Source organism: Diadema antillarum, unplaced genomic scaffold, assembly GCF_040938485.1.
Source record: "Diadema antillarum isolate AM-2024a unplaced genomic scaffold, OU_Dant_1.0 scf00000166, whole genome shotgun sequence".
NCBI classification, from domain to species: domain Eukaryota; kingdom Metazoa; phylum Echinodermata; class Echinoidea; order Diadematoida; family Diadematidae; genus Diadema; species Diadema antillarum.
Window position 1 is genome coordinate 663,338 of NW_027271055.1, and position 144,179 is coordinate 807,516.

Consider the following 144,179-nt stretch of genomic DNA (forward strand, 5'->3'; position numbering starts at 1 on the left):
CCGTCACAAATGTTAAAGTTTACCTGCAAGACTCTCTTATGATGCATAACTTGGCAACTGTTACAGCAATGGCAGAAACACTTGGGTGATAGAAGCACTAGGGGTATCTTCATGTTATGGTGTTGTCGGAGGTCATGTGATGATGTCAAAGGTCATTTGAGGTCATATATCAAAGAGTATGTGCAAGACTCTCTTTTCTATGTTAAAGTTTGCCTGCAAGACTCTCTTTTGACAAATAACTTCACACAAGTTCCTTGGATTACAACCTAACTTTGGTCATAGATGCACTGGGGGTACCTTCATGTTATGGTGCCGTTGGAGGTCACACGATAAGGTAAAGGTCATTTGAGGTCATACGTTAAAGTTTACTTGCAAGACTCTCTTATCACACGTAACTCGACACATGTTGCTACAATGGCAATCAAACGTGGGTGATGGTAGATGTCTCTTGGGAAGTTGAAGGTTACCACAAGGTTAAAGGTTACAGACAGGGGTCAACGAACTTTTAGGGCCCAATGTTAAGTTTTTAGGCGCATTTTGATTGTGGCTCATAACTTTTGATCCCTATGTCCGTTTGTGACCAAACTTGGACGGTAGAAGTCCCTTGGGGAGGTGAAGGTCGTCACAAGGTCAAAGGTCACAGACAGGGGTCAACAAACTCTTAGGGCCCAATGTTATGTTTTTAGGGCGCATTTTGATTGTGGCTCATAACTTTTGATCTCTATGTCCGTTTGTGACCAAACTTGGACGGTAGATGTCCCTTGGGGAATTAAAGGTCGTCACAAGGTCAAAGGTCACAGACAGGGGTCAACAAACTCTTAGGGCCCAATGTTATGTTTTTAGGGCGCATTTTGATCGTGGCTCATTACTTTTGATCCCTTTGTCCGTTTGTGACCAAACTTGGATGGTAAATGTCCCTTGGGGTGTTGAAGGTCACCACAAGGTCAAAGGCCATAAGTAGGCAATTAACTTCTGGGAGTCATAAAAAAATATTAATTCCTTGTATGCGAATGGGCGAGACACAATTTGGCACTTGCCTTGGTTTTTTTGCTACCCCTTCCAATTCCGTTTCTTCGTACATTATGTTTTGTATCTGTCAATGTATTTTTCAGTCACTGTCAATTTACTAGGTGTTACAAAAAACATTTCCCACTTTTGATGCTTAATAGCTCGAAACTATATAAGATAAAATTGTCATTGATATGAGTTACAGCTGAATAGTGTTCAATTTAGTTGGAGTTGATTTTAATATGAAAACCTATATCAATTTCATGAAATCCATGATTTTAAAGTAAGGTTCCAGATTTCGGTCAAATTTTAACCCCTTTATACAAAACCTGAACTTTACACAGGAACTAATGTGTATGTGAGTGTGTACTTACAAAGACCCTGAACAATAGACCTGGATACCACCTGTTCAGAGATGTACTCCAAGGCACATGAATGCTTTATTGATTATTCACGATGGATTGCCCTAGACACTGCTAGTCTGAATTCCTAGCAAATTAGTCTGGGTGCCAAAGCCACGTTTTGGGCATAACCTTGTTTTACCGTCTACCCAACGTTTTTTGATTATTCTACCCTATTTCGAGGGTGCTGAATCCGAATCTGCATGATGCAACTCTTGCATCCTTGAAGGTTTTGAGATATTCAAGATGGCCGCTAAAATGGCCGCCCAAACCGGAAATTCCCATGTATTTCCTTCTTAATGGTGAGAAATTGAAAACAATTGATGGTTTTACCCTGTTTGGAGGGTGCTGAATCCAAATCTTGATGATGCAACTCCTTTATCCTTGAGGATTTTGAGATATTCAAGATGGCCGCCAAAATGGCCGCCAAAACAAGAAATTCTCATGTATTTCATTCTCAATGGTGAGAAATTGAAAACACTTGATGGTTTTACCCTATTTCGGGGGAGCTGAATCCAAATCTGGATGATGCAACTCTTGCATCCTTGAGGATTTTGAGATATTCAAGATGGCCGCCAAAACGGCGCCCAAACCGGAAATTCCCATGTATTTCCTTTTAAATGGTGAGAAATTGAAAACAATTGATGGTTTTACCCTATTTCCATGGTGCTGAATCCGAATCTGGATGATGCAACTCTTGCATCCTTGACGGTTTTGAGATATTCGAGATGGCCGCCAAAGTGGCCGCCGAAATAACCGCCAATTAAAACCAGAAATTCCGATGTATTTCCTTCCAAATGGTAGGAAATCGAAAACAATTGATGGCTTAACCCTGTTTATATTGGAGGGTGCTGAGTCCGAATCTGGATGATGCAACTTCTGCATCCTTGAGGATTTTGAGATACTCAAGATGGCCGCCAAAATGGCCGCCAAAACCGGAAATTCTCACGTATTTCATTCTCAGTGGTTCAAAATTGAGAACAATTGATGGTTTTGTCCTATTCCGATTTCAAAATGGCCGCCAAAACCGGAAATTTCAACTTATTTCAATTTTAATGTTTCGCAATTGAGAACAATTTGGTGAGAAATTGAAGACACGTTTTTTTTTTTTTTTTTTTTTACCCTATTTTATGTTTTCGTCAATGGCAAAATCTAAACCCACCCATACTTTGCTGATAAACGATCGTATATTGTCCATCCCAGTCTGAGCTTGGTGTACAGGGAAACCAGCTTTACCGGATATCTTTGAGTTTGTAAGATACAGCTGTGCCAGGAATGAATCCTGCAAGACTACAGATGCGGTTGAATATTTGAAAGATGACACTGTTTCATCTACATATCATTGATATGTTTTGAACACTAACAATCAGTGGGCAAGCATACCCATCTCGATCATATTGTGGTAGTGATGTAGAGAAGTTTACTGAGATTCCCAATATTACCAGTTTTAATCCATGAATAGTTTTAATCGTTTCATCCATGAACACTAACATTGGTTAATTGGTTTATATTGGTGGTCTTGATGACATTGTTGAAGACAAGAGTTGGACATTTTTATAGTTCTGCTTCAAATTTTTCTTCAATATGATGTAATATTATATATATATATATATATATATATATATATATGGGGCGACAAACATCGTATCTACAAAATGTCACATGTTCAGGAGAGAAAAACAAAAACGAAAACAGAAAGCAAACAAACATGGCAGCCAAAGCACTATAACAAATGAGAGAACCTTTCCTTTGACATGCCATGGTAGCTTCATTTTTGGGGTAAGACAGCTAAGGTTTGGACAGGACATCATTAACTGATTATCTGTTTATCAAAAAAAAAAATGTAATTTTCACTAAAATTTCAGATACAGGGTCTTGTCGCCCAAGCGACGATATCATATATACACACGAGGGGATGGAAAAATCACAGGTAATGCGCAGTAAAAAAACAACAACAAACAAACAACAACATCTAAGGTAATAGTTGATAATCCAGTACTTACGAATATCATAAGCACGCAGAGTGCTTTTGAAATTACCCTTATAATTGATAATTACCTACTATAGTGGTCATGGATGCAACCATTTCTAGTGACGTAATTAGAATATGCCACAAGTTTCATAAGAGCACGCGGCGAGACTCATAAGAATACAAGACAAATTTCAACACCAAATACCAGCAGGCCATAATTTAATATTACTCATATAGCCAAAGAGGATTAACTTCACATCAATCTGCGGAGCCCTTATTGGCTACCACAGGCATTACTTTATAACAATTGTGCATAAAGAAATTTTCAATCTTATCCTTGTGTTTGTACGTTTCAGTATGATGTCAATATCATTTTTCTTTCTATTACGTGTTAAAGTTCCGTTTGAGACATATCGGAATATCTCAGTATATTACAATACCATTGCCCGGTGACAGTCATTTTGGATGCCATTAATTGTTGGCTGTTTTGACAAATTTGCTCAACCAAGTTGAATTCAAGAATACGGATTATTGCATTTGATCACTCACTTCACGTTATAGCACAATATTTCACAATTTATAAGATAATATCAAGGAATTTCCGTTTATACAGGACATTTGTAAATATCTCAAAAACTTCAGCACCCTCGAAATGGGGTGAGACCAATTTATTTTCAAATTGTCACCATTTAGAAAAAATATTAACATTGGAATTTCAATTTCTGCTAATTATTTTGGCGGTCATCTTGGACATCTCAAAACCCTAAGGAACGCAAAAATGGCAACAACAAAATGTCGAGGGCGCTGAATAGGGTCTCAAAAATTTTAATATTGACAGTTCTTTTGGCGGTCATCTTGGAATTCTCAACCACCCCCCCCCCCCCCAAAAAAAAAAAAAAAAAAAAAACACACACACACACACAAAAGTTGCATCAACCAGGTTCGGATTCAGCACCCTCAAAATAGGGTAAAACTACCAATTGTTTTCAATTTTACACAATTTAGAACGAATTAGCGGGCCTACATGGGAATTTCCGTATTTGACGGCCATTTGGGGGCCATTTTGGCGGCCATCTTTATCATCTTAAAACCATTAAGGATGCAAGAGCTGTATCCTGCAGCTTCAAATTCAGCAAACTCAAAATAGGGTAAAACCATCAATTTGTTTTCAATTTTTCACCATTTAGAAGGAAAAAGGGGGTTTATATGTGAATTTCCATTTTTGGCGGTCATTTTGGTCGCCATCTTTATCATCTCAAATCCCTTAAGGATACAAGAGTTTTATTAAGATTCTGACTCAGCACCCTCGAACTAGGGTAAAACCATCAATAGTTTTTCAATTTCCCACCATTTAGAAGAAAATACAGGGAAATTTCCAGTTTTGGAGGCCATTTTGGCGGCCATCTTGAATATCTCAAGAGTTGCATCATCCTGATTCGGATTCAGCACCGTAGAAATAGCTTCGAACTATCAATTGTTTTCAATTACTCACCACTAAGAAGGAAATACATAGGAATTTCCGGTTTGGGCGGCCATTTTGGCGGCCAATTTGGTGGCCATCTTGAATTTTCAAAATCCTCAATGATGCAAGAGTCGCATCAGCCAGATTCGGATTCAACAGCCTCGAAATTGCCTAGAACCATAAATTGTTTTGAACTTCTCACCATTTAGAAGGAAATACATAGGAATTTCCGGGTAATTTGGCTGCCATTTTGGCGGCCATCTTGAATATCTCAATATCATCAAGGATGCAAGAGTCGCATCAGCCAGATTCGGATTCAGCACCCTCGAAGTAGCTTAGAACCATCAATTGTTTTCAATTTCTCACCATTTAGAAGGAAATACATGGGAATTTCCTGTTTGGGCGGCCATTTTGGCGGCCATCTTGAATATCTCAAAACCCTCAAGGATGCAAGAGTTGCATCATCCAGATTCGGACTCAGCATCCAGGAAATAGGGTAAAACCATCAAAAAACATTGGGTGGACGGTAAAACAAGGTTCAGCCTTTGGCACCCAGACTAAATGGTGAAATGCATGCGCATGAAAAAGAAAGCACATGTTTCCATGTGTTTACATACCACATTTAAGAATGAATAAAGACTAGCTGTAATAGTGAAATTCCTCATGAATATAAAACAATAGAGCATCCAAATCTTGGTCAACGTCCAGACACCACTGTCTGGGTGTCAACTACCCACTCCCATACACACCAATATTGTGCAAAGTTAAAGTTCTGTACAAAGGGTTGAAAATAGAGCAAAATATGAAACCTAACTGAAAACTTATCAATGTTCAATTCAATGAAACTGAATTATGCTGTCATTTCAAAATGGCCTCCAACATATAATTGTACACTTTTCAGCTATCGTTCATATCAATGTCAGTGTTATCCAATATATAGTGTTTATACTATTAATAAGAGTGTGAAATCTTTTTGTTACACCTAGTATTTAACACCGACAGGCGTTAGACATGTTATGAGAAACAATTGATATTGTTGTCTACTGTTCCGAGACATTAACTGCCTCAGTAACCACGTACATCCCTCACCTTGATCCCCTGACTATTTTTTTTTAATACAACATGTTCCCTGCAAAAAACAAAATCAATGAGATTTCTTTCTCATATGTAAGTCACATATCTTTGTCAATTTTCGTATAGTTATTATGTTGTTATTGTACCATTTTAATGTTTGATTAAATGATCTTATGTTTTCAGGCTTTTCTCTTGTCGTGAAAAACATTTTCGGTTCACAAAACATAGACACACACACACACACACACACACACACACACACAAACACATGTCGATCCTTGTATATAAATGAACATACATGATGTAGATTGCCAACAGACGTACCGTCTCGCAAACGAAAACACTGACAAACAATTTCTAGGCAAACATGATTAAAGACAAAATTCAAGTGTAGAATTGTAGCCTGATGAATGTCAAAGAATGAATAACATAATATGTTTGCTGCTTTGCAGGGTACAAAATTCAAAGTTTGCTTCATGCATTATGATGCGAAAACCGGAAAATTACGAGTTAAAGTTCAAAATGTGACACTGACATATGTCCTGGGTTATGACTTTTGACTGTCGTTTATCCTTCAATCAATTTTGGTTGGCAGTCATGTTTTTCGTGTGTATTGTTTAAGCAAATAGTTAGGGAATAATGTGTAACGATACAATTTAAGAGAGAAAGTAATATGTCTGCTTAAAGTTGGTTCACCATCAAAATAAAGAATCGACAACATCTGACTAATTTGATTGAAAAATTCATGGAATTGTGTGAACAAAAGCGAATTTGATCTTCACATTCTGCGATCCGCCAGCTGGAGGGATGAATTTGAATGACAATTGACGATTCTGAATGCTATGTCTGCTAAAATGTTCGACGAAAAACGAATTACAATGGCAATTGACGAACTTGAAATTAGGAGTTGCGTTCCACGTGCTTCTCGGGACGAAATTGAATAATAAATCTTTGAAATTGAATGACAAAAGTGCGAAAATGGATGGAAAACCTATTTAGTGCCAGTTATGTGAAACTGCCATTACACAATTTCAAGACATTGTACTATAGACCTATAAGCCAATTCGTAATTAGCTAATGTACACATTGGTACTAACCTTTCTTTTTTTTTCTCAGTTGGTTAGGCACTTTACTCGTTTTCAAAGCAACATAATACTCAAGCTTGGCCGACGTAACAATTTATGGAATTCATATTCAAACAAAAAACCAAATTGCGTTTAGGTGACCAGAATGGCAAATTGACATTTCAAGAGGCATCATTTCATTGTTTTGTATTGAATGCATTAACAACTTTTTCTGTTGATATTGCCAAATGCCAGGCTTGCTGTCAGGTGGATATGCTGGCAAGCACCATATCAATATAAGGATACATGAATAATTACATATCACAGATGCTTATCTCAGTGAATTAAGAAACCAAAATGCCTGTTGGTGCAAATGACCCTTTTCTGCTCATGCGCAAAGTAGAACTAGGAACTGGTCTACTATAGGAGAACCATGCATGCCAGTCGTCATAGCGATATTTCTGGTTGACAATTAATCAATTTCATTGCCTAATTTTCGGTGACCTACCTCATCTTCAAGACTTTCACTGAAGATGGCAAAAACAAATTTTCCGTGTCAGACAGTGGTTTCATCTGTTTGTTCTTAGTTCTCAACACATTATCTTTTTTTTTCTTTCTAGATTGAACATTTTTGTAGCAATGATACGTCCGATCCAAGTAATCTGCATAATCGTGAAGCCATCAACAAACACAACCGTCTTTGCGACTCAAGAAGTGCATGGGAAGTGATGCTGGAACATCCAGACTTCAAAAGTAGGCAGACGATATTAACCCGTTCGACACTGAATTCTGAAATCCCCATAGACTTAATGCACAGGCCATAGGATTCCCGTATGGAACGGGTTAAGTTGCCTTTGCTGAATGAAGAAATATTTCTTCCCTCTTCTATAATTTGATGATGACATGCAAAACTTGTCATAGGCCTGTACGAGCACATCTGTGATACCAGATTTTGCTCCATGTTCAGTAAATTCACCACAAATAAAAAAAAGAAGATATTATGCTGAAATATACAGCATGTTTTTATATAAAAAAGGTGATTTTTCTCACTGTGTGTCGGGTAACGAATAATCTGTTAAAGGGGACCTCCGGATGATTTTCAGACTTTTACATTTGAACAACTATAAATTAGTTATACCGAGTACAGAGTTTCAGAATTTGTAGTGTTTGGGTTGAGGAATAAGAATGTTTTCAAAATCTACAACAAATTGCAATGAACAAGGATGATGACATGGCAGCCTCACCATAAGAATGCATGAGTTGGGGCTCAAGGAAGCAGAAGAAAAGAAGATGGCATGCATACATTCTACACAGGTGAACTTGTTAAGCAAGTGGTATTGTAATGGAATTACACTGCTACATTTCTAAAATATGTGAGGCTCCTATGTCATCAACACTGTTCAGTGTAATTTGTTTGAGATTTTTCAGAGTATTGTTTCTCTGCACAAGGACCACAATAAATTCTACAAATCTATACATGGAGCCGTTGATTTATGTACTACATGATGTGAAATCATGAAAATCGTCTGGAACGCCCCTTTAAATGGCTATCAATCTGCATTTCACTTGAATTGTATTTCTGATCAAGTACGTCATTATTGCACATGCAATATCTGGGCTCTTTTTTGTTGCCAGGAAGTACATCTTTGTGCAAAACCATCCTTGATTCGCATAATCACTCTTGAGAACAAGATGAGGATACTTTCATATTTTGGACTCTTTCATTTTTCCCACTCTTAATTGTAATCATTAATATCAATTATAGCAAGGCAAGTAGCAATCATTTTAACCCCCCCCCCCAAAAAAAAAGACTGGCTGAAGTTCATGATAAACATATTTGTCTCATTCAAAATCTAACCGCTTCATTTGCTTATTTCTCAAGACACATCGAGTTCTTACCCAAACCTGACGTCTGCTGACCTCACTCCAACCTTCAACCTCGTTCAATTCGACCTTACAAGAGACGCATGTAGAGTTGTTTTGGTAATCGATACGTCAGGGAGCATGGGTACTGTGAGTTGACTCCGCATGGTTTCTTGTATTGTTATTTGAATATATGTATGTATATATATATATATTCATATATATATATATATATTCATATATATATATATATTCATATATATATATATATATAGATATATATGTAATACGCATCCAGGTTTTGTGGGGGATGGGTGTTTATTATGACTTTATTTCTTTAAGGACAAATTTTGCAGTCAACGGTATTTAAACAATGATGAAAGTCATAACATAATAATTATTACAGCAACTTATCTTTATCTCTTCCGTGCGTTAACCTATTGAGACCAGCGTAAAAACAAACAAGGGTCTTCATCTTTAATACATGTGTAGTAGTGGTTAGAATTGTATACTACAGGTACGTGAGCTTTACAATTAGCACTTGAGAAGTGGCGTATCCGCAATTTACTTGCAATATCTGAGGACATTCTATCAAATCAATCTTTTATGGTATTTTCTATCGTCCACAGAATAACAGATATAATCGTGTTCTCAGCGCTGCCACGACATTTTTAGACATAATTCCCACCGGGACCTGGGTCGGTATAGTCACCTTCTCAAGCTCTTCCATAACGAGGCACGGGCTCACCTTGGTCTCCAGTGATACGGAGCGCTCATCCCTCAGCAACTCCCTTCCCCCTTCACCTGGTGGAGGCACTTGTATTGGATGTGGTTTAGAGACAGGACTTCAGGTGAGAACATGACCTTCGTGATTTCCCTTTAACGAGAAAGTCTTGGGACCTTTTTCTTTCGGGGGGGGGGGGAGTTCACATGGTAGCAAGAAAAAACAAACAAACAAACAAACAAGCGAGCAAAAAACAACAACAACAACAAAAACACCACTCTGATATCAGTATAATCCGGCAATGTAATTAGATTACATGATATGACGTCATACGTCATTACACACGTTGTCTTTCGCAAAGTCCTCTTTAATATGAATTAAAAGAGGACACTAGTGAACACTGCGCATCTGTGACTTTTGAAAAACGAAATTCAGGTGCAAGTGTTTTGAAAATGTATTCACACCTTGTCATGTAGAACCGATGAGAAACATGGTATAATCTTTACAATTTTCATTTGTATATATGCATATTGTAACAAGTATCCAGTATCAAGTAAAGAGGTCTATACTGTATTTACGAATTTCATATGATATCCCAGTATGTAATAGACTTTTCCTTTAATCGTGCACTTATTTTAGAGTTTGATTGTGATAATCGCTGTACAATCCACAAGTTTCACGAGGAAGGGACATTGGCAGGTGATGGAGGATAATTTCTCGGTCACATTGCATCCTCCAGGTGTTGAGATCACACCCCTCTGGGGGTACTCAAGGAGGCATCATCTTCCTCATGAGTGATGGGATTGATTTCGGCAGCCCGCACATATCAACTCATCCTGTGAGAGACATACTCAGGGATCCAGACACAGGTGTTCAGGTCAACATCCTCACCATCGAGCAGTCCACGTCGCCTGAGCTTCACCCTATAGCAAGTGAAACAGGTAATGTGCGTCGTTATCTTTCACCCAAAGTAGAACATTGAAAGAGATGGAGACAACATATATTAACTTCCGTAGTGATGTGCGTCAAATGCTGAAAAAAGCAATAATGCAAATCAGGAAATATTATGTAAGATCCAACCTAGAAGCATCTCTTGAGCAAAAATATTGTGGACTATTTTGAAGAATTCACACTCACCAACTAAAGTTAACTGCCTGCAGTCAAACAGAAATTTCTTTAGTTTTACAGTTCTCCTTGTAGAAAATGAATATGGTGTGTAATTTATTGGTTCTTTTTATCCACAGGCGTTTAGTTCTGCAACGAAACTGTCTATGTTTATTTATGTTCGTTATATCGTTTTTGAAAGAACTGTGTTCATGTTCAGCGTGGTATACCGAATCACATTACCTCGTGAAAGTTCGTGAATTCATAAAATATACTTTTAAAGAAAAAAAGTGTGATTTTGTTCTAATCATTACGGGGAGAGGCATAAATGCTTTTGGTAAATCAGAAAGTTAGATAAATATCAGAAGAGGAAAAGACAAAATTGACCTGAATTAAGGAGACCGTGACTTTTATTTCAAATATTTGGTTTCTCGGATGATTCTTACAGAATTTAAAATTTAAAGTCAGTGAGGTAGCTCCTTTTATAAGGGAAATGACACAGAAATTAAACCCTTTCTTACTACTGAGAAAATATCGACTGTCAATCTGCTTGAGCATTTTAATGTTACATTTGTTTGTTTGTTTGTTTGTTTTATCTGGTCGAGACAGGTGGATCTGCGATATCGTATGATCTGAATTCTGCGTCCAATTCAATTAATGACGCACTGCAGGAGGTGGTGGGTGAATGTCGGGAGCTGACTAATGCGTCGACCAGCATACAGGTGAATATATCAGATATATTTATTTATATACATTTATATATTTCCCCTATAGTAAATATAAGCTCCATCTGCAGATTCAAAGAGATATGATGCTGACTTGTAAGTGTGAAACTTAAAAGTTTGGAAAGCACGAATATCACCATGATCACAAAGCCAAATTATCAGTCACTAAATTTGAATTAAAATGACTAATGACTGCTTGGTACATTTGAATGTAATGGCTGTGAAGTATGTCAGAGTTACATTCTTCACACTCGTTCTGGCGAATATAGGTGGCAAGTGGTATTATCAAAGTGAAACCCCGTTCTCTGTTCACACTTGTTTTATATTGCTGTCTTGTGTATTTTCTGAGGGTCCCATATCGTACAAGCTCTGCTTCTTAGTGGGACCCTCCACTTCCATCCTGATCCTTAGTTGACTTGTACTATATGCTTTATGTATATATTAACAAAGATATAATTGCATTTTTTTTTTCATCTACTTCTCATTTTCATATTTACTTTTTAAATCACATTCTGCAAGTATTACAAATATCCTGTACATATGCAATGTATATAATTTCTTTGTTTATTTGATGGAAGTGAAAATAAATTTGAATCTTGAATCTTGAATCTTAAATCCTGACAAATGGAGTAAAATCAGATAGAATCACAAAGATTTATAGAGTGAAGACTAGTCTTGTGTTTCAATCGTGGCTCTTTAAAAAATGAAGCAATGTAAAAGGAGGTCATACATTTTATTTTGCACCAGAAGTGTCAATGTGGGATAGACAGGGCGAATTAAAAAGACCCCATAATGATAACAATAATAATAATAATAACAATGAAAATAATAACAATGATAATAAAATGATAAAAATGATAGTTGCTATGATTATTATTATTATTATCACTACTATACTTACAATCGATATTTTTTTATAATACAACTGCAAATTACAAGAAGCAGTTCCTACGAAACGTTATGTTCAAAAAGAGAGAACAGTTTTACCATGTTATACTGAAGATATAATGTAATGTTTATGATATGTATCCTATTCTTTACCAGGGGCCCGTTGCATAAAACTTGCCGTTGAATTTCAGTGGTAACTACCGTCAAAATTAGGCATCACAGCCAATCAGCATCAAGGATTATAAAATTTACCGCTAATTTGAAGACTTACTAAGGGTTTTATGCAACAGGGCCCTGGTCAATAATGATTATAATGATATTGATATACAGAGCACTCGACACTTGTAAAGTTATTATGTGGCAGCTTCCTCCACATACCAAAGTGAACGTGGGTAGACATTAGCAAGTTCCCAGTTCCATTCTGCACATGAGCACCAACATAAAGGTCATTTATACCAGCAGTGATGTTGGTTTTGTAATCACTGAGATAGGCGTCTATGATATCATGATTATTTATGTGAAACTTATAAATGGTGCATGGCAGCACATCTAGCTGTCAACAAGGGTGATATTTAGCAATATTTGATTTGATTTGTTTTGTTTTGATTTATGTCTGCAATCATATATAAATCGAATGAAAATTTGGAAGACTCAAAGACAAAGAACTGGAAGTGCAATGATTTATAACATAAAATTACATAAAAATAGATGAACATACGCAACAGTCATTGTGCAGTGAGCATAAACAAGACATGTAAACAAGATACATAATATTTTTCAAAACATGATTTGTATATAGTCATGTTGAAGAAAGCCACAAACTGTCATTACTATTATAATGAAAAGGATATCCGAATAATCATGATAACAATCAATCTTAGATAAGTATTTTCTTTTCTTTTTTAAATTTTCATTATTTACTTCTTATCGTTATGAGCCGGAGGAAGTGCGGCAAAGTACCAATGATTGCTTGATGCTAAACAATAACACAATGTTATACTGTCTGAAATGATATCTATAGTTTGGGTTTGTTGACTGTTTGTGTGTTTGTTTGTTTGTTTTCCAGTTACTGAGCGAAGCGTTTACCTTGAATACTTTTGCTAGTACAACTGGAACCGTTTTGTTCGACGACCTCATTGGAAAAAGCACTCGATTTTTGTTGACTTACACAAATTCTATCTCAAATATTGCAGGTATAGTATATGATAAAAAAGGTCACTGTATATTTATGACAATACTTTGTAAAGCTGTAAACACTAATTGTACATAATTACCTAGAGAATAGGAGAATAAATGGAAGGACCTCGCTCGGAAAATTTATGTGACGACTTTTTATTTACATCTTACAAGAAGCAAGGTATGAGAATGTAGAGACGGCCAAGAAAACATAAATGAATTACATTGTACCTGAAACAAACAGTATCCCTCTTTTCGTTTTGCCCAGACCAGGAATTGGCAATCATAAACTTACTTGTATTAGCTGCATGTGCTGAATGCATAGAATTCAGGGGCCATGTCTTGGGGTTCAGTTCCTGCAACGTCTCTTGTGTCTTTTCGGAAAATGTCTTAATCTCCAACGCTCGGATAGGTTTTGGCGTATTACATCTGGTATAGGTCGTTGAATATAGTATTACGCAGTATACATTTGTATAGCTTAATTAGCATTCACCAAGGAGTAAAAGAAGACAGTGCTACTTTATGAGAGAAAGTCTTCCTTTTTTTTTTCTTGTAATATAGACGTTGGCGTTCCATGCCAAAGACCCTGATTCGATTCCCGGCGGAGACCAATTTTTCAACTCTTCCACTTTTCCGAAAAGGAGGAACAGTGAGAGGAATTACAGTGTCAAAGCTACGCACCGATATCTCCTTCCTTTCTCATATCTCTTTCACACACACACACACACACACACACACACACATATATATATATATATATATATATATACATATACATATATATATATGTTATATACATGTATATAAATATATATATATATATATATAATTTATAGGCTGTAAAGATAAGCCATAAAGAGGATGAAGGAGCATTAGGACGCCGTTAATAAAACTAAAAAAAAAACCAATCATAATATAAAAGCATCATTGTTTGTATCGGTCAATATCACTGTACTTAGCATTTAAGTTGTTATGATGATTTCTCCAATACACTAATGTTAAAATTGTTTGCTAGTATTATCATTGATCACCGTTGTTTTTGTTACGTTCTTTCAGGACCTGGTATACTGGTCTCCATCACTACCCCCAACAACACTGTAATATCACGAACCAGTGCCGAGTACACTGAAAATATATCGAGAAGAACGATAACGATAACGATATCGGGTGTAGCACAGGTAGGAATTGGCATTCGTAGCACAGTTTGTGCTATTCATCCACTCCAGTCAATTTCATTTATTTCATTTCGAACAAAATGCAATTATAGTGTAAAATTTAAATATATAGAGTTATACAATTCATGACGATATTTACTATGATATCAATGAGGAAAATACTATGAAGAAAATTACAATTACACGTGTGCACTATGACTGCCACGAAAAGAAGGACGTGTATAGTTTGCAGTCTCCTAATGAACAATAGCCAATTACTAAACCAATAGCATTGGGGCAGATTGCTTTTGAAAAAAAAGACTAAAAAAAAACAACAACACTGGTACACAAACACAGACACACGCACACACAACACGATGCAGCTCTGTAAGCGTGGAAGAAATAACAGACTATAAGACTACAGTATATAAGAGACTACAAAGAAAAGGGGCGAAGGAAATAGAGTTGAAGGGACAAGACCAACTCACGCAAGGCAGATGATGCATGATAGATCTCACCATGATATAGGAAGTTGAGTCTTATGAAATATACTAGGAAAAAAATAATAAGGAGAAAGTAAGTTCCTCCCGCAATTTTGTCAGAGCCTTCATACCCGAAAACTAGAATCCCTCTCAAAGAACGGACAGGTAATCCGCATGGGCATGCGAAAGCAGTTAAACGTACTGTTTACCATTGGGAGCAGTGATTTAAAAAAAAAAAATCGAGTTATCACACTTGATGCATAATGTGTAGGTCAGTAACTGTTGTATCGTACTAAAAATTTAGCCATTCAGCCACAAAGTATAAGGAGATATCACTATTTTTCTTAATAAAGCATATAGCTAGACGGTTTATTCTAGAAACATGATTCAGTGTATAAATACATACTATATGATTTTTTTTTTTTGGTATCTTGTTTGGTCGCCTTGTACCTTTTTATATGATTACGTAATGTGAAGTGAAATATAAACATAAATATAATGGAACTGTCCACCGAGTCTCTAGTGTATACTGCGCAGTTTCAGTAATTCAATTCATAAACATGGAACGGCATCTACGACACAATAATTACATTCATTGAGCATATTGTGACCATCAACAGAGCGGACAGTGGACGTACCACATCCAGAATCAATACTCCGGTGAGCAGTCTGTCACGCTGACTGTGACGTCAGAGCCCGTTTTCGAGGATGAAGACCCAATAACCGTCACGTCGGAGACGAATACTGCCGTTTTGGACTTCTCGAATGTTGTTGAGCCGGTGATCTTGTTCGCACAGGTCATAAAAGGATTTCAACCTGTCGTTGGTGCTAGCATCAAGGCTTTCGTCGACCGACCCGGCAATGCAGCTTTGGAATTGCAGCTACTAGACAACGGAGCAGGTACAATATTTGCCTTTCACACAGGCAGCTCGGTAGAATTTGAGGACAAGCACACAGAGATCAGAGGACTCGCACACACAACGCGCGAGCGGCGAGCTGCGAGCATAGCTAGCGCCTTTTCAAAAGCAACATCTCAACACTAATAATGAGCCTCATGCATTAATAAAATATCATGCTAATTCTCTGCACAGTACACAAGTGTCACGATTGAAGGCTTCAATCGCCACAAACAACACGCTCCAGCTTATCGAACTGATTTGGAGATCGTGATCTCGTGAGTTGAAACATATTCATATTCTAACCTTGTAAGTCGGCGACTCTACTTGGCTGCATTTTGCCCTACCAGCTTAGGTAGGAATAATCAAAGAAACAAGTGAAAAACATAAACATTGCAATATGACTTTTGAAAAGGCGCTCGCTCCAATCATATCGAAGTGTGCGTGCGAGTCCATTGCGAGCTGCCTTTGCAAAAGGCTAGTATAATATTGCATCATATAAACCTCATTTCAAACCCTCCCAACACTCCCACACCCCAACTGGCATGACTGGCCAGGTATCCCGCAACCCGATTCATGTGTTCAAATTGGCTTGAGTGCACATTGCAAAACAACCCTATGCTGGAGTAGATAGAAATGCACAAGCGAATAAAATAGCTTTAAGATTAGAATGAGCGCTTTGCATTTGGTTTCTTGATTAATTTATAATCATTTTGATCGATCACCAGGAGCGGACATAACTCCAAACGACGGGGTATACGCGAGATATTTCACCGGCTTCACATCAAGTGGTTTCTATGGCCTGAGGATTGTCGCAGAGAATGATGGGAACGCCAAGATCCTAAAACGACCTAGCGGGTCCAGAGCTCAAGCATACATCAACTTTAATGATGACGGCACAGCAGCTTCGAGACCATCGATTGGTATGAAATTATATGAACATAGCTGTGTTCAGACATGGGCAGTTTTGGTCGGAGTAACTTCGGAGGAAGGGTCGGAGGAAGCTTGATTGGAGTAACGGAAAGGTCGGAGTAGTGCCCGTCTGAACAAGGTCGTGGTAACTTCCTCCGGTGGGATGAACTTACCACGACCTCTTACTCCGACCAAGATACTCCTGAGTTTTTCAGGAGTATCTTGCTACCATGACTAGCCGGTCGGAGTAAATTTCCCGTGCGGACAAGCCCTCGGAGTAATTCTGAACTTACATACTTTACGACCTAGGTGAAACTTCTGGGGTCAAATCGCAATGTTGACATTTTGCGAGTACACTTGCGCGTGTAGTGCAATTCTAACCTAGTCGATCGCGATGAAGAAGCTAGCGATCAGAAATTTCCATCAACAAGAATGGAGAAGATAAATGTCACTGGTAAAAAAACAATCGTATGGTCGACGTGCGCGGCGCTACCACTTCCGGAAGATACACCGACGCTCCACGGTGATCCCCGCGAATGCCGTGGTAAATTGGTCGGAGTTTCTTCCCACGACCGTCGTGTGGACACAGGGTCGTGGTAAGATAAGTATAAATTTCAATTTTAATTGCTGCGCCATAACATTTTACTCCGACTAGAAATACGTCTGAACATGGCTTATGAAAATGAAAAGAAAATAACTACACGTGTATGACAGTACTTCTATGGGCTCCATAACATACCTCCATTGTCTTCATATTTTGAAAGCAGGTGGTGGCGGCCGCATATTAATTATGTCATATATTGAGCATTCAGAAAACAAATTTGAACGGCATTTTGCGTTCGCACTTCCAATGTATATTCCACAATATTGCTATCCCTGTACATATGATTATGGAAGACACGATATTGTTTGAAGAAAATCTGATAATCGGGGATTTAATAAATGGAAGTAAAGAATTATTCCAATTAAAATCAAATGTTTGTTCATCACCCAAAATGACATCTAATATACCTCCAATAGTTTTCATTCTAATTGTTTTCGTTCCAGTAAATGCTTTCTGATTTTTTTTTTTCAATGGAGAAATCAATCTCGTTGAAAAACTTTTATTTCCTCGTCCCTGGACATAGTTTGTAAGTACGAAGCAGTAACTTGACAAAATTCAAACGACTTACAAAAGCAACGCGATACCTTTCTCATTCGACAGGTAATTACGCGGTACGTTTTGCAGGCGACATGGTGCAGGAACTAGAGTTCGAAGATGCTCCTTCTTTTGTCAGAGATTCATCGACTGGATCCACGAGTATCTCTAGTGTACCAAACGATGTTATGGACATGGACCTGTTTCCACCGAGCAGAATTATCGACCTCCAGGTGATTTCGACGTCCGTTGAGAACCTTACTGCTGTGTTGACATGGACTGCACCGGGGGACGATCTCGACTCAGGAACAGGTTAGGATTTTCATTGACCCTGATACCGTACATGATGGTAGCTGTAGGAGGTGGAATGTTTCCACTATATTTCTGATGTCTTGACGTGCACTTGGGGTGCATTTACACAGCAAGTGCTATAACAGACGTAAACACGATCACTATTTTGTATGATATTAAACTCCTTCTGGTTTGTTTTGTGTAAATCATAAAGAATGTCCAAAACGTGTGCTGTACCAACTGTGTGTCGTGTAGTAACGAAAGAAGTCCCAACAAAGTGAACATCTCTTTTTACACAGTGTAATGGATAAGGGATGTGCCATTTCCTGGCACCGACTTCTTTTGTGCTTCTTTGACTTTTGTCAACTTGCGCTCTGACTTCTAACTTTCCATGACATATTACGCTCAGTCTCTTTTGATGTAGTGGTATGATTGCTCAGTGAAGTTGTTTATTACAGCTTGTCTTATGTGCTGAACTAATGGCATTAAAACCAATGCCTACACAAGCCAACACGAAACGAACAAGGAGGGTAATTCGGATTCAGTAGCGCGACGCCACCACGGCCGTCACGTTTCTCTACATGCTAAAAGGACCGGGGGGCGGGGGCTGAATCCGCTTTCTATCTCGACGTTTCGCGCAACAATAAACAACGCGACGAGACTTCGTCATGAAGCTTCTTGACTTTTTTCTTTGAAGTCTCGCGCAACTTTCGAGACCAAATTGGCAAATTCCGCGCCTACCGTTATGAAGCCACGCCCATTTTTATAACGTCATGTCACCCCAAGACGGGCACAATTCGGTTGTGATTTTGTGCACATTTCCTATGGAAAACAGTGCTCTGACATGACAATCATAGAAAACCTATTTGTACTATTCATCACTTCGATTTATAATTTTTATGCTGATTATGGTAGAAACCTGGTCCGTGACAATTTCCATTTAAAAAAAAGGAAAAACGATAAGTACAAGAGAAGGAAAAACTTATCCGGAAAGAGTAAAATACATCAAAATTTAATCGACTTTCGGAAGATTTTATGATGTGCAATTGTTGAATATCTTAAAACAGATGTAACCCCTCCAATAAAAATAGACCCTGAATGCTTTTAGTTAGTGTTTAACAAGCTAAAATAATATGTTGGTCTTAATTGGCATGATTAATTGATTAAAATCAGAAATTCATAATTTCCAAAAAAAAAAAAAAACCCTCTTAGGACACAATCTTATAGGTTACGACGAGGATGTGCCAAATTTCGTTGCGATCACTAATGCAAATTTTGTACAGATGTATATCACTGTCATTCTTAACCAGTATAATTTTCGGCGATGCTGCCCCCATTGTTGCGCTTTTATTAGGGTTAAAGGTTGCCACGTGTTATATGGGTATGTGTGTTGGTCCTTCCATCCATATTTCTTGATAGATTTTGTTCGAAGGTCATGTGGAGGTGCATCATGGCGAAACCTAATGAAACTCCTTGTTTGTTTGGTGTTTTTTTTTTGGGGGGGGGGGGGAGGGTCATGTTTTGATGGGTGTGTTCTGTGCAAATTTCACGTAGCGCTTGGTGATTTTTTTTCTTCAAATGTTGTGTTGAGATGATAAGTAGTCAGATATCTGCTCTTGTTTTTGGTGATACAGCCCCCAGTTAACGTTACGTCTTTTTTCAGGGTCAAGGTCATAATTAGGAGTTTGACTTGTCATGCTGATCATATACTTGCGACCTTTTCCTTCTTTAGCATCCACGCTCATCATATCGTACTCTAAAACTCCACCATTAAAGACCCAGGGGCTACACCTCCTTTGGATGGCATTTTAAACTTTTCCAATGACATCTTAACTTTCATAACATCCAGAGCATAGTTCGATATTGTATTTACCATGTCTTCAAAAGATTTTTTTTTTTTTTTTTTTAATCCGGGATTGTTTTTGAACATGCGTTCTGGTTTCATAATTGCTTCATTTTATCCAGCGACATCATATGACATCCGTGTGTCAGACTCCATGAATACGTTGATGTCTGACTTTGAGGGTGCCGCCAGGGTGAATGGTTCAAATCTGCTGGTCCCGCAGCCGTTCGGGTCGTCGGAAGAATTCGTTGCCTCTGTCGAGAACGTGGAGCAAGTGGCCGCTTTCTCCTATTGGTTCGCCATTCGCGCCTCTGACGAGAGCGGAAAAAGCGGAGACGTGTCAAACATCGCAGTTGCAACATTCAGGCGAATTATTCCGGTCCCAGATCCTACAACGACACAAGAGCCAAAAACAATGCTAGAGATTACAACAACACAAGAACCAACAACAACACAAGAGCCAACAACTACACAAGAGCCAACAACTACCCAAGAGCCAACGACTACGCTAGAACCAACAACTACACAAGAGCCAACAACTACACAAGAGCCAACAACTACCCAAGAGCCAACAACTACCCAAGAGCCAAAAACTACACAAGAGCCAACAACTACACAAGACCCAACAACTGCACAAGAGCCAACAGCTACTCGAGAACAAACAACAACACAAGAGCCGACAAATTTACAAGTGACAACAACTACACAAGAGCCAACAACTACACAAGAGCCAACAACTACACAAGAGCCAACAACTACACAAGAGCCAACAACTACCCAAGAGCCAACAACTACCCAAGAGCCAAAAACTACACAAGAGCCAACAACTACACAAGACCCAACAACTGCACAAGAGCCAACAGCTACTCGAGAACAAACAACAACACAAGAGCCGACAAATTTACAAGTGACAACAACTACACAAGAGCCAACAACTACACAAGAGCCAACAACTACACAAGAGCCAACAACTGCACAAGAGCCAATAACTGCACAAGGGCCAACAGCTACACGAGATGAAACAACACAAGAGCCGATAATTTCACAAGTGTCAACAACTACACAAGAGCCATCAACAACACAAGAGCCAACATCTACACAAGAGCCAACAACTACACAAGAGCCCACAACTACACAAGTGACAACTACACGAGAGTCAACAACAACAGCAACAACACAAGAGCCAACAACTACACAAGAACCAACAACAACACAAGAGCCGAAAACTACACAAGTGACAACAACTACACGAGAGTCAACAACAACACAAGAGCCGAAAACTACACAAGAGCCAACAACTACACGAGAGCCAACTACACAAGTGCCAACAACTACACGAGAGCCAACAACTACACAAGAGCCAACAACTACACAAGAGCCCACAACTACACAAGTGACAACTACACGAGAGTCAACAACAACAACACAAAAGCCAACAACTACACAAGAGCCAACAACAACACAAGAGCCGAAAACTACACAAGTGCCAACAACTAAGCAAGAGCCAACAACTACACAAGAACCAACAACGACACAAGAACCAACAACAACACAAGAACCAACAACAACACAAGAGCCAACAACTACACAGCAAGAGCCAACAACTACACAAGAACCAACAACGACACAAGAGCCAACAACTACACAAGAACCAACAACAACGCAAGAGCCAAAAACGACACAAGAGCCAACAACAACAACAATAAAATCAACAACTAAAATGTCAACAACGTCTGTAAAATCAAGCACAACACTAGAAGCCACTACCCTAAACGCTACGACCGTCAACATTTTGAATGTTTGTGCTTCACAAGTATGCCAGAATGACGGGGTTTTCAACCCGGAAACTTGTGTGTGCAGCTGTCCAACCGGCTTCCAAGGAGAAAATTGTCAATGTAAGTCGAATAAGGCTTGTCAGCAAGGTATACGGACAAAATGATGGTCATAGTTACAAAACAAAAGACATTCATGGTACCACTTCCGGAATAATGCTTCAAATATTGCTGAAACATTATCTTAATCATGATATTCATATTATTATATATCTACAATATACATGTGGTCGTCTATTTCCTGGGTAACATCTATTTTTTTTTTTTGCCTACGAAAAGTTTGGTATCAGCGTGCAAATTCATTTTGATTTTAAAAACATAGTTGTAGTTCTTAAAATAATTATAATATTCTAAGTCTTTACTGTTGTGAGCAGCATAGAGATAAACAGTAATATAATAGACATGATATGTGGTTTTTAACTCCTGATCCTAGCCATGCCATACTGTCAGGGTACGCTAGTCATCAATTAGCAAAAGATTTTCGTACGAAAGCATGGGCTTCACCTCACCATACCTCTTTTCATCTGTTAATTTTTCGTTTTCCATGTTTTGATTGCATTTCCCATTTGTGCAATGTAGCCTCTCTTTCGTATATCTCTTGTACATGATTTCATCTTTAAAACTACTTGTGATTTTAAAGAAATACAGCGCCTTGAAATCTATTACAACGTATATTTTTATCAATGTTATGTAATTTGTATACATAATATTCCCATCTATTAGTAACATTTCTCTATATAAACGTTTTAAAATATATGTTTGTGTGTGTTTGTTGTTCTTTAATCTGCAATATGTTTGTGTTAAAGCAAAATAAGTGGACTTACCATCTATTTTCACTCTCCTGTTTACATCTACAGTGGATCAGCAACAGCTTTCAAGTGGAGTGCAGCTGTTTTTTGGAATAACGCTTGGAGTGGTACGTCGAACTTGTCATATCATTTTTTTTTCTTTTGAACAGGAACAATTGCGACCACGCCTATTGTGAATAACGTGCTATTCAAAACGAATCAAACAGAGCTTTGCAGTGGCGGATCCAGGCGGTGGTGCACAGGGGCCGCCCCCTTTAAAAACGAACAAACAAAAGAAATAAAAGGAAAAATGGGTGGGGTACGTGCGCACCCCTTCAATTTTGTAAAGGCGCCCTCTTTACAGAATTCCTGGATCCGCCCCTGTGGGTATGGGTATGTTATGCATTTGTCTTTCGTATTATACGAAATACAGAGAATTCGGGATCATGCCATATACCTTAACAGTCAGTCTTCATCTCCTTGTCTCACAGTGCATAAATCTGTTGTCGCCTCTTCGCGGGATTGTTGCCGTTGTCATCAATAACTACTGCAACGACGAATTTTCAGTGTGCTGTCCAAATCAAGGACCACGACTCAAGTACGCATACTATTTTGTTTTATGACTATTTGTATTTTCTTAGGTGTCCATAGAAGCATTATATACTTTATAATGGGGAAAAACCGGAAAATGGAAGTTGGTGTTAAAGCAGTGTTGAGGCAGAAATTGTTCCTGTTTCTACGAAATGTTGATATCGTTCAAAATAAAGCATGTAAGGATGGTAATGATGCCAGACTTGCATATAAATATTTCATAAAACTTTTTTTTTTTTGGGGGGGGGGGGGGAGGGGGCAGCAGCTTCAGGTGAGATTGAATCGATGAAATAATTTTCTTCGAATCACATTATTGCAAATTCTATGTATGTTGCGTGAAAGAAATGCCTCATTTACTTACATGTACCGTGTCGAAGTGCTAGGATTGAATGTGTTTTTTGTTTGTTTGTTGTTTGCATGTTTTTTTCAAGCACTGCAAATCTGAATTTTATCACGGCGGCTGACGTTGTGATTGCGGACGGCTTTCCCGTGGCCTCGACGCTGCAGACTGGATGTTACGTCACCATCGTCGCACTTTCCCCAGAAAACCCCGATCTCTGTGCAAATGGAGAATCATCTGGAGGACGACGTCGACGGGATGTCGATCGAGACGTGGTTGATGTATACGACCGGACTAAACGCCAAACACGTGAGTGAGACAGTAATGCTACCAGTTTACGTTTGTCCACCAAGATGAAAATCACAGACCAACATTTGTAATGGTTTGGTTTCTCTTTTTGTGATAACTTAAAGGGGATGGCTAGTAACTGATCAGTGGGAATCAGTGGGAATCAGTGGGAATACTGAGGGATGATTGTTCCAATCCTTGTGGGATTCATTTAAGAGTACATTATATATCTATTGTTGTGTGAAAATCATTTGTTTCAGAATGGTCTCATATTCAGGTAATGTGCAGTTTAATGTTTCCAGGTTAGCATGCCTGTACAGTGACGGCACATTAAACTGCACATTACTTGAACGTGAGACCGTTCTGAAGCAAATAATTTTCACACAACAATAGATATATAATGTACTCTTAAATGAATCCAACAAAGATTGGAACAATTATCCCCCAGCATTTCCACTGATTCCCAATGATCAGTTACTAGCCATCCCCTTTAATGATAGTGTAACACTCTTTATTTAGATTGATTGTTGGTACGCGTGGACTTGTAGGCGAGTGTCACTGGGGTATAAGTATCAGGATCACGACATGCGAAGTCACCACTTGTAACACTTCACTGAGTGTTGCTAATATATAGTATGACAGTTAAGTAGACTTTACGATGACACAATGATAAGAATGATGAAGAGACGCGAATGAAGTCCAGTTCAGCCAGAATGTATATTTTATTTGTCGTAATATAGGAACTTGGTGAAAGTACAATCGCAATATATGAACACTTGGCACTCCCTGGTATGCCCCCAATCGGGGCTGGAGTGTATCACGGATAAACCCTCTGCCGAGTGGCAAGAGGCCTGGCAGAACCAGTGGTTCGGTTGAACTAGAACCAAGAGTATAGATTTACAGGGACATTTATACTTAAACTTGTGAATACATTATTATTGACACTTTGCATAAAACGAAAGGGGAGATTATTATTTACTAATGCATATGCATGGTATTTCTAAGATGTGCAATCCAAATTTAGGAAGGGGAAGGTTCTTATACCATATTTGGTCATGAGATTTTATGAATGAACTCACTACTCTGTTGTAGTGGTCGTTAGCACAGTGGAATGTGCTGGTCAAGTGTTAAGGCAGAAAAGGGGCACTTAGATGTGGGTGGAATGGGTCAGTGGGGACTGACCACTTTCCGAATAAACCAGTGCGTCATGCGTCGTAATGCACTGCAATGACATCTACATTGGGAAGTGGTGAATGGGAGATCAAGGACACAATTTTGGGTCTTACAATAGCATGCTGTAGGCCCTACACGCAATTTATAACTCTAAACCATTACATGCATTATGTGTTTGTTTGTGTTTAGAGCAAACGTACATCCCACAAGACATTCTTCATCAATCAATTCAGCGGAATGTGGATACCATAGAAGAAGCTCTCAATGTCTCGATCGCTGACATCAGCCTACCTTCTCTCGACGGTGTCGAACCAACAACCACCCCTCCGACGTCCGACACGGAATTTCCCGCGTACCTGATTGCTCTCATCGCAGTGGTGGCGGTATTATCTATTGTGGTCTTCGTGTCGCTATGTTTGCTTTTCATGCGCAGGTGAGTGTGACTAAGTATTGCGTAGGTCATGTGTTGTATGTTTTTCACTAATATGATTTCAAACTCAAGTGTCATATGTATTGCTGTATGGGTATTCCTGCCAGAAATATATATATATATATATATATATATACCTGTTTTTTCTTCAATAAAAAGATATGATTATTTATATTTTTGTATTCTTACTTGTTGTTTAACTGCCAATCACTTTGTAATTTCATCATCGAGGAAGTGGAAAATGAAATAGATTTGAACTGAACTGAACTGAACAAACTAAAACTTAATGACAGTATATATGATTGTTAAACATTATTGACACTGTCAACTTTATCACTGCTATTACAAGTCAATATCATCATTGCTCATGAGACCAAGATCGCTTGCTTTCATTCTCGTCATAACTAATTATGGAATCTGTTCAAGCAATGATGAAAAAAGAAAGTGTCTAACATCAACAAGGCCAATTTATCGGGGTCATCAAACGAGACCGACACCAACGAGTTATACACTCGAGTTCGACATAAAAAAAAAATCCATGAGTCGTACGGCCCACGAGTCATACAGCCCATACAATGCCATAAGTTCGACACTAGGCAAATAAGGCCCATAAGTTCGACACCTGGTAACAACAGCCCACAAGTTCGACATTACAAGTCGGGATCTAATGTTTCGATCTCGTTGGCCTCGTTTGCTTAGTTTCAAACTCAGTGGCTGTATGACTCGTGGCCTGCGTAACTAGTGGGCTGTATGACTCGTGGGCTGTATGGTTTGTGGTGGTCGATTTTTTAACGTGCACTCAATCTATCTGTCCTTGCGTGATATTGATTTTAAATCAATAACCGTTGCTATTATTTGCTTTGTCATTATGAAGGATATTCAATTGAAGTATTTGAATTGGACTTAACAATATTGGCTGTTTTCTCTCTTTGGCAATTCTCTCAGGTCTGTGTTGAAGGAGGCTCAATTACGTCATACATATTCGCCTAAAGCAGGACCACGTAAGTATAATGACGTAATGTATCATTTTATGTGCATTTATAGTTAATAGGTGTGTATTTCTTCAAAGAGAATAGGAATAGATTCTGCTTGCACTGTTGCTTTGTTTACCATTTTTGGGGTACCAATTTATGTATCTTTTTGGGGGTACCATTACTTCCATTTTCTATTCAATTTGGGAGTATCTGTATTTCATCGCAATGTATCTTAGCTTTCGGGCTACGATTTTTCAATTTCTTTAAAACCAAATAAGCCATTCTGATAACTGAATAGTAATAAAAATATAAATGATGATAATAATTCCATAATTTCACTTGGTTCGATTGTTCCTTGGATATCCAAAATTTCCTCTCTTTTTTAGAATTCGGACAGGACCATCCATCCAGGCTGGCTGACTCCGGCAATTTCTCACTAAGAGACGGAAAGAGATCAGCGGATGTGTATTACTCTTCAGCGTCACACACGCCTTCGAGTGTACAGAGAAATGCCCTTGCAGGAAAACCTCGCTACTACTATTGAGCATGCCGTTCAACACCGCTATAAAAGGAAAACCCAAAACCGGAATGGCTATAGCGTCAATACCACGACCATGATAACGACAAGGATCGGAATGATAATGCCTTCTATAATCTACATAATTAACTCTTTATGTGCCACGTTCGCACGTCCGACTCATTCGACGGCGTGCCAACTTCGCATTTTCCGCTCAAACGCACAAACCCGCCCAAACAGATCGATATATTGCCAAATGTCATAGTACAAGGAAAGCGTTTCTCGCGATTCCGCTCCTCTCGTCTATAGCTTGCATTTATGTGGTGATTGACTAACAAGCTGTATTTCATGCTGGATTTGCTTGCAAATTCCAAGTATTCGTCACTGATTTGTGTGCAAAAGTCATACATTTACAGCAATGTATAGCTACCGGGCATTTAGAAGAAAAGCAATTATAGATTTGTCATAGAATTTACATTAATGCAAAGCTTGGTATTTTCTCTACAACTTTGCTTACTTCGTCTACAATTTAACATAAATCTATAAAAGTTATATAGATTTGAAAAACAGGATGTTTTCTCAACGCATGACTGCTTTGGTGTCTCAGAATAATGTGGCACACGGGGGGTTTCCACCATGGCACATAAAGAGTTAAGAAATAATTAGTGAAGACATTGATTCGATAAAGTGTATAGGCCCTCTTTTTTCCTGCTTTACGTTTCTAATTATTATCTTTTTCTATTGACAAGAAATATACGTATGATGGTCAGATATAGTCAGATGGCAGTATGGAGGATGTCTTTACACCTACAATATTCCGTATACTTACAATATTCTGCTATTTTATTTTCTGTAATCTAATCTCTTAGCATATGCATTGTGATGTAGTTTACGTATTCAATATTTGTGAAATATTTATATGTTCTATCACTGTTTGTTGTTCCTTTCAATTTCCAATTTACTTATCTTCCAACTTCACCAACAAAGTACTATTTCAAAAATAATTGTATAACAAATTTATGTGAATATTACTTTTTAACATCTGTGATACATCCAGATTATCTTGGTGTGGGAAATTAATACTGAAAAGAAAAAAAATCAAAATTTATGAATGTATTCCTTTTCCAGATTTTGATATAAGTAAATTGAAATTTGCTTGGAAACGCATTTGTTTACAGTGAAAGCAAACATGACACTCGGCACCATCACTTTACATGTGTTTGAAATTGTATTTTTTATAATCTTTCAATTTTATTAGCATATAGGGACATTATCCCTATGTGTTAAGCGCTATATAAATCAATGTAAATTATCAATAATTATTGTTACTTGAATGTCGATCCTAAAAAAAAAAGTATTTTGGAATTGATTAGTAGCAAAGTTCTGAAAATGTTTGTGAGAACGATATTTATCTGCTGATAGTGATATTTGGTAGGATGAGACAATGGATGAAAGCTGGTATGGAACGAAAATTGTCGCACTTTCCATCCAAAGGATCCACGCTCCTATACAGGGTGGCCCAAACAGAACGAAACACCTAAGATCTTTAATTATAGCAAAATTGTTCCTAATTGTCATTATTTTGTATACCATTGGAAAGGCCATTATTTTTCCAAAAGAATGACACTAAGTTCTTTAATTTTGGTTAATGCATAATGGTCTTAGGACCATTTTTGTCAACCCTTGCAATTTTCAAAATGTGATCATTTTGCACTCTCAGAGATACCGAAACCAGTGAGAATTCGGCTTACCGTAGAACCAGTAGCATTCGCTATGTGCGGAATATGGGGCGGACGGTGTTGTCGTCAGGTCGTCTAATTCACAATGGTAACGGACAATGACAGCCACATTCCACACATTGTGAACGTTACTGGTTCTATGGCAAGCCGAATTCTCGCTGATTTCGGTGTCTCTGAGAGTGCAAAATGATCACATTTTGAAAATTGCAAGGGTTGACAAAAAATTGGCCTAAAATCGTAACGCATTAATTAGGCGTTCCGTTCTTTCTGGGTAACCCTGTGCAACGATAAGACTCGTTGGCAGAAGGGCGTTCGAAAGAGCGTGTTTGCAGTACACGCTTTTTCTTCATTGTTCAGTAATCTATATTTGATTTCAGTAATTTATCAAACAAAAACATTCTTCTTGAATGTATAAACACAATGTACAAACAGCAATATTCTTAAGAAAACTAGAAATGTCGCTACAGCGACTGGTTATACCCCCGGCAAACAGCATTTCATAAGCTTTGGTCAAAACAACATTTCATAAGCTTTGGTCAAAAAACTGAGGAAGTAGTTAAATCCGCAAGATCTTTCCTTGATCTTCTGCCATTGATATGCCGTTACCATGGCAATGTACTTTCGGGTACTGTCGAAAAATGCATCTTGCACATCTACAACCAAAGGCACACATCTGTACCAAGTTTCATGGAAATTGGGCAAAAAATGAGGAAGTAGTTTGCAACACAAAATTTTCCATCATTGTGGCTCATTATATGTGAGCTGTTACCATGGCAACATACTTTTTGTCACTGTCAAGAAATGTGTCATAATGACCTATATCCTAAGACAAACATTCAATATGAATTCCATGAGAATTGGAAGAACACTGATGAAGCAGTTTTGCCATGAAGCATTTTGCCCTATATTTTACCAATAACATGCCGTTACCATGGCAACGCACTTTTTGCCACTGCGGAAATATGTGTCTTGCACATTAACATATTCAGATGAACATCTGTACCTAATTTCATAAAAATTGATCAAAAACTGTGGGAGGAGTTCGCGACGCAAGATTTGTACCCATTTTTGCCCATAATATGCCGTTACCATGGCAACGTACTTTCGGGTACTGTCAAAAAATACATCTTGCACATCTACAACTCAAGGCACACATCTGTGCCAAGTTTTATGGGAATCGGTTGAAAACTGAGGAAGTAGTTCGCGACGCAAGATTTGTACCCATTTTTGACCATAATATGCCGTTACCATGGCAAACGTACTTTTGGGTACTGTCAAAAAAATACGTCTTGCACATCTACAACCCAAGGCACACATCTGTGCCAAGTTTTATGGGAATCGGTTGAAAACTGAGGAAGTAGTTCGCGACGCAAGATTTGTACCATTTTTGCCCATAATATGCCGTTACCATGGCAACATACTTTTGGGTACTGTCAAAAAATACGTCTTGCACATCTACAACCCAAGGCACACATCTGTGCCAAGTTTTATGGGAATCGGTTGAAAACTGAGGAAGTAGTTCGCGACGCAAGATTTGCAACCGACCGACCGCCCGACCGACCGCCCGACCGACCGACCGACCGCCCGACCGACCGCCCGACCGCCCGACCGACCGCCCGACCGACCGTCCGCTGATTCCTATATACCCCCTTCAAACTTCGTTTGGCGGGGGTATAATAAAAACACTACCGGTGCATGAACCGAAATGCTGGACAACTTACATTCAGACACATAGACTTACACGTATCTGCAAAAACAACAACAAAAAGCTTTCCTACGAAACAAAATGTTAAAATTTGCTCTTTGGTGTAAACCACTCCGTGTACAAATTGAAATTGAAATTCTGTGTTAACTAAGAAACGTTGTGGATCTTGAACTAGGATATATTTCTGATTTTTTTTCTTTAATATACTCAATATAATTATAACTATCTTTTATCTTTAAATCATACAATTTCTGCAAATTACTGTATTGATAAAGAAATCATACATTTTTCGTTAATTTACATCTCTTAATTTTATTTTTTGCCCTAAAAATTCTCTATCGAACGTCACCACGTCTATATCCTCAAATTTAACAGTCATCCTCTCATGTTGAAAATCATTTGGTAAGATATCATTAATATCAATAAATGTAAACAAATCAGTACTATTCATACCTAGATTCAAAAAATATTGAACGGATTAAAATGATCCTCCAATATGTGATAAGTTTTATAAATCCTTTTTTCATATAGATTTTGATTAAAAAATATCTTCCCTTTCAAACATGTTTCTATTATAAAAAAAAAATATCGAGTTTCCAAATATCCATCCATATTCCTACACCCTTGATCTTATCCCACACTTATCCCTGTAGAACTTTTCAAATTCAATCCCGTTAATTCATAATTACAAAGGTATATAAATCGACATCGTACTGATACTACAACAATAATCAAAAACAATATTTATTTCCAACTCATATTCTTATTCACATATATAACAGACGTTTCAACCATACTATCCACTGCGTCTGAACAAAAAGGGGAATCTACACAAAATATTTATTTTAATATTTTTCCCATTCTGTAAAAATTCAAACATATTTTTTATAACCTCTATCATTACGCAATTTGGAACTGCTGTAAACGAAACATAATTCAATTTTGATAAAGCATAAGTTTTCACAAGGTGAACTTTACCTGTAAGGGTCAAATCCCTTTGCTTCCACCTGTCTAACAAACGTTTTATCTTACTTTATATCTAGTTATTATTCATTTCCTCCCTTATATTAAAATCCAAAGAAAAAAATCCTAAAATCTTTACTTCTCGTACTAAATTCTAAATATTTTTATTCCCTGGTGTATCTTCTTCCTTTCCAATACAAACAAAACATGTCTTCTCTCTATCAATTCTATGATCATTTATTTCATAAAACTCAACGAAAGTTTATTATAACCTATTTATAGAATTTTTATCTTTAAAAAAAAGTTAAATCATTTGCATAAAGAACCTTTTCCACTTTCTGTTTTCAAGATGTGAAACCTTTAACACGCTCATCTTCTCTCATTGCACATGCTAAAATTCTATGGCCAATTAAAACAGATATGGTAATAAAGGATCTCCCTGCCTAACTCCTTTAAGTTGTTAAAATCACATTTTAGAACTGTTTTAAAGCACTTATGCCGGGGTTTTTTTTCTTCTGCAAATGTTAAACTACGCCTTTAAGATGTTGAATTTTTGTAGGTTTTATAATTTCTTAAAGTATTAATGAAAATTTTAAAAGACGATTTTGCATTTCCTTGATTATGAACACAGGACGTGTCAACTGACTTTAATCCCTCTCTAAGTCTATCAGGATTTGTCAATCACACATATCATGGAAACTAGAGTTTGTGGGTTGGAATCTTTTTATTGAGAAATTGTTATACAAGCACATATAACTGGTAAATGATATTAGTAAGGCCTTAAACTACAATATCGGATATGAAATCAGAGGATAAGTTATTGACATGAACTTATATAATCATCGATGATACTAAAAGTATTGGATATTCGAGTAGGTTGACTAATAAGAAGAATGACGGAATTTGACAACGCATGTAGGGTTCAAGAAAACTTGGTAAATTACAATAACAATACAACTATGAAAGAAGATTTAAACTGAAGTCAGCCATGACGAGTTATGTCATGGCATAGTAATTATCAGGAAAAAAGGTTAAGTAGCTCAATAAATTTGATAAGGTTGGATTTGTTGCTATATAAAGATTTTCACATAGATTGCAGTAACTTTCTTTCCAGTTATAGCCTCAATAAAAATGCTCTCAAGGCATTCTGATATAATGATATTACTTTCACAATAATCGAAACTTGTTGCTACAACGTGAAACCTACACCACCGCATCTTCCACCAATCCCTTAGTTATAATTAGCTAAGGTCTACCGATAATAAGGTACGAAGAAGATGACGTTTCCTTTAGCCAGATCTCACTGAGGCTAATAACATTACTTGATATTCACGTAATTGATTGCAATTTTTATTATCTGTCTTCTGATATTATAATGCGAGACAATAATGGTCATTTATAAGGTTTGAATGAAATTGAGAAATTACATCCTTTTCCAGGTGGTAATGTGTAAATACGTTCCGATTTATTAAATATGAATTGAGATGAAAATCAAATTTCGATTCTTGGGTTTCTGACTTTAAAGATGTAACAGTAAAAGGACTTGCCACTTTATACGCAGTGGGAAGTATTTACAGCGGAATTCCAACTGAATGGTCGTCATCAAAGATATTATAGTAGAGGAAGATAGGAAGGCGCGTGATAATAATGGAAACAAAACAAAATGGCTACACTACATGATGATAATTTGTAGAGAGCTAATATATACAAACTCAGTTCACCTAGAAACATTCACATCCAAAGGTAGTGGTATTTTTATCTTCTTAAAAAGATTTCAAAATTATAGTTGTAACTTTTTTTTTTCGATTAAGGGATTATTTGGAAGAACGAGATTTTAAAGTAATATACAAGTAGTAAATGGTCACGATTGCGATGGTACAAGATTTCGCACTAGGTGAAAGATAGAGGCGCTCTATTCAACGAGGCGAAGCCGAGTTGAATAGTGCGACTCATCTTTCACCGAGTAAAGACCATACACTATTTGTTTTATACAACACCTCGAACGTCAACAGATTTGGTACTGACGGATTCTTGAATTAAGCACAGAAATGGCAACCATTTTCCGTGAAAGACGAATGAGTGTACGCACGTATGCGAAACGAAGTTGTGTACAAAAATGAGTGACAAAAGTATGCGCTTGTAAGCGCGCTTGTAATTGTTGAGTGCGCACGGCACATGTTTGTTTATTATGGCATCAGAGCGGTGCAATGGAACTTTTTGCTCAAACAAAATTGCACGGCTGACATCCAGAGCGTGCAATGGAACTTTTCACTAAATGTCACGTGATGGGCAATCGACCAATTGAATAGCTACATTCTAATTAGGTGTTTTATAATAACGATTATTTCGTGGAGGTAAAAATTTGGCAACAAGATGATCTAAAAACAATCAAAGACACTTGATAAACAACAACAACAACAACAACAACTTCAAAGACAGTCTCAGGTAATATGCGTAATACGCTTGAGGAATGCGCGCTGTCCATTAAATTTTGTTCTCAATTTTCAATTCAATTCGTTTATTCATCTCAATCATCATAAAAACATATACATTGTGAGATCAACATGGCAAAAAAGAAATATTGATGAGGAGAACGGGGACTACAAAAAGCGATAGCGTGAAAAGGCGTAAAGCCCCCAGATTACAATGGTAAATAGAATGCATGTACATGTACATGGCGAAGTGAACAGAATTTTTTAATGAAGTGAAATAATGAACTGCTTGAAATTGAACATAAAACACAGGAAAATACGAAACATTGAAATGGAAAAAATAGACAAGGAAGTCTTAGCCAAGTGAAGTACGACGCCTCCTCCCCCCCCCCCCCCCCCCCCCATAAATACAGTCACATACATGATGCATGTATATATTCCTCTTGGTAATAAAATTCACGGGTAATATTATAATCATTGTAAGTACTTTTGGAGTTCAAATCAAATAAATTATTGAACTTGGTTATTTTCTGTATAAATATGAATCAAAGGTTCTTCAATTTAAGTTTGAAAGAAGTTATGGTTAAACAAGAAGCGATGTCATTTGAAAGATTGTTCCAGATACGGGGACCGGTATGCTTAACAGATTTTAGTATGGAGTGATTATTGGCTACAGGATAATTGAATTTGAAGCGTGTGAGCGAGTATTATATTGGTGAACATCTTTGTTGTGGCGAAATAGATTAGAAATATTGACTGGTGCCAAATTGTTATTGACATAGAACATTAAGTTAGCAATTTTGAATCTATAAATATCATATATTGTTATGGTTTTTAAACGGAAGAATAGAGGCTGAGAAGGGGCAAAATAAGCAGAATTAGAGCATATACGTAAAGCTTTCTTTTGCAATTTGTGTATGGGATCTAACTTAGTAACACCAACATTTGCCCATTGAATAGTGCAATACTGTAAATATGGGAGGACAAGAGAATTATACAACATAAATAGCTGCTTTTCAGAGAGCGTAGTACGTAATTTACATAATATATCAATATTTTTAGAAACTTTGTTACAAATAAAAAGTGGGTGTTCGTTAAATTTTAATTTTTCGCCAAGTATGATACCTAGAAATTTAACTGATGTTGATATGTGTAATTGAACATTATTCATCTTAATTTCAACTTCATCTAAGACATGAGATATCGTGGGTTTACGAAAATACATAACACTTGTCTTTACATAATTAACAATTAATTTATTAGCATCAAACCACTCAGATACTTTGACGAGCTCAGTATTTGTTTTACAGACAAGATAATTAAAATCACTGTGAATGGAAATGATATTGGTATCGTCGGCAAATAACACAAAATTAAAGAAGGAGGATACATAGCATAAATCATTGATATATAAAAGAAACAGGAGAGGGCCCAGTATGAATCCCTTCGGGACTCCACACTGGACCCTAGAATATGATGAATTATACAGTTATTGTAGAAAGTAAATTGGTATCTTTCATCTAAATAGCTGTGGAACCAGTCCCACACTGTACCCCTAATTCCAAAGTAAGATAATTTGTACAAAAGAATATCATGATTAATTAGATCGAAAGCATTAGTTGAATCAAGAAAAATTCCTAAAGAGCGATTATTGTTATTGATATTATTCAGAAGTCTATCATGAAGGTCTATTAACGCGTCCTCACATGAATGACGTGCCCTAAATCCATATTGGGAATTATTTAGTAATTGGTGTTTGTCCTAATGAGAAATTAATCTATTATAAACATTTTTTTCTAGAATTTTCGAAATACAAGGCAACAAAGCTATGGGTCTGTAATTAGAAAATAAGTGTTTGTCTCCCCTTTTAAAAACAGGTATTATTTTAGCAATTTTTAGATTTTTTGGAACCCTTCCACAACATAAAGATAAATTAAATATATGTACTATAAGGGGGAAACAACTGAATAAATTATCTTTTTCAGAAGGGAAGTACTTAGTTCATCGAATCCTGTGCTGTTACTGTTCTTGAAATTTTTTACAATATTAATAATTTCGGATTCATTAGTTGGAGCAAAGTACAGGATTAGCGCGCACTTTCCTGTCTTTGGTTGTCATCTACTCGACTTTTCATAACAGTGACTGAGGAAAATTTCATTTGTTGGTTAATCCCTTGTATTGCGTTTACCATTCCCACGGACCTCTTTCACTTCAGTCATAAGCATCTTCCCCAGGTTGATGAATGGGAATTCTACAAGGAGACACATGCCGAGGGCGCAAAAGTAGCTCAGCGAGATGAATGCTGCACTGAAGATGATCTGGACAGACAAGAAGAGTGAAAAAAAAAATCAAACTTACATGAATTTCACTACGTTATAAAATTCATCAATTTTCAGATTATTAGAAATAAATCATTCCACTGATGGCGTGTATTTCCTAAACGTTCACTTCAAGGAGTTTGTCATTCCCAGTGAAAATAACAATTGTCAACAATTAAATATGAACTGCTGTTATAACATATATATATATATATATATATATATATATATATATTATTGCAATACTCACGTAGTTTAAGATAGACCAGTGCATTGGTGTGGCTGAGCCGAACACAAACACAAGTTCAATAACAGGATGCAGAAGGTATGTGGAGTATGTAAGCCGGCTAAGAGGTGTCCAAAATCGCCAGGACAGAAAGTCGTTGACCACTCCTGTGGAGAAAAAAAGCACTTCTTAACCAAAGCTTAGACAGAATAAACCCACTATACGCAGAGAAAGGCCTCTACAGACAAATACTTCCCGTCAATTTACAGTGTAGCTTTCAGCTGCAATTGCAAATAGCTTTCAGCTGTGCAGGTGCAATTGCAATCAACTTTCAACTAAATACAGAACGTGGGAGGTTAGGGGAAAAGAAGTGATAGTGTATAAAAATAAATCATATTGTTCATTAGCAACAGGTCAAAAAGGAGATTACGAAATATCGCCGCCTCGCACATAATAATTTGCTGAAAAAAAAGGGGGAATGGCTTTCACAGACAGCTAAGGACATTGTTACAAATGATGAGTTTGAAAAATTCTCATTCAAATTCCATTAAAAAAAAGTAATTGAGCAAACCTATCAAGAGCAAACATCTCCGAGCCACTTAGCTTCACCTTTTGCTCGCTTGTTGCAGTTCGAAATAACACTCATCATTAAGATCCACAACGTGGCTTAGCTGTAGCTATGTCTAAAATTGTCTGCCTTCCAGATTTCTTCCTCTTCTTCCTTCTTTCCTTTTGTATTTATGATGCTCCAATAATAATCTTCCCATCGATGTTTTTTTTTTTTTTTTTCCAGAGGGGCCTACATTCTACAAGCTCTGTCTTTTTAGTGGGTCTCTCCATTTTTCGCACTTTAAGCAAGGTTATACATGTACTTCATTTCGACCACTTCTGTTTCTTTTTTTTTCTACAATGTATAATTAATATAAGGTCCTCAATTATTGTACAGTCTTTTCATTGCATAATGTTCTGCTTACTTTATTCTCTGTTGTCAAAAGAAGTGTAACATATATGTGACCGTGCATCACAAAACGAACGAAAAGTCGCACGCACTGATTTTCTGTGTGGACTGAAAATAGGTGAAAAGGGTCAATTTGGTCAGTCTTGACTTTATTATATTTTCTGAAAGAGCAAGTCTTCTTCTACATTATGCTAAAATTTGGTATCATAAAATGAACAGGAAAGTGTTTTTTTTTTAGCAGGGTATAGAGCACTATTAGAATAGTGTGATTAGGTGTGTCTTTAGAGTTCCCCTTTAATTTCTTAAAAAAAAAACCTGTACACATTCTTCACTTTCAACTCTAATAACTTTAGAAAGGATAATGCTACTGCTTTGAAAGTTGGCATTTACCATGGACAGAATGTGTTAATAGAAGATGCTTAATTTCAGCTTAATCTGATAATCCCTCCATTGTGGTTAAACTGGTGGTTTTCATCCTGTTTTTTTGTCCCATTCATTGCTCAGGTAGCACGGCTTGGTGAAGATTACATGCTTGAATAGACCCTGTACTTCAGAGCCTCTTTTCTCAATACACATTTTTCTGGAGTGTGTGCTTTCTTTCCAATATTTATATAGGTTAGGAGAGCCCATTTGTTTTGAGTTATACATCATTTTAAAGCTTGAAGTCTGCTCTTTTAGAAAATGCTCTTAACTAAAAATCCATGTCTGGCGACTCTTTGTTTTGTGGTGCAGGGTCACATATGTTTTGTCGAAAATGAACTAAACTTTGAATTGAATTGAAATTGAATTGAATTACAATAAAGAAAATATTTTTTTCTGCTCACCGCCGTATCCATAGTGACATGCAAATATGATCCACCCAACGGCAAGGGCGAAGATGAATCTGGAGAAGGTGATGTACAAGACACTGGCAGCTAAATTCAGAGTCGACGCACCACGGTAGACATCGTAGAGACCGTAGATCACCACCATGTACAGTATGACAGCAGTGACCCACCCACCAGCTACAACAGCCTGAAAATCGGTTTATTTCAATGATGCTTCAAACAAAATAATTTCTCTAAAAGGTATAGACATGAATCCAACAGTAGTATACCAATAAAATTGAAGATTTTGAAGAAATTGAAGAGACCAATTATGGGTTTGTAAAAATAAAATGTGAGACATTCCATAAATCCTCCTTGGTGATATTATTATTATTATTATTATTATTATTATTATTATTATTATCATTTTGGAAAAAAAATGCACGGAATTACGGTTGACATCCCTGCATGCCTTACAGTCACAGGAAAGCCAACATTGTGATCAATATTATAAAATAAATATCAATTTGTCGGATCTATCTACTCAAGTGAAATTGAGATTTTGTTCCTGTCCAGTAAGTATCAACCACAGTGTGTGATATTTCGTTTGGCTTGTCACACGAACATGGGGATTGATAACATGTGAATAATGTAGGCCTATCAGTTAGGTTCGCATGCTAATGAACAAGAAATTAAAAACCAGTGTCATTGTCCACATGTCATGGTCCATATTGGTGACATGGGTAGATTGAATTCATGTACACAATAATGTCCAATGTCGGTATTGTTTGCCTGACGAGTTCAATTCAGAAATTACTAATAATGAGCATTCTTTCAGTGTATTAGACGTCGATTTGCTTGCAGTCTTTTAAGGAAATACGAAAATGTGCAATTACTGCTGTCTGCAAATAAATATTTCCGGTTATTTGGTGTTATAAAAATATTGCTTTTCGTACAAATTCATGTCCTTCTTTGCATAACATTGATGGATATTCTGTTGTCCGTTCTGATGCAGACCGAGGAGGCGTATAGTCGCCCCGTTCCTACTACAATCGTTAACGTTTAAGTCAGGCCTGATTTGATATACAATGAAAATGAATTTGATTGCACAATGCCATTGTGCAATTACATTATTTTTCTATTATACGTATCAATTTCAACACGGTGTTGAAATTGATACGTATAATAGAAAAATAATGTAATGTTCTGTGAAACTCACTGATTTCAAAGTAAGCTTCCTCTTGCCGATGTGTTGTATAAGGTATCCCAACATCATACCAACCAAGTATGGGGAGATGCGACAGTACGGTTTGATGTACACAGTAGCTTCGAAGAATGCATCGGGTTCCGTTTGGGGAAAAGCGTATCCACTGAAAGACAGGAACACATTTCATTGTGTACAGTATTCTCTTTCTTCCAAGGCTGTCATAGATCCTATAAATCCCCACATCTTCCCAACTGCGATTAAATTTCATCTTTTGTGGGACAAGTAGCAACATACATTTTCCCCGGGCGTCTACATTTCCAAGATAAAATTTCAATTTCAACAGTAGTATAATAATTATGTGACCACGTTCTCTAACATGCAATCGACTTTCCCCTCTTTTATCTTTGTGTCCAGAGATAGTTGATATTCTACTTTTGCTTGACACAGTAAAAACATGATTTAAAGGAGCCCGGGAATTAGTACAATGCAAGTGCATGTTGACTTGTGTAGATTCATGATACACTCAACATCCTTTTTGTGGCCAGATTGGTATCTGTTATACGTCATATACGTACGTGTCGCATATACTTATTAATTTCCCACTCATATTTTCTTCAGCTTTCATTGATACCCCCACACACTGACTCCCGCCCCCCCAAAAAAAAAACCCCAACAACAACAACAACAACTCCGAAACCAAGTTTCTGCCAGTAACAGCATCGGTCAATGTCATTGCTAAAGTACTCATCACACAAAAGACATTACAAAGCATCTCTAATTTTATAGCCTAAGCACAACTGGTTTCATGTTATTAAGACATTGCAGGGTACGCTTAGGTATTGCAAAACTTTAAAAACGAGTGAAGTGTCTAAGTATCCAAGTAATTTTCCATAATGTGAACATGTCGTGATTATGAATTGGCTTGAGGCAAGAGTTGGACTGCTGATTGAGGAGGGGATGGCAATAGCTGCTCTCCGGGCATACATTTATTTAATTCGTTTGTATGTAAAGATGTAGGCCTAGTTCCTGTTGTCAAAAGGGGGATGAAAACCAAAAAGTATATATGCGATACACGTAGATTTGAAAAATATCTAGTTACCTTGAGCAGTCTATCATATCCCCGGCTGAAGCCTCTGACACGAGAATATTCGAGTCTGTATGTATAGGGGCCTATACAATAATTGATATATGTATTTATGTGCTCTTTAAAAAAATCGAGTGAAAATATTCAATCTTGAAGGAGTGAATACAAAAAAGAGTGAATTTAGAGTGAAATTGGAGTGAATTGTGAGTGAAAATGTTTATTTTTACTCATTTTGGAGTGACCTCAGGGATCACTCGAAGATTTCGGAGTGATCCCTGAGGTCACTCTAAAACGAGTGAAATAAACATTTTCACTCCAAATTCACTCTAAATTCACTCTTTTTTTGTATTCACTCTTTCAAGAGTGAATATTTTCACTCGATTTTTTTTAGAGAGATATGTGTTATAAATGTGAGCATATGCAATATGTGTGTGTGTTTGTGTGTGTGTATGTGTGTGTGTGTGTGTGTGTTTCACGGTGTTTACATCACTCACTCTGTGATTCGGAAGTTGTTCTCCAAAACGATGACAGCCGTGGTAATAAAGCTGGCAATACACGTGGCGAAAATGGCGCCCACTCCAATCTTGGGCAACCTGCCGAGTTAAAATGTTTGGTTTCAAACACCCACACAACACACATTGTAGTCTCTTTTGATACAGAGCTATACAATTCGCATACATAAAAAAAAAAGTCATCCAAATTTGGAGGGCTACTTTCTTGTCATTGTCAGCTATGGAGAGCGCAGTGTTGTTTGTGAGGAAAGGGTACTCTTCCTCTTTCCACTGATACCTAATCATATTTACAAACGTCATGCATGACTAAGCAAATGAACTTTAAAGACAACAATGACAAATTGCATTTTTTCCAAGTTTGCGTGTTATTGTGAAGGAACAATGCATGTCTCATTGCATGGATGAGATCTGTCAATGAAAGTTGCCAAATCATCAGGCCAGCCTGCACGACTGCAGAGTCGTGTTTAGGGGTTCTTCTAACGTTTTATGGTTCAAAACCTTCGGCATGGCCACGTTGTCGATAACTCGGTCCTTCCTTATTAAAGCAAAACCGTTATCCGTATCGGACAAAAGGCCATGTTAAAGGTTTTGGACCATAAAATGTTGGGAGAAAAACCTAAACACAAACCCCGAACACAAACCTGCATTCGTATAGGCTGGCCTATTTGGCAACTGTAATTGTTTAGTTTCACTCTAGTTACCCTCTTTTCACAACTTACATTTTGATCTTCATAGCTGACAATTATGAAACGGTAATCCATTAGAGTTGGATTATCTTTATACGCTCTGCATTTGCTGAACTAAACTTTGAATTGCAACCACATCGGAATGAAATCTATATCATTTTTTTCACTTTTATAGCTAGCCAATACTTTTCGATTTTTTTTATTCCAAAATGTTTTTTTTTTTAATTTTCGAAAAAGTAAACAAAAAACATATGTATATACATCATCAAGATTGTAGATAATCAAAATGAAGTGTCCTTGAATATAATAGGATAAAGGTTGACACAGTTCTGCACGTTTTTCATGAAATCTACACTGACTATCATACTAGTTTTGGGCCGTGTGTTATCAGCAGGAGTTATGTTAGTTCGTAAAATCGATGATACATGTAACTCTGGCCCACTTATAATCGATTTTATAAAATGGTTGGATCATAATTAAATGATTGGTTGAGAGCAATTACGTGACCAGTCTTTAATTTGACTAACATGCCCAGAGGGCATACTGCGTACTAATGACCGCTCAGAGATACGCGCATAAAAATCAATATAGCTTGCAGGGGAATCAAGCTCAACGACATCACAATATGACTGCATACCATAGCAATGCAGACTCAGTTACAAGCGCGCTCAATCACCTTTTTACCGTATACAATTCGTGTTCGGTTCCAGTGTGATTGGAACATTCCTTCGGACATCTTGGCTTTTTGAGAAGCAAGTTATTCATGTAGCTGACTTCCATTTACCTATGAAATAAGCTAACTGAAAATTGTTTATGGAATGATTTCATATAAGGTAAATAATGCACAGGTTCAAGTTTGGGACGTTAGTGGATATGTAACTCACTATCGGGTGTTTATATTAATGCTGTGCAACATGCACTCGGCTGCATCTCCACTAACACCCTTTCACCTGTGCCTTATTCATATTAATTCTATTTATTTAATCCGTTTTATTTTCACAGGGTAGCCCTTTCTGTTAAAAAAACAGGAGGCCTGCATAAAAAACCATACAAAAAACATACAAAGTAACATACAAAAGTACAGTAAATATTAAAAAACCCTCAAAAACCACACCTGGCTTGCAAACTCAATACAGAATTAAAAAAAATGTATGTATATATATATATATATATATATATATATATATATATATATGATACTTGTAGTCCGCGTGTTTGTACCAGTACAGTAATGCATTTCAGTCCAACAGTGCTATCTATTCAGACCAAAATATAATAATACAAAAGTGGTAACCATAGGAATGTTTATGGCACTTATATATTATCATATGGAGAATAGAGTCATCTTGTTTACTTTCATAATTGTCATTGTCGACCCTGAGAAAGACGAATGTATTCGTCGAAAATTTTATCTGAATAAATTGCACTGTTGGACTGAAATGCATTACCGCCCTACTTCGTCATCTTTTATATATCTATATATATGTATACATATATATACATATACATACATGTATGTATATATATATATATATATATACATAATGATGAATACAGGCAAAACACATTTCACAAAAAGGCTCCGAAAACATTTTCCACTATTTGCAACCTACATAATACATCAAAAGGGTCTATTATGATACCCGTCCGGCTGACACATAAGCTCGCGAATCCATGAGTTGCCAGTGCGAGCATCTTAAGATCTATTAAAGGTCAGTGCAACCCTCCCCCTCCTATTATGATAACTTTCAATCAACTATAATTTTGCCGTTTTACAAAGAGACTTATAATTCATTTGATTTCATTGATCTCCTTGACTTAGAGCTCAATAATTGCCGGCACAGTGTCCTCTAAAATAATGATAATAATAATGATAGTAAAAATTGAAATACATAATACAAAGGAAAGAGTACATGACAATTGCTTACATTTGGACATTTAAAAGGCACAAGTGTTCTCAAAATCGTATTGTATTTTGGGATATAATGCATGTTGGAAACAGAATATAACCCGACATCCCTGAAATGTACCATTTTACCTTGGAAAGACCAATTTACAGAAGCCAACTGCCTAACTATTGCATTCGCGCGCTGCAGATGCTGCGCTGGCCGTTATGTCATAGCGTAGCCTTTTGTCAAGGCCCTCTCGCTGCAAGATGTCTATGACGGGCGAGCGAAGACGAACTCGGCTGGGCTCTCTTCACCATACAGCGAGAGGGCCTTGACAAAAGGCTATAGCCATAGCCAAGCGATGTATAGCTCGCAGGGGCAACTGAAAGTCCATGAAGTGTGCAGTGCGTATTAAAGGGAATGATTAGTTTTGGTTGAGATGGGATTCAGGTTTTATTTTCTTTTTAATTAGAAACCACGTATCTGAAATACTATATAAAGAGCATAATAAAGAGGAATTAAAAGTTCATTGATGAAAATAGGTTTTGAATTGTCAGAGATATCCTCAAACACCACGACCCTGATATGAGGTGGGTCCCAACTCTTATTAGGACCTCTTTGTTCATCTTTGTCTTTAGATATCTTAGCCGCATGATTTTCATCGAATAAATTTTGAAGAAAATTCCTCTTAGAGCAGCATGCTCTTTAAAAAAACAAAACCCGAATCCCCATCTCAGCCAAAACTATACCACCCTTTCAACGCAGATGTACTAACAAACGTTACAAAGAATGACCACGAAAAAAAAATCTGATAACGATAAAAATATTCACATGGAAGATCTTACATAGATAATTTCTGTAGTGGGAATGAATATGAAAACCATGCAAGCACTGTTAGAGTCTTATATGTTAAGCTTTCTGAAACTGACTTCTACTGGTTGGTGAGTTACGTCATGGCTGACGGACAGACGTGCTATTCCCTCTTGTTGATTTAAAATCGGTCAAACTTTCTCTTTTTTGCTCATCAAGTCATAATGTTATTATTTAGATGAGTGGATATTCTCATGGGGGGGGGGGGGTAATAAATCTCATCGACTTCTGTTTCATAATCGCACCGTCTCCAACACCCAACGTGCCAAGAAGCACCCGAAACTACTTGTTTGGCTCAATTCACCCTTCTTCCATACCCAGCAGCTCAGTATATTAATTTGCTTCTGTGTCCCGCGGCCAGAAAGCCTGCCTGGACGCGGTAATCAACCTGGAACATCCACCATTACCTATTTGCCTGGAGAAATGTAGTGAGTACAAAAATAATGTAGGTCCTGTTTTTATTGTCAATGATTCATGGATCTATTTAGTTGTCACTAAAGGGTTTGCTTCATTTTGATTTTCAACTTCCTTTTTTATTTCTTCGTGACAAGGTACAACGGTAAGACACAAAGTCCCATCCACTGGTGACAGTGCTCCTGGTTATTCTCTCGGTCACAGCCGTAGTAATCGAAACGCTAGTAGATCTAGGTACAGCAGCAGAAACCAAATCAAGCATCCAGTGATATGAACATGTTATTTTGCTTTTTTTTTTTTTTTTTTTTTTGCTGTTTCACTTCTGTATATATACATGTATTCTCATTTATACATTATCCCCCCTCTTTTCCCATTCTTTCTATTATGTTCCCTATTACTTGTGCCTGTGTTAAAAATGACTGTGCCAAGTCTGCCAGGCAATTTTCCCTCACCATTCAATGAATTTGGATGAGTATACTGTGCAATATAGCACTAACTGTGAATATTATACACCCAGTGAGTTTTACCCTCAAAAAGATAACTCTCAACACACACAGTGTCTAAGTTTTTTGCATTGCAATGCAAGGAGTTTATCCAAGAACTATCACAATATTGAAGTTCTGTTATCTTCACTAAAATATCATTGCTCAATTATAGGCATTTCGGAAACATGGCTTAATGCTAAATCTCCACCCCTTTTTGCACTTGATGGTTACAAGATGATTCGCAAAGACAGGTTAAATGGTAGGGGAGGAGGAGTTTTAATATACGTATCAGAACATTTATCGTTTAAGCCGAGAAATGATCTCTCTTTTCAAAGTGCAACTGCCGAATGTTTATGTATTGAGGTTGTTCTCCACAAGGGAAAGAATTTCATTGTATGTATCTTGTATAGACCACCTAGCACTGATGTGGTCAACTTTCTCAATGATCTAGAGTCATTCATGTCAACTCTTAATTCAAGTGATAAGTCTGTTTGTTTAATGGGCGATTTCAATATTGATCTGCTTTCAAACAGCCCTAACTCGATCCGCTTTCGGAGTATTCTTGATTCCAATGCGCTTTCTGTAATGATAGACAAACCAACCAGAATCAATGGTCTCTCATCATCATTATTAGACAATATCTTTGTAAAAGCTCCAAGAACCTTTTCACAGTCCGTTTATTTTACTCTGAAATTTCTGATCATTTACCTGTGTTTTGCATACTATATGGTTACCAGTCTCATGCGAATGGGCCAGTGAGAAACGATAAGAAGAGAAAGATCACTGACGAAAAGGTGTCTGGTCTGAAAGCCAGCTTGCTTTCTGAAGATTGGGATGATGTTCTTGCTTGTGAAAATACTGAGACGGCTTTTGATATTTTTTGGGAGAAATTCTACGGGCATTTTGATAAGCACATTCCGTATGAAAAGCCAAAACCTAAGGAACAGGGATTGCATCCTTGGATTACTAATGGTATACTCCGATCAATAAAAAGAAGAAATGCTCTCTATGAAAGAAGTATAAAGAAACCATCTCTGGAAAACATTGAAAAATACAAAAAAATACCGGAATAGATTAACATCAATTATTCGATCCTCTCGTAAACTGTTTTACTCTACACAATTTGAAAAAAAACTACAGGCAACATTGCCTCCACTTGGAGGGTCATAAAGGGCGTTTTAGGCAATCAAGGCAATACTTCTGCCCCAGAGAAAATCTTAGAAAATGGACAAGAAATTACTTCTCCTGATGACGTTGCAAACTCTTGCAATACCTATTTTGCAAATGTTGGACCTAACCAGGCTAAAAAGATTGATAGGAATTGCTTGAATTTTAGGGAATATCTGAAAGGCCCTTCAGAATTTTCAGTCTTCTTGCAGCCTACTGACTGCATTGAAATTCTTGAAATAGTTACTGCATTCAAATCTAGTCACTCTTGTGGACATGATGAAATAAGTACATATTTATTGAAACAAATCATCGGCTCAATCATCACCCCACTTGTTCATATTTGTAATCTCTCTCTGGTGACTGGAGTATTTCCTTCCTCATTTAAGCTAGCCAAAGTAATCCCTATCCACAAAAAAAGATGACAGAATGTTAATCTCGAATTACAGACCAATTTCAATTTTACCTGCCTTTTCTAAAATCTTAGAGAGAATTGTATATAACAGGCTCTATGATTTCTTGGAGAAACATAACTCTCTAAATCCTGAACAATATGGATTTCGGAGGTCTCATTCAGCTGACCATGCCCTTTTGAAATTTTATGATTGTGTCTCTAGTGCTCTAGCTGCACGTGAGCATGTTATTGGTGTGTTTATGGATCTTAGTGAGGCATTTGACACACTTGACCATTCGATCCTCCTGTCTAAGCTCTGTCACTATGGTGTAAGGGGTGTGGCTTATCAGTGGTTTTCTAGCTACTTGTCAATGAGAAGACAGTTTACTCACTGCAACTCTGTTAATTCTGACATTCTGTATCTGAAATGTGGTGTTCCACAGGGATCCATTCTAGGCCCACTTTTATTTCTCATCTACATAAATGACATTTGTGATGTTTCAACAATCTTGACCTACACCTTATTTGCAGATGATACCAGTGTTTTCTTATCTCATCGTGATGTTCGAACCCTTGAACTCACTATTAATTCAGAATTACCAAAGCTAACATCATGGTTCAGAAGTAACATACTATCTCTGAATGTGCAGAAGACTAATTTCATTCACTTTAAAGGGAGGAAATGCTCAGGTGCTCAACAATTTAATGTCAATCTAGATGGTACCCGCATTGAAAGGAAAACATGTACAAAGTTCCTTGGCGTATATATTAATGATAAACTTAATTGGAGTGACCATGTGAATCATATCGCTACACCGATATCCCGCATTATTGGTATATTATATAAAGTAAAAAGTTTTGTTTCTGACAAAGTGCTTTTGATGTTATATAACACTCTTATCTTACCTTATAGTTCGTATTGTAATATTCTGTGGGCAACGTCAAAGAGTTTGACAGATAATATCCTTTTGTTGCAAAAGAAAGCTGTTCGCATATGTACAGGGTCTGGTTTCCTAGAACATGCAGACCCATTGTTCTTGAAATTAAAATGTTTAAAAGTAGATGATATACATTTCCTACAGACTGCCCTCTTCATGTTTCGTTCTAAGCAAGACATACTACCTGTCTCTTTTTCGACAATGTTTCAACTTAACAGTGCAGTTCACTCGTATCCCACGAGACAAGCATCAGATATACATTTAGTGAACCCCGGTACTGCACTAGCCTATAAATCAGTCAGACATAGCGGTCCTGATGTCTGGAATGCGCTACCTCAGCATGTTCGTAATTTACAAAAATAGTTACTTTCAAAAGGTCGATCAAACATATTCTATTATCAGCTTCACGCTGAACTCCTGGATACTATTAACTATTAAACTTGCTGTGATCATATATTTCCCCTGAAATCAACATTTGAATGGGATTTATGAGAAATTTAATCAATTCAATCAGTATAATTTGCTTATAATGACTTGACACTTTTTCTTGCTCTCACTTGTCAATGTCCGACAGGACAAATAGGCACCACACATGCATTTCTTCTTTCCCCCTCATGTTCCCATGCTCTCTTTGTAAATACCCCCCCCCCCCAAACTCCTATCAAGTATCATTTAAACTATTTACAAGCATATATAGGTTGTGTGCACGGGGGTTGCAACGATTCTCAAGCTTTAAGCTTATGTTGCAATTCCTTTGCGTGTTCGTTACCTTGAATCCTTCTTAAAAGTACATGCTCTTCCATATTTCATAAGAGGCTTTTCATTATCTCATTTAGGAATGTTCAAAACATGAATCCCTACCTCAACCAGTAATGTAGCTCTCTTAGTGGAGTTGTATACTATCCTGTAACATGCTTCTTATCAATGTATACTTATTGTATGTATTCTGTCTTGGCTATATGAGATGTACTTGCATACATTTGTATGCATTCCTATTTTGTGAGCACGCATGAAATCTTGAATAAATAAGTAAATAAATAGATGCAAACTTGAGAAACTACAGCATGACATTGTTTTCTTAACCAGCCAGAATGAAAAAAAAAAACACATCGCGGGTAATCAGTTTTCAATCAATTTCACCCAGTCACTTTGCCATACTCATTCTCCTTTGAATAGTGGTCAAGTTAAACCAAATCCTAGGCCAAATTGTGCCTCAGCTGAGTTTCCATGCGGTATGTGTGGAGTACAAATACATGAATCTGATCCTGCCTTGCTCTGTGATGCATGTTACTTCTGGTGTTAGAATTATAAAGATAAATGCACCAGCGCATTAGCCAACATTACTATTAGACTGTAGCTGATTGATCCAGGAAATTTTACGGGTTTGCTGGCAATGTGGCTTAACGTCTCTCCCAGCAACATACTCGTTGGCAAAAACTTTATTCGCGACTGTATTCGCTGTGACGGCAGCCTCGCCCTGGCCTTCGTTCATCTTGCCTTACTCTCCAGGTGCCCATTACACATCTCAAGGGATACGGAGACCGGGCATTTTCCTCTATCGCTCCTCGCCTATGGAACTCCCTCACATCTTTTCTCCGTGAAATTGACAAACTGGATCACTTTAAAGCCTCACTCAAAACTCAGATTATTCACCAGGCATTCGATTGCTGTCTTGGAGGAGACTGCGAATGAATGCCTCTATAACAGAATGGCGCTATACAAATGCTGTGGATCATCATCATCATCATCATCATCAGAATAGACTCTCGCTACCGGATTCAGGTCCAGACTTGCGTGATAGCATCAACAGTGTTGAAATCCACGCCTAAGAACACCGAATGTCCCACGTCAAAGTGTTGGGCCATCTAGTAAAAATCGTACCAAGAATCTTAAGCCCATGATTATAAACCGGTTTGGTTTGAAAGGCACTCCAAAATAGTCTGCTTTTCATGCTTCTGTCGAGTGCCACAAACGAGATGTCATTATTCGATGTGAATCTTAAATAGTTAATGGTAGCATCCCTACGTAAGGCACATTTCCAAGCAACTACTAAAACTACAGAAAGGATAGAAACCAGAATAGAGAGGGTGTCTTTCTTGCAGTGAAAGACCCTCTAACCAAGAGTTCGATGCATACTGCCAGTGACTGCTAGCTTATTTTATATACTGCAAGTTTCTACCGCCCGCGTGATATCAAGAAATTACATCTCAATCAGCTGCTGCTCTCACTGTCCACCCTGACGTCTAGACATGGGAGGAGTCATTCGAATATCATTATAACAGGTAACTTTATTATTCCTAATCGACTGAGACTCCTACACTATATCCGACAAATCCATTCAGTGCCTCTTATTATCAACAAATTCTAGACGTTCTTTTGCAGTTCTCTCTTCCACAAGTTGTCAAAGACATAGCAAGACCTGCATCTGGAAAGGTCCTTGATCTCGTTACCGTCTAACCTAGCCTTGGAATCGTGCAGTCCTTGCATAAATCATGGAATATCAGACCACGCTATAACCTTCACCTTGAATACAAACCCGAAGATGATTCCAAAGCCACCGAGGGAAGATCTTTCAACATCACCAGATCACGAAGCAAATCTGGATGAGCTCTGTGCCAGCTCTGTTGCTGGATTCTCCGATAAATAGCCGTTTTCATCTCCTGTAACTAAAACGGTAGATGAGAATGGAATTAGCATTTCAAGCTTTCTTGGCAAATGCCTTGCAAACTTTATTCTCAGTAAGATGAGCAAAGGGAAGCGTCATCTCCCACGGATCATAACTGCCATGAAGAGACAGATGCGGAAAAGAGACAGACTTACAGAAAGGCAAGACACACTTAAACAGAGACCTGATGCATGGCAAACCTTGGAACAATTAATACCGAAACATTGTCTCCAAAGCAGTGCAGTGCTCTCCCTGCGATTACATCGACGGTGTCAATGCAGCCAACTTAACTGAAAACCTAAAGTCCTTTTGGTCATAATATGGAGTCCCTAATTTTGCAATGTGACACCAATCAATTATACAACTGCAAAAGGGAAAGTGAAGTCGCTAAATGAATGCTTGCAGTCTGTCTTCACTAGAGAGCACATGCCATCAATACTTCTCCCTCCTCCTCCCTCTAGAGGCATTGGCCATCTCCACACGCACGCCCGCGGAGTAGCAAACAACTTTCTCAGCTAAATCCATGTAAAACTAGTGGGCCAGATCAATTACCACCACGATTGTTAAAACCAGTCGCAAAGGACATCCATTGCACCAGTCGTCTCCTTTATGTTTTAGCACAGTTACAACGAGGGAGTTGTATAGTTCCGAAACAGTAGAAGCAGGCGCTCGTGACTCCTATTCACAAATCTGGGCCTAAAAGTGATGTGACCAACTATCGCCTGATCGGCATTTGTTGCAATGTTATGGAACGCATGGTAGTGAGCCATATTTTAAAACATCTGTCAGCCCACAACACCTAGACCGATGTCCAGCACGGCTTCAGGCAGAAACGGTCTACCACAACCCAATTTAACTATGTATAAAACATGACTGGTCACATCTTCTCCAAACTCGCAGTAATAGATGTAGCGTTTCTTGATTTCCAAGAGGCCTTTGATCACCATCGACTTTGTGCCTAACTCGAGTATTAAGACATAACTGACGATGCACTTTGCTGGATAACATAACTCATTTCTGATCGGCAGCAAGCAGCCCGTGACATCTGGGGTATCGCATGTTTCAGTGATCGGGCCTGTCCTATTCTTGTATATTAATGACATCAACGCCAATATTCAGTCCAAAAATCGCGCCTCTTTGCGGACGACATCATAATCTATCAAGAGATCAAGATTCCACATAATCACAAAATCTTTCTACAACACTTACACAAACTGTCGGACTGGTCGAAGGAATGGCTGGTGGTTTTCAACATAAAAAAGCAGTTATCACTATTACAAGAGAGCGCAAGTCTGGCATGCAAGGGTATGCTCTACTTGACATCAATATCCCACGAGCAGGTCAATATAGATATCTTGGTGTGATGTCACAGTCACACAAGACCTCCGTTGAAGTGTCCACTGCCAGCCTGTGCTTGTTATCAAAGCCAACGAAACCCTAGGTCTGGTGCGGAGGACTCTGTTTCCAGGTTCATTAAAAAGAGATGAAAGCCCATGAATACAAGTCCCTCGTCCTCCTTTATAGTCCATGGGCCAGGCCAGATATTGGTACCATCTGAGGTGGCAAAACCTTTTTGGTGTCATTTTGTTTGTCGGGCATAGATATGCTTATCAAGCTATGATAGCATTTCCAAATGAGTAGCTTAGTCATAGTAAATGAATTTTTAACCAATTTGGTCTCGTTGTTATATCCCTATACTTCTGAATCGAAACTAACCGCTATTGTTATACAAAGAAGAGCACTGTCTTCTGTATGTTCCATAGAGCTGTAAAATGCAGCTCTATGGTATGTTCACAGGTGTTCTATTGTAAACGCGGTGCGCTTAGTCTTTATTCAAGGCAGCGAAGGGAATATCCAAAGGTTATGATGTCCACAGCGCTTAGTCCTTATTCTAGACGGCGAAGGGAATATCCAAAGCGTATGATACAGTGTATATCTTTTTATCTAAAAACAACACAACAACAAAAGCAATTTCTCATGAATTTTGCCGTATCTTTCAATTATTTATCATTTTCCGACGAAAACGCTACGGTGAAAACGCTGATACCACGCCAATGTCGCTTTATTTCCCTCCAACAATATAAGATATGCAAAAACAATGTACCGGTACACTACAATACATTATAATGAATGATATTGTAAATGAACAGAGTGATTTTTGTTTAAAATTGATGTATTTGTTGATAGGGTAGTATAAAAACAGTATAGATAATCCCTTTTATGAGGAACTTTAGATATGATAACGGTACATTGGTCTAGATAAAGACTAAGCGCACCGCGTGACAGCTGTGGACATCATAACCTTTTGGATATTCCCTTCGCTGCCTTGAATAAAAACTAAGCGCACCGCGTTTACAACAGAACACCTGTGGACATACAGAAGGCAGTGCTCTTCTTTGTATAGCGGTTTAGTTTCGATTCAGAAGTATAGGGATATAAAAACGAGACCAAATTGGTTAAAAATTCATTTATTATGACTAAGCTACTCATTTGGAAATGCTATCATAGCTTGATAAGCATATCTATGCCCGACAAACAAACTGACACCAAAAAGGTTGTGCCACCTCAGATGGTACCAACAACCCATTTTTCGGGTCTTGGCCCATGGACTATTAACTTGAGTACGGAGTAGAGGCCTGCGCCTGGAATCCTTATGATGTTACTTCTACCACTCGGTGGAATGGGAACAGGTACAACGAGCTGCTGCCCGCTTTTACCGAGACTATGATTGACGATCTTAAACTCCCATCACTCAATTACTATCCAGTTTGGCTGGACCCGTTACACACACGTGCGCCGTCTTCTTGCGCAAAAAAAACCCCAACAAAACAAAAAAAAAACCACACCAAAAAAAAAACAAAAAAAAAACCAAAGACAAAAATGAAAAATCCAACACAGCAGTTGTGACTGATTTTGAAAAGCTATCATTGATTCGGAAATATACTAAGCCTACCCAATGTAAGTCTCTTGATGAAAAGGACTTATAATTGTACCATTGATTCATAGACAAATGGTTTGTTAGAGTTATCATAGACTTCCAGGACTTCTGATAAATTACTAGTTCCTGATATATCTTGTTGTCGTGAATAAACTCTATACGGTGATAATTTTTTACCATTTTAGGTATTGCGTAATATTGTCAAAGAAATTGTGGATTCCCGCATGCGCAATGTCTGTTTGAATCCAAGTCGGAAGTATGTTATGTTTGTTTGTTTGTTTGTTTTTTGTTCACTTATTTATTGATAATTTAGTGTTAATTTCATGACAAAGGAGCTGAGGGTTGTTGAGCGAGACTGAGTCCAGGGACCCGCGAGAGACAGCCCCCGCTCCGCTCTCTTCTCTGTTTACCAGCGTTAACATATAGCTCGATGGCCTGTAAAACGATCTCGGGAATTCGCTTTCAGCGGAATTAGACAGCTTGTTGGAAGACGACTTGCATGGTCCCTTAGTCTGGGTACTACTTCCCTATGGGTAGGACCTATAGACTGGCACTGCCGGCAAATGTAGGATAAGGGCATGGAATGAACAAACCTATATAGAGGAATCAGGAGTAGAGGACTTAAGTAGTAGAACTGCATGTCACAGGCAAGATACCAAGTCCAGTTTACGCACTGAAATGGAAAAGAGTCAGAAAGAAAAATATTTAGAACAAAGTAGAGTAGGGGAGTAAGTGTCACACATATTATACACGTTTTGAACAGGCTGGCTATGGTTTCAGGATTGAAACATGACGTCGCCAAAAACTTAAGATGAATTCTTTTATACATTACAGTAGTTTAAGCCCTATATCAATAGATACTCTCTGCTCTTTTGTGCAGTATCATTCCTCAAAACTTCGGACCCTAGTCCCCTAGTGATATTTTAGATCGGTAGTTGAAACTTGCCTTTAAATAATTATTGATTTAAGAATACGCCAAACAAAGACAAACTAAATGTAAGACCTAGTTAAAAGATTGAGAATTTCGTTATCATGGATCATGGAAAAGTTGCGCGCATCTGCTTCGTTTGCCCCGTGCGAACTCGTTTAACACGGGTAGTGAACATCGGAACTAGTGCTTTGTGATGAATTGACTTAATCATGGGAAGCAAGTCACTTTTTGCTGAAAAGAAAAAGAAACTTTGGGCAGCTTTAAAAAAAAATGCGTACAATTAGAACTAAATTTGCAATTATTCTATGAGAGGAAAGGGTAGACTTTTTGGCATTAAAGTATCCATGTTTTCATCTTACCTATGGAGATTTCGCTGAATTTCTGTATTTCGGGGGCTCGGTGTACGATGAAAGGCTCGCCAAATTTTAGTGGAGTAGGCCTATGGTCTATGGTATCAATTTTCTTCGAGCGGTTTCTGAGACCAGATGATTTTAGCTGGAGATTCATGTTACAAAAATGGATCCTACTCGTCTATAGGAAACGGTTGCTTTTTAAGGATCATTCCAGGTATAGTTATATCAAAATTCACAGCTGTGGCTTGCTAAGATATTACAGCGCTGGGTCTGTATACATCCTCTGCACCGTTAGGGCACTCCGGATGGCGCCACGTGAAGACGCTTGCCTCTATAAAATGGCAAATACCCATTTGCCCATAAATACTACACACGCAAAAATTACACTGTACATGACATGAGTGATGTGTGTAGCCATATGAATATATTTGTGACTGTGCAAATGTTGGTAGGGCCTATACCTAATTACCTCAGCTCTGATGGTGGGTGGAAAAAAATTATTGATGAAGAGAATGCCAGTCCACCAGTAGCTGCGGCATAACTCACGCCCACTTTCTTCGCGGTACCAAATCGGGCCTTGATTCATCTCAGGAACAATGTACACCCGGATTAGGATAAGCATAGCCAGGGCTGGGGTTAATCTATAAATCAGTAGAGAACAGTGAGAGAGCAGGAGGAAACTTAAGGCAAAGTGATATGGCGGTGACAACCGCCTTGCGATTATTGCACACGTAATTACTTTTGTCCTACCGTGAAACTAATATTATGTGTAATTTGGTCATAATTTCTTATGCGTATTCTCTCTCTCTCTGAGCAGACCAATATGCATCTGTAGGCCCTTTAGAATAAATTACCCCATCATATTCCATCAAAGAAATTAGTAATTTTCTGTGATAATGTCAATTACGCCAAGGGTAAACTCATCGTCATATTTAGCACCATTCACGTACAAATGAATAGGTATCGCGGCACCTTCGCTTCGCAAGAGATTTCATGTGCAAATGAATGGGTATCACGGCGCCTTCGCTTCGCGAGAAGACAATTCATAGGCCTACACTCAGCATAGCAAGTCTACTACTCATGTACCACCACCTATTCTTAGATCGACCACCCTTGTTGCGGCACAAATTGTCACCCCCGGCAAAGGACGGCAATTTGTAGGGCCTACAGGGTGCGACGGCACAAATTGTTGTCTCTTTACAAATTTTCGCCTGGCGACAAATTTTGCTGCTCGCGCATTTCCCAATTTTTTACCTCAATGGCGACAATTTTTGCAGGGAAAATGAAACGTAGCTGCAGAAATTGTCGTCGGTCGTTTTCTTCAAGCTGCAAAAGATAATGCGAAGATGCCTTATGAATTGTGTTGTTGAGGTGGGTGTCCCTGTCACCTGCGACGTCCGTCAGTACCCAGGACTTCAATTTCAATCATAGGCCTATTTGGAGGGAAGGGCGGTTATACAAATTAAGTTTCACATTTTACCAAACATGGAGATCACCTCAAGTTCAAAGGTCAGAGGCAGGGGTCAAGGTTAAGTTTTTTTTTATAGGAATACAATGAAATATAATATAATATGTCAATTAATAAAACGCAAAACCCATAGCGCGTTTATACAGACATCCCTCATGCACACAAATGCGCGTGAGCCCACACACTCACTCTCTCACACACACACGGACACTAAAATATTATGTGCGAGCGCACATGCACACTTCCTCGTGTGACTTTTTACATGACTTGTTGGCATGGATGTAGCCATTTAGTTATGTGTTGGTATTCCAGTGCCTATTGATATGTCAAGAATGATATTACCCCCTAAATATACTTTGCGAGCAGGCGACAATTTGTGCCGTCAGTCCTCTGCACATATTGTCGCCCAGCGACAAATTGTGCAGTGGCGACAATTTGTGCCGTCAGCTCTCTGCATACTTTGTCGCCCGTTTCAGGTAGCGACAATTAGAAAGTTAACAGCAGGTAAGAATTAGATCGGAAACGTACTTATAGTACGAAAGTAAGCCTTTTGCTGGTGAAATACGTAACTTAGGGGCGAAAATTTGTGTTTCTCTTTCATCGTACAGAGATAGCGCTCTGTTGACTCAGGGAGCTCCCACAGTATAACTGTGTACGAGGAGCACCCCGGGGTTGCATTAAACCATAACTGTAGACGGTTTAGTCTAGAAACATTTTTATTATAAGTTAATTATTGTTCACATCTTGTATATTTAACAACACTTAACATTAATGGTACTGATACACATTTTTACGTTCATTGTCACCTTTCAAAACTATTTTGAAGCACTAAAGCAGCGATTTAGTTTCATCTGCAAATGGTAAATTTTGCCTATATGATTATTGTCGCACCAAGCATAATTAAGGCCATCTAATATAATAGATATTGACTGGTAGCGGGTGGAATGTACCAATTTTTGGAACATCATGCAGGGATTATATTCCCTCGTGATCTTTATAGAATTTTCCTTTGGGAAAATATAACTCCCTGGCTGTCTGAGGAATGTTATATTCCAACCAATACCATTCAATATCTGTACAGTATACTAGTACTTCACTCGTGCTTTTATATCACTAAAGCTCTGCCATAACTTGCAAGAAAACAAATGAGATTTTCCATCCAGTACTTTTAGTAAGTGATGCCTATCATGAAGTGCCAGGTTCGTTGAAAATTTTGTCTCAAATCTTTAGTACCTGAAGTGTCTGTTGAGGTAGAACCATATCCAGTCCATCTTCCCATCACTGGCCTTCATCCTTCTGAGAGTGAGGTATGTCAGAAGAAATCCGCTAGGAAGCACGAGAGGGGGAGAGGAAAGTCAGAGATAAACTCTGCGTTTATTTGATACACTGAAGCAAAGAGCAAAACTCTGAGATAGTTATCAATTGTTCGTTCTTTTTTCAGTATCATGGCAACAATATACGTGTGACACCTTGGTCATGTACTTTATAGATGAATATCCGACTTCAGCGCACTGTAATATTTGTGGCGGTCATAGCTTGGGCTTCGGAAGAAGAACAAAAGCATTTTCAATGAGTTATGCAATGAGCCATGTGCGTTGCTACGTCGGCAATGGTCAGTGCATAAATTATCTTTTTTAGGCATACTTGAAGCCCCTTTACAGAAATCACCATTAAAAAAGTACCCAAACCGAATTGGTCTATAGCAGTCAGACGTCACCTTTTGAACATTGATTTTTTTTTTTTACCCCCAAATATGCGCCAATTGTTGGTAAGAACGTTTCAAAAAGTACTCTAGCATTTCGGGGATGCGTCCCAAACTAATCTCAAGAATTTCGCAGATTTCGCGAAACAACTCAGGACATTTTTCAAACTCTCATAATCTGTTCAGAGGTTTCACAGAGATTTTGCGAACATTGCGCACGTATGTATTGCGTATAAGTTGTGCGTTCTTGACGAGGCTTTCAAGACATTTTTTAGAACAAATCACGAGCAAATCACGACCAGCTGTGCGGAAAACATTCGCGATGTTATATATATATATATATATATATATATATAAAATTACATATATAAATTACATATATATATAGATATATATATATACACTCAACCAAAAATAAGTTCCCCCCTAGCATTTTTGGATATATCTCAAAAAGTATATTACCGATTTTCATAATTCAAACGGGAATAGATAGGGAATTTTATTACTCATAACGGGAATGGCGTATCATTACCACCAGATATTGTTATTGGTGTGAAAAAATGCATTTATGTCAAAATGCATGGAATAAAAATTGCACTTTAGTAATTTGCATTGACTTTTACACAAATAATCAATCAATCACTCATGATTCTGAACTTTGAAGCATGGTTTATTGCATATTTCTCTATCTCTTTCTTTTCATGAGCATACGGTGAAGTATTTAATAATCGATATGCCCACCATCCGCTTCAATGACCAGCCGGCATCTCTTCCTCATACAACTGTACTGTTAACTAAAGTTTGTACTTGGCGCTGCTCAATATTGGCCCATGCTCTCTGCATGATGCGCCGAAATTCTTGCAGTGAAGTGTCATCTTTCACCTTCTTGCTCGCTTTGGATTACAGTCGGGGATCTTGCAGGCCACTCCATACGTTCGATGCCATTTCCCTCAGCAAACTGGTCTACAACTTGAGCACATGATGCAAAATGGCCATAAGCACATTCATGTGATGATCAACCCAAATTGGAATTAAAAAGCACATGGCTTCGACCAACATTTTCATATTAAAAAGGCCTAATATTTCAAAAGTATGCATAACATCTGTTTAATAGTGAAGTACATTGTACCAGAATAAATTCCTGAGAATTACATAACAATTTGAAAAGGTCATTTGCTAACTTACATATAGGAAATGTACACAATATGCTTCATATAACCTTAAGTGCAACTTTTTTTCCCCTGCATTTTGACATATCAAATGCATTTTTTCCATACCAATAATGATACCTGGTGGTAATGATATGCCATTCATGTTATGAGTAATAAAATTCCCTATCCATTCCCGTTTGAATTATGAAAATCGGTAAAATACTTTTTGAGATATATCAAAAAATGCTAGGGGGAACTTACTTTTTAGGTTGAGTGTATATATATATATATATATATATATATATGTATATATATCAACGGCGTAAATCCGCAATGAGGAGTGGGGGGGGGGGGATGATTGGCGATAGTCACCATCACCACGGGGGGGGGGGGGGGGTTTCCCCCTCCCACAGTGAGAACTTTTTGCATATTGATGTTGTAAATGGTGCAATTTGATTCATTTTTTTCGCGTGTTCTATCGACTTGAAACAGTCCAACATGTTTAAGGTAGCAGTACATTTTATGCAGATTATTATTGAACAATTTTGCCTATAAAATGGTATCATTTAGAGAAACTTCTTGTCTTAATTCTTACACTGAAATCCGAGATCATGAATTTTGACATTGTACAGTCCAAAAGCGGCCGTTTGTAGCTATATTTTTTTTCCGCTTTGGAAATTAAGGGGGGCGCACCGGGCGCATTTGCTGGCAATTTAATACTGGCAGCAACATCAGGAGAATGACATTACGATTAAATGCGAGCGAGCGAAGCGAGCGAGCTTGAAAAGGTTGATATTTTACAGTCCCAAAACTGCCGTTTGTAGCTACATTTTTTCGCTTTGAAAATTAAGGGGGAGGGGGGCACCGGGCGCAACTGCTGGCAATTACCCGGCAGCAACATCAGGAGAATAGCATAGCGATTGAATGCGAGCGAGCGAAGCAAGCGAGCTTGAAAATTTTGACAATGTACAGTCCCAAAACGGCAGTTTGTAGCTATATTTTTTCGCTTAGGAAATTAAGGGGGGTGGGGGCGCACCGGGCGCAACTGCTGACAATTACTAGCAGCAACATCAGGAGAATGACATAACGATTAAATGCGAGCGAGCTTGAAAATTTTGACATTTCACAGTCCCCAAACTGCCGTTTGTAGCTATATCTTTTTCGCTTTGAAAAATAAGGGGGGCGCACCAGGCGCAACTGCGGGTAATTACCCGGCAGCAACATCAGGAGAATGGCATGACGATTAAATGCGAGCGAGCGAAGCGAGCGAGCTTGAAAATTTTGACATTTTACAGTCCAAAAACTGCCGTTTGTAGCTGTACTTTTTTCGCTTTGGAAATTAAGGGACGGGGGCGCACCAGGCGCAACTGCTGGCAATTACTGGCAGCAACAAATATCTCGTAAACACATTTATGATGTAATCTGGGGAAATTTCAATCCCAGAAGTGTATACTATTTGTTTTTAGGGGGGATCCTCCGTTAATTGAAAGTATCTAGATATCTCCTCCCATCACCCAAGGAACATTTGCATTTCTTTAAACTGAAGTAACAGACCTGGTGCACACTTTGGATGAAACATTTTGAAATCTGTCAATCTAAAGTGTATTAAGTAGAAATGACTGAACGGGGAGGGTATGGGAGGGGTTAGGCCTATCCCCCTCTTACGCGAGGGAGATTTTATATTTTCAGGATTGAAATTCAGCCATCTTTGGGTGAAATATTTAGACAGTCTTCACTTTCCACATCTCGGGAGTTACGAGGAGGAGCAAAATGATCTGTTTGTCCCCAATACTTTTATGGGGAACCATCCCCCTCCCCCTTCATTGACGCCTCTGCATACTAATGAGGGAGCTTTTGTAAGTGAAAGATATGCTGCACACTCTTTGATAAATATAAGGAAATAAAACGTCAATCTCAAAAGTGTACAAAGTCTATCGAAAGGGACCCAGTAGCTTTTGCATATTTATGATTGCAATTCAGCGATCCGGTGCATAATTCTGGCAGTAGTTGTCCAATTTTCCATAAAAAAAGTTCGAGATTTGTCCTCATCTCGGGAATTGCTTGGGGGACAAAATAATTTGTCTCCCCCAACTTCATCCACTGCACACAATTGAACTTTTAAAGCGCTCGGTTTCGCGCGCTTGCGCTTTTTTTTTTTCGGGGGGGGGGGGTATAATGGTATACTTGGCAGAATAACGAAGAACGGTTTCCACAGAAGTCGAGTTGTAGTGGCAAGGTATAGTGACAGCTCTTCATGTAACCCGGGATAACTTGTGACATGCGACAACTAACACACTAGTTTTCCTCTTATCAAAACACTATTGAGAACAAATTGCTGGATAAAGGTGAATATAATAATAATAAAATTGCTTGTAATGGTATCCATCATGAAAAGATGCTCATGGCGCAAGAAAGAGAGGCAGAGAGAATATAGTTTTATTCACTTGAATAAATGTATTCCGCGAGGTCAGTTTTGTACATTATGTGTTAAAAACCTTAACATAAAACAGTAACAAAGCAAACAAGGTTAAACAAACAAGCACAGTTTTTTTCTCCGTATGTGTCTCTATGACAATCTTTGTGGACTCTAATAACATAATTATGTTCCGTAATTCCAATCGACCATAGAATATTATCTTTTATGTCTAACCCCATTCCTTTGGAGAGTAAACAATAAACATTATCAGAAACGCAAGGTTTTGAATATATAAGGACCGTATAGGCGGAGATTGAAAACTTGAAAGTTCATCTCGTATTGAAGGAAATCTTACCTTTTAACTTCAGTTACCTCACAGGAATACATTAAGCAAACCGTACTTTAATTGAAGACAACCCAACGTTTACTAACTATAAATCTCGCAACATAGGCCTACATATCAGAGCACTTCTGAAGCCCAGGTCTATCAGATGTTAACATACTGTAGCCTTTGAAAGTTCAAACATAATTGGGCATATGATGCCGACAATTTGAATAATTTCCTGAGATTTTTTCTTAAAGATTCTTTTGTATATTTTATTACCATTTAAACACCATTCATATTTGCAGAAATCAAAATGAGTTCAGCCCTTCCTTTTCGTAGAGATAGTTCTATATATTTCGCTCACCTTTTTTCATCTTTGTCAAGTTAATGGCTTCATATCTGGCCCCTACTAAGCACAATGACATGATAAGCAACGTTATTTTCGAACAACATTACAGGCTCATAAATACAGTTGTAAAATTCATTCAGGATCACGGGACACTTCAGGTTTTATACATTCTTACCAACGTGTAAAAATGATTTGGTAAGGTACAATATCCGTTTCAGTACTCAATTCTAAGTAGGTCCTATTCACTGGAAAAAAAAAAGTGAAAATCTTTTCGTACTATTCTGGCAAACTGTTAGAATGTCTTGCCTTTTCTGTGGGATTGTTTGATTAGGGACTAAAGCATCCATTTTTCTGTTCGTGAGATGAATGTTGCATATCAATAAAATTGGCTGCGAATAAACTTGTCTTATTAATTTATTGATGTATGTTTGTTAACAGGTGAACTTTCTTGTGTTTTTTTTTTTTGCACATCTTCCATGAAAGCAAAAAGAAATCTGGTTAATAGGTCTGAACCATTAATCTAAAGCAATGTTCATTAGATTAAAGGAGGTACTTGCATATGGCAAAATATGGGAATCGACACCCGTTCCTTTTGTTTTTTTTTTTCTGGAGGCAAACGAATTATACTAACTGAGCAAACTCACTGCCAATACGGAGAGGGTAAATGTGTTGCAATTCCTACGACTGAAACTCGTACAAGGCTGTTAACGAACTCGTTTGTTATCTGATCTTTGGGTAACTCATGCGGAGCTCGACGTGAGTCGTATCGCGCTCGACATGGTGCACTCGTCCACGCCTACGTCCATGGCCCTACAGACTGTGTTGCATGAAGGAGGTGGGAAGAGCACCTCCCTGGTTGCATGCAGCTGGTTGCCATCTGGTTGTGTGGCTACTATAGTAGTTCAACATCCGAAGCATGCATTACGGTCGATATTGCTCTACATGCATTGGCGTGCGAGAGAAGTACGCGAGCGCTGCTAGCACTGTTCAGCAGTATGCTCTCGTCACGAGGCGGGCGTGCGAACGTCATGGCTCATGCATTACAGTATGTAGCCTATAACCTAGGTGGGGATGCAGCTGGTCTGATGCGACGAGACTACGAACAGTGGATGCGCGCGAATACACCGCCTATGATCTAGTTGTTTGTCGTTGTTTTCTTCTCCTTTTTTTTGGAATCGGTGGCAGTCTTCTTATACGGAAAAAAAAAAAACCTGCAACCGATCGTGGCGCCTAGCGGACGCGCTAGATGCGTCCACTGTTCGTAGTCTCGCCGCATCAGATGTATCGCTTGGCAAAGACAATGATCTCGCTGCATCATACGTTTAGCTTAACAGCAAATTACAAAGACAATAACTGCATTCTCCGCCTAGATTATAGGCTATGCAATAATCCATCATGCTGAAATCAATATTCAAACATTACAACACAATCCATGCTTTACTTACTTTTATAGACAAGGTAGCTCATGCTATAGATAGTTTTGAACATACAATTGGAGTTTTTCTTGATTTTTCTAAAGCTTTCGACACGATAGATCATGAAATCTTGTTTTATAAATTGTGTCACTATGGAATCCGCGGTACCCCCTTAGAATGGTTTAAGAGTTATTTAACAGAAAGAAAGCAATTTGTTAATATCAATAGCCATGATTCGCAATTAAAGCCTATTTCATGTGGAGTCCCGCAGGGCTCCCTCTTGGGCCCACTTTTATTTATAGTATACATAAACGATCTTCCAAAATCATCGCAAATTTTGTCATTCATTTGTTTCGCCGATGACACAAGCTTGTTTTTTTCACATCGAGACCCTAATGCATTAATAAATATGATGAATACTGAGCTCAGGTCCGTGCAATCCTGGATTTATGCGAACAAATTGTCCTTGAACATAGAAAAAACTCATTATATGGTATTTAGTAATTCTTTGAATATAAATGATTTATGTTTAAAGCAGGTTAATAACACAAAGTTTTTAGGGCTTTGGATTGACCAAGAATTATCCTGGAAAACTCATGTTAATTTTGTAAGTAAAATTTTGTCTAGAAATATTGGGATTTTGAATAAGCTAAAACATTTCTTTCCTGTTCATATTTTGCAGAGTATATATTCTTGTTTAATATCTCCACACTTCAATTATGGAATTTTGGCGTGGGGAAATGCAATTCACTCATTACTAGATTCCCTTCTCCGTATTCAAAAGCGTGCAATAAGAATCATAAACCACGCCGGATATTTTGCCCATACCAATTGTTTTTTCCATCAAAATAGAATTCTGAAAATTTCAGACTTATTTTATTATAATCTCGGAATTTTCATGTATAAACTAACAACTAATGAATTACCATCTGTTTTTATCCACATGTTCAAAAGGAATCATTCTATCCACTGTTATCCCACTCGCCAGAGTGACGCCTATCACCTTCCCCGTACTCGCACTATTTTTGCAAAGAAGACAATTATATTTACTGGACCCAGACATTGGAATGATCTCCCTCTAGATATCACTTCTTCCTTATCTTTATTCACCTTCAAACGCAAATTAAAACAGTTATTACTTAGTGGATACACACTACCAAGCCTTTAGCAACCTTTTTATGCTCCCAGTCTTTTGTCCTTGTCCGCAGCACCAAGTTACTTAAGTGATTTCATGGTACCGATACATCTTTTAATAATACAGCATTTTTGTTATTCAAACACTGCGAGATTTGTATGCAGTCTGGTTTGTGCGATATCTATGTGGTTCATTAGTTTATTACTCATCTATTTTTTTGTACTGGTGTAATTTTAGTTGGTCAAGACAAACATATCCGTTCTCCGTGTAAAATTATATGCCTATGAACTCGGGAACCTACAGTTTTACAAGCTTTAAAGCTTTTATGTAGGCCCCATCATATTTCTTATACTTACTAGTGACATTTTCATACGATGTGACCATGTACATTTGTGTCAAGTATATTTTCTTTTTCTTTTTCTTCTACAATCAAAAGACATGATTGTATATATTTTGTACTCTTGTTTTGTTGTCAATAAGTTTGTAATGTCATCATTGAGAAAATGGAAATATGAAATAAATTTGAACTGAACTGAAAATATCACCACATTTCTTTTTGTTTGTTTTTTTGTTCCTACATCTTTTTCTTGGGAGAATTTCAGGGGGGGGGGGATATTTGTACAGGCCATCCCCCCCCCCTCCTTCAAAAGTGGGGGATATATCCCCCCCCCCCATCCCCCCGGGATTTACGCCAATGATATATATGTATGAAGATCTTGCTTCCAAAAGGCGCTAAATCCATCGTTTTCAATGGATTTAGCGCCTTTTGGAAGCAAGCTCTTCGTATATTTGGCAATGCATTTTTGGACAATAAAGCATGACTTTTCGGCATCCTCATAAAATCATGCTTTGTATGCCAAAAGTGCATTACCAGTTTGTTTCTTCCTTATGTATATATATATATATATATATATATATACATATAATTATGTATATATTCATTTATTTATCACATTTATTCAGCAATAAAATCGTGTGGATATAAGATTTTTAAAAAACTGTAGCAGGTACAGTTTGGAGAAAGCCAGAGGCTTGTTAAAATAGAATGTACTCTTGAAAACAAATCATACACATATTGCTATTTAAACATTAAAATACCAAATGATAAAAGTTACCAACAACACAAAAAGAAGCACAAAAAGAATAAAATATATTGAAACAGGCACAAAATTAAATTGACAAAAGTTACCGATAACATTAAGGGAACATTGAGAGGATAAAACAAATAACAAACGCACTCATATATATATATATATGTATATATATGAGTGCCTTATATGTAACCAATGAAGAATTGGTAGATTCGTGTATTAGTAAGAAAACGGGTGAAAATTAGCCCAATATTGAAAGTTCCGTGATAGATTACATAATCGATCGATTATTTTAGCAATCGATCATAAATCGATCAGTTACAAGGAACTGACGATTATGGATTGTTTTGTTAGAAATTTATAAGGGGTAATAATTGTTGGAGATGCGATTATGTTCAGTAATAATCTTCCATACAATTATTGCTTTGTTATCTAATCATTTCCGTATGATGAGGAGGGTTAATAAGCGTTAGTATTTGAGGAAAAGGTCAGTAAGTAAAATGCGTAACTGTTTCGGAAATATAGCGGTCGGAGAATAATAAGAGGTCGAATATGTATCGAAACAGCTGGGTGGGCCTAAATACGGGCCAAAGTGTGGATAAGCCAGCTGGGTGGGCCTAGATACGGGCCAAAGTGTGGATAAGCCAGCTGGGTGGGCCTGGATACAGGCCAGAGTGAGGATGATTAGTGTCGTTGAGTGTTAATAACGCGTTGATTGAAGTGGACACTACTGCCTGGACCGTTTCCTTTGAAGTCTGCCGCAGTATAACAGAAGTATTGGTGAGTAGTGCAGTGCAATTTCGGAACTGATGAAATGGTATGCGAGTGCACTGTGGTGGTATCTGATATTGGTATCTGCGATTGGATGAGCTGCACTGGTACTGGTATCTTCGTTGGATGAATTGTGACTGGTAGTATTCTGGTAGTAAGCACTGGTAGTAAGTAACCCAGGGTAATACGCCGTTCTCCACTGGTTGTATATTTCAACCAAACGGACCCCAGCCTAGCTCGGACCATCCTGACTCTTCTCCAGCTAGTTGCCGGGGACCGGATGGCACACAGCGTATAACAACATTATACACTAGTGACAGAAGGAGAGAAGGCTACACGTGGTGTCAGGAGTGGGATTGGCAGTGGACAGGGCAGCGCAACATGCATCACTCAGCAAGGACTGCTGGCCTGCGTCAGCAAACTCCAGCGGAAATCTGGTGGCAGCTAGAACAGGAGCTGGCAGACGTCGAAGCGATGATGACAGATCTTCGTGCAGCACTCGGAAGAACTCCAGCTCCGTCGCAGGGACCCGCTACCACCAGCCTCCCCAGCTCAGGAACGATGAGTTCAGGAAGGGCAGGAATTAGCAGCAGCACACCACTAGACCAGGATGGCTTCACCACAGCACCAAATGCTGCAGCAGAGTCATCCGGAAGTAAAGCTCCTCCTGCTAGTTTTGCAAGGCGATCTGGTGGAAACGTTGAGATTCCTCATTCGTTCCCCAGTAGTTTTGCAACACCTGAAAGCAGACCAGTCAACGATGGATACAGCAGGTATTGCAAACAACCAGTTACAGCGCAACGGCTTGGTGTCGACATGATGACTGGAAGTCAGCAATGGCAGAGTGGTCCTACATGTGAAGGTAGGATGGCAGGCGGCCCCAGCAGGATCTAGCAGACCAGTTGGGAGACACCAGCAACGGGCAACCAGCCAGCACCAGTAAATGAAGTTCTGGTAGGTGCTGGAGGTAATTCGTCAGCAGCACCATCAGCAATGGCTACACCGTGGCGGAGACCAGAACTGTGGAACGAAGGCAGTTACCAGCGCAGATATAGAGGTGGAGATAAGCTGCGGATGACTCCCGATAGATTTGACGGCAGGGGGCCGATTCTTGACTATTTGAGTCATTTTGAGGCCTGCGCAGGGGTGAACGGATGGTCCGAAGATGAAGCACTGCAGTATTTGGCTGCCAGCATGCGAGGCCCAGCTGTAAAGGTCCTTGTTCAACAGACAGGAAGGAGGTTAACGTACAGCGAGCTGGTAAATAGGCTTAAGCAACGGTTCGGCCCAGCAGGCAAATCCGAGGTCTTCTTGGCTGAGCTGCGGACCAGGAGGAGGAAACCAAAGGAGACTCTGCAGGAGTTGGGGCAGGGTATTCGGGAGCTGACTGCATTAGCCTACCAAGAATTTGACGAGGCGGGGCAAGATCGCTTAGCAAGAGGCAACTTCATGGACGCGGTCGTAAGACCAGAGATACGAGAAGGTCTTTTCCGCGCCCAGCCCCGCACACTTGATGAGGCAATTGAAACAGCACTGAGTACAGAGGCTTTCCTGAGGATGGAGACGGAGAGAAGCGATGGCCGGTCGCAGCGGTAAAGCAGAGCACTGGCGACTGATGATGTCGAGCAGAAGAGCCCTGTAACCAAGGAGAAAGACGGCACTATGAGGCGAACGACGGAAGCAGTGGAAGAGCTGATTTCCAGAGTGGAATCTTCTCCACCAACACGATCGAGAACCAACGCGACATCACAATTTGCAAGGGTACCAGCATCATCACTGCCTGGGGACCAGAGCAACAATTGTTTCAACTGCGGCCAAGCTGGCCATTGGAAACGAGATTGCCCACGTCTAGTGAAGCAACCACTTAGAAGTATGCCAGCAAGCATCGATGCAGACAGAAGGAGGTGCTACCACTGCAATCAAGTTGGCCATGGTTGGAGGCACTGCCCCCAAGCATCAAATATCGAGCAGATACCAGCGCGCAGTCAGCCAGAGTGGGGACCAGTTCCACTCCGTAGTGATGTTGGTGGCGTGCAACAAAGGACACCAGAACAACCACAGCGAGCACCCCAGGCAGAACAAGCAGAGCAAGCACGGCCAGTTGGCAATAGCAGATATCATGGTCTTCATGTTGAGTCTAAGATCAACGGTCAGCCCATCACATTCCTAATTGATACCGGTTCATCGCAGACGTATGTGTCCAATGCGATCTTCAGCAAGATTGCAGATGCAAGGAAGCCGGTATTGCAGCGAGCAACTCGTACAGTGCGCCAAGCAGACGGTTCTCCACTCGAGACCAGTGGTAAAACACTGGCTGAAATCCAGATGGGACATTTGCTGTTCGTGTTTGAGGTGACGGTGGCCAATCTTCACAATGAGAGTATCATCGGGTTGGACTTCTTGATGCAAACACAGTCGGTGCTGTATTGCCGCAAACTGGAGCTGCAGCTGCCATGGGAGACGATCCAATGCAAAGATCATCGGGGTCAGCCTTTCTGCCGCAGAATCATAGCAAGCGAGACCAGTTCAGTACCCCCAGGACACGAGGCAATATTGAAAGGCATGGTGGCAGGTGGAAGGCCACAACCAATCGCAGGAGTTGGCCTGCTGGAAGCTCCTACCAACCAGGCTGAGACCCTCAGTAAGGGCTTGCTGATAGCAAGGGCTGTCGTTGAGGCGGATGCTGAGGTACTCCCTATCTGAGTTTACAACCCCACAAAGGAAGAGAGAGTGGTGAAGCAGGGCACTATGGTGGCGTGTCTGACTCAGCTCCAAAACGCTGAACAGGTCGAGGTAATTCCACGTGACGAGAACGGTGGTGATGGTATGCCAGCACATGTGGCAGAGCTGTACGAGCGAAGCATTGAAGAGGTCCCAGAGCAGTACCACACGCAAGTAGCAGAGCTGCTGCAAGATTTTGCAGATGTCTTCTCACATGGACCAACAGATCTGGGCAGAACTGACCTAGTCCAGCACAGCATTGATACTGGTGATGCGAGACCAGTGCGACAAGCACCAAGACGATATCCAGCGGAGCAGAGGGCGGAGATTTATAGACAGATAGATCAGCTACTATCTCAGGGGCTGATTGAGCAAGTAAGCAGTCCTTGGTCTTCCAACGTGGTCCTGGTAACAAAGAAGGATGGGAGCAAGAGGATGTGCATAGACTACCGCCAATTGAATGTTGCAACACTGAAAGACGCTTATCCGCTGCCCAGAATAGATGACACGCTGGATGCACTCAGCGGGGCAAAGTGGTTCTCAACCCTCGATCTTGCCAGTGGGTATTGGCAAGTGCAGCTTGACGAGCAGGCTAAGCAGAAATCAGCCTTCATCGCTAATGGTGGGTTGTATGCCTGGCGCGTTATGCCCTTCGGGCTCTGTAATGCGCCAGCCACCTTCGAGCGTCTGATGGATAGAGTGATGGCAGGCCTTACCTGGGAAATGTTGCTTGTGTACTTGGACGACGTGATTGTCTTTGGCAAGACAGTGGAAGATGAGCTGTCACGACTTCGAGTGGTTTTCCCGCGACTCCGTGAGGCCGGCTTGAAGCTTAAGCCGTCGAAGTGCTCGCTATTTCATACCAGCGTTAGGTACCTGGGGCATATCGTGTCGAAGGATGGAGTGACAAAAGATCCAGACAAGACATCCGCCATTCAACAATGACCAACACCGAGGACCACCAAGGAAGTGAGGAGCTTTGTGGGGCTGGTATCGTACTACCGCAGGTTTGTTGCAGGCTTCGCCTCCATCGCCAAACCGCTCCACCAGCTAATGGAGAAAAATCACAAGTTCCTCTGGACGAAAGAATGCCAAGAGGCATTCGATGAGCTGAAGGGGAGGTTATCATCGCCTCCTATCCTGGCCTATCCACGCCCAGATGGCAGTTATATCCTTGATACTGATGCCAGCGACGTTGGTGTTGGCGCCGTGCTTTCCCAAGTCCAAGATGGTGCTGAGAGGGTGGTGGCATATGCAAGCCGCACACTGCGGAGAGCGGAGAGAAATTACTGCGTGACGAGGAAGGAGCTCCTAGCAGTGGTGGTCTCTCTGAAGCAGTTTCGTCAGTACCTATATGGCCGTCATGTGGTGATACGGACAGATCATGGCTCGCTGCAATGGCTTGTCAGATTCAAGGACCCCAGAGGTCAGCTGGCAAGGTGGTTGGAGTTGATCTCGGAATATGATTTTGAGATCCGTCATAGGCAAGGGCGAAGTCATGGCAATGCAGACGGGTTGTCACGCCGACCGTGTAGACAGTGCGGTTGTGATGAGGAGATACCAGCAAACCAAGCCAGGGTACTGGTAGAGCAAGAAGCAGATGAGGCTCCCGATATCGGCAGTTTACAGGAACAAGACGAGGACATTAATCCGGTTCGTGCCGCTAAACTGGCAGCTGAGCGACCGTCTGATGAAAAAGCAGCATCATGGTCTGCCAAGGCAAGACAGGTATTGGATCACTGGGAAGCGCTGGAGGTTAGCAGTGGGGTCCTTGTCCGTCGCTGGGAGGCAGCAGATGGTAGCACTGTGAGGAGGCAGATTATCCTACCAAGAGTCCTTGTGAGAGATGTGATTCGGGCGGTTCACGCTTCTATGACTGGTGGCCATTTTGGTATGGGCAAGTCGCTAGCTCGTGCTCGGCTACGATACTACTGGATCGGGATGGCAGCAGATTTCCGGTCTGCTCTGCGTGAATGTGACATCTGTGCAAGGAGAAAGGGTGCTGGTAGAACACCGCGTGCTCCACTGCAGCAGAGAATCAGCGGCTTCCCAATGGAAAGAGAGGTGCTGATGCCAGGCGATGTCGCTGAACCAGATGATGCTGACCACCAGGAGGAGGTCTGCACAGATTATGCAGAGGGTCTGCGTACAAGGATGAGACGAGCACATCACCGTGCACGAGCTAGATTGGGGCTGGCCTGCAGAAAACAGAAGCGGTTTTACGATCAGAGGGCACATGTCGCAGCATACAATGTTGGGCAGTATGCGTGGCTCCGGAGAAAGATGCGGAAGAAGGACTGCAGTCCCAAGTTGCAGACGAAATGGTTTGGGCCATACTTGATCGTCACGAAACTATCAGATGTTACGCTACGGCTGCAGCTTTCACCAAGGACCAGGCCGCTGGTGGTTCATGTGGACCGCCTGAAGCCATATACAGGGGTGCAGAGGCCAGTGTGGGAGTTCAGACCGAAACAAGTAGAGCAGGCTGTACCAGAACCGGCTACAGATGACGAGGAGTCTGATGGAGGTTCAGATGCCCACCCAAAACAAGTTATTGAGGCTGTATCAACACAGCTGGCTTTGGAAGATGATGAGCCTGGAAGAGATTCCAGCTATGAACCGCACCCATACCCGAGACGGAACAGACGTCCCCCCAGATACTTCTAGGCATGCACGTATCGGCATGTCGAACTCTCACTGTTTTGGGACTGAACTCTCATGTTATTTCATTTTTGGTATTCGCATTCATGCAGGACATTTTCGACATGGCGAGGAACCAGAGGGGTGAACAGCGGTCCGCTGGGGGCAGCAATGTTGCTGAAAGTGAGCAAAGGACAGTTCTCGATGGGACTTGGCACGGACTGTTTATAAAAGCCACAGTAAATGGGGCACGAGTTGAAGCGTTGGTGGACACCGGCTCAACCCATTCCTTCATAGCCAGGAGGATTTACGACACGATTGACTCGAGCAGTAAGCCACCGTTAAGCCCACTGGATGAGCCGATGATGATGGCGGACGGATCGCTATTGGCAATGGATGGGAAGGCAATAGTCGCTTTACAACTGGGACTTCTATCGTACACTGCAGACGTAATTGTGGCTGACATACGCCATGAAGGTATATTGGGCCTCGACTTCCTGCGTGGTAGCAGATCCGTCGTAGACTGTTACCGACATAAACTGCATACGCCATGTGGGACTCACGAGTGCTACCCCCATCTAGTCCAGGAACCGGTATGGGCTAGGCCAGATACTGGTCGCGCAGATTGTTGGTGTTTCGGATTCTGCAAGAGATACCGTGGCCGACGAATGAGCAAGGGAACCAGTTTAACGTAACAACCAGTGTTCTTCTAATTTGGTTTAAATTTTAAAACATTTATGGACGATAAAAAAAAAAATGAAAGGACGAAAACCGGGGTGAGCATGATGGACGCTTTGCCGATTTATGAGCTAGCTGTAATCATTGGACATTAAGTATCGCACTGGACTTGGTTTCTCATGCTAAGATTCTATGTTTTGCTCACATATGGTATAAAATGGTGCGAAAATGGTACAACTTTCGCGCATCTAGTTGTTATTTCAACTATTCACATATGTCAAATGTAGGGTTTTGGTTTTCGAGTGTCAGATATCAATGTTGTGTCATAGGTAACCATAAGCAGTTCAGTTTATACCAAGTAGGTATTCACTTAATTGGTAGTGATGGAAGATAACGATGTTTAGCAAAGACCATACTACCAGAGAGGTATCCTTTTTGTTATCATATTGGGATTAACAGTGCAGACTGTGGATTTTTATACCAGTTGCGGTTTAGATAAAACCGGGTTGTTTTGGAGTAATCACATCGAATTATGTTTTGTCTCTCTTTCAAGAAGAAATAGGACCAAAGTGGTAGAGACCGTGTTCTATTTAAGGAGAGTTTGGCAGTAATCTTGGATGATGTATGTTGATTAGGCTGGTATCATTTATTTTATTTGCTAGGATAAAAATCAAACAGTAAGGGCCCATTAAAAAGGGAAGTGCCATGTTTTGCTCATTCAGCACAATGTGTTAGCAGACAGATTACAGCATGTTCATGCTTATAGGAGGTGAGACCCGGTAGGAATTTGTGATTTGAGCAGTGCTCATGAGGTTTCCATTCGTGCGGAAGTTAGAACGTACAGATGTTTGGTATAAAACGTTATGTGGTTGGATGTTTGAGGGAAATTCTATCAAGACGTTGAGATGGTAGCAAGGTTTTTATCGAGTGTTGCATTTTGTTGTATTTTATACCTACCAGTTCAAGTTGTCGAGTTGTTATTTGTCAGCTCGGGGACCGAGCTTAGCGAGGGAGGGGTGTCGTGCAACCAATGAAGAATTGGTAGATTAGTGTATTAGTAAGAAAACGGGTGAAAATTAGCCCAATATTGAAAGTTCCGTGATAGATTACATAATCGATTGATTATTTTAGCAATCGATCATGAATCGATCAGTTACAAGGAAACTGATGATTATGGATTGTTTTGTTAGAAATTTAAGAGGGGTAATAATTGTTGGAGATGCGATTATGTTCAGTAATAATCTTCCATACAATTATTGCTTTGTTATCTAATCATTTCCGTATGATGAGGAGGGTTAATAAGCGTTAGTATTTGAGGAAAAGGTCAGTAAGTAAAATGCGTAACTGTTTCGGAAATATAGCGGTCGGAGAATAATAAGAGGTCGAATATGTATCGAAACAGCTGGGTGGGCCTAGATACGGGCCAAAGTGTGGATAAGCCAGCTGGGTGGGCCTAGATACGGGCCAAAGTGTGGATAAGCCAGCTGGGTGGGCCTGGATACAGGCCAGAGTGAGGATGATTAGTGTTGTTGAGTGTTAATAAAGCGTTGATTGAAGTGGACACTACTGCCTGGACCGTTTCCTTTGAAGTCTGCTGCAGTATAACAGAAGTATTGGTGAGTAGTGCAGTGCAATTTCGGAACTGATGAAATGGTATGCGAGTGCACTGTGGTGGTATCTGATATTGGTATCTGCGATTGGATGAGCTGCACTGGTACTGGTATCTTCGTTGGATGAATTGTGACTGGTAGTATTCTGGTATTAAGCAACCTATGGTACATTTCAACGCCGTTCTCCACGCCTGGTTGTATATTTCAACCAAACGGACCCCAGCCTAGCTCGGACCATTCTGACCCTTCTCCAGCTAGTTGCCGGGGACCGGATGGCACACAGCGTATAACAACATTATACACTAGCGACAGAAGGAGAGAAGGCTACAATATATTTGTAATATAATTATTTAATACATATACTGTATATGTGTATATATATATATATATATATATATATATATATACATATATATATAATACTGATGGATAGAGCGCCTTTTGGAAGCAAGCTCTTCATGTACATATATATATATATATATATATATATACATTGATTACCGCTTAGCTTAAAAATAAAACGTGAGTTTTTGAAAAGAGTTAGTTTAGTCGACTCAAATTTTCGGCGTCCATATAAACTCATGCTAGCATTAACCAAATATGCATTACCAGTGTGTTTCTTCCTTTGATATATATAATATATATATATAATATTATACATATGCATACTGTATAAACATTGACTACCACTGAGCTTACAAAAGACACCAAGGAGCAGTTGACAGCCCTTCCGAACCCCTGCGTAGATTAATAAAATGCGAATGTTAGACTTTGCCATTTTTCGACATTTACATCCTACACAAATCGTTTCTAATGTTTTTTTATTTTTTCCGTCTTCATACAAAATATTGATATTTCGCAGGAAGAATACATATTCAGTTTGAAGAAATGGGGATTACCCGTTTAGCCATATTTCCAAAATATGACTGTTCTTTTAAAGGGTCCCATTTAATAATAATCATGATAATAATAATCATAATCATAATCATAATCATGATAATAATAATAATAATAAAGGACATTCATATTGCGCAGCTACTATAATATAGGTTTTCCCGGCCAATTTCGCACTTTTTTCAGTCCAATTCCTAATTGCTGCATTCAATTTAGCACAATTTAGCCTAGATGGCATGTTCGGTATTTCAATTTTATAATCTTTTCATTCAAATTCATTTTGGAGCATTCAAATTACCTTTAACATCATTCGAATCAGCACTTTTTCAGTTCAAATTCGTGAGACAAGCACCTTTTCGCAAATCGTTCATTCAATTTAACATGATATAGTCACGTGATCACGTATACGCTGCGCTCGTTCATTCGAATTCATTCTTGGGCATCCAATTTCGCATTTACTGCAGTCAATTTAGCAGAAACGTTTATGCTCTTATTCCTTTTTTATTTTCATTCATCATAGGTATTGTTTGCAAGAATCATAACATTTCATAATTTCGTATTCATTCTTTATTCTGATATCATCTTTGCAACAGTAATGTTCAATAGCATTATTTCATTCACAGATACATTAATCTTATTTCTTTTGACATTAATTGGGAGAAGGAGGTTTCAATTTACATCGTGATTATTTCTTTCATCTGCACGTTTCATTATTTTCATTTGGTGGGTGCTATTATATTGCGTTAATCATCATTAGGAATAAGGTTCTTGGATCAGCTCTAGCCATCAAATTGTCAAGGTTATTACCCTCAAATGCTTCTATGATTCTTTCCCAGTCTTCTTGAGAGATACGGCTGTAGCTAACTTGTGCTGCCATGACTGGACATACGATGACATGAGAAAGTGAAGTGAATCTATGGTACTGGTGCATGTATATATAGGTCTGATAACATGTATGAAAGAATATGAGCGTTACAGAACAACAAATTTAAGTTATGTAGGGTCCAAGATACCTTTACTATATACTTAACAGTGTGTGGATGAAACAAAAATTCACATTTAAATACGTATTTATCACGGTTCTCACCTTTTCAAAATAGAAATAACATTACGCCAATTTGAATGAACATGTTCGGAATTTGACTGCCCGTACGCGAAATTGAATGACTGAAATACCATTTTCCGCCAGTGCTGCGAATTTGAATGACTGAAGAGCACGTGCCAATTTGAATGCCCGTTTTACGAATTCGAAAGGCACATGTCCGAATTTCATTGATCGACATGATGAATTGAACAAACAAGTTGCAATTTTGAATGACAGAATGTGCAGTGACGAGAATTTTCGCTAAATTGAATGAACCTTTTATCAAATGGACTGACAAAAGTGCGAAATTGGCCGGGAAAACCTATAATATACTCTACTGCGCATGACAAAATCACATAGCATACATACAAGAAATTCGAACATAAAATACATTACTTCAAGAGATGACTTTTTAACTTGACCTTAAACTCATAGTAACTGCTTGTATTCCAAACAAAGGGAGATTATTCCATAATTTTGGTGCAGCGTACAAAAATGCCCTGTCACCAAGAGTAACTTTTGATTTCCCTAATGGATATTTCAATAATGTTTGATCCCGTGAACTTCGGAGGTGATAAGATGTTTGAAATGATGTTTTTAATTCTACAAGTTCCTGTATGTACACTGGTGATGTACCATGAATAGCTCTATTTACAGTCAACAGAGTTTTAATATGATTCCCTGCTTTACAGGCAACCAATGTAATGCACGTAGTAATAGACTACAATAAAAAAAAACCCGAGGAGAATTGCACACTAATCTAGCACATGCATTTTGCACCCTTTGTAGTTTACCTAATTGATTATCAGGTAAGCCATAAATTTACGATAAAAATAATAGGCCTCCACTGTATACACAAAAACATGAAAAGAAAAAAAAACATAATGAAAATCATTTTCAGGACTGATACAGTGGGAGTCTAAACTAATCAGAGATAAGTAACGGAAGAAGAGCAAGGAAAAGGAAAGAAAACGGAGAGAACAAACCTTAATAATGCATAACCCCTCTACAACCCCCCCCCCCAAAAAAAAGAAAAAATAATAATAAAATAAAAACGGGTGTTAACTTTGATACTTTATTGTGTCTGTTATAATGTCCTTGTTGTTTGGCTACAATGTTCCATCTAAATAATAACGCTTGAAAAGATCTTAAAGGCGATACATTATTCCCCTGTTTGCGTGTTTCTTAAATCACACGGCCTTAATGTACTAGGTGTAGGTGCCATGGGTCCTTTTTTCCCTAGTGTCGTATTCGTGGGCCTTGTTTCCTAGTTTCGGACTCGTTTCGTTTTTTCTGTGTAGTGTCCAGCTCATGGGCTTTATGGCTCGTGGGCTGTATGACTCATTGACCTTTTTCAATGTTGAGCTCGTGGCCGTATGTCTCGTCTTGGATTCGGTCTCGTGGGATGACCCTGACGTGATAGCGTTAGTGATCGCTACTAAATGAGTTTTATACTGTGACTTTTCAGGCTTTCACAAAAGACGCAAAAATATAGATTATTATGAGGATTAGAACAAAGTAATGTCACAAAATTATTGCCAACCATGACCTATTTACGGGGGGGGGGGGGAAGATGCACCTTATGTGTATCATATAATTCTTGCGTTTCCATTATACGACACTGCTTAAGTGGTTGAAAAAGGCACTACGCTAGCAACCTGCGGACATTTCTTACGAAACATGAACAGCATTGCGATCTTCTTTTGATCTTCATGACTGTTTACAAAATAGAAGCTGATGTTACCTTAGCAGGAAGAATGCGTCGACAAAATACAATCCTTGTAGTATCAGCTGGGATGTGAAAGACGCATAGAAAATGGCAATTCCACTGTAAGAATCATCTGTTAATGACAAACAGAGAGCATAAAATGAGATGGCTCATTGTCAGGAAAGGAATATATTTGCCTCGAGTCTTTATACATATCCATTGATTTTGTACAAAAGTTTGTTAGGTGAATGACGCCTCTATTGGTTATGATACCCCCAGACAATATATATATATATATATACATATATATATATATATATATATATATATATATATAAGAAAATTACTTAATTGGATTCAGTTATGCCGTATTACATCATTGTGTTAGGTTCAGGCGAGCTCATCCGGCTGTGAAGTTAGATTAATGATATTCAGGAATACGATTAGGTTCTAGGGGAGTCTTTATTTAGTAAGTAGAGATACATGTAGTTTGTTTTGTGAGGAGAATTCTTAATGCATACTTATGTCTGAGCCATATGTTAATTGTTTGTAGCAGTTTGTGTATAAGTACGGACGATTAGGAAATATTAGGAGAGAAACATTTTGGTTAGCACGTAAGACACACATCGGTACGGGGCTTGAACTAACGTCGGCGAGCGGGCTGTCATGCTGAGGCGACTACCGACATGAGCCGAGGGACGAACGTCGCTAGCTGAGCCACACCTGCTGAGCCCCACCTACTGAGCCACACTTGCTGAGCCACACCCGCTGAGGTGTCTAATTTCTCTTGCTCTCAAAAATTTTCAAGCCTCATCTTATTACCATGCAAGATGTTTTTAATCGTTAAAGGTAGTAGCCCACATTTGCAAACCCACGAAAATCAAAACTGCATAAAACAGGTCCAATATGACTTCAAGTACAAGTTATAACAGTAACATACCTCACCTGTTGCTCTTTGTCTATACCATTCGATAAAAGAGAGAAAATCATCGTTTTAAAATCAATTTTCAAACCGGGTCAACCCGACCCAAAATCGAATTACGAGCGCGGGCTAGCTACGTACTAACTGCGACCAGCCCCAACGTGCAGCGTTGGGGCTGTGCCGTTTTCGCATTCAGATCGAGGAGTTGTACAAAACGGGTGCCGTTTCGGCGCTATATTTCCTTAATTTTTCAACAAAAACTACTAGGAATACTTACATGGGTCGATTAAACCTAAATGATTAATTTCGGCGACTGTTTGATGCATTTCATCGCTTATGATGCAGAAAATGTTGTCTTATAACGCGAATATCTTCAGCTCACCGATACTCACTGAAACTCACAATCACTTGCACAGGCGCACAACATGCATGCAGTGCAGTGCATTGAGAGCATGCGTAATGCGTACTAATGGATATAGCAGCAAGTCTCTCCACTGTTGCACTAGGGCAGGCCGCTTATTACTCCTAAAAAAATGTAGAAAATGTTGCAGTTTCTAGATAAATGGGTGAGAAAAACCAAGTCGAAAAGGTAATGTACTAATTGTCACTGTGTTTATGATAGAAATTTAGCCGTGCTTTGTTTGTGAAGTCGCCGTGAATGTGGCAGTGATTTTTGCTCCCGCTCAGCTGCGAGGTAGCCGCCAGGACCGCGCCTTGCGGCGCGGTCTCCGGGGCTAGCTACTAGTACGTACATGTAACTTACACATATCGCCTGCAAGTAGTACGTACGTGGACCGGAGCTAGCGAGCGTTATACGCATGCATACGGTGCATTTTTATTTATTTTTATGAAAGTAATGGACTAATTGGAACGAAATTTTGCACAGGTGTTACTGCAATCATACCCAAACTCCATGCTAACTATGAGACCAATTGCTGCAGGTTTACAAATGTGGGCTAGTACCTTTAAGTCTGTTCTCAGATACGCAAAATGAAACACAGTCCTTGTCAGTGCTTGGATCACAGCACTTTGCAAATAGCCTTAAAGCGATCTCATATCTGCAATTTTGTGATTCAACGTCAGTACGAAAATGTGTGGTTCAAACGTAAATTTGAAGTGGATAAGATACTTATGGTGAAGGAGATGATAAATATTATTGTATTACATAGTTCTCAAGAACTAAGTACTTTTCAACGGCAGTCGCTTCCTTACATAGGAAAGAAGAGGATCATATTCTCTGCTGCAGAATATCGTCTCTACAGATCATCACAGGTAATTATTTGAAATTTGATTTGAGTATTTGAATATTTGAAGTTCAACTTGCCTCTTTATAGTCATCAGATATTATAGCAACATAGTTTTACAGGGTTGGAGCCTCAATCCCGTCGGTAATCATATGGTCACTTCGTCCAATGCATTTACCTTTGCCTTTAATAACAAGAATTTTTTCATCTCAAGAGCAATGTAACTATTCACTCTTATAATACAAGAAATCAACAAAAATTTTCATCTTTCACTATATTTCACGATAACCACTGCCAGTCAGTACAATGTACTAAGTTCCATGAAGAGATATTGAACCATTTATGATATAAGGAGAAAAAAGTGCAATCTTAACATTTTCACTTGACCTTTGACATCATGACCTGAAACTCTGGAGAATCTTTATTTGGTAGTACATGTATGCACTAAGTTTCAAGAAAATACCTTCGGGTATTGCATACGGGGGAAATAGAAAAATTTTGAGCATTTGACCTTGACCTTTTGATCTTTGACCTAGAGCATGTGCACCAAAAAGCTGACAGGCACAACCTCGCCCAATCTGTCAACAAAATTGATTACGGACGGAAGGCAACCCGAAAACATAATGCCTCCGGCGACACTTCGTGGCGGAGGCATAAAAACTGCAATTCATTGCAACAGTCCAGAAACAACTTTAGACGCACTTTTCATAAAAAGCCACATATATATATTTTTTGCATATTTTGCCAGTACTTTTTCTTTACTCTTTTCCTAATTCAGCCCGCTTGATTGTATACCATTTGTGTCGTATTTGTACCCATATTTCTTAAGTTGTGAAAGTTTTGTTTACTTTGAGGCATTTTCCCATCAAGCCTGAAAGGCTTAAATTTTGGTCCCCCACAATGAATAATGTTTACACCATGACTTACTGTAATGATTGTTGAAATGTTAAAATGAAATGAAATAAAATAAGATAAAATGAAATGAAATAAGTCGTCTGAAGGTAATAGACTACCAAAATCATGACACATTACAACTAATTTGCCCGGAAATTTGAAGGCTAACTAGTGTCGAATACTATGCAGTTTTAGACCAAGGACTAAAAACCGAGAGTTTTTATTTAGTTGGCTTTTGTGAATTCGGGGTATTGTCGTAAATATCTTTTGACAATAATATTTCAATGCCAGCTTGCCACTATTTTTCTGTACAGAACAATAATAAATTAAAAGGTCAAGAAATTACAAATATCAGCAAATTCATAACTCTTACCGTTGAAACCCGCAAACTTGTAATTTGAAGAGTGGAAGAGAATGATCACGCATATGCTTATGACTCTGATCCCGTTCAGACACGGTACGTCGCCATCTACCGGCTTCGTGCTCAGAATCTTTGGAAGGTTGTCGGAGATGGCGAAGCAGAGCAGGAAGCGCAATATTATTCCTGTCCAAAATGGAGTGTAAACAAAGTAACTCCTGTGAGTCTTTGCAAGGAATGCGATTTCATAAGGTTTCCTTGTAGCTGCAACTACACCACAGAGTGCTAATTGTTTTGTTTGCATTACATGAATACTGAGTTTTAAGTGAAACAAATAAGGCATTTCGAAATTAGACGTTTTGATAAAATCATTCGGGAGCTCCACACACCAGCTTTTTCTTTCCGTTTCCGTCTGTTTTCTCTGCCAGAGACATCCATCAGGGGAGTTGTTTCAGCTGCAGCCTCGGGTGGTGGCTGACTTGTTGAAGCAATATCCAACTGATATACATATAAGAAACCGACAATAATCAAAAGCTTTGAAAATCAAAGGGATAAATAATATCTGGAAAATTTTTGAAGTATGTGCAAAAAAAGAAAAAGGAAGAAGCAAATTGTTCTGCCTATTTGCATCGCGACACGATAATTGCATATTGCCAATTGACGTGTGGCAGCTTACCGTTGTCACTTCATTTCCGTCTTCCACAGTGACACACAGATCAGATTTGCCATCATCTCCGCTTGTTCCATTGCCGACCTTTGACCCTTGGCCTCCCTCAGCCAAAGTATTGATCATGTCTGTGCTACCATAGTGGTTTGGTGTGGCACGTGACTTTTCATCGAGGGTCAAACCATTTGAGGTTGGTTTAGATAGGAGATTGGCCTCAGAAACTTCCTTGCGTTTAAGATATTTGTCTGCGACGGTTCCAATTAATGACAGCACTAAGAGAAATCCAATAAGGACCCTGCACACGAATAATAACATCACAACTAAACATACCGATAAATTCTGTCAAACATCATAACATCCTGATATAAAACGTAGAAACACGTAATCGACTACATATTGCACAACATTTTGAGGCAACAAAGCTGTCAAGGAATATTCAAATCAATGTTCATGTGAAAATATGAAACAAAGCACGGAAACACTGAAACCTCTGAGACATATACAATGTACACCGAAAACGCAGAGCACCACAATATTAAAAAAAAAAAAAATCTTTGCACCTTCTATTGGTCTACACAAAACTCTAGCATCCATCTCTATATGATCATAATTAGAAGGCAAGCATATAATGAAGCAAACTGTAAACGTTTTTAGTATACCTTACAAAATAGTTTATGTATAGATATGGTTCGAGATGCCATCGTTTTGTGATGACATTTGAGCAAACATCATTGTCACATGATGATATGAAGCTGCTAAAAGCAGTAAATGGAAGAGAAAGTTTTTCGCTGCTCACCAGGTGCCGATAAATCCTGCACTGAACGCGACGTTCTTCTCGGTGCAATGGGCAGCGGAGCCAGATAAATCACCAACAGTGATCCATTTCAAGGTCAAGATGTCTATCTCACATAATGGAATATTCAGAAAGAGTGTTAGAAATAAGGCATTTTCATAACTATAGTTCAATTGCAGACGACTGTGTGTTAAATCTACAGCTGTGAGCATTTATAGTCACTATGGTAGTTCAGAGAGTGTGTTAAACTAAAAAGGGAAAAAGCATGTCAAAATCTGTCTTCACCAGTGATAAAAGTAGTAGTCCTCGTTATTGCTGCTTTGTTTCTACAAACAACACAAATGTATGGAGACATCCTTATCGATCGACACTGATAATTAACAAAATTAATTACTCTTTGAAAAGACTGGAACAAATTGAGAAAGCATTCATGATAATGATGACGTCCCACACAGAGGACATAATAACCGCCATAATTCACGTAGGCCCTAAATACTTTAAATCTAGTCCAGGGTGTTTGCTGATAGTATTTCAGTTCGCATATAAAATAATGGTTGAGATATTTCAGTTCGCATATAAAATAATGGTTGCGATAGTTACATTACATTGGCACTGTACGGTGGGCGAACTCCTATTTCGCACTGAATTAAAGAAAAATTGAAATCATCAGTTTAAGTTAGTATAACTTCATGCTTTTTGGCCAAGGAATAAAAAAAGACAACACTGCCATAGATACTTGATGAAAATATCTATGTTGCAGTTCCAGCAAGATGCACTATTCACAGTTCAATGATTTTCCAATGGTCACATATCTTGTTATTTCTCCAGTTTTTCTCAAGCAGTAAAATAGATCTAGACCGCCTTTCGTCTAAATGAAACCGCCCAAAAATGCTTAGCTTTTATATCTCTGTGTTTGATCTGTGAATCTGTGTGTAATCTTCGAGCCCCCCCCCCCCCCCCCCCCCCCCCCACCTTCTGGTCATGAATGATTAACTCCTATGGAAAACAACTCACTTTATGTGATCGTACATACCAAGATTTACTGGTTAAAACTATTTCTATGCCTCCACCACGAAGTTTGAGGCATTATGTTTTGTAATTATGTGCAGGTCAGGGGTCAAATTTCAAGATCAATTCCTTAAAGTTTCACTATTTCCCTCATACATGTATCTATGAAATGCCCGAAAACTATTTTCTTGAAACTTAGTGTATACATGTATTACCTGATTTTTTTTTTCAAAAAGGTCAAAGATTAAAATGTCAAGTAAAAATGTTAAATTTCACTTCTTCCTCCATATCTCTAAAGTGGCTCTTATGGGAACTTAAGAGTCATGGGGTCAAAGGTAAAGGATCAATGGCAAGGTTAAGATGCTTAAATTTTAATGCTGAAATTACACTTTTTCTCCTTGAGCGCTATACAAAAATTTCATATTATTACCATTATTACTATTATTATTATCATTATTATTATCATCATCATTACTATTGCCTTGGAAATTAATCAATGCATACACCTACAAAAGGGTCAAAGGTCAAGTAAAAATCCTCAAATCTCCTAATAGCTGCTCTTTTAGACAATATGGCCATTCACCCAATTATACCTGGTTCAAGAAAGGGAACACTTGACACTTTTGTGACAAACGTGTCATTCATTCTTTTGCCAGAATTGTAAAACTGTTGCCACACATTGTCAAGACGTAATATAGACCTATTGAGAGAATCATGCATCATGGCGGAGGCATACCAGTCGCATAGCGACATTTCTACTTTTTTTAAACTCTGGCTAATAGAACGTTGGATCAGCCATGTCAGCAGTGTTAATAGCGACTATTCAAGATTCAATTCAAGATTCAATTCAAGATTCAAGATTCAATCATTTATTGTCTGGTTTAAAAAATACAGAAAATCTTCCTCCACTGGCAAGATAACAGAGCATAACACAAGAATAACAAACAAATCACATAAATGCACAGGCACATATAAATACATGATAATCAATTAACAATTCGACACATCACCAAACGGTACATTGTAACTAATTAGACTGAAATACTAGTGAAATGAAAAGGTAAGTTTGAGACTATAACAATAAGATATTAAAATATACTATTGATGCATTGAATTGAATCTTTCCATCAGGTGGTTCAGATTCAGCAATAACTGGATTCCATTTTGGACATGAACCTCTCTGCAGTTAACACGGGGACACATGCCATATAGGCCTATTTTGTCATTTCTCGAGTTTTTCTCAAGTCATAGTAGCATTCATACCATAATTGATTGGACTTCCTGTCGTTGAAATGAAACTGCCCAAAGCTGCTCAGCTCCAAACATTGAAATATCAGCGTTGTCTGAGTTATCTTCAACCTTCCACCTTCTGGTCATGAATGCATGTTACTCCAATAGAAAGCATACCTTTTATGTTTGGTTTTACGCTGAGATTTACTTGTTAAATGAGCAGCAATTCGTATAATCTATTTCATCTCGTGGTTCCAACTTTAGGACAAACAAGGAATGTTCCATACCCAGCAATAACTCAAGTTCATTTTGGACATCAGCCTCGCTGCAGTTAACGGGAACACATACCCCCCAGTTCACAGTCAGTGCCTGGGCGAGTAGAGCATTTCAAAACATGAAGGGAGACAGTCAAAAAGTGTTTTGTCTTCTTTATTGGTAACTTCGTGGCTGTATGAATTCGTTGTTGTCGAAGCTTACTGCACAGCCAACAGAACAGCACAACCTTAAAAATCAAGACTTCGAGGCAAACCTCTTGTAGGATCTTAAAGGCATAGTTTACCATTTGCAGATGAAACAAACACCCAGCAGTGGTGCTTTAAAATAGTTCCAAAGTGTGAGTTTGGGAAAGAAACAACCACTGTAAAAGTTTGAATCCGTATAATCAATGTTAAGTATATGTTAAATAGCAAAATGTGAAAAATAGTTATACAAAAATGTTGAGAGACTTAACCGTCTACAGTTATGGTTTAATGAGAGGAATATTGATATCTCCTTGTATTTTAGGCTTTAGTGCGAAAATGTTATATGGTAGGATGTTATGTGAAACAACATACCTACACATATGCATCAAATGTGATATCTTGAACATTTTTGAATCACTGTTCCGAAAGGGAAACAGGACCTTTAAGGTCCAATGACCAGAAGAACTGTAACAACCAAAATGATGGTTGAGTAAAATTTGTCATTCTGTATCAAAGACTGCGATAGGATGATTAGGTTTGGTCTTACTTTGACGGATGGTTTCAAATCAAGTTTTGTCGAATACTTTTCACGGCTCGCTTTTAGTAAAACGAAAATCATACCTTTGATGAATTGGAGTCTACGGTTATGTTGGCGTCAAGATCTACCAGGCAGTATTTAAAATCTGTGATACCCATGCACTCGTCAAAATGGCCGACCCATGCTGTATTTCCAACAAGCATACCAGGAGTTGGTCTTCCAAAGGCATCTAAAGCTGAACAATGAAAAACAATAACATTTTTTTGTCTGTTTTTATCTTAAATCCACGTAAGTATACATAGTCTTCCTGTCCGTCTCCATCCTAATCATTTTATAGGCTTTCTAATATCTGTTCTTCGTATATGATTAATCAACTGCGATTGCTAGATTATTGTAAAGTTACAATAATTTGATTCGACAGATACATCATGCACACTTCAAATGCTTATGCCTTTAAACCATATACGATGTCATTAATCGAGATTTGTGAGGTTAGATATCATAGTCTTAAGCTGGCAAATTTGATTATCATTATGCTTGTGACTAATTTCAATGATTTATAAATATCTAGAAACAGTGCTTCCATACATTTCGTGTCATATAGGCTTACTTGTTAGGTTCGATTGTGATAAAGTCAAAGTTCATCTGATTTTGCTCAATTCACGGATGTGCACTAAAACATGCTACCATGAATATGAATTGTATGATTCATTGCTGATTGAGCAAAGAATGTATATGCCTACACATAAATGACATTGGGCATGGGCAGAATGATGCAGAGTACCTTTTTAACTTAAATTTCCCTTTCAAAAATACACATTACCATTGTAAAACCACATTTACTATGTAGTATAACTCGAACTCATGAGCTGTATGACTCATGGACCTGTTTTCAATGTCGAACTCGTGGGCTGTGTGACCCGTGGGTGTCGGTCTAGTGGGATAACCACGTACTGTATAACCATGGTATCACAGAGTAAGCATGTTGATCAAGTTCCTTTCATTACTACAGCACGACCATCCACGGTATTACTACTTGTACCATAAAATGATCATTATATCTATTGCATTCCCATGGTATTTTCAAATAGCACTGCAGAAAAAAAGGAGAGTGGTTATAAATCAGGATACACGCCGCGAGACCGACACCCACGAGTCATACATCCCACGAGTCATCCAGCTCATAAGTCATACATCCTACAAGTTATGCAGTCCACGAGTCATACAGCCCATGAGTTCGACACTAAGCAAATAAGGCTCACGAGACCGACACATTGAACCCCGTGTTGTATGTCTGTCGAGCTTGTGGGCTGTTTTTACCCTATATAGCGTCGGTCTCAAGGGCTTTATTTGCCTGTAGAGAGTGTCGAACTCGTGGGCTGTATTTAAGACTCGTGGGCTGTAGGACTCATGGGTGTCGGTCTTGTGGGAGGACCTCATATTAAATCTAGCCATTGCAGGTAGGTGAGACGAAACACTACCCTGATCAAGTATATTTATGCTTGAATGATGAGCAAACTATTAGTAGTAGATGATCTGACAATTAAGTAGAGGGGAATCTGCAGTATGACCACGAGCGAAAAACTCTGGTCACTACTGAACTCGCCCCAAGCACAACCTACCAGGTATCAAACCTTCTTTCTGGACGAGGAGGTCTCGTAGGCCCTGCGAACAGTTTAGGGATACTTCATGTACAGCTGGTTGTTTAGCCTGAAGCTGTGGTGACAGGATCCTTGGATTGATTACATCTCTAATGTCCGTCCCTGTGACAATGGGGTCTCTCTCAGCGTTGCCATAGCAATGAGTTATCATCACCATCATGTTGACAAGTGTGGATAACTTGACGGTACCTGATGCCATCTTTAGATGAAGTTAGATGAAACAGGGTCCGCTGATTTATCAGCAAACTTGAGTGAGATATTAGAAAGAAGAACATTGTTTGGAAGGAAAATACTGGTAGGAAGCTTTCTTTAGAAGTGAACACAGTGATTGTTTTTGTGATAATGCATCTCAAATACAGCAGCAGCAGATTAGTTCGTATTTGCGAGATTTATGCCACCAATAACACATCATTCGGTGAAAGCGCGTGAGAGATTAGAATTAAAGGCTTTCTTATTTCATTCTATTCAATTCAGTATCATTCACCCCACTCATAAAAGTGAACTTGAACATGCCATGGAACTGCAGTAGGACGGGGGCTGTCTAGCATTATGCCATTTGATAGAACTTACACAAACTTCATTACAACTCGACAAAATTATCAGAAGGTGATAGAATGTCCACAGCTAAGCTTATTATGCAAATCAGATGAGACAATTATTTTTGCTGCCCATTAACAATTTTAGCATAAGCAACTATAATACAACAGTTTGTGCACCGAAAATTGCATTTCATTATGAAAATTATTATCATATTAACTACTCCTTATTATCCTTATACTACTCCTTACATACGAATTCAGAATCGGGTGATACCCGCAACAAAAGAAAATCCTAGGCCTATGTTTGATGGGATTTCTTTTTTCATCCTCCGATTTGCAATGACTCAGACCTAGAAAGGTCAACGATTATTTAGAGAACAAGTCGATATGGGAAATAGTGTATGTTGGATGTATTGTCACGATGTTATACTGTTGTCGATTTTACGGTTTCATATGGAAATACATGATGCGTTGTACGGTAAAATTATGTATCTTTTCATACGTGGTCCAATTGAGACGATGATGAGGAAACCGCGTATATAGCGTCATTTTTCTCTAAAATGGTAAAGTTTAAATGGCAAAGTTTCCATACTGGATATTAGGTTGCAGACTCGTATCTGGCGGTGCATAGAATTAATGTTCTACAGCAGCAGAGAGAAAATGTATGTTTAATGCATACATAATACAATATTATGAGTATCGAGATTATCTATTACCTGTTTATGAAGTCCGAAGTCTGTAGGCCTATAGCAACTGGAAGCGCCTACATCGAGAGAATCAAAAACATGGCACTGGTGAAAACTGAATGATTGTGAACATTACGTTCAGTGGTATGAACAACAGCCCGTGTCAATACGCCTTTCTGTAAATTACTCTAACCCCTTGAATTGTATGCTGGTTCACCACATACTTATGGCAGATTGAAGGGCGTTCATGCGTTGGAGCATGTCTGCACAAACACGTTAGTAATACTAAAGATTGGGGGCACAAATTTTATAAAGGGAGGGGAGCTCATGATTATCATTGTTTAGTTTGGTTGCAAAGCTTACAACAATCTCTTTTGTTCAATGTGTAACTGCAAATCTCACATTTGTAACTCATGTTGGAAAATTCCATTTGCTCTACCAAAAACAAATACGAATTTCCCTCTGATTTTATGCGTAATATGGTATGAATTTTACAGTTGCATATAATCTTTCACCATGATAGTCATGATTACAGTTTAGAGGTACCAGTACTACGATTACTGCAACCATACCAACTGCGACCGGAAACTTTTCCTCCCTCTCCGCTCTGCATTCCTCTCGAATAGCTACATCGGTCATCTCTGCACGTACCGTTCACTGGTACAAAGTCTGAGGTGGAGGGGGAGGATGTTCTGCTTCCATGTTAGCGACCACAATCAACAAGTTGATTATTCTGTCACTTTTGTTATTTGTAGAGAGGTTGGGAAGAAACCTGCACGCAGCGCTCGAGTACATCAGACATCTGTGTGAACTTCTCTTTCATATTCATTGTTCCTAATAAAGCCCAAACTAGCAGATATGGCATCTATGTACATGTACAATGTACAGTCAGATGTAAAGGAAGTGATGTGCGTCTCGAAGTACTATACAAGGTGAACATTAGGCATCCCTCCAGTTCATGTGGTTACAGCCCATTTTAAGTATCCAGTATACTATTGTATATATTGTTCTTCTAATTGGTATTCAGGGTATAGAGAGGTCAATCAAGTGGTGAAGTATTTTGGAATGCCATCATTGAAAATATGGAGGTTTTACAGGGTATTTTTTTTCTGAATGATGTACATATTTGAAATCATATATGTGAATCATGCTTGTGTAGTAATACCGGTATTTAATTCATAATTTGTGTGAATTCCTAAGTTGGTTGTTTGTGACAGCTATGTTTTCTTTGACAGGTACAAAACATCATTTCTAAGGGAAGTACTGTCTATGTCTATCATCATGCCTGCCATGGATGCTATTGCAAATCCAGTAAGTTTGGTTTAATACCCATTCATTATCCGAGACCCTATTCTTCATTCCAGACACCGTTCCTCATTCCAGAACATATTCCACATCCTACCGGAAATGAGAAATGGTGCCTGGAATTAGGAACGTTGTCTGGGAATAAGAATGAGAGCTTGAATGAGGACTTGTGTCTTGATGGAAGAATGGGGTTCAGGATTAGAAATTGGTTCTGATAGGAGAAAACAGGTCGAAATTTAGTGATTGAGATTACTGCGTAGGCATTCTGTCAATACACTGTTCCTCACCCTTGACCTGAAATATCGAAATATTGCGCGAAAATTGCGCCCCTAATTTATGAAAAAGTGTTCAACCCCAACCCCATCCCGGTAGGGTCTCTAAAAAGTCCACATGATATGCTTTTTCAAGCACTTAAAAGAGTCTTTTGAGGGTGATTTAAATATAATAAATTTTGATAAATTTTGGCGAGCGAGCCCCTGCTCTGTGTAACATTTTGCCTGCTAAATATAAAATGACATGTATGAACCCAATAGACATTGTCATTTTGTTCTTATCTTCTATTTCTTTTATATAAATTTTGGCGAGCGAGCGCAGCGAGCGAGCCAAAAAAAAAATTGTATTTCAGCCTACAAAACATAGAATTCTTGTCATTTTTTGGTTATTCAATCTTACAATTCTAATCAAGATATAGTGACGGCCTTATAGATAACGGTTTATACCAACAAACTGAGGACTCAAAAATACTCTTGTCCTACCCTTGCCCCCCCCCCCCCCTTCCCTAGATACGCCACTGCTATCATTCTTCATTCGTTTCCTAATCCTACACCCAGGATGTATAGGATGTGCCAAGGGACTGGAGTTGAGGATTAAGGTCTAGAATGAGAAATAGGATCTTAGAATAGGAATAGGGTATCAAAAGAGTATCCCAATGGGGCATAGGATGAGAAATGGTGTCTTGAATGAGGAATTATGTCTGAGAATACTGTCTGGGATGAGGAATGACTTGTAGGACGAAGATTCCACCCATAAGACAGCCTTCATTATTACAGACTTATTACGGACACAACTTTTCATCCCAAACCCAATTTAAATCTTCATCCCAAACTCCAGACATCATTCGAGACATTTTCTCATCATCCATAAGCCAACTCTCAGTTTACCTGTTGTTTTAATAAGACTATAATTCAATGTATTCATGTGGCAACACCTAAGCAGGTGTTGCCACTGTTCACTTTCATAACATGGCGAATCCATAACTATCGGAGCGCTTAACGATTCATCTGATTGGAATATCAAAAAGTTCATTTTGTCACAATCAGTTGCAAATTTGCAATAATTTACGATAATTTCTCATTTGTAACCTGACAGGAATACACGATCACTATCTGAAGACATAAAGAGAAAGCCTTGCTCTGTATGGAAATTGTGGTTTCATCGTGATTAAACCAAATGCAGCAAAGTGTAAAAATGGTGAAAGCATGTTTACCATCTCTTTATACATTAATATCATCAGTATACACGTATCTCTTGCTCACAGTTTCAGCTGATGTTTTCCATGATTTCAAATGATATTACATATATTGTATTCCACAGTTGTTCCAAGTGATGAGTTTTTTTCATTTGTTCATTACTGTAGTTACCCAATTGCGATATGGTTACTGCGATCAAATGCAGAAAACCTCTTATTCTTCCATCTTCAGTCTGTGTCGATGTGATTAAAATTCATTTTCAATCTCAATCACTCTCTTTTCATACAGGATGTTGTCAACAAACCTCTTGAGAATTTCTTTGACAAAGAGCCAGTAAGTTATGAAACTCAAATTCAACATTCAACTCAACCCTTTGATGAGTAAAAAGATCTCTCTCTTGTTGCGTATATAATCATTTTCTTTTATCCAATTTACAAGAATGTTATCATGGTTAAATTTCGAATGTGTTTAACTTTAGTTGTGTTATTAGTCTGATGTTAAAGGGGATGGCTAGTAACTGATCAGTGGGAATCAGTGGGAATGCTGGGGGATGATTGTTCCAATTCTTGTGGGATTCATTTAAGAGTACATCACATATCTATTGTTGTGTGAAAATTATTTGCGTCAGAAGGGTCTGACGCAGATATTTTTGACGTAAAATTCTGAAGCAATTGATTTTCACACAACAATAGATGTATAATGTACTCTTAAAAGAATCCCACAGGGATTGGAACAATCATCCCCCAGCATTCCCACTGATTCCCACTGATCAGTTAACCATACCCTTTAAGAACAAAATAACTGCTTTTCTGTACTGTGGTCTTGTTTATACCTGCGTTGATGTTTTGTTAAACCCGTATTAATATGCAGTGTCGCAGAATCAAGTCAATACATATTTTTGTTTGCACTGTAGGCCTGCATGACAGAGATATTCAAATAAATGGCAATTGTGATTTTTTTTTTTTGCTATTGTCTTACTTTAAACAGAGATTGCAGTGTGGTATTTGTTGATGTCGTTCACGCAAACCTCATCGTGTACCATTTCCATTTGATCTCGAGCCGTGTGCATATCTACCTTTTGAAACACATACAATCGTTGTCTTGGTTCATCGAGCAAGGTTGGTGTCTTGTACACATGCCTTAATCCATTGTAATCCATTGTTTGGTAGTCCATGAGCGCCTCAGCGTCTTTTGTGTGCCTCTTCTTTGGCTGGGGTCAGCTAGTTTATTCTCCTTTTTTAATACTCCTTTCACAATTGGCAAATTGAGGCAAATTTAGCAGGATGCATCTTGATTAACCAGGGAAATCATTTTAGCGTGAAAGATCTCTGGGGTGAAATCCCAGGTAAAATAGCAATGAACTTTTCGGAAATTTTACCCTTCAACCTTCCTATTGAACTCCAGGGGGCTAGTAGGAGCTTCTTGGTGGAGCTGCAGGGAGAAAGAAATCACAGTTAAACTCCGTAATGCATTATTTCAATACTAAAAGTAATGAAATATCGTCCATCATTGCCTCATACATGCATGTGCTTTATGCGCTTGAAGGAAAGATACCAAATCCATGTCAATAATAAATTTCTATTTCCAGTCATAAAACATGTTTATCTTCTTTTTTTTTTCTCTCTCTCTCTCTCTCTCTTGTTTCAGCACTCACCTGGCACTGGCATGCAATATCTACTTGAAGCGACAGGCCAATGTGCCAAAACATGGTTGCACTCCAATTCCCCGGACCTGTTTGGCATTGACAATTACAATTTTATTCGTAATGACAGAAAGCATGGCATAGGAGGTGGGGTTGCCATGTATGTTAATAATCAAATTAAGTTCAGAATTCGAACTGATTTGCATATTCAAGGAGCAGAAAGCTTATTTATTGAAATTTTAAATGACAATGAGAAAAATATTATAGTTGGTACCATCTACCGTCCTCCGCAAAATGATATTCAATCTTTTTTTGACAATTTCGATCAATGTGCTAATGAAATTCTTGGAGAGAGAAAATCAATTTTTTTTTGATGGGAGATTACAATATAGATTTATTACAACCCACCCATTTTCATGACATATTGCTTTCCAACTCACTGCATCCCCACATCAATAAACCCACCAGAATAAACAATAACACCCATAGTAAAACATTAATAGATAATATACTGTCTAATGTCATTACTGAAACCTGCACGAACGGCATTCTTTATTCAGACATATCTGATCATCTACCGATTTTTATGATTAAAGACAAATCTGTAACAACCCCAATACGCCGCCAACCCAAACAATACTTGAAAATGTATAGAAATGAAACACCACAAAATATTGATTCATTGAATCAAGATGTATTTGAAGAACAATGGGATGACGTCTTTGAACTCCAAGACGTTGATTCTTCTTATGAAATTTTTTTACAAAAATTATTAGATTATTATGACAAACATATTCCTTTAATTACCAAGAGAAATGGAAGGAAAAGAGCCCGGCAACCCTGGATTACTCAAGGTCTTATACATTCCATTCTTACTCGAAACCGTCTTTATAAGATATCTCTGAGAAAACCCACTCCTGAAAATGTGAAAAGGTATAAAATATATAGAAATAAATTAACTACTTTAATTTGAGTTTCACGTAAATCATATATTTCAAATAAACTCGAATCTAACAAGGATGATAATAGTGCTCTTTGGCGGACTGTTAATGAAATACTCAAAAAGAAACCTATGGAATGTCCTGATAGTATTACTCATAATGATAATGTTATCACTAATCCTGACCAAATTGCAAATATTTTTAATAATTTTTTTGTTAATGTTGGTCCTTTTTTAGCAGCATCTATTCCCATAAATGATACAAAAAATTATAAAGAATATTTACCTGAAAATAATCAAAATTCTTTGTTTTTTACTCCAATTAATGAATCTGAAATTATTGATATTGTTCGACTTTTGAAATGTAGTAAATCCTGTGGGCCCGATAATTTGAGGGTGAATTTATTGAAAAAGATAATTTACCCCCTAGCAGCCCCTCTCACCCATATATTCAATCTATCCCTACTTAATGGCAAGTTTCCAGACTCTTTTAAAATCGCCAAAGTTATCCCCATCTATAAAAGAGAAAATCCATTAATGGTGAAAATTTATAGACCCATCTCATTGTTGCCTGTTCTATCGAAAATCTTAGAAAAAGCAGTTTACAAGCGTCTTTACTCGTTTATGATTGGAAATGATATATTGAATACGAATCAGTTTGGTTTTAGGAAAGGATTTTCTACCGATTATGCTATAATCAAATCTGTTGATAATATTATTGATGCGCTTACTAAAAAAGAATATATAATTGGAGTTTTTATGGATCTTAGTAAGGCATTTGACACTATTGATCATGACATTTTACTTGGAAAATTACAGAATTATGGCGTGAGAGGGATTACTTTGTCATGGTTCAGAAGTTATCTAAGTCATCGCAAACAATATGTTGCATTTAAGTCTAGTCACTCATTATACTCTAACGTGTCATGTGGTGTCCCTCAGGGATCTATCCTCGGACCCCTACTTTTTTTGATTTACATTAATGACATCACCAATTGCTCCCCTCGTTTGAACTTCATCTTATTTGCAGACGACACTAACGTTTTTTATTCTCATAAGGATATTGCAACACTGATTGATACACTTAATATGGAATTAGGTAATATTTCGAAATGGTTTAGAAGTAACAAGCTTTCATTGAATATTGATAAAACATGTTTTATACATTTTCATACTCTTCAATCCCAACCCACCCTTCCCAAAAGTATTTATATTGATGGTATAAACATTGCTGAGAAACACTCAACCAAGTTTCTAGGAGTGACCTTAGATAGCAATTTAACTTGGAATACTCATGTGCAGAATATTACTACAGCAATATCTAAAACAACTGGTGTTTTAAGGAGAATAAAGTATTTGGTTAATGATCAAATTTTAATAATGTTATATAACACTTTATTTTTACCATATGTAATGTATTGCAACATTGTATGGGGCAACTGTAGCAAAAGTAAATTAAATACAATTGTTATTCTTCAAAAAAAGGCTCTTCGTATATGCACACACTCAAATTTTTTGGCTCACACCGATCCGATATTTCATCGCCTAAAAACTTTAAAAGCCCATGACATACATATATATCTAACTGCTATATTTATGTATAAACACACTCGAAATTTATTACCATTTTTTCATAATGCCTTAGTAACCAATGACCATATTCATTCATACCCAACCCGTCGTTCCCATGATTTTCATTTAAGTAATCCAAAGCTTTTACTTGCTCAAAAATCGATTAGACATCACGGTCCGGATACATGGAACACTCTTCCTGAGGAGTTGAAACAGTGTGCCTCCTTGTTTTCATTTAAAGCAAACTTAAAGACCTAATAAAATGGTTTAGGCATTTTTTTCTCAATGATGTAATAATATTAAATGTTAAATTCTAAGTAATTCTATGGTTGTGCGGGGTTTTTCACTGTTCTGAATTTTGTTCTATATTTGTTAACATAATGGATGCAATTTCCTCGGTTTGGGAAAACTTTCTATACTTTCGCCGCATGCGGCGCACTATCACTTCTAAATTGTGATGACGTCTAAGAACGGAGTCGTCGATATTGATTGTCCGACCAGTCAAGCCGTAGCCAGCGAGCTGGCAAGGCTATGCTAGCGCAGCGCAGCGACAGCCGGTCGGCGGCTGCATGCACCGGCTAGCGCTGGCGGGGGAGCGAGCTAGCGAGCGCATAGCAGGTGCTGCGCTGCACTATTGTCATTGGCTAAGCCTTTAGACAAAAAATATTTAATGAATTGTATCGGGTTTAATACAGCCAATAATACAGATTACAACTGTGGTACGCTTGGATATCCATTATTTTCGGCAAACTCGTGAAATAGGCCCCACCACTGCGTGTCTGTACTAATAGTAATACTATTACTACGGCGACTCGCCTGTTTAAATACTCATGAATTCACCGTGTGGCGTTCATCGGTAGGTAAGCACGGCGGTGGGGCTGCCTTCCACAGTCAATACTCGTGAATGCGGCGAAAATGACTTCATAATATGGCCCTCGACTAATTTAACGGCCAATTTAACCATAAATACAACTCTACCTAACCCTAAACCCTAGGAGGACCTACCCTTGCTTGCTATAAACGCACGGGTACGGTGCACGTGCACTGCGGTGGGGCCTATTTCACGATAGCCCCACCACCACTGCGTGTCTGTACTAATACTACGGCGACTCGCCTGCTTTATAGGCCTAGACCTACTCGTGAATCCAGCCCCGCCGTGGCATTCATCGGTAGAGAAGCACGGCGTTTGGGCTTCCTTCCACAGAATGATTTTTAGCATAAAACAAAAACTACTCGACCAAAATTGACGATCATTCTTGGTATCGTTTTTCTTAGAAAATGGCGCATCTAAATTACTGATAACAAATAATTACAGAAACTGACTATGGGAAACTGGTTAGGCCTTTTTTTTTTTTGAGCCACGTCCCACCCTGTAACAACATATCAACCTATCCGTTAGGCGTTAGAGTGTAGCCTCTGTACTACTACCAAAGATTCTGCTATTACTACTTACTAGTCTACTAGACCTAGTGCCGTAGTGGTAATAGTACTACTACTACTAGTAGTACTAGTAGACTACTACTACCGGTACTAGTAGACTGCTACTAGATCTACTACTAGACTACTACTAGTAGTTTAACTTGTAAGCGCCGGCCGACGGGCCAGGCCACGGCCGGGACGCTCCCGCTTGCTTGCTGCGGCCGGAGTAGCCGCTCACTTTGTGAGCGAGCTGGGTCTGTTCTTCTGGTCTGTTCGAGCTGGGTCTGAGCTGGGTCTGTTCTTCTAATCTACTTACTAGACAAACAGTTACAACTTACAATGTCAATCATGTAGAATACAGTATATCCTTTCTAACGTTAAACTATATGGGGGCATACCAGACATACCACTCTGTATTTCCCAGGCGATCGTTTCCGTGAGGTCTATTCTCGGGCATGGTGCCATGTTCATACGCTCTTGCACTGGCAGCGGGGGAGATGCAGCTGGTTCATATCGGTAAGGTGCAGCCCCACGATAACGTTCTGGTTCATCGGCTGCCTCTCCCTCCCCATCTTCCCCTTCAACTTCATGTGCCTCCTCTTCTTCTCCGCAATCGTCAGAGCTGCAGTCTTCATCATCATCATCAATGTCGAAGTTTACCCATATAGGGGAAGACATTATGCTCGAGGTACCAGGTATCTGTGCAAGCTAACTTAGTGATAATGTACGTGGTACTAATGCGTACATGTCGACAGTCAGTGGGTCGACCGGGAGCGCACATCCCGCGGGGCCCGGGCCTGGCCGGGCTATCGTGTACGCGCGTGTACCAAGCTAGTAATCTGAGTGCTTGTGCTGAGCGGCGTCTGCTAACTGAGCACAACTCCGTGCTTATACGTCATCAATCGGTTCAGGGGTGTTGGTCACGTGACTTTCTTTTTCGCAAAAGCTGCAACGGGGTCCTCCAAAAATGTGATATTTGGGGGAGTTTCTAGAAGCGATAAAAACCGGAACGACACTGACAACATATTTACATTGATAATCATGACATATATTTTACATTTCTTTTGCATATTAAAACATTTTGCAAGCATTTTATTAGGTCTTTAAAGAAGCACATTTTATTACAGTATACTTCAAATACAAATTAAAAACAAATAATTCATATGATTAATGTTGGTCTCCCAAATAGCAACATCGCATACCGTTCCCTCTTTCAGCAAACCAATTCGATTATTCTACATTCCAGCATATCTGCCCTTCTGCACTTTCTAGCACTTGCACGCACATCCACCACCATCACGTTTTTCTCCTGCTATCTTCGCAGCAGAATTTGTATTGTATTGTAGTATTACGAAACTAGGACCCCGTTTACAGTGCGGGGCTGGGCCGCGTACGAGCCCAGCCTCAATTGCGAGGCCGGGCCCCGCAATTTTGTCCGTTTACACTGCCGGGCTCGGCCGCGCTCTTGATTCAAACCTTTCAATATTTTGTCGTAGTGGCGCTCTGCTTGTAAACAAATGCAGTTTGGTATTGTCTGGTTTTCAGACCCTTTGCCAATTGAATTCCGTGGCGACGAAGTCGCCGTTCGGGCAAAGGCCTTTGCCGAAGGAAAGAATCCTTTGCAGGGCAAAACCACCTTAAACTATACTAGTTTTCTTCGTTGAGGGGGTTAATATCCTGAATAGCGAAAGATACAGGCAGAGGGTTTGGAAGCCAGACTAAAATTGGCCGCGCAATTGGCCGCGCATTTGGCCCAGTTTGCGTTTACACTAAGAAAAGGCCGGGCTCGGCCGCGGCTCGGCCGCGGCCGAGACCACCTCCAGAGCGAGGCCAAATGCGAGGCCAATTTTGGCCTCGCATTTGGCCTTTTGCGCGTTTACACTGAAGCGGGGCTGGGCACGGCCGCGGCCGAGCCTCGCACTGTAAACGGGGTCTAGTATACGTCCCTACCTTTTCCTCTGGCCGGCCATCTTTTCAAGCTATGCTTACAATGGCGGCCTTCTGCATTATCGCTCCATAATTATAATTGTTGTAATCCCCGCTGCATAGACATGCATACTGTATATTGTATCATTAATTACCTTTTATATCTTTGTTTACGCAAGTCAAACGACTCTGTTTTGAATCTATTTTGTATATTTCCCACATGTTCATGATCATGTGCCTTATGTATATTGATTTGCTGATTGATTTGTTGATTTGCAGAAAATAAAGTATCTATTATTAAACAAAACATCTAACATCTCAGAAATTAATGTTTCGCTCATTTTCCAGTATGAAGTTAAATTTTCCAAGTGTTCCCCGTTTAATTAACGGTGAATCTTGTGGGTAATCCCCTGAATGACGAGTATGAAAGGGGTATTAATCTGTGAATCTGGTGTGAAAGGGGATATTTTATCACTACCTGAACACACATGAAGCACATTGGTTTGACAAAGTATGGCAATGTATGACAATGCATCATGACTCAGTCTTTAAAGAATGCTTTCCAGAGGAGGCGAGTAAAGCAGTTGTTCCCTGGCGGTGGGAAAAGAAACAACCATAAATGTGTATACACTACAGAAATGGTCTATTCTAATGTTTTGAGATACATGTGAACTGTATGACAAATCTCCACACAGAGATGGTTATAACAAGGAGGTTCGAGAGATGGGGTTACAACTGACTATAATTATTCAATCAGCTGTCAGTTTTCTATGGATGGACAAAAGAATTCCACAGGTGCATTTGTGCCTTTGATGTTCGATGCTTGAAGCCGCCATCTTTCTGAGCAATCTGAAGATTCATTTTTAATGCTAACATAATATCGGGTATATATATGCTGCTCGTTTATATATCAAATGCAATAAAATTTCACCTAATGATAAAGCATATAAAACAAAAGTCAATTCCGTTCAAAAATATATGCAAAAGTGTAAATTTGAGCTGTATTTTGTGAAAGTGTTTGAAATTTTACCCTCATGGAAAGCCGGTTTTATCATTTTTCTCCTTATTTCTGCAAAATGAAATTAATATGGTATTATCTTCAAGTATATAGTTCTTTATAAATTAATATGTCAGATTAGCGTACAGACACGTACAGTCGAGTAATTTTTATATCTATTTCAGCAATATTTGAGCAATTTCTATTCGCGCACCCCCGTGCCTATACCGCCCATCATTTGTAAGTAGGGATAGCGAAAAATAATTACCATCACAAAGACATATCTTCCTTGGAAAATGGCTGGTGATTATGCAATGAGACACGAGCGGCAGATCCAGTTTGACACATAAATATTTTTGAGTGGCGGTTTCGAGCATGGTATCAAAGCGAATAAGACTGTTGTGACTCCATCTCTCGAACCTCCTTGGTTATAGCAGGGAGGTACTAGAGAAGGAGAGACAACTACTGCTCTCCTTTGAAGTCATGCGCAGCACCGCCGAGAAGTTATGCGTTCAACTACAGGTGTTACCCATGTGCTTTGACAAAAGAGAGCATCAATAATCGCGACTAGCGCTCTCACATCTAGAAATACTTGCCCCTACTGCAATTCGCTCTCTCTTTCAATGTGATGGCAACAGTGAATTTGTGTACCTTGAATTGGAGCGGCGAATCAAAATGCAGTGTAAAACTGACAATTTTAACAACAAATAGTTTAAAAGCACGCTGGAACACGCTTTAGCGGAGTACTTTATTTAAAAGATCAAAATATACCAGATTAAAAGATAGAAAACTAACATGCGGAAATGTGCGCGTTATAGAAAAATATTATGCTTTTAACATGGCCTAATTTTCATTTCATTTCGATTTGCGCATTACTACGAAACTAGAAATACATGTTTATAATATTGAATTCTTTCTTTAACTAGACTAAATCAATTCGAGTATTTCATTTAAAATTTTACGGTGAAATAAAGCTTGTAATTCAACGAAAGATGAAATGCGTTCTTCGTCTCCGAACTTCGTCTTGCAACTAGAGCGGTGCCGAGCATGACTTCAAAGCGTAATGGAATGCTAGACATCCCATTGTAACGCCTTGAACCCAAACATGTGTTTGCATGAATTACGAAGAGTTGCCACTCCATCTCTGTAACACCTCCCTGGTTATAGCAAACGACCCGGGCCCCGTCTTATAAAGCCTTCAAATCAATCACAAGTCCCCAAATCAATCGCAACTTGCATTGCAGCTCTCAAAAACTTGTGATTGATTTCTATCACAAGTCTTTATAAGACAGGCCCCCGGCCACCGAAAATCTTGAAGGCATTCTCTAAGGCCGTCAAGCCTGTCAATGCTAACAATGCGAGGCGCACTTTTTAAATTATTTTTTAGTCTTATTTGTTTGTGCTAGCTAACTGTCAAGTGCGTATACACAGTACTTACCTAAGAGATTGTCATCTAAGTTAGCTTAACTCAAAGTTAAGGAACACTGTGTGACCGTAACTAATGAGATATTTGTAATTCCAGGAAAGAATACCCAAATGATTGACATTTCTTCCAAGTCCCTATCCCGCCTCAAATTCATGGGATGACATTGAACGAGCAACACCTGTTTTATATACAGTACATGAACTGCAGTACTGCATTCAGACAACTTTGAAATCATCATAATTATTGTGAATGGATGTGGCTACAGAGCACTTGCCTCGCACACACAAAACTAAAAGGGTGGTGTACAATGAACATACAGTAGATATGTTTTTTGTGCTACTACGAGGAGTTACGAAAAACATTTCCCACTTTTGATCCTTAATAGTTCGAAAACTATACATCAGATAACACTGTTATTGATATGAGTAATAGCTGAATGGTGTACAATTTAGTTGAAGGTGATTTGAATATGAGAGCATGAATCATTTTAAATCCATTTTGAACCCTCTGTACAAAATTGAACTTTACACAAGAACCAATGATGTGTATGTGGATGTGTGCTTACAGTGGCGTATCTAGGGAAAACGGCGCCCGGGGCAAGCGCGAAAATTGCGCCCCTAATTTCTGAAAAAGACTAGTGTTAAACCCCAACCCCATCCCGGTAGAGACTTTAAGCAAAGTCCACATGATATGCTTTTCAAGCCCTTAAAAGGGGTCTTTTGAGGGTGATTTAAATGTAATGAATTTTGATAAATTTTGGCGAGCGAGCGCAGCGAGCGAGCCGAAAATTTGTGTATTTCAGCTGACAAAACATGGAATTCTTGTCATTTTTTGCTTATCAAATCGTACAATTCTAATCAAGATAGTGACGGCCTTATAGATAACGATTTATCTATACCAACAAACTGAGTACTTTAAAAAATATTCTAAACCAGAGGGGCATTTCATGAAGCATTTTGTCCGACAACTTGTTGCACAAAATATGCTTTCAGCCAATCAGAAGCAAGGATTTCAGTAGCTTTTAACAGTTTGTCAAAAGAAATATCTGACAAATTGCTTCATGAAATGCCCCCCCCCCATGTACGCGCGAGTGAGCCGAAATTTGTATATTTCCGCGTCATCATCACATTTTGTTCTTATCTCCTTTTTAATTTTGATAAATTTTGGCGAGCGAGAGCAGCGAGCGAGCCGAAAATTTTTGTATTTCAGCTTACAAAACATGGAACTCTTGTCATTTTTTGCTTATCAAATCTTACAATGGTAATCAAGATACAATGTATAGTGACGGCCTTATAGATAACTATTTTTACCAACAAACTGAAGACTTGAAAAAATACTCTGAATTAGTACGAGCGAGTGAGCCGAAATTTGTATACTTCCGCATCATCATCACGTTTTGTTCTTATCTCCTTTTTATTTTGATAAATTTTGGCGAGCGAGCGCAGCGAGCGAGCCGAAAATTTTTGTATTTCAGCTTACAAAACATGGAACTCTTGTCATTTTTTGCTCATCAAATCTTACAATTCTAATCAAGATACAATGTATAGTGACGGCCTTATAGATAACGATTTTTATCAACAAACTGAGGGCTTGAAGAAATACTCTAAATTAGTACGAGCGAGTGAGCCGAAATTTGTATATTTCCACGTCATCATTACGTTTTGTTCTTATCTTGTTTGATTTTTTTGGCCCCCCCCCCCCGTATGTTCGGAACCGTTGGCGCCTTCTTTTGATCCAATTGGCGATCGCTTCAGAACGAAAGAAATTGCAGCCGCTGCTCAGTGAAACATTTTGTCTGCTAAATATAAAATGACATGTGTGAACACAATAGACATTGTCATTTTGTCGGCTTTATCATCAAATTTTGTTCTTACCTTCTTCTTCTATATAAAATTTAGAGAGCGAGCGCAGCGAGCGAGCCGAAAATTGTATTTCAGCTTACATAGAATTCTTGTGTGAACACAATAAACATTGTCATTTTGTCCGAGTCATCGTTATGTTTTGTTTTGATCTTTTTTTGATTTGGTTTTCTGCCCCCCCCCCCCCCTTCCGGTGAGTTTCTTCTTCTTCTTCTTCTTCTTCTTCTTCTTTTCTTTTTTCTTTTTTTCTTTTTTTTCTTCGTTTTTTCTTTTTTTTTCTTCTTCTTCGTTTTTTTTTTTTGCGCCCCCAAGGAGTGGCGCCCGGGGCACGTGCCCCCCTTGCCCCCCCCCCCCCTAGATACGCCACTGTGTGCTTACAATGACCCTGAACAATAGACATGAATACCACCAATACTACTTTCATGACCTTTTCAGAGCTCTGCTGACTAGGCTTCTGGACTGCATGCTCCATGGCACATGAATGCTTTATTTATGGATTGCCCTAGGCACTGCTAGTCTGAATTCATGGTAAAGGGTAAAATGCATGCACATGAACAAATAAGCACATGTTTTCATATGCTTGCGTGCATACACATTTCAGGATGAATAAAGACTAGCTGTGATAGTGGAATTTCTCATGGATATGTAATAGAACATTCCAACCCTAGCCATTGTTCAGGACCATTGTCAGGGTATTAACAACACACTCCCATACACACCCATTAACCCCAGTGCAAGATTAAAATGTTGTACAGAGGGTTGAAAACAGAGCAAAATCTGAAATCTAACTTCAAAATAAATCTAGAACTTGATGAAACTGATTATTATATTATTTTTAAAGCACCTCCAACAAAATTGTACATTATCAATCTATTGCTCATATCAATGTCAGTTTTTTCTCATACATAATTTTGAAATATTAGGGATCAAAAGTGGGAAATATTTTTTTGGAACACCTAGTAATAGTCTGTCACGTTGCAGCAATTTTAGAGAGTTGCTGACCTTTCCTTTCTCTAGAAATCACATCAGGATATCTAATAAGTATTCTGTGAAACCAAAAAAAAAAAAGGATAAATAAATAAATAGATGTGCGGGATGGGCTCATTATTTTAATTTCTTTTGCTCAAATGCTGAAGGACGTCTTCCATCATTTGAATGAAAAAAAAATGTGACCTACTATTTTATTTGTACTCTCCAAAAACTTACATCGTATGTGTCTTTTGGCGTACTAAATAATTCAACAGGCTGTATTTAAAGCCATGTACAGCTTTTACCATGTTGGCATTTCTCTCAAATATATGAGAATGTGAGTTTTAATCAGAATGATGCCTTTTCCCTTTTAATGTCACGCTCTCTACTACGAGACATCCGAAATTTTGAGCAACAGCACCCTTCTCTATCCCTTTTTTCAATTCATGCGGAGAGAAAGCGCCCTCAACCTCCTGCAGTTTTGCTTCATAGTTGGTCTGTATCCCCAACTCTGGACATATTGGCACTGATTTAGAAAAATATTGCATATTCAATATCTCTCACTGTACTGTTAAATGGTTAAAACGATAAATTTTCGCGTGCATTTTGATTTTGCGAATTTTACGTGTGTCAGTGATAATGCACTCAAAAGTTCTTGTCTACACGCTATTCTATGCTACGAATGCCAGTGTAATTCGCGGAAATTTCATGCGGCAGATATTTCCGGTTTAACAGTATGTCAGTTTAATAGTAAACCTTGCCAAAAACAAAAAACATGTAATTCATTTGATACCTTTATACATATTTATCTTCTCTGAGCAAAGTTATTTACAATGTAGATATGAATTGCCAGTATGGTCATAAGCTTTCTGGTGATCCCGTTAGTTAGCGCACTCCGGAGTAACAACGAGCCTCAGTTCAACAGGAAAGCCAAGGTGGCATATTTGGGATTAGGGGATTGGGTAATCTTTAAAAAGTTAGAAATTCCATCCCTTTCCTCAGATTCAAGCTTTTTAGACCTAACCATGCACGTGGCATTCTTTAAAAAAAAATTATGAGATCAAAGTGTTTCTTTCATCTTCACTCAGTTTGATTCTTTCTGAATGTTTTCACTGATTCCAGAGGACTTTAACCGGAGAAGCCTTGTGCCGGATATGACTGACCAGCAGAAAAGAGACCTTCACCACGAGGCCAAGGAACTCTACAATCTCTACTTTGACCCACATGCTTTAGACATCATCAACTTTGACCAAAAAAAAATTGTAGATGCAGTCCGGAATAGTAAGATCTGTCTTTATCGTGCGTGTATTTGTTTGATTAAGACACATCACAGTTTGGGAGAATCACATCCCAGAATTATTGTGTGGAAACTATTCATATTAAAATGGATACCAACCATTTGTTTCTTACTTATAATGATAAACCTTTTGGGGAAAGAAGAAGTTATATAAAAAAGTGTTCCTTTTCTAATGACCATCTGTTGATATTAAAATATGTTACATTTATGAAAGTACATCTTTTCGTCAGTTTTAATCCCTTGTGTCATGTTGTATGTACCTATGTATTGAGCATAAAATGAAGAAACAAACAAACCAGGGAACTATTGTTTGTGCACATTGTATAGGAATCTGGTACTTCTTTTGAATTTTTACAGCCAATGTGGAAAATGAGGGTAGTCATTTGATTCATCCTGTATTTTTGCGCAAAGTGAACTATCTTTTAATGTATAATAGAATCTATCATATTAACAAGCATTGCTTCATCAGCATTTCTTCCATTGCTAGCATTTATGTATTTTATGGAATGCCTGATAATTGGATGCTTTTGAATTTTGTAGTTTGTTGTATGATGTAATGTGGAAATATTGTACACTTATCATCGATCTTCCATTATTGTCAAGTTCACTTCATACAAGCCAAAACAAGCCTTGATAAAGGAAAGACAGAAACTGAAGGGCACAGGAAAGGTCATCATCGATGATCTGACATCAACAAACGCTGCACTGCTCAACACGGCACACAAACACCCCAAAACAGTAAACGCTTGGTCTGTGGATGGCAGGATCTTTGTGTCAGTAAGGGACTCAAGGAAAGGAAAAAGCTCATCTCTTGCCTTAGCGACCTCAAAAATCTTACATAGTGGTTTTTTTTTCCTTCTTCTTCTACACATGTTCTACGTGATTTAAAAAGGGACTCCGTCATATTTTATTATCTTGGTTCCCTGACCGATTAATGAAGGTTATTTTTTGTGAACATTTTTTCTTCTTCTGAACAAGTGACTTTTTTTACTGTATTTCTGTTTCCTCCCTGTAAGGTATGTGCGTGTGTGCGTGTGTGTGTGTGTGTGTGTGTGTTTGTCTACTTGTGTGGCCTTATCCCTTGTTTGTGTGATATATGATGCCTAATCGTGCTACTATTTTATATACATTAAGCAGTACTGATCAGTGGCGTATCTAGGGGGGGGGGCAAGGGGGGCACGTGCCCCGGGCGCCACTCCTTGGGGGCGCAAAAAAAAAAAACGAAGAAGAAGAAAAAAAAAGAAAAAACGAAGAAAAAAAAGAAAAAAAGAAAAAAGAAAAGAAGAAGAAGAAGAAGAAGAAGAAGAAACTCACCGGAAGGGGGGGGGGGGGCAGAAAACCAAATCAAAAAAAGATCAAAACAAAACATAACGATGACTCGGACAAAATGACAATGTTTATTGTGTTCACACAAGAATTCTATGTAAGCTGAAATACAATTTTCGGCTCGCTCGCTGCGCTCGCTCTCTAAATTTTATATAGAAGAAGAAGGTAAGAACAAAATTTGATGATAAAGCCGACAAAATGACAATGTCTATTGTGTTCACACATGTCATTTTATATTTAGCAGACAAAATGTTTCACTGAGCAGCGGCTGCAATTTCTTTCGTTCTGAAGCGATCGCCAATTGGATCAAAAGAAGGCGCCAACGGTTCCGAACATACGGGGGGGGGGGCGCCAAAAAAATCAAACAAGATAAGAACAAAACGTAATGATGACGTGGAAATATACAAATTTCGGCTCACTCGCTCGTACTAATTTAGAGTATTTCTTCAAGCCCTCAGTTTGTTGATAAAAATCGTTATCTATAAGGCCGTCACTATACATTGTATCTTGATTAGAATTGTAAGATTTGATGAGCAAAAAATGACAAGAGTTCCATGTTTTGTAAGCTGAAATACAAAAATTTTCGGCTCGCTCGCTGCGCTCGCTCGCCAAAATTTATCAAAATAAAAAGGAGATAAGAACAAAACGTGATGATGATGCGGAAGTATACAAATTTCGGCTCACTCGCTCGTACTAATTCAGAGTATTTTTTCAAGTCTTCAGTTTGTTGGTAAAAATAGTTATCTATAAGGCCGTCACTATACATTGTATCTTGATTACCATTGTAAGATTTGATAAGCAAAAAATGACAAGAGTTCCATGTTTTGTAAGCTGAAATACAAAAATTTTCGGCTCGCTCGCTGCTCTCGCTCGCCAAAATTTATCAAAATTAAAAAGGAGATAAGAACAAAATGTGATGATGACGCGGAAATATACAAATTTCGGCTCACTCGCGCGTACATGGGGGGGGGGGGGGGGCATTTCATGAAGCAATTTGTCAGATATTTCTTTTGACAAACTGTTAAAAGCTACTGAAATCCTTGCTTCTGATTGGCTGAAAGCATATTTTGTGCAACAAGTTGTCGGACAAAATGCTTCATGAAATGCCCCTCTGGTTTAGAATATTTTTTAAAGTACTCAGTTTGTTGGTATAGATAAATCGTTATCTATAAGGCCGTCACTATCTTGATTAGAATTGTACGATTTGATAAGCAAAAAAGGACAAGAATTCCATGTTTTGTCAGCTGAAATACACAAATTTTCGGCTCGCTCGCTGCGCTCGCTCGCCAAAATTTATCAAAATTCATTACATTTAAATCACCCTCAAAAGACCCCTTTTAAGGGCTTGAAAAGCATATCATGTGGACTTTGCTTAAAGTCTCTACCGGGATGGGGTTGGGGTTTAACACTAGTCTTTTTCAGAAATTAGGGGCGCAATTTTCGCGCTTGCCCCGGGCGCCGTTTTCCCTAGATACGCCACTGGTACTGATTTTCACGGTCTTTCAGAATATTTATTACCTTCTCACACAGATAATACAGAGTGTGGAAATTGGCCTGTGTCTTCTTATTTTACTCCAGAGGAATATGATCAGTTTGATAGTCAATTCAAGGTCAGTAGTTCTTCTGCTCATAAATTTTCTTGTGTGCATTTAAATTGTAGAAGTATAAATAGTAATTTTGATAATATGAATATGTTTTTGGATGGTATTGAAAGGAATTTCACTGTTATCGGCGTAACTGAAGCATGGTTATCCACACATAATCAAATGTATGTTATAGATGGCTATAATTTTATTGTAAACGGAAGAGCTGAAGGCAGGAGAGGTGGTGGAGTAGGCGTTTATATAAAAGATGATATTTATTATGAAAGAAGATGTGAATTTGATGTAAGTACAAATGTTATGGAATCTATTTTTATTGAGATAGTACACTCAACGAAAAATATCATATTGGGAGTGATATATCGGCCCCCTGCCTATTCTGTGCAATCTTTTCTTGATGAAGTTGCGCCAATTTTAGACGCTGTAAATAGAGAGAATAGGATTTAATAGTTAGTTGGTGATTATAACATATATTTATTGAACACTCAGTCTTGCCACAATGTCACTCTTTTAGATGTATTTATGACATACTCATTGTCCCCTTTGATTTACGGTCCCACTCGCATAACAGAAACTACACAAACTCTTATAGATAAAGTTTTCACAAACGATATTAATGATATTTACTCTGGAATATTTTTGACGGATATAAGTAATCAATTTCCAATATTTTTTTTTATAACAAAATACCATGTTATAGATAAAGACAAAGGGAAGTCATATTTTAGTGTTCGGGAATATAATGAAAGAAATGTGTTGAAAATTGTACATGATGTTAGTGTTGCTGATTGGACGATGACAAATCAGTATGCAAATATTGCGTACAAATTATTTTAAAGAAAATTCTTGGGTAATTATACTTCATGTTTCCCTAAGAAGAAAATTGTATATAATAGTGCTCATAGGAATAAACCATGGTTTACAAAGGAATGAAAGAGGATGTGCAAAAAGAAACATGTGTTGTTTAGGAAACATTTACAAAGCAGAACTCAGTATAGAGTGTATATAAAACATACCGTAACATTGTTAATAATAAAGTAAAGATTGTTAAGAGAAATTATTATATGAACAAATATACTTCTGCTAATGGAAATATGAAAAGAATGTGGAATGTTATCAAGGAATTATTACACAAAAAGGATTGTAATTGTACCTACCCTACCAAGCTAATGTGGAATGATCACCCTGTGCAATCCACTGATGATATTTGCAATGTTTTTAACAATTACTTCACTGATATCGTTTTACTCTTTCATCACAATTTGAGCGTTCAAATTACTTTAAAAGATATCTAATAATGAATGAACACACTGCTTTTTTTCTCCCATTATTCCAAAAGAAATTGTTGGGATTGTAACTTGTTTTAAAAATGGTAAAAGTTCTGGGTTTGACGAAATACAGACTGATATGATAAAAAAAAGGAATTCACGTAATTTGTTATCCACTGACTGAGTCAATTTGTCTATATCTACTGGTATTGTTCCAGACAAGCTAAAAATTGCCAGGTTGGTTCCTATTTATAAGAAAGGGAACAAAGATGATGTTTCCAATATATCGCCCAATTTCAATCTTGCCTGTTATCTCCAAACTTTTAGAAAAATGTGTGTACAACAGATTATCTAATTTCTTAAACGAATGTAATATAATATCGCAATATCAATATGGGTTTAGAAGTGGGCATTCCACATCTCATGCTTTATTGGAATTCATACATAAGGTTGTTGATGTTTTTGACAGAAAAATAATTATGGTTGGCTTATTTATTGATTTAAGTACGGCCTTTGATACAATGGACCATACCATATTGATACAAAATATATAATTATGGAATTCGTGGTGTATTATTACAATGGTTTACAAGTTATCTAATCGACAGAAAGCAGTATGTTCAATTAAATGATATACAATCTGAACAGAAAACCTTAAGGTGTGGAGTGCCCCAGGGTTCTATCCTTGGATCATTGCTATTCATATTATATGTAAATGACATGTGCAATATTTCAGACAAGCTTGAATTTATTGAGTTTGCTGATGACACAAGTGTGTTCCTGTCCGACTGTAATTCTGATATTTTACAATATACATTTAATCATGAAATAAGTAAACTTATGGAATGGTTGCAAGCATATGAATTGGCATTGAATTTAAATGAAACTAATTATATGGTGTATTCAAATAAGCTCATGAAATTGTTATTCATATTAATGAAAATAGAATATCACTTGCCTCTCATGTAAAATTTCTTGGGGTTGAAATTGATGACTGTTTGTCATGGAAGAAACACACTGGTGTCATCTGCAACAAAATATCACAAAGTATTGGGATCTTTAACAGACTACGGTCATACTCCAGATCTTTGTTATTACTATTATATAACACCCTTATTTTACCACACTTGAATTATTGTATTTTAGCATTGGGGAAGTCTAGTGAGTATAATATGCAGAGACTGTTTAAATTGCAAAAGCGAGCTATTAGAATAGTCTCGCATTCACCGTATAGGGCGCCTTCTTTGCCAATATTTTCTACTTTGTCTATTTTATCTGTGTATGATATATATTTATTACAGAGTGCAGTATATATGTTCTTATGTTACAATGGTATTTTAGCTGTATCATTATTTGGTTATTTTAAACTAAACAAAGATAATCATCATTATGGCACAAGAAATTGTAGAAATTTTTACTTACCTCAGATTCGAACATCCTCCTACAAAAAGTCAATATTTTTTCAAGGCCCTCAAATCTGGAATTCTATCCATTCTGATGTGAAATGTAAGAAAACCGTGACAAGTTTTAAGAAAGCTTTCAAGTGTATTTCATTTGAAAAGTATTCTGGAAGTTACCAATATCATTTTCAGAATTTTTAAGAGATTAGCATGTTAGGGGTGTGTTTGTGAAAATGACATCTATTGTATTGTTAATGTGCAGGTGTATGTTTTTGTCAGTGTATATGCATGCGTGTGTATGTGTGAGTGTGAGTGTGTGCCAACGTTTTTCTCAGTTATATAGAAAGAAAGTTTATAGAAAGAAGAGACATGACGCTGTATTTACTTTTCTGGGGTCAGTTTTAAATAAGGCCTACTGCCTTCTCGCTAACCCCTTCACTTGATATCCTTGGTTGTTTGTTCGTTTGTTTGATTTTGTTTGTCACATTGTCATGTTATATTTGTCATAACATTGTCACATTTTGATGTACATCTGTATGCATGTTTTATTAAGTGAAAATAAATGAAATAAAAAATGAAATAAAGTGCCAACACTGTATGTTTCTGTTGGAGAGGGAGGAAATGAATTGACAAATGAAGCATCCATATGCCGAAGAGGAGTATCAGTGTATTTGTTTTTCAAGTGAAATTCATGATTTATTTCAATAATTCTCAATGAAAATTACATCAAGGATAACAACTACATATGATATCCTGCTTGGACAAAAGAAACAAAAAAACAAAACAAAACAAAGGAAAACAACAACAACAACCAAAAAAATACGAACGTACACTATAACGATCAGTTAAGTAAAAATTAACTCGAAGGTCCCGGTAGAGATCGGATACAACTTTGGAATAAACTAACGAAAAGAAATTGACAATAACACTTGGAGTGATTCCAAATGTATACTCCCCAAATACTGAAGTAGTTTAGAAGTGAGATTAGGGCATTTCAGAACTATTAAGGTGCTCAGAAGATACAAGGAAGTTACTGTAAAAACATGAACTGACAATTGAAGAGAATGAAAGTGAACATTAAAAGGTTGAATATTTGATCTAATCGCTTAGCTGTTAGCAGTTACGTAGGTTTTATAATTCCTTAAGATGTAAATGAAAATTTCAAAAGACGAGTTTGCATTTCCTTGTTTGTGAAAACAGGACGTGTCAACTGACCTCAATCCCTCTCTAAGTCTATCAGGATTAGTCAATCACACATATCATGGAAACTAGAGTTTGTGGGTTGGAATTTTTTATTGAGAAATTGTTATACGAGCACATATACCAGGTAATAATATTAGTAAGGTCTGAAACTACAATATCGGATATGAAATCAGAGAATAAGTTATTGACATTACCTACGTATATATCATCGATAATAAGAGGAATGACGGATTTTGACAACGTAGGGTTCAAGAAAATTTGATAATTTAGAATACCATTACAACTGTGAAAGGAGATTTAAACTGAAGTCAGCCATGAGGCATGTCATGGCATAGTAATTATCAGAAAGAAAAGGGTGAAGTAGCTACACAAATTCGATATGGTAGGATATGTTGCTATATAAAGATTTTCACTCAGATTGCTTTACCTTCCCTTCTAGTTATAGCCTCAATAAAAATGCTCTTAAGACATTCTGATATAATGGTATTCCTTTCACAATTCATAATCGAAACTTGTTGCTACAACGTAAAAGCCTACGCCAGCACCTCCTTCACCAATCCTTTAGTTGTAATTAGTTAAAATCCGTCGAAAATAAGGTACGAAGAAGATGACGTTTCTTTAGCCAGATCTCACTGAGGCTGATAACATTACTTGATATTCACGTAATTGATCGCAATTTTTCTTCTGCCTTCTGATATTATAATGCCAGACAATGATGGTCATTTATAGCTCGTGATGAAATAGAAAAATTACGTCTTTTCCAGGTGGTAATGTGTAAATACGTTTTGATTTAGAATACAATTTGAGATAAAGATCAAATGTCTATATCTGGATTTCAGACTTTCAAGATGTAGCACTAAAAGGAATTGCCTCTTTCTACCCAGTCGGAAGTTCTTAAAGCGGAATTGAAACTGGAAGGTCGCCATCTACTCGATTTTTCATAACAGTGACTGAGGAAAATTTCATTAATTGGTTCATCCCTAATTTATCTTTTGCGTTTTCCATTCCCACGGAACCCTTTCACTTCAGTCATAAGCATCTTCCCCAGGTTGATGAATGGGAATTCTACAAGGAGACACATGGCGAGGGCGCAAACGTAACCTAGCGAGATGAATGCTGCACTGAGGATGATCTGGAAAGACAAGAAGAGTGAAAAAACAAACTTACTTAAATTTCAATACGTTACGAAATTCATTAATTTTCAGATTCTTAGAACTAAATCAATCCACTGATGGAGTGTATTTCCTAAACGTTTTCTTCAAAAAGTTTGTCATTTCCAGTGAAAATAAGAATTGCCGATGTATGAACTGCTGTTACAATATCTGTCTATTATTGTAATACTCACGTAGTTGAAGATAGACCAGTGGATTGGTGTGGCTGAGCCGTTCCCATACACACTTTGAATAACAGGATGCAGGAGGTATGTGGAGTATGTAAGCCGGCTAAGAGGTGTCCAAAATCGCCAGGACAGAAAGTCGTTGACCACTCCTGTGGAAAGAAACATTTCTTAAACAAATTTAAACCAGAATAAACCCATAATATACACAGACATAGGCCTCTACAGACAAATACTTCCCGTCAGTTTCCAGTGTTGCTTTCAGATGCAATTGCAGATAGCTTTCAACTGTTCATGCGTGGTTGCAATTAACTTTCAACTAAATACAGAACGTGGGAGGTTAGGGGAAAAGAAATGATAGTATTTAAAAACAAACCATTGCTTTCATTAGCAAAAGGTCAAAAAGGAGATTTACGAAATATCATCGCTGCCTCGCACATAATAATTGCAGAAGAAAATAAAAAAGAGGAAAATGCCTTTCACAGACAGCTCAGGATATTTTACCAATGGTGAGTTCGCAAACTTCTCATTCAAATTCCATTTAAAAAAAAACAAGAGTCGAGGAAATATATAACGAGCAAACGTCTCCGATCCACTTAGCTTCACCTTTTTGCTCGCTTGTTGTAGTTTGAAAAAACACTCATCATTAAAATACACAACGTGGCTTAGCTGTAGCTATGTCTAAAATTATCTGAACTACGTAAATACAATATCATTTCTGCTCACCGCCGTATCCATAGTGACAGGCAAATATGATCCACGCAAGGGCGAGGGCAAAGATGAATCTGGAGAAGGTGATGTACATGACGCTGGCAGCTAAACTCAGAGTCGACGCACCACGGTAGACATCGTAGAGACCGTAGATCAGAACCATGTACAGTATGACAGCAGTGACCCACCCACCAGCTACAACAACCTGAAAATCGGTTTATGTCACTGATGCTTCAAACAAAATAATTTCTCTAACATGTATAGAATCCGACAGAAGTATACCAATAAAATAGAGGATTTTGAAGAAATTGAAGAGCCCAAATATTGGGTTGTAGGAATAAAATGTGAGACATTCCATAGATCCAACTTGGTAACTTTTTTTTTTTTGGAGAAAAAGAATGGCACGGAATTACGGTTGACATCCATGCATACCCACGAGCACAGGAAAACCAATATGTGATCAATAGTTATTATTATAAATATCCATTTGTCGGATCTATCTCCTGAGTTCATGAGATTTTGTTCCTTTCCAGTAAGTATCAACCACAGTGTGTAATATTTCGTTTGGCTAGGAATGTCTCATACGAACATGGGGAGCAAAACAAAATGATAACATGGCAATGTCTGGCAATGTATAACATCTCTGCTATTAAATTTTTAACATGGCATGTATGAAAATAAAATGAAATGACTTAATGAGGGAGAAGACTATTATTTTACTCACGTCCATGTCAATAAATAAAGATTGGTCAGAAACTCACTGATTTCAAAGCAAGCTTCCTCTTGCCAATGCGTTGCATAAGGTATCCCAACATCATACCAACCAAGTATGGCGAGACGCGACAGTACGGTTTGTTGTACACAATGGTCAGTCTGAGGATGTTGCCGGCATTATCAGTAGCAGTTCTCCTTGAGGGAATAGCGTATCCACTGCAAGACATGAGCACACTCATAGTGTAGGGCCTACAGTATTTTCTTTATTTTTTGGGGTGTCATAGATCCTAAATCCCCACATCTTCCCAACTGCCGTAAAATTTCATCTTTCATGTGACAAGTAGCAACAATTATCATACCCGGTGTCTTGCTCCGCAAGGAACAGTCTATAAAGTCAACCACAAGAGGCCGACAGATATTGAAAAATATATTCATTTGGCCAGTTGGTGAAATATAACGAGCTGGGAAAATATAACATTTACCATCTTCGCAAACAGTACCATGTGACGAGCTGTCGACCAATCACATGAAAGATATATATATATATATATATATATATATATATACGCACACACTTTTAAAATATTGAGTAAATTTAGTTGGGTAATTGTTGGTTGGTAAAAAAAAAAAAATCATCATTCTGGGCAATTATCGCCCAATTGAGGTTTTAGGTGATTAAACCAACATTGGGCAATTATTCTTACTTGAATATTGGGCAAATATTTACCAACATAAGTGGTAATGGAGAGTTGGGTACTTTTTGCCCCGCTGTTGTGTATTAGTTAGTGGGTTAGTGAGTAGAAAATTATATATATAATTTACCATCATTATTTTGCACATTAAGCCTGGGTATTTCTTACCAGTACTTGGATAATTTTGTTACGTTCCTTCCTAAGTTGGTAAATTTTCATGGACAATTAATTAAAAAAAGTCTGTGTGTGTACGCGTGTATGTGTTAATGTATGTGACGGTGTGTGTGTGTGTGCGTGTGTGTGTGTGTGTGTGTGGTATAGGCCTACGTATGGAAGGATGGACGAACCTTATGAATTTGTAGGGGGTACCAAGAATTACTATAGGGTGTTCTCCGTTTTAGGAATGGGAGGGGGGACAACAACAACAACACACACACACACACACACACACACACACACACACACACACACACACACGGTATTGTCTATGTATATATGTGACAGTGCACCTCAAAACGAACATAAAGTCGCACACACTGATTTTGCGTGAGGACTGAAAATAGTGAAATGGGTCAATCTAGCCGAACTTGACTTTTTCATATTTTCTGAAAGAACGGGTCTTCTTTTACATTATGCTAAAATTTGGTATCATAAAACGGGCAGGACTAGTGTGTTTTTTAGCAGTTTATCTCGAACATTTTTGGTGGAATAGTGTGATTAGGTGTGTCTTTAGAATCCCTTTTTCATTTCTGAAAAACCTTGTCCACACTCTTCACTTTCAACTCTAATAACTTTTGAAAGGATAGTGCTACTGCTTTGAAAGTTGGCATTAATTATGGACAGAATGTGTTAATGAGGCATGCTTAATTTAAGTTTAAGTTGATAATCCCTTCATTGTTGTTACTCCGGTGGTTTACTTCCTGTTTTTTGTCCCATTCATGGCACAGCCAGCACGGTTTGGTAAAGATTAAGCGCTTGAATAGACACTGTACTTCAGAGCCTCTTTTCTCAGTTCACACTTTTTCTGAGTTTGTACTTTCTTTCCGATATTTAGATAAATGAGGAGAGTCCATTTTATTTGAGTTATACATCATTTTAAAGCTTAAAGGTACTAGCCCACATTTGCAAACCCACGAAAATCAAAACTGCATAAAACAGGTCCAATATGACTTCAAGTACAAGTTATAACAGTAACATACCTCACCTGTTGCTCTTTGTCTATACCATTCGATAAAAGAGAGAAAATCATCGTTTTAAAATCAATTTTCAAACCGGGTCAACCCGACCCAAAATCGAATTACGAGCGCGGGCTAGCTACGTACATTAACTTACACATGTATCGCATGCATGTAGTACGTGCGTGGACCGGAGCTAGCGAGCGTTTTTGTACGCATGCATACGGTGCATTTTCATTTATTTTTATGAAAGTAATGGACTAATTGGAACGAAATTTTGCACAGGTGTTACTGCAATCATACCCAAACTCCATGCTAACTATGAGACCAATTGCTGCAGGTTTACAAATGTGGGCTAATACCTTTAAAGTCTGCTCTTTCAGAATATGGTCTTAACTAAAAATTCATGTCTGGCGACTTTTTGTTTGTTTTGAGGTGCAGGGTCACATAAGTAAGAGCTACATTGTGGACGTATTTTGACATAATTTTCTTACGTTTCCCTTTACTCCGTCAACACCGGAGGGGTTAAAAAAAAAATCAACATTGTGGGAGTATCTGCCTGTGGGCTGGTGGGAGCAAACTACAGGATACTCCTACAATATTGCTAGTTTGTGTTTTGTGTGTGTTTGTGTCATGGGCGTAAATCCCGGGGGGGGGGGGGGGATATATCCTTCCCCCCCCCCCCCTGAAATGGAGGAGGAGGGGGGTATGGCCTGTACAATCATCCCCTCCCCCCCCCCCCCCACCTGAAATTTGGGGGGGGGGGGGGGAATGGAGGAAGCAGAAATGTGATTGTATCAATTTTGGCATATTGCATGACGTTCGTACGCCCGCCTTCCAGAGAGGTAACTGAACAGTATTCTATGTTGAAGGATAATGTATACATAATTTTCTCAAGCGCTCGCTCGCTTCGCTGGCTCGCGAAGAAAGTAATATCGACATAAGGTATGGTCCAGACGTTGACAACGTCAAATAGTATAGGCCTACATGTAAACATGCTATGACGCGAGCAACTCGGGACCATCTGCAAACAAACAAACAATAACAAAAAAACTATCGAAAGCAGGAAAATTTTCCTGCGTTTTTGATAGAAAACTGTCCAAACATCTTATCCAAAGTGTGCACCAGATTACAGAACTATAATTCTGAAAATGAAGAAAAAATAAATCTATCTCGCGTGGGAGGGAGATACCCCCTCCCCCTTTCGGTCCTTTTCCTTATTTCTTTTTAGATTGACAGATTTCCAAATGTTTCGTCTTAAGTGTGCACCAGGTCTGCCACCTCAGTTACAAAAAAGAGAACACAAAAGATCCACCACGGGTGGGAGGGAATATTTTCTTTCAATCAACCCTTTCCCCGCTTGATTTCCCATTAAAAACTATAGTACACTTGAGGGATTGACAGCTTTCCGAATTCCATCAAATCTTTTCATTTGTATTTGTATTATGAGAATGCAAAAGCCCACTCGTATGCAGGGACGTCGATCCTGGAGGACGGGGGGGGGGGGGGGGGGGCAAACATGTCATTTTGTCCCTCAATAATTCCCGAAATGAAAAATTTTCTTGCGTTTTGTCCAAAGTGTGCACCAGATTGCTGAATTTCAATTCAGAGAATGCAAAATCTCTCTCTCGTGGCCCACCCCCTCCCCGTTCGGTCCTTTTCCTATAGACTTAGTACAGATTTAGATTGACAGATTTCCAAATGTTCCATTAAGTGTGCATCAGATCTACATGTATTTTTTCAACTCTGATAAATTTAAAAATTCCCTCATCCTCTTTTAATTAACTCCCCCCCCCCCCCGACCACTCGGTTCCTATCCATTGATTTAGACTCTGCACACATTGGGGATTGATAATTTTCTGAATATTCCACAAAAGTGCACATCAGATCATTATGATATGTCAATCCTAAAAATGCAAAAACACCCTCCCCCATTAACTTCTAAATTGGAAGTTATGGGGACTGTCTCTACACTGGTGTAGCCAAGGGGAGGGGAGCAATGGGGGGTGCCCCCTACGATTTTGACCGGGGATTTTGAAGGCTGAAAAAAAATGCGTGCATACTGTATGCATGTATAGTACATGAAGCGGGTCTCCCTTTCAACCTTTCATCAAGCAAGATCATAATTTTTTTTCAATATTTCACTCAAAGTGTGCGCCAGATTGTTGAATTTCATTTTAAAAAATGCAAAATCTCTCGTGCTTGGGATGGGGATACCCCCTCCCAAACTCCCCCCCCCCCCCTCTGTGCCCCGTTCCCTATAGCCTAGTACACTTTTCAGATTTACTAAAAATTCTGAATAATTGTAAGTACGCAAGACTTATCATTTATATTCCGAAAACTCGAAAGTTCCCTCATGTACAAGGGTAATATCCCCTTTTAATCAACCCTTTCCTCGCTAAGTTCCCCCATCAGTTTTTTTTTTTTTTTATTTCTCAAATATTCCATCAAATATGCGTACACAAGATATCTCAATTTTAACTTTAAAAAGGCAGAAGCTCCCTCGTAATATACGGGAAGGGTGGTGATAGCCTTCTCCCTGCTCGCCCGCCCCCCCCCCCCCCCCCCCCCCCCCGCCCCCATGTATTAGACTGTGGCACTTTGAATATAGACAGTTTTCCAAATATGCCACAAAATGTGTGCACCAAAACGTTTAAATGCAATCAGAAAATACAGAATATCCCTCGTATAGGAGGGGCGAATACGGCTTATCCCCTCCCTTCTCTGATTGACAAATTTCCATATATTCCAACAAAAGTGTGCACCAGATTGTTGAATATCAGTTCTGAAACTGAAAAAAAAAAGTTCCCTCGAATGGGAGAGGTATCTTGCCACCCTCTCTTTGCTTGGTCCCTAGCTCTATAGACTTAGTACACTTTAGGGAATGACAATTTCCGAATTGTTCACAAAAGGTGTGCTTCAGATCGCTTTATTTCAATTCTAATGACGCAAAAGCTCCGTCGAGTGGGAGGGGGATTACACACCCTCCCCCTAAGCTCTACCTCACTAGACTTTGTACATACACACAGATGATGCACACTCAGAATGAGAGCTAAATTCCGTGATTTTAACACTTCCCTGAAAAAAATCCTATTTATTTCCATTATTTTTTTTTTTTTTGGGGGGGGGGGAGGGGCGCTGGAAAAAAAAATCTAAGTATTGCGAAGTTGCACCAGATCGCTGAATTTCAGGTCTGAAAATACAAAATCACCTTCGTGTGGGAAGAGAAATGCCCCTTATGTACACCCTCGTATGTTTGTTTTTTCTGTTTGATTGCTTAACAGACAGCATTCATGATATTCATTGTAAGAATTGATACAAGAAGTTTATTTAAATGATACCTTTTATAGGCAAATTGTAAAATGAAATCTACCTAAAAATGTATTGCTACCTTTAAAAAGTGGGACCTTTACAACATCAATATGCAAAAAGTTCTCACCGTGGGAGGGGGGACACCCCCTCCCACACTCCCCCACCCCCCCCCCCCCCCCCCCTCGCTCGGGCTCGGTTGCGTATATGATACTTAGTGTAATAATTAATACAAGAAGTTTATTTAAAATGATACTATTTAATAGGCAAATAATTGTTCAATAATAATCTACATCAAAATATACTGCAACCTTTAACAAGTGGGGGTGTCAGGTAGATAAAACACGTCAAAACACGCATCAAATTGCATCATTACAACATCGAAATGCAAAAAGTTCTCACCGTGGGAGGGGGAACACCCTCAACCCCCACCCCCGAGCTCCGCTCGCTCGAACTCGGTCGCGTTCATGATATTCGGTGTAATAATTAATACAAGAAGTTCATCTAAATTATACCATTTTATAGGCAAAATTGTTCAATAATAATCTACATCAAAATGTATTGCTACCTTAAACATGTGGGACGGTTCCAAGTCGATAAGACACGCAAAAAAAAAAAAATGCATCCAATTGCACCATTTACAACATCAAAATGCAAAAAAAAAAATCTCACCGTGGGAGGGGAGAAACCCCCCTCCCTCACCTCCCTCCCCCCCCCCCCCCCCCTCGCTCGCTTTGCTCGCTCGGGCTCGATCGCTTCGCTCCCTCGCATCTAATTGCCCCTCTCCCTCCCCAAGATCAAATCCTGGCTATACTGGTTATAGGCCTCACTACTTAGTAGGCCTACACAGTGATGTCGCACAGGCGGAGCAAGAGCTGAGATACTAAACGGTTATAGTTAGTCAATTATCTATGAATATTTTTTTCTTACTTGTTTTTTTTAATAAGAAAACAATAAACAAAAATTGCACCAAAAGTGTACACCAGATTGCTGAATTTTAGTTCTGAAAATGCAAAATCTTCCTCGCCCCGCTCGGTCACTCCGCTCACTTGCACAGATATTCAAACTCCAAGTCCCTCCCCCACCCACTATCATTAAAACGGAACGATGTCCCTGGAGATGATGGCTTTATACTTGAATCAAGAAAATACAATAGCTACAGGAAAATATCTTCTACATTATTACATACAAAGAAATGGAGATACATATTACCATTCTATTGATTCTATTTGGGCATTATTCAGGGCGAAGCTACGTTTTTGAAAGGGGGGGGGGAGGGGTCAAAATCGCCAGTCAGTCAAGAAGAAAGAAAATCAAAGACAAGAGAAACGGCAACAAAATAGTCTTACTACTTTTAAGGTCTGATTTTCCGCCGACAGTCGGCTGACAAGCAATAAAAAAAGAAACAAGAACAAAAAGTCTTTATATTTTTGCTGTCACTTCCCTCCCACTTTATATTTCATGCAAAAGAGTGGGGGATGCAAACATTTAAAGTGTGCGTGTGTGGTGTGGGGGAAGGCAGATATAGTAAGATATGCATGAGTAATATTCAGACATATACACTATATTCATTTGCACACCAATGCACAAAATGTGAGCAAGTAATACCAGCACTGCTTTAAATTTAACATATACAATGATGACAAGATATTCCTGTCTTGTGAAAACATGTTTGACTTTACAAAATTGTTTATGTCTTGCCTGATTTTACTCCCCAATTTTAATGCAATTTCAACTGTTTGGTTTGTTTAACTGTATTCTTTCTTTTTACGTTAACTTGGACATGGACTCAAATTCTCTACGAGCTATGAAACACTCTCATTTACTACATTTACAACTTTAAAGCTTCTCCCCCCCCCCCCCCCCCACACACACACAAGGCTGCGCCGGTCCGGTTATGGGCTTGTAATCGTATTGATGGTGACTATCGCCGACCATTCCCCCCCCCCCCCTCCTCATTACGGATTTACGCCGTTGGTTTGTGTGTGTGTGTACGTGCGTGTGTGTGTCAGTTTGTGTGCAAATAGTTAGATGACACATTTTGAAACCCATATACTTGACTGGACTTGCTTACCACTTCATTCCAGATTAAAACCCAGCAACTAAAACACTGAAATTTTGATACCAGTTGATACCAGTTGGTTTCTATCGGTTTCTACTGGTCTTTTTTTTTTTTTTTTGCTCATGAATATCCATAAGCTTTTCAAATTCTCTTCATGAAAAAATAAGATATTGTTAAATTTAATGTGTTTTAATGATTTCAATAAACTCTGAAATGTCTGAAATGTAATAGAAATTTATTGAATATTATTGCCGTGATATTCACAATTTCAACTTGTACCTTTGATGAGTATTTTCATATTTTTATAATAAAAGTGTAATCTACATGGTAACCACGTCTTAAAGCATTACAACTGAATTGCCCTATATATGTGAATGAAGTATTCCTGGTACTAGCTAGGTCTAGGATGTAGGCTAAGCCTAGATGTACTTGTAGGTATAGGCTTACGACTAGCTGTAGGATTATGATAGGTTAGATATGAACAATGTCTTGACATACACATGTTCTGGTAAACACCCATACATCAAATAATTCAACACAAAATTAATTTTGTCAACTGGATCCCAGTTGATTCCAGCTGATACCAGTTGACAACTGGTACCGCAGTTGATTTCAGTTGGACGAATACCAGTTGATACTAGTTGAATGTGGTTATCAGTTGATATATTCTAGTCACACATTCCAATTTCCATATTGAAAGCAGTTGCCTCAACTGGAATCAACTGGTACCAGTACAAATTGCCGACTGGTTTTTCGACCTGGGTTTGATTAACCAAACTTCAACTTACTAAACAGTTGGACAAATGGATGTTGGAGAATATCTAATTGGGTAAACTTGGTTGGGCAAATGATTACCAAACTCAAAATATAACCAACGGTTGGGAAATTGCAAAGTTGGGTAAAGTCTGATTGGTCAACAGCTAATGGGCAATTCAATTTGCCCAACCACATAGCAAACTCATTACCCAACATCAGTTGGGCAGATTTTAACCAATAGTTGTCCAGTGTTGGTTAAAAGTTGGGCACTATTTCAAGAGTGTTATATAATATATGGACATACATAAGATGGCCTATACAGTTACTAGGAATTGATTGGTCGACAGCTCGTCACTTGATACTTTTTGCGAGGATCGTAAATGTTATATTTTCCCAACTCGTTATATTTCACCAACTGGGCAAATGAATATATTTTTCCATGTCTGTCGGCCTCTTACGGTTAAAATACCAACAATGACACCAACATAAGGGAGTGGGACTACGGTAACTGTGACGAGCATGCGATTACTATCGATAATGGCAGCCTCGATCGATATCACTGTCTGCTTCGGGAAAATATAATCCCACGGGAAAACTCCCTGGCGGTCCAAAGAATGTTATATTCCAACCCGTACCAGTCAATATCTGCATAATAGATATATACAATATAGAATATATGTGTGTGTGCGGGTATAGAAGAGCTTGCAACCAAAGGCGCTAAATCCATTGAAAAAATAATGATAGATTTAGCACCTTATGGATGGAAGCTCTTCGTATAGGCCTAATATATATCTATATATATCTATATCTATATATAAAATAGCATACATTTAACATACTGATGATACAGGCCGGTAGTGCATGACAAAAGTTATACAGTAGTGCACGCAAAATATAACGATTGCAAACGATAACCCACTATCGATTTGATATCGGGTTTTGCTCCCTCATTTTAATAATCGAGTACTGAATCCCGCACCTTATCGACGCGATTGCGCCACAACCGCGATATGCTTTGCTCGATATTATCGTTATTCTCAATTCTCGCTGGCTATGCCGGCAATTTCTGTGTGATGTGGGACTAGACTTTCAGCGGTAGATTTAAACATGGAAGCTGAAATGAACAGGTTCGCTACTTTTACAGAGACTGATCTATGTAAACAGTATCTTAGATAATAAGGACACAAAGGACGCCATCAAATACGTCCTACGAATTTTGGTCTCCTACTGTTCTGAAAAAGGAATCAATCCGACGGATATTGAGCAAGTCAACCCAAGATTTGCGCCGCTTTCTCCGTACATTCTACGCGGAAGTGCGCCGTGGAAATGGGCAGCGTGTGTACGGTATACGCTAAGCGCTCTTTGATCACGCTACGCTACGGACTTTTACTACGACATTTACAACACACTCTCGGAATCTACGTGTGCAGCAATGGTGACTTCAATGATGCCTGGCACGAGCCTTGTGTTTAAATCCAGTAGATCCCTAATCCTACAAAACATCATCTATAGTGCTAGTCCTGGTCCTGGACCCACAGTGCAGTAAGTAGGGCGTCTAACATGTACTGTTTACTCTTAGATCCATGGTAGACCTACACTGTATTGTAGGGTCAAGTGTTAACTATAACGTTAGCTCTGTCGCTCGTAAGTGACGTAGATCTAGTACTAGCAGAAAACGTTAGGCCAGAGCCCCTTGACCTAACCTATCGTAGGGCCTAGAAAACGTTAGATAACCACGTATAGACCCTAGACTCTATAGGCCTAGTTGAATTTGGATCTTCAGGATTTTGTCTACACAGGTTCAAAGAAACTGGTAACGTTGTTACATTGCTTGTCTAGACACGTGTAGAGTCTTGAATGATCTCACAGTTAGGCTTTCGTATTTTCTCAATTTATCTTGCCTGGGTATGTATGCTATTTTATATAACACATAGTGCATGACATCTTATTGCACTATAACAAGTACCAAGCACCTCCAAATTCTGAATTTGCCCTCAGGCAATTATATTCAATTCGGCCTGCGGCCTCATTGAATATAACTGGCCTTCGGGGCAAATTCAGAATTTGTCGGTGCTTATATTGTTATAGTGCATTCAGCCTCATGCACTATATATATAATAGTGCATTCAGCCTCATGCACTATATATATAATATGTCAATTAGTGCATTCAGCCTCATGCACTATATAATATGCGATATATATATATATATATATATATATATACATGTGTGTGTGTGTGTGTGTGTATTTCACGGTGTTTACTTCACTCACTCAGTGATTCGGAGGTCGTTTTCCCATACGATGACAGCCGTGGTAATAAAGCTGGCAATACACGTGGCGGTAACGGCGCCCAGTCCAATCTTGGGAAACCTGCAGAGTTAAAATAAGTCTGGTTTCAACTGTATACATACACTGCCATAATTGTAGCCTCTATATGATACAGAAGATTTTTTGCTGAATTAAACTTTTAACTGCAGAATGAAGTCTATATTATTCTTCACTTAGCTAGCCGATACTTTTTGATTTTTGATTTTATTTTAAAACGTTATTTCTGGAAAACGAAACCATCGAGAGAGAGAGAGAGAAACAAATACCATCAAGATTATGGATGTTGAAGCGTCCCTGAATACATTGGGATAGGCAATTTATACAGTTCTGCACATTTCTAATAAAATCTACACTGATAGTCATAATAGATTCGGGCCCTGCTGTGTTATCAGCGGGAGTTATGTTTGATCGTAAAATCAATGATAAGTCTGCCCCACTAGTAATCGGTTTTATAAAATGGTTATTACGGATCCTAATTGTCAATGATTGGCTGAGAGCAATCACGAGACCAGTCTTTAATTTTTGCCTGACATGCAAAGCGGGCATAAGTTTTCCACTTGACCGCGTGCTAATGACCGGTTCTAGTCTGGGAAGACACGCCCACACAGCGGGCGCTCATCCATATATGCATTTGATTCGCGCCATTATCTTTGCGCGCATTGCAGGTTTTATTACTACATTGCAGTGCGCGCATTTTCACTCTTGTGCTGTGCAAATTTTATGTTAAATTTATAATTGTAATGCTTGTGTGGCCGTGTCTTCCCTTTGACGTAAGTTTCGGTAAACGACCGCTCAGAGATACGCGCATAAAAATGAACGTAGCTTGCCACAGAAGGAAGCTCAACGGCATCACAACGCACGCACTCGGTTACAAGCTCGCGCTCAATTACCTTTTCGAACCGTAAACAATAATTCTTGAATGGTATTACTAGTATGTTTGGAGCATTCCTTCAGACATCTTGGCTTTTTGAAAAGCAAATCATTCATGTAGGTGACTGGTATTAACCTATAAAATGAACTAACTAACTAACTGCTACAAGGTAAATTCTGATGCACAGGTTTAAGTTTGGGATGTTAGTGGAGATGTAACTCACTATCTGGTGTTTATATCAATGTTGTGCAACATGCAACATGCACTCGGCTGCGTCTTGCGCATACTACAAGTGCAAATATCGTCGAGTTCGCGCTGCATCTCCACTATTATCCCTTTTACCTGTGCGTTATTTATATGACAACTTTCATTAGGTTTTTTTTTTATGCCTCCGCCACAAAGTGTCGCCGGAGGCATCATGTTCGACGGTTGTCCGCCCGTCCGTTCGTCCGTCCTTCCGTCCGTCCGTCCGTCCTTCCGTCTGTCCGTAATCAATTTTTGTGGACAGTGTAACTAAAAAACGGTTTGAGGTATCTTAATGAAACTTGGCATGTGTATGTATGAGTAGGCGAAGTTGTTCCTATCAACTTTTGGGTGCACATGCTCAAGGTCAAAGGTCAAAAGGTTAAGGTCAAATGCTCAAAATCCCACTATTTCCCCCATATCTATGCAATGATAGATATTTTCTTGAAACTTAGTGTATACATGAACTACCAAATGAATATTCACCAGAGAGAGTTTTGAATCATGGGGTCATTTAAGTCAATCGAGGTCCAAGTGAAAATTTAAAAATTTTACTTATTTTCTCCATATCTCACAAATATTGCAAGGTATCTTCATGGAACTTAGTACATATGCATGTACTAACTGGCAGTGGTCATCTAGGGGATTTAGGGTCATGGGTCAAAGGTCAAAGGTCAGGGTCAACTCATCAAAATGTCACTATTTCCCTCTTATCTATGCAATGCCTGCAGGATTTTTCTTGAAACTTTAGTGTTTGCATGTATTACCCAATAGAGATCCTCTTGAAAGTTTCTTACCTAAAGGTCAAAGGTCAAGTAAAAGTACAAAATTTCACTTCTTCCTTAAACTTATAAAAGGAGGGTCAAAAGTCAGGTACAAATCCTCAAATCCCTAAATACCTGCACTCATAGACAGTATAGCCATTCATCCAATTAAACCAAGCTCAAGAAAAGTGAACATTCTCATTCAACACATTCGAGACAAACCTGTCATTTTAACCCGTTGAGGACGGACTGATTTTGCTACACCATGCATTTCCCATAGACACCTCCCCGAGTATACTCAGGTTTCCCATAGAAACCAGCAACAGTATACTCGGAACTCGTCCTCAACGGGCTAATATTTTGTCAATTATAATTATGAAATTTTCGTCACATATTGCCATGACATTGTACTATAGACCTATTAGGAGAACCATAGATAATGGCGGAGGCATACCAGTCGCCATAGCGACACTGCTAGTTTTTTCTGTTTTACAAGGAGACTTGTAATTCATTTTATTTCATAATTGATCTCCTTGACTTAGAGTTGACTCAGTTGAAATAACAATTGCCGGATGAGCTCTAATTTTCTGCATTGTGTGCTCAAAGAAAAAAAATACAATGCAGAAACATAGAATATGATAGTTGTTTACATTTGGACATTTAAAAGTGCAAGTGTTCTAAACATTGTATTGTATCTGGGAATATAATGCACGTTGGAAACAGAATATAACCCGACATCCCTGAAATTGTTGTACCATTTTTTATTTGAAAGATCCATTTACCGAAGCGAACTGCCTCAATATTGTAAACGCGCGCTGCATGCTGAGCTGGCCATCATGCCAGGGCAGCGTAGCGTTTAGTCAAGGCCCTCTCGCTGCATGTACAGATGTCTATAAAAGGCTAGCGAAGATGCAGCGCGCAATCCCACTCAGCTGGGCTCTCTTCACCGTACAGAGAGAGGGCATTGGCACAAGGCTATAGCCATAGCGCAGCGCTGCAGCTCGTGTCTTTTTTCCCGTAACCAAGCGAGAGATTATTCTAAAGTGTTGGGGCGTTGTCAGCATGCATTATCACCAAGGAATATGATTAGATTGTCCTTGTCTTGTTTGGATGCGCTGTTGATTGGACCTCACAATATTATTTAACATTTATTGAGATGAAAAACAAAGAATACATGAATACACAACAATGAAGAACATTCAAACAATCATAATTACACTATATGCGAGCCTTCACTGGTTGATTGTGTATGCCATTTATCCTTTCTTTAAAAAGTCTACTCCATTAAAATTGAACGGAGTAGGAACTTGATCGCCTGAAAATGAAATTGAACGCTCCAAACAACCTCGTCGGGACTATACACTTGGATATCGCGTGAAATTGAATGCACAAGTAGGAAATGCAATGCTGGCATTTGCATTTGGAAATTGAACGCCCAAGCGTGAATTTAATTTGACGAAAACGAAATAGAATGCCCATAAATGAAATTGAGCGCTCGGATTATGAATTTGAATGCCCGAATGCTTTCCCGTGCGTGCGCTGTGTGAATTTGAATGCACATTCATGAATTGGAATGACACAAGAATGTAAATGACCGGGAAAACCTATCAATTCCAGGGGCGGATCCAGGAATTCTGTAAAGGGGGGGGGGGGGGGGGGGCGTGACTAATATTTCTGGTGCCACTTCCGGGTTTCATTTCAGTTTTTTTCTTTTTATTTTCTTTGTTTTTAACGAAAATTAATGGGGGCGTGCGCCGGTTGCGCCCCCCTCTGGATCCGCCATTGAATTCGGAAGTACAAGGCCTAGCCTAATAGGTTTCTTGATAAAACGGACTTATAATGCTATCACTGATCCATGGACTAATCATTTGGAGAATTATCATTGATTTCCTGGACTTATTAGTTCTTGATAACAAAAGGGGACTTGATTTTATTGTGTTTTAGGCATTGCATAATATCGTCAATGAAAGTGTGGATTCCGAATGCGCAATGTCAGTTTGAATGAAAGTTCAAAGAATGTGTTGTTTGTTTATTTGTTTGGTTTTTGGTTTATTTATTTATTTATTTATTTATTTATTTGGTGGTAATTGCATGACTAACGAACTGAGGGTTGATGAGCGAGACGGAGCTCAGGGGCGGCGAGAGACAGCCCCGCTCCCTTCTCTGTCAGCGCTAACATGCAGCTCTTGGGAATTCGCATATTTGTTGGAAGACGGCTTGAATGGTTACTTAGTCTTGAAACTACTTCCCTGAGGGTAGGGCCTATATAAACCGGCACGTCTGCCGGCCGGTGCAGGATAAAGGCGTGGATGAACAAACCTGTACAGAGGAATCAGAAGTAGAGGACTTAAGTAGTAGAACTGCATGTCACAGGCAAGATACCAATTCCAGCCTATGCACTAAAATGAAAAAGAGACAGAAAGAGAAATATTTTGAACAAACTTAAGTAAGTGTCACTGACATATATTATACACGTTTTGAACAGGCTGGCTATAGTTCCAGGATTCAAACATGACGTCGTCAAAAACTTATGATGATTTAGTGTCATAATATATACATTTAAGTAGTTTAAGTCCTACCCTCTGCTCTGCTATGCAGTATCATTCCTCAAAACTTCCCTAAAATGTTTAGATCGGTACTACCTAGTTGAAACTTTACTTTAAATAACTATTATACTGATTTAAGAGGATAGGCTTAACGATGACAAACTATGTAGGACCTAGTTATAAATTGGATGATTTCACTATCCTCATGGAAAAGTTGCGCGTATCTGCTCCGTCCGCCCGGTGCGAACTCGTTTAACTACGGGAAGTTAACATCGGAACTAGCGCTATTTGATGAATTGACTGTGATTTTTCGAAGCAAGTCATTTTCAAAAAAAAAAAAAAAAAAAAAAAAAAAATCAGGCGGTTTTGCGTACAATGATACTAAATTTGCAATTATTCCATGAGAGGAACGAGTTGCACTTTTTGCATCAAAATATCCATGTTTTCATCTTCCCTGTGGAGATTTCGCTAAATTTCTAGATTTTGGGAGCTCGGTGTACGATGAAAGGCTCTCCAAATTTAGTGGAGTAGGCCTATGGTCTATGGTTTCAATTTTTCTTCGGGCTGTTTCTGAAACTATATTAGGTGATTTTAGCTGGAGATTCATGTTTATACAATAGGAAACGGTCAATAGGAAACGTCAATATGAGACGGTTGCACTTTTAGGATCTTTTCCAGATATATAGTTTTATCAAAAGTCACAGTTGCGGTTAGCTAAGATAGCGCGCTGGGTCTGTAGGCCTATACATGTCCCCTGCAGAAGGCACTCCGGATTGCGCCACGTGAAGACGCTTCCCTCTTTAAAAGGGCAAACATTGTCCATTATACACACGCAAATGTTCACTGAATAGCAGGAGGTGATGTGTATAGCCATTAAAAAAAAATGTTGCACCCTGTGACTATGCAAATGCTATAAGGCCTATGCCTAATTACCTGAAGCCAGGCGATGGTTGGGAAAAAATTATTGATGTAGAGAATGTCAGTCCACCAGTAGCGGCGGCATGAGTCAATGTTTCCCTCTGTACGGTACCAAATTGGGCCTTGATTCATCTCAGGAAAAATGAACATCCAGATAAGCATAAGCATAACCAGGGCCGGGGTTAATCTGTAAATCAATAAAGAACAGTAAAAGAGCAGGAGGAAAATCAAGGTAAAATGATATGGAGGTGACAACTGCCTTGCGAGAATTGCACACATAATTACTTTTGTCCTACCATGAAACTATAACATCATGCATGTCATGTGTAGTTTGGTCGTGATATCTTATGCGTATTCCTCTCCCACCGATCAGATCAATGTACATCTCATACTGTATAGAATAAATTACATCATTATATTCTATCATAAACATTAGTAATTTCCTGTGATAATGTCCACCACGCAAATGTTGAATCTTTTGTGCATTATAATCATCATTATATCTAGCCCCATCATCACGACATTGATGAAAATACTTTATATAATTTATACATGTAGGTATGTACTTTACTCGTGCTCTTATAACTCTGCCATAACTTGCAAGGAAAAAAAATGAGATTTTCTATCCAGTTCTTTTAATAAGTGATGTTTATGAAGTGGTCAGGCTCACTGTACATTTTGTCTCAAATCTTTAGTACCTGAAGTGCCTGTGGAGATAGAACCATATCCAGTCCATCTTTCCATCACTAGCCTTCATCCTTTTGAGAGTGAGGTATGTCAGAAGAAATCCGCTAGGAAGCACGAGAGGGGGAGACATAGAAAGTCGGAGATAAACTCTGCGTTTCTTTTAAACACTGAACCAAACAGCAAAACTGTGGTACAGTTTTTTATTTGTTCGTTGTTTGTTTGTTTGTTTGTTTTTTTTTTTTTGTATATGAAACTCAGACACATAAGGGCGGTGAGTTGGCTCAGTCGGTAGCGCGTCTGCCTCACGATCACGCGGCCCGGGTTCGAACCTGAGTCTGGACTGAGCAATGTTGTGTGTAAGCATACCGTCCCCTCTAGCAAGAGGCAAAACACTCTGTCCCTCGGATAGGACATAAAATGTAGGTCATGTGTATGAGAGAGTAACAGCTCATGCACGTAAAAGATCCCGCTTCATTCATTCATCGCAAAGAGCAAGGTGCTTAACCCGGTGAAGTGGTCCCCCACCTCATATCTAACTGGACTCCATGGCAGACCAGCTTAACGTAGCTGAATATGGGCTATCCAGCCATCTTCTCAGATGGAAATGAACAAACAAACAAACAAACACGTCAGTCGTGCACAGAGGTCAGACATCACGTGGTGCACATTTGTTCCTAAATTTGGGCCAAACATTCTCACGAACGTTTGGCCCATATTTAGGAACAAAATAATGTGAAAACGTTTCAAAAAGTATGCTGACAGTTTGCGGATGTGTCGCAAACTGATCGCAAGAATTTCGAAGATTTCGCAACAACAAAGAAAAATAATAATGATAAATCTCAAGACATTTTCCAAACTGTCGTGATCTGTTTGGGGCTTCACTTTGCGAACAGTGTGCACGTATTGCGAGGTTGTGCGCATATGCCGAGGTTTTCAAGACATTTTTTTAAAACAAAACACGAGCAAATCACGACCAGGTGTGCGAAAAACATTCGCGAGATATTTTCTTTTTTTTTTTTATCACCGCTGAGCTAAAAACGACACCAAGGAAATAACAGTTGACGGCGCTTCCTAACCCCTGCGCATGTAGTTTGGCGATCTTTGGTAGACTATAAAAACGCGAATATTGAACTTTGCCATTTTTTCAACATTTGCATCCTTCAGAAATAGTCATTGTTTTTGTTTTTTTTTGTGTTAATGTTGTTGTTTTTGTTTCCGTCTTCAGATGAAATATACACATTTTGCAAGACAAATATATTTACAGTATGAAGAAACGGATCACCCGTTCAGCCATATTTGCAAAATACCTTGTATAACTGTTCTTCCACAGGGTCCCATATTTACAATACAAAAATAATACTCTGTACAGGTAAAACATGCACACACAAAAAGAATATCCTTAATGAAAATCATTTACAGGGAAGATGCAGAGGGAGTCTAGATTAATCAGAGTTCATTAAAGAAAAAAAGAACAATGAAAAGAAAAGAACAAAAAACATCAAAAAAGAAAAGCATGACCCTTCATACACTCCCAAAATAGTATCAACTAGAAATGTCGCAATGGCGACTGGCATGCCTCCGCTATAATGCATGATTCTCCCAATAGGTCTAAAGTACATGTGTACAATGTGTTGAATGTTCACCTTCGAGAGCATGTATTTGGGGATTTGAGGACTTTTACTTGACTTTGACCCTTTTACAAGTTTATGGATTGAGTAATTTTCAAGGTATGGAGAAAAAGTGCAATTTCTGTATTGAATATTAAATTGTTACCATTTTCACCTAGCCTTTTACCCTTGACCTTTGCCCCTATGACCCTAAAATTCATAAGAGAATCACTGTCAGGCAGAACATATGCATTAAGTTTCAAGATAGCTTGAGCCACTTTCAAGATATGGAGGAAGAACTAAAGTTCAGCAATTTCACTTGGTCTTTGACCTTTTGACCTTTGGCCTTTTTGGCAAAACAAACAAACAAACAAACAAACTTCCCAGAGAATCTCTATTGGGTAATACATGTATACACCAGGTAAAAAAAAAATCCTGCAGGCATTACATAAATATGAGGGAAATAGTAAAATTTTGAAGAGTTGACCTTGAAATTTGACCCTGATCTCTGACCCCAGAACCCACGAACCCAAAAACTCCCTAGATAGGTCATAGGCCTAATCAGTGCCAGTCAGTACATGCATATTAACTTTCTTCAAAGAATGTTAATTTGGCAGTACATGTATACACTAATTTTCAAGAAAATATGTTCAGGCATTGCACAGATTGCGGGGAAATAGTGAAATGTTGAGCATTTGACCTTGACCTTTTGACCTTTGACCTTGATCATGTGCACCCAAAAGTTGATAGGCACAATCTCACCCCCTCATACATGCCAGGTTCCATTAGGATACCTCCAAAGGTTTTTTTAGTTATGCTGTCCACAAAATTGATTACGAACAGACGGAAGGACGGACGGACGGACAGACGGACGGACGGACAACCCGAAACATAATGCCTCCGGCACCACTTCATGGCGGAGGCATAAAAAACAACAACACAGGAGTATAATTTTGTGAGGATTAGAACAAGAGTGATGAAAAACAATTACCAAGCCTGGTCTATATACCGGGAAAAAATTTATTTTACGTGTATCATATAATGTTTACATTTCCATTAATATAAGACATGGCCAATATCAGTTAAGCCCCAGTCACATAATGCTCTGCGTCCGGCGTTACGTCCAAAAAAGTCATTTTTTCCGCGGACCCCCGCGGATCCTTTGCCGTCACCAGAAATTTGTACAAAACATGCGGGCAAAAAATGCGGGCGATACGGACAGATACGACCAGATGCGAATACTTGCGTCCACTTGCGGATATTCTTACGAATTGGCACATAATAGATCTGAACACTTGCGGAGAGTTGCGCATTTTTCGGATAGTTACGGATAGTAACAGATTGCTATGAATAATTATGGCAAGTTGGTTTTTTTCTTACGATCCCTGCTAAGTCAGTGTATTATGACAGCAAGGTTATCACATTTTGGACTGTCTTACATTGTACACTGGGGAAAACTGAAATTGAATTACGTACAAGTTGTGAAAAAATCGTAATCCTTTAATTTACTTTACAATAATAAAAGATATATGAAATTTTGAACTTGAAGTTTGAATTTTGTTTGTGCAACTCAAATATGAATAAACGTCATAAATGTAAAGAATGTATGTGACCGTGCATCACAAAACGAACAAAAAGTCGCACACACTGACTTTGTGTGAGGACTGAAAATAGGTGAAATGGGTCAAACGAGCCAATCTTGACTTGGCTACCCTGGGTAAATAAGGCCTTATCATTATTATTATTATTATTATTATTATTATTATTATTATTATTAATAGTATCATCATTATTATAATTATTAGTAATATTATTATTATTATTATTATCACCATTATTACTAATATTATTATTATTATTATTATTACTATTATTATTATCATTATCATTATTAATAGTATCATCATTATTATAATTATTAGTAATATTATTATTATCATTATCACCATTATTACTAATATTATTATTATTATTATTATTATTACTATTATTATTATCATTATCATTATTAATTTCAGTTTAATCTGATAATCCCCTCATTGTTGTTACCCCGGTGGTTTCCATCCTGTTTTTTTTTTTTTTTTTTGTCCCATTCATCGCACAACCAGCACGGCTTGATAAAGACTAAGCGCTTGAATAGACACACTACTTCAGAGTCTCTTTTCTTAGTTCCCACTTTTCCTGAGTTTGTGCTTTCTTTCCAATATTTAGATAGGTTAGGAGAGTCCATTTGATTTGAGTAATACATCATTTTAAAGCTTAAAGTCTGCTCTTTCAGAACATGCTCCCAACTAAAATTTCATGCGTGGCGACTTTTTGTGTGTTTTGTGCTGCAGGGTCACACACAACATCACTATTCCACAAATAAAATACAATATAGATCGAAAAGTTTAACATTAGAGTAAGAAAATATTACTTGCAGTCATGGAATAGACAAACTGTGGTTACGCTGTCGTTGTTCAGCGATATTCATGACTTACTGGGTTATGTTTAAGGAGATAATGGTTTATGATAAAGCAGTGCTTATAAAATTTACAGAAAAAAAAAGACATCAAAACCTTCAAACATCCCTCCCACACCCAAGTACAATATCAAGTCATCTCTTGAAGTAATGTATTTTCTGTTTGAATTTCTTGTATGCATGTCATTTTGTAATGCGCAGTAGAGTATATTATTATAGTAGCTGCGCAATATGAACGTCCTTTATTATTATCATTATTATTATTAGTAGTAGTAGTAGTAGTAGTACTAGAATAAAAAGAATGTAATACACATTCGATGGAGCGTAAAGTGCATAGGTAAGACTATAGAGAAATACTAAATTCGTTCTCATTTTATATAGTTGCCCCTGTCCCACACCTTCCCCTGCCAGAAAAGTTAATAAAATGCTGTCACCCCATCCCCTACCCAAAATATTGTGGGGTTTTTTTCGAAAAATATACATTCGACGAGTACAAGAAAAAAAGTTCAGCACCAAGAGTCAACCGATGTCATGAGTATACATGGTATATGGGTGCCACTTAAAATGACCATTAATTGTGGGAGAAATTTCATAATTTGACCATGCAGTTCTGCCTCTCCACCGCTCCGACTGTGTTGTAGCATTCCTTCAATTAAAGGCGCTGCAGCTTGGCAACAGGAGTAGTGTGCCTTCCCACGAGTCTATGTGTTCCCATGCGAGTGGAAAACGGAAAACGTCGAAGGACGTAATTGTCCGCCACATCCGTAGCTGTCCGTAAATATCCGTAAGCGGACGAAACTGTTGTGATACGTTAACTTGCGGTTAATTTCGGATACTTACGGTGGACGTAAGCGAACGCAAACGGACGGGAGGTAAATTTTTTTGCGGATGGTCTGCGTCCAAGCCACGGGTAGTTACGTAGAGTTACGGATAATTACGTTTGGTTACGGTTACTTGCGTAAGTTTGCGTCCGTGGCGTCCCTCTGCGAAATTTTGAATATTTCAAAATTTCGCAGGTTCGGCGACGTCATTTTGCGTTTCTTTACGGATGAGTTACGGGCAGTTACGTCTACATCCTTCCGTGCGGATGCCTGCGTCCACGCTGCGTCCCCCTGCGTCCACTCATTCGTATCTATCCGCGGCGGACGTAATCCATCGTAAAGCACTGTGTGACTGGGGCATAATGCCTTTAGGTTCCGGACAAATGGTTGAAATTCGCACTACGTATGCAACCTGCAGACATTTCTTATGAAACATAAACAGCATTGCGATCTTCTTTTGATCTTCATGACTGTTTGGAAAGTAGAAGCTGATGTTACCTTAACAGGAAGAATGCGTCGACAAAGTATGGTGCTTGCTGTATCGGCTGGAATGTGAAAGACTTGGAGAAAGTGGCAATTCCACTGTAAAAATTCTCTGTTAATGACAAAGAGCATAAAATGAGATGGATAATGAGGTGATCAATTTCTCACGTTCTCAAAAATGTTCAACCCTCATCTTATTACTAACTAAGGTAACTTGCATGAGGTCATCTGATGAATATTGATTTAGAAGAATTTTTTGTGGGCGTTCCCAAGTAATCTGAAGAAAAATAGAAGAAAAATCGTTAAAAATATATGAAATGTTTCTAGATATTCGTTTCAACGCAAAAGTGATATTGAGGGTATCATAAATCAACACAAATCAACATGCATTTGGATTTCAGGGGCCCTTTTAGCTATGCTGTACACAAAATTGATTACGAACGGACGGACGGAAGGACGGACAACCCGAAAACATAATGCCACCGGCGACACTTCGTGGTGGAAGCATAAAAAGTAGTTATCAACAGTAGTTGTTTCATTTAATACATGGAAAAGATGAGGATCATATTTAGACTGGGTGCCAAAGCCACTTTTTGGGCCTAACCTTGTTTTACCGTCCACCCAATTTTTTTTTTTTTTAATGGTTTTGCCCTATTTCGAGGGTGCTGAATCCGAATCTGGATGATGCAACTCTTGCATCCTTGAGGGATTTGAGATATCCAAGATGGCCGCCAAAATGGCCGCCCAAACCGGAAATTCCTATGTATTCCCTTCTAAATGGTGAGAAATTGAAAACGATTGATGGTTTTACCCTATTTCGAGGGTGCTGAATCCGAATCTGGATGATGCAAGTCTTGCATCCTTGAGAATTTTGAGATATTGAAGATGGTCGCCAAAACGGTCGCCAAAACCGGAAATTCCCATGTATTTCCTTTTGACTGGTGAGAAATTGAAAACAATTGATGGTTTTACCATATTTCGATGGTGTTGAATCCGAATCTGGATGATGCAACTCTTGCATCCTTGAGGGTTTTGAGATATCCAAGATGGCCGCCAAAGTGGCCGCCGAAATGACCGCCAATTAAATCCAGAAATTCCGATGTATTTCCTTCTAAATGGTGAGAAATTGAAAACAATTGATGGTTTTACCCTGTTGGAGGGTGCTGAATCCGAATCAGGATGATGCAACTCTTGCATCCTTGAGGATTTTGAGATATTCAAGATGGCCGCCAAAATGGCTGCCCAAACCGGAAATTCCTATGTATTCCCTTCTAAATGGAGAGAAATTGAAAACAATTGATGGTTTTATACCCTATTTCGATGGTGATGAATCCGAATCTGGATGATGCAAGTCTTGCATCCTTGAGGATTTTTAGATATTCAAGATGGCCGCCAAAATGGCCGCCAAAACCGGAAATTCCCATGTATTTCCTTTTAAATGGTGAGAAATTGAAAACAATTGATGGTTTTACCCTATTTCGATGGTGTTGAATCCGAATCTGGATGATGCAACTCTTGCAACCTTGAGGGTTTTGAGATAATCAAAACGGCCGCTAAAGTGGCCGCCCGATGACCGCCAATTAAATCCAGAAATTCCCATGTATTTCCTTTAAAATGGTGAGAAATTGAAAACAATTGATGGTTTTACTCTATTTCGATGGTGTTGAATCCGAATCTGGATGATGCAACTCTTGCAACCTTGAGGGTTTTGAGATATTCAAGATGGCCGCCAAAGTGGCCGCCCGATGACCGCCAATTAAATCCAGATATTCTGATGTATTTCCTTCTAAATGGTAAGAAATTGAAAACAATTGATGGTGTTACCCTGTTTGGAGGGTGCTGAATCCGAATCAGGATGATGCATCTCCTGCATCCTTGAGGATCTTGAGATATTCAAGATGGCCGCCAAAATGGCCGCCCAAACCGGAAATTTTCACGTATTTCATTCCCAATGGTTCAAAATTGAGAACAATTGATGGTTCTATCCTATTCCGATTTCAAAATGGCCGCCAAATTTCCACGTATTTCAATTTTAATGTTTCGCAATTGAGAACAATTTTAGTGATGATTCTACCCTATTTCGATCACTGTGCTGAATGCGAATCTGGACGATACCATCCTTGCATCATTGAGAGTTTGGAGATATTCAAGATAGCCGCCAAAATGCTCGCCAGAATGGTGAGAAATTGATAACAATTGATGGTTTTACCCTATTTCAGGTTTTCGTTAATGGCAAAATCTAAACCCAACCATACTCTGCTGATAAACAAACGCATATTGTACATCCCAGTTTGAACTTGCTGTACAGTGAAACCAGCTTTACCGGATATCTTGGAGTTTGTAAGATACAGCTGTGCCAGGAATGAATCCTGCAAGACTACAGATGCTGTTGAATATTTGAAAGATTACACTGTTTCATTTACATATCATGGATATGTTTTGAACACTAACAATCAGTGGACAAGACATACCAATCTCGATCGTATTGTAATAGTGATGTAGAGAAGCTTACCGAGATTCCCAACATCACCTGTTTTAATCCATGAACAGTTTTAATCGTTTCATCCATGAACACTCAACATTGGTTAATTGGTTTATATTGATGGTCTTGGCGACATTGTTGAAGACAAGAGTTGGACATTTTTGTTGTTCTGCTTTTTCTTCAATATGATGTAATATCATATATATATGTATATATATATATATATATATATATACATACATATATATATACATATATAGGGCGACAAACCTCATATCTACAAAATGTCACATGTTCAGAAGAGAAAAACGAAAACAAAAACAAAAAAGCAAACAAATATGGCAGCCAAAGCACTATAACAAATGAGAGCAACTTTCTTTGACATGCCATGGTAGCTTCTTTTTTGGGGTAAGACAGCTATGGTTTGGGCAGGACATCACTAACTGATTATCTGACTGTTTATTCAAAAAAGTCATTTTTACTAAAATTTCAGATACAGGGTCTTGTCGCCCAAGCGACGATATCATATACAATGTATACACACGAGGGGATGGAAAAATCACAGGTAACGCGCAGTAAAAAACAAACAAACAAACAAACAAACAAATAAACGGCAACATGTAAGGTAATAGTTGATAGTCCAGTACTTACGAATATCATAATCACGCAGAGTGCTTTTGAAATTACCCTTATATTGATATCTACTACAGTCAGTGGTCATGGATGCAACCATTTCTAGTGACGTAATCAGAATATGCAACAAGTTTCATAAGAGTACGCGGCGAGACTCATAAGAATACAAGACAAATTTCAACACCAAATACTAGCAGGCCATAATTTGATATTACTCTTATAGCCAAAAAGGATTAACTTCACATCAGTCTGCGGAGCCCTTATTGGCTACCACAGGCATTACTTTATAACAATTGTGCATACAAAAAATTCCAGTCTTATCTTTGTGCTTGTACGTTTCAGTATGATGTCAATATCATTTTTCTTTGCATTTAATACGTGTTAAAGTTCCGTTTGAGACACATCGGAATATCTCGGTATATTACAATACCATAGTGACAGTCATTTTGGATGCCATTAACTATTGGCTGATTTGACAAATTTGCTCAACCGAGTTGAATTGAAGAATACGATTATTGCTTTTAATCCCTCGCTTCACGTTATAGCACAATATTTCACAATTTATAAGCAAATATCAAGGAATTTCCGTTTATACAGGACATTTTTAAATATCTCAAAACCCTCAGCACCCTCGAAATGGGGTGAGACCATCAATTTATTGCCAAATTTTCACCATTTAAAAAAAAGTATTAACATTGGAATTTCAATATCTGCCAATTATTTTGGCGGTCATCTTGGACATCTGAAATCCCTAAGGAATGCAAAAATGGCAACAACAAAATGTCGAGGGTGCTGGATAGGGTCTCAAAAATTTCAATATTGGCAGTTATTTTGGCGGTCATCTTGGAATTCTCAAAAACCCCAAAACACAAGAGTTGCATCAACCAGGTTCGGATTCAGCACCCTCGAAATAGGGTAAAACCACCAATTGTTTTCAATTGTACACCATTTAGAACGAATTAGGGGGCCTACATGGAAATTTCAGTTTTTGACGGCGATTTGGGGGCCATTTTGGCGGCCATCTTTATCATCTCAAAACCATCAAGGATGCAAGAGCTGTATCCTGCAACTTCAAATTCAGCAAAAAAAAAAAACCCTCAAAAAACCATCAATTTGTTTTCAATTTTACACCGTTTATAAGGAAAAAGAGGTCTACATGTGAGTTTCCATTTTTGGCGTTCATTTTAGTCATTATCTCAAAACCCTTAAGGATAAAAGAGTTTTATCAAGATTCTGATCCAGCACCCTCGAAACAGGGTAAAACCATCAACAGTTTTTCAATTTCTCACCAGTTTAGAAGGAAATAGGGGGCCTAGATGGGAATTTCCGGTTTTGGCGGCCATTTTGGAGGCCATCTTGAATATCTCAGAACCCTCAATGATGCAAGAGTTGCATTATCCTGATTCGGATTCACCACTGTCGAAATAGCTTCGAACTATTGTTTTCAATTACTCACCATTAAGAAGGAAATACATAGGAATTTCCGGTTTCGGCGGCCATTTCGGCGGCCATCTTGGATATCTCAAAATCCTCAAGGATGCAAGAGTCGCATAAGCCAGATTCGGATTCAGCACCCTCGAAATAGCTTAGAACCATCAATTGTTTTGAACTTCTCACCATTTAGAAGGAAATACACAGGAATTTCCGGTTTTGCCGGCCATTTTGGCGGCCATCTTGAATATCTCAAAATCCTCAAGGTTGCATCATCCAGATTTGGATTCAGCACCCTCGAAATAGGGTATAACCATCAATTGTTTTTAATTTCTCACCATTTTAATTTAGAAGGAAATACACAGGAATTTCCGGTTTTGGCGGCCATTTGACGGCCATCTTGAATACTAAGTATCTCAAAACCCTCAAGGATGCATGAGCTGCATCATGCAGATTCGGATTCAGCACCCCCGAAATAGGGTAAAACCATCAAAAAACATCGGGTGGACGGTAAAACAAGGTTCAGCCTTTGGCACCCAGATTAATTCTTTGCCACCGAATATCGTCTCTACAGAGGTAATTGTATTTGAAGTTTTATTTGAGTATTTGATGTTCAACTTGCCTCTCAGCCATTAGATTCCAGCGTAGTCTAACATGGTCGGAGCCTCAATTTCGTTTATAATCCTATGGTCACTGGCGTCTAATACATTTACCATAGCCCATAATAAGTCGTCTGATGGCCAAAGACTCCCCAAATCATGACACCCTATATGGCTATTTTGCCCAGAAACTTAAAGGACAACTGGTATCAAATCCCATGCACTTTTGGACCGTGGACTAAATACCAAGTGTTTTCATTCAGCTGGCCTTTGCGAATTCGGGGCAGTGTGTTATCTGTTTTGATCGTATATCTCGATGCCAGCTTGTCCATTATTTTTCTATGCAAATCAAAATACAAATTAACAGGTCAAGAAATGATAGTTCTGGGCCTATGAAAAGGGCATAAAATGGGGTGTTTGGTTCAGATTCTTTAAATGGCGTCATGAATGGTGCACTATATGGCACATCCAATCTCTATACCCCTTTAATGTTGTCACATCTGCAAAATACGCTGGTAGCGTCACCAGGACCATGACATTCCCTGAGTAGCATATTTTGGTATTGCAGCACGTACCATACCCTATGAGGCATTTCGCATCGCACTTTCTGTCACAAGTTTGGAAATAACAATTTAACACTATCCTTATCAACTCGAAACTCTGTTAAAAATTCCAGAATTAAATGTGTCTGCTCCAGAACAATGCAGAATGTTTTACAGTAATCTTCGTAATTATCATTCCATTAAAAGTGCTTCTCTGAATTATAAAAGATCTACTGTAAATTAGGATCCCAAAATTGCAACAGAAAAATATATTACTTCTCTTTTAAGTGGCAGCGTCAACGACACTACATGTGTATAGAAACGGCTCCGACCCATTAAAAGAATATGGTGCGGGGAAAGCTGGGCGCCCTTATCAACTGTCCTGTTTTCTCGAATTGTATAACCAGGCATATCTATTGCAGAAATTGGATATTGGATTCGGCCAGTATGACCTCCCCAGAGGGTGCCCTTCTTGGCGCCCATCGAAAATTGAAATACTAGTAGTATGGTTTGGGCTACATGTGTGCCAAATCCGGTCTTTTTAGAAGAATTTAAACCAAAAAATCCATTGCGCCCTACAATACCAACAAGACTGGCAATCCTGCTATAGTGACGACCATAGGCAAGCCATTTCTCAATAACCTGTAATAAATCAGTGGTTTGACCTCAAATGTGAAGTGCATCATTTTTAGTTAAGTGAAAGAGCAGGCTTTAAAATGATGTATAACTTAAATCAAATGGACTCTCCTAACCTATCTAAATACTGGAAAGAAAGCACAAACTCAGGAAAAGTGTGAACTGAGAAAAGAGGCTCTGAAGTACAGTGTCTATTCAAGCGCTTATAATACCAAACCGTGCTGGCTGTGCGATGAATGGGACAAAAAAACAGGAAGTAAACCACCAGAGTAACAACAATGAAGGGATTATCAGACTAAATTGAAATTAAGCATGCCTCATTAACACATTCTGTCCATAATTAATGCCAACTTTCAAAGCAGTAACACTATCCTTTCAAAAGTTATTAGAGTTGAAAGTGAAGAGTGTGGACAAGGTTTTTCAGAAATGAAAAAGGGATTCGAAAGACACACCTAATCACACTATTCTGCCAAAAATGTTCGAGATAAACTGCTAAAAAAACACACTTTCCTGCCCGTTTTATGATACCAAATTTTAGCATAATGTAAAAGAAGACCCGCTCTTTCAGAAAATATGAAAAAGTCAAGTTCGGCTAGGTTGACCCATTTCACTTATTTTCAGTCCTCACGCAAAATCAGGGTGTGCGACTTTATGTTCGTTTTGAGGTGCACGGTCACAAATGATCTTTATGGTGAGAAGGAAAAGGTGACTCCGGAAGATAAAAACAACTCAAATCGAATTACTGACCCAGTTAAACCTCTAGAACTGACTTTGTCATGTTTGTAAATGATTGTAGCACTAAG

At 38.6% G+C, this 144,179-nt stretch overlaps 2 protein-coding genes across 2 annotated transcripts; both read right to left on the minus strand.

Annotated features, from left to right (window-relative positions):
• Positions 1 to 36,114: 36,114 nt before the first annotated feature.
• LOC139722492 (uncharacterized) lies at positions 36,115 to 87,923 on the minus strand. Its single transcript, XM_071633780.1, has 14 exons — positions 87,686 to 87,923; positions 86,147 to 86,298; positions 82,830 to 82,936; positions 82,043 to 82,328; positions 81,756 to 81,864; positions 81,382 to 81,552; positions 77,985 to 78,081; positions 57,492 to 57,584; positions 55,260 to 55,431; positions 54,100 to 54,179; positions 41,043 to 41,141; positions 39,477 to 39,627; positions 38,316 to 38,465; positions 36,115 to 36,267 (listed from the first exon to the last, which is right to left on the minus strand). The coding sequence occupies exons 1-14, from the start codon at positions 87,921 to 87,923 to the stop codon at positions 36,115 to 36,117; spliced, it is 2,058 nt and encodes a 685-aa protein (XP_071489881.1).
• Positions 87,924 to 113,553: 25,630 nt separating this feature from the next.
• Positions 113,554 to 115,568, minus strand: LOC139722493 (nose resistant to fluoxetine protein 6-like). Its single transcript, XM_071633781.1, has 4 exons — positions 115,377 to 115,568; positions 114,631 to 114,820; positions 113,914 to 114,056; positions 113,554 to 113,700 (listed from the first exon to the last, which is right to left on the minus strand). Exons 1-4 carry the CDS (start codon positions 115,566 to 115,568, stop codon positions 113,554 to 113,556), a joined length of 672 nt encoding a protein of 223 aa, XP_071489882.1.
• Between the last annotated feature and the right edge of the window lie 28,611 nt (positions 115,569 to 144,179).

What these genes read in the sequence shown, in the direction of transcription:
- LOC139722492 (XM_071633780.1), bottom strand. Translation starts at nt 87,923, where the DNA reads ATGGCATCAGGTACCGTCAAGTTATCCACACTTGTCAACATGATGGTG. An exon ending in GAAAGAAGGTTTGATACCTG is followed by an intron (nt 86,299 to 87,685) that starts GTAGGTTGTGCT and finishes TTCATTGTTCAG; the next exon opens with CTTTAGATGCCTTTGGAAGA. An exon ending in ACGGAAATGAAGTGACAACG is followed by an intron (nt 81,865 to 82,042) that starts GTAAGCTGCCAC and finishes TATGTATATCAG; the next exon opens with TTGGATATTGCTTCAACAAG.
- LOC139722493 (XM_071633781.1), bottom strand. Translation starts at nt 115,568, where the DNA reads ATGAGTGTGCTCATGTCTTGCAGTGGATACGCTATTCCCTCAAGGAGA. An exon ending in CTGTCACTATGGATACGGCG is followed by an intron (nt 114,057 to 114,630) that starts GTGAGCAGAAAT and finishes TTCTTTCCACAG; the next exon opens with GAGTGGTCAACGACTTTCTG. An exon ending in ACTGGTCTATCTTCAACTAC is followed by an intron (nt 113,701 to 113,913) that starts GTGAGTATTACA and finishes TTGTCTTTCCAG; the next exon opens with ATCATCCTCAGTGCAGCATT.